Genomic DNA, 143,780 nt, shown 5'->3' with positions numbered 1-143,780 from the left:
TTTGTTTTTCTTTCCACGGTTGCGAACAGTTCTAGAATCACCTCTTTTCTTCCATATCCAGTAGATGAAGCATTGCGAAGTATTACATAGCGTGGATATTCAACAGGAAGCCTGCAGAGAATGAGTTCCCCATCTGTATCTGTTCCCCATGCCCGTAGATACATCCTAGTGTGCACACAAATGTCGCACGAACTCTCCCCACCCCCCGTCATCTATATATTTCCCTTACCCTGTACACTCGTCCCATAAACAAGTCGGATATTTCCATTTTACCTCCGGACGCTCCCTTTCCCTTCACGTATCCTTCCTTCCGGCTTTACATTTCACATCTTCTTATATGATGGCCTATTGACTCCTTTTCACCTCGAGCCTTTGTCACCTGTCAATGTGCAATCAACGCCTAGACACTCATCCCCACCCCCCACTCCACACCCCTTTGTGAGGTTTTAAAAGTTCTTCACGGGCAAACACAGCCCTGTCCAAAATAAAACCACATCTTCGGCCAGTTGTAGAAACTAAAAGAGGCTGAATAACCAGAGGGACATCAGAGCATTCCAGTGGCTCATTGGTCACAGCGTAGTCACTCATATGTCTGCCTGCGTATATCACTTATTCATACATAGAATTATAGAAGCATTGAAACATGAAAATAGGTACAGGAGAAGACAATGTCATAAAAGCCATTTACGGTGATCATGGCTGATCATCCACAATCAATAGCCCGTGGTATCTTCCCCCATATCAATAGATTGTGCTAGGCCCTGGAGCTCTATCTAACTCTCTTTCAAATGCATGTAGTGAATTGCCCTACTGCCTTCTGTGGCAGAGAATTCCACAAATTGACGACTCTCTGGGTGGAAACGTGTTTTTCTTATCTCAGTTTTAAATGACCTCCACTTTATTTTTAGACTGTGGCCCTGGTTCTGGACATGGGGAACATTGGGAACATTTTTGTTTAATTGTGGCATTTCTGACGTTTTAAATACCATTAATGAAGAATACCGATGTCGCTTTCAAAACATGTATACTCGTAAATGTATGAGAGATGTATTTTAACCTATTCAAATATTAAATGATGCCACAAAATTACCTCTCAGTGCCTACGGCCTACACGCCACTGATCCGTTTCCATCCTGTTCCATCTGACTTCAGGAATTAAGGCTGCTGCCCACCAGCCTCCTGACTCGGCAAAGGCAAGCACCATAGTGGATTGGACACAAATCCGGCGCAGGTTTGGACTCACCAGGGTTCAGACAGGGTTGTTTTAAACTGATTAAATTAAGCATTTTTGAAAGTAATTTATATGTGCCTCGTGCAATTAATTTAACGGCGATGTGATCCTATGCCGTGGGCAATTAGGTGTCTATCAATGCAGTACTCGCGGTACTCGCTACCTGGTGGTATTGGCGGCAGCAAATCTGATGGTGGTTTTCGTTATTATTATGTTGGATCGGATTCATAATATCTATATGTTTATTTGCTTCCTGGTCATAACTCGGGTATGTGCGGAAGCACTTGTTGTGAGGGTTGCAATGCTCCATTTGGCTACATCGCCATCTGCTGTCAGAAGCGGCGGGAACAATATTCCGCCGAGAGAACAGTGAATGTAGCTGTATTCCGTTTAACTTCGTGGTGAAACCTTACGAAATAATTGACCGAGTTCCGTCCCGTTACGTCCAAAAATCGGAGCAATATCCTTCGGCCATTTGCAAAGCCCTCATTTTATTTGACATTATCACAACACCGTTATTGCCGATCAGCTTAATCCTGTTCTTAAGCGTTTTAACAGTCAGACATATTACAGCAGGGAATAAAATTCCCCGGTGGCCGAGAAACATCGCCCAGAATCAGAAGGATCCAGAGATGGAGAACCGGAGAAAGTCAATGGTATATTGTTCGCTCTATCGGCCAATTTCATCTTATTGTGGATGCCCTTCGTAATACACCCCATGAACTAGCACGCGGAAAATCACCTCTACACAGACAGGTATATTTGTACCCACAACATATATCGCACAGCAGTGCTGGTTTATGTTATAGATTCTTAGCTCCTTCACCAACACTTGTATTTATGAACTGACACATTGAAAATTCAGAGAGGAAATGAAGAATAGAGTGAAGTACGTGGTAATATTAAATCAGGGATTCCCAAACGATTTCGTCCCATTTACCCACGGCAACTTTAATACCACATAACAATATTATTTCACTAATTGATGAATAACTAAAGATGAAGAGATACCGGTATACCGGTAGATTATCAAAGTCTACAGAGAGATTTACGTCATTTGGAAGAGTGGGCTGAAATATGGCAGATGGAGTTTAATGCTGATAAGTGTGAGGTGCTACATCTTGGTACGAAAAATCTAAATATGACGTACATGGTAAATGTTACCGACTTGAGGAATGCAGTCGCACAGAGGGATCTAGGAATAACTGTGTATAGTTCCCTGAAAGTGGAATCTGATGTAGATAGGGTGTTAAGGAAAGCTTTTGGTATGCTGGCCTTTATAAATCGGACCATTGAGTATAGAAGTTGGGATGTAATGTTAAAATTGTACAAGGCAATTGGTGAGGCCAATTCTTGAGTATGGTGTACAATTTTGGTCGCCAATTTATAGGAATGATGTCAACAAAATAGAGAGATCACAGAGGAGATTTACTAGAATGTTGCCTGGGTTTCAGCAGCTAAGTTACAGAGAAAGGTTCAACAAGATAGGTCTTTATACTTTGGAGCGCAGAAGGTTAAGGGGGGACTTGATAGAGGTATTTAAAATTATGAGAGGGATAGGCAGAGTTGACGTGGATAAGCTTTTTCCATTGAGAGTAGGGACGATTCAAACAAGAGGACATGACTTGGGAATTAAGGGACAGAGGTTTAGGGGTAACATGAGGGGGAACATCTTTACTCGGAGAGTGGTAGCTGTGTGGAATGAGCTTCCAGTGGAAGTGGTGGAGGCAGGTTCGATTTTATCATTTAAAAATAAATTGGATAGTTATATGGACGGGAAAGGAATGGAAGGTTATGGTCTGAGTGCAGGTAGATGGGACTAGGGGAGAATACGTGTTCGGCACGGACTGGAAGGGCCGAGATGGCCTGTTTCCGTGCTGTGATTGTTATATGGTTATATGTTATATATGGTATTGTGGACGGGTGGAGGGAGCGGGTTAACACAGAGGCACCGGCGTTCTTGCATTTTCTCAGCAGTATCTCCTATGGAAATAGGGCCGGCAGCTTTACTCATGGATTGATGATCTCTGTTAGTGAGTAATTGCAACTTATTCACCAACAAATGTAATCAGTTTTAGTGAAGTTTAGTATAGTTTATTGCCAAGTGCACCGAGGTACAGTGGAACGATTTTTGATGTATTCACCAGTCGGTGGAAAGACGATACATGATTATAATCGAGACATCCACAGCGTACAGTTAAAAGGAATAACATACAGTGCAAGATAACGTCCAGTAAAGTTTGATTAAAAATAGCCCGAGCGTCTCAAATGATGTAGATGTCAGCACAGTGTCGCTCTCTAATTGGTGATATGTTGGTTCAGTTGCCTGATGAAAGCTGGGAAGAATCACCACTTGAAACTAGAGGTATGTGGTTTCACACTTCTGCACCTCAATTGCAATGTATCCCGATAAACTGCATCCTGCGGCGCATTTGTAGAAGTCGGTGAGCCCTGTTTAGGCCATGCAGAACCTCCTAGGACTTCTGACGAAGTAGAGGAGTTGCTCTGCGTTCTTGGCCATTGCTTCGGTATGGCTACTCGCGGACAAGTTGCTGGCGACATTTACACCAAAGAACCTGAGGTTTTCAGCCATCTCTACCACGGTGTCTCAATGTATACCGAGGTATCTGTATCGCCTCGCTCCTTGAAGTCGGTCACTATATCCTTTGCCTTGTCGACAATGAGAGAAAGGTTGTTGTTTTGGTTATTTTCTCCCCAATGTGCAGTGAATCCAGCGAACCCTCCCATCTGCCACTGCAGTTTCCCTGCTTTAAGATGGCGGCGCTGGCTTAACAGCTGCGGCCCACCTGCAGTCCGTCTGTTTTTTTTTTCTTTCGTTTTGTTTTTTTGCCATGTTTTAGTTAATTTTGTTTTATTAAGTTGTGTATGTATGGGGGTGGGGTGGGAGAAACATGCTGTGGCCTCTTCCTTCGGGGGATGCGACTTTTTCTTCGGTCGTATCCCCCGTCTCCGTCTGCGCCGAGGCCTAATGGCGGAGCTGGCGGCAACGGAGCTGCAGCGGCGGCAGCGGCGGCGGAGACCTGACTCGGCCCTGGAGCTGTAGCGGCGGCAGCGGCAGCGGAGACCGGACTCGGCACCGAAGCTGTAGCGGCGGCAGCGGCAGCGGAGACCTGACTCGGCCCTGGAGCTGTAGCGGCGGCAGCGGCAGCGGAGACCGGTCTCGGCACCGAAGCTGTGGCGGCGGCGGCGGCAGCGGAGACCTGACCCGGCACCGAGGCTGTGACGGAGGCCGCGGCGGCGGAGACCTGACTCGGCACCGAGGCTGTGGCGGCAGCGGCGGCGGCAGCGGCGGCAGCAGCGGAGACCTGACTCGGCCCCGAGGCTGTGACGGAGGCCGCGGCGGCGGAGACCTGACTCGGCCTCTGAGCTGTGGCGAGGCAGCGACCACCCGCGGAGTTTGAACCGTCGCCTCGGCGCAGAGGGAGAACAAAGAGGGAAGAGCCAGAGACTTTAAGATTTTGCCTTCCACCACAGTGAGGAGGTGTTTGGTGAACTCACTGTGGTGGTTGTTAAATTTGTGTTGACTATGTGTTTTGTCATTTTTTTGTAAATTATATGTATGACTGCAGGGAAACAGAATTTCGTTCAGACCGAAAGGTCTGAATGACAATAAACGAATCTAATCTAAATCTAATCCAGACGTTTCACCGGTGCCTGATCTGGTGAGTGTTTCTCTCTCTTTCTATATAACACGCGTAATACAGCGTGGAAACAGCCTCCCTCTGGGTACTGAGTCCATTCCAACCCTCGTAAATTGTTACACTAGATCTATTTAATCCCATTTTAACACAATTTCCCACACACGGGGCAATTTACAGAAGATAGATAACGGATAAATCTGCGCGTGTTTGGAATGTGGGAGGAAACGTGAGATCAGTACAGACAGTACCCGTAGTCAAGCTCGAACTCAGGTGTCTGATGCTGTGAAGTACAACCTACCGCTGCGCCACTGTGCCGCCCTAGAAAGCCCTTATGATTGATGGAAATATTGGCTTCATGTTTTGGCTTCATATGTCAGCGAAGAAAGCGAATGGCATGTTAGCATTCATAGCAAAAGGATTTGAGTATAGGAGCAGGGAGGTTCTACTGCAGTTGTACAGGGTCTTGGTGAGACCACACCTGGAGTATTGCGTACAGGTTTGATCTCCTAATCTGAGGAAATACATTCTTGCCATAGAGGGAATACAGAGAAGGTTCACCAGACTGATTCCTGGGATGTCAGGACTTTCATATGAAGAAAGACTAGATAGACTCGGCTTGTACTCGCTAGAATTTAGAAGATTGAGGGGGGGTCTTATAGAAACTTACAAAATTCTTAACGGGTTGGACAGGCTAGATGCAGGAAGATTGTTCCCGATGTGGGGGAAGTCCAGAACAAGGGCGTCAGAGTTTAAGGATAAGGGGGAAGTATTTTAGGACCGAGATGAGAAACGCATTTTTTACACAGAGAGTGGTGAATCTCTGGAATTCTCTGCCACAGAAGGTAGTTGAGGCCAGTTCATTGGCTGCATTTAAGAGGGAATTAGATGTGGCCCTTGTGGCTAAAGGGATCAGGGGTTATGGAGAGAAGATAGGTACAGGATACTGAGTTGCATGATGAGCCATGATCATATTGAATGGCGGTGCAGGCGCGAAGGGCCGAATGGCCTACTATTGCACCTATTTTCTATGTTTCTATGTGTCTATGCTCCGCTGCCCCAAATCTTAAAATACAACTAGTAATCTTAAATCTAAGTCACAGACCCGGTGTTTAACTTGCCTTTGAATCACTTCCTCTGGAAGGCGACTCCGGGCTGTCAAATATGCCACAGCCAGACATAAACACAGTTTTGTCCACGAGTAGTAGCTCTACTCAACAGCCAAAAATCTGTAGCCTCCCTTTGATCTGGTATTTTGTTGGTTCGCATGCTTGATCAATGGTGTTTTGTCATTAATTTTTTATTACGTTTAATAACGTAACTTCACTGTATGTCATTTTCTGAGTCATTCGTGTGAAACTGTCACTGTATGTCATGTTGTACTTACTTACTTTACTTACTTACTTAGCTTACCTTAAGGCTTACTTAAATTCCTTGTATACTTACTTATACTTACTTACCTTAATACTTAACGGACTAGCTGGTTACTTACTTACTTACTGTATAAAGACGTAGTGCGTGGTTGCGACATTTTGCTCTTTTTGGGGAGGATGGTTTCACGGCTCACTTCTAGCTGGTGTTGCACATCAAATGCTGTATCCCCACAAAACCTATCACGGAATCGGGAGAAAGCGCACAGGGAAGTACATCTAAGATGATCAGCCATGTTGCTACTGAATAGTGGTCCAAGCTGGAAGGACCTAAGCCTGTTTTTTTTAATATGTTTCAATGTCTGTGTCCAGTGGGAGAAGTGCAGGAGGGAATTTACTTCTAAAACAGCTCAGTTGCGTCGTACCTGCAGTTCAGTGGGAGAGCGAATGCTTTGCATTTGAAGTCCTGGGTCCAATCGCCGGCATCTCCACACTGGTGACCGCGCATTTTGTTCAGCGAGGGGAAAATCCTGAAGAGGTCCGACCAAAGGGCGCAGCGGTAAAGTCGCTGCCTTACAGCGTTTACAGCGCCGGAGACCCGGGTTCGATCCTGGCAACATGTGCTGTCTGTACGGGGTTTGTACGTTTCCCCGTGATCTGCATGGGTTTTCTCCGAGACCTTCAATTTCCTCGCACACTCCAAATACGTACAGATTTGTAGGTTAATTCCCTTGGTATAGGTGTAAAATTGTGTAGGATAGTGTTAATGTGCGGGAATCGCTGGTCGGCCGGCACGGACTCGGTGGGCCGAATGGCCTGTTTACGCGCTGTTTCTCTAAACTAAATTAAACTAATCTCAGTTGCGTTACCTCATAAAACTGACATTGCCGTCCGAGAGTTGAGAAAGTTAAATCTGACAGCTAAATTGTGTCATCTGACCTGCAATACTGCGCGCAGACGTAATGCTGCAGTTCCCTATCGCCTCCATACACTGCGATGTGTAAGTTTTACCGATGATGCTCCCTTAGCCATGGAAAGGCTACGTTTCAAAAAACGACAAAAGATTGTTTCGGGTACGTTCAGGGCAAATTAATGTGATTCTAACAGCATCTGCCGTTTGTCAGTTCCACGCGGTAATGAACTGGGCTGGGTCCGGAACATTCCAGGGCCTCTTAAGTCCATCTGTGTTCGAACTATCGCAGTATGTCGTGATGAAACAATTCACGATCATTTCGACATTACATGTGTAGACGTTCGTTTGTTGGAGTATCTGTTTCCATCTTATACATTTAAAGCAGCGGGATAATGAAGGGAACGGAAGGCATGTTAGAGATGAAAAGGTCATGGAGTTCGAGGCGGCAGTTGCAATTCTCAATGTGTTTTTGTGCGTCTTAATTAAAGCGGGGGGGGGGGTGTACATTTTTAGGGGGACGTGCGAAAGATTGCCTCGGATTAACCCAGACATTTCTGAGGGTTGATATTGTTTGTACCCAATGGTCATAATACCTGTTAAAACGAATTCCGGGTGGTTAAAATAAGCAAGAGAATAATTTATAGGCTCTCGACCGGTTCTCATATTTTTTCAAATGTTATTAACATAATTTTTTATATGGCCAGTATCCATTTATGCAATAAGCCGAGATGTTTAGAATGATTTGTGAACGGAAGATCCTCGCCTATCAGTGGGGAAAAACAAAGAGCTGTAGTCACTCAGCCAATCAGGAGTATTTGCAGAGGGAAATGGACAGACGAGACAGTCATTCAGACTGATCATTTCCATCCGCACGTGGTGTCTGACACGCTGAGTCCGCCAATAGCTTGCCTTTTGTTTTTGGCTGAAGATTCCAGCGTCTGCATTCTCTGGGCCTCTTCGTTTATTAAACGCCTTGAGGTGAAAATATAAGTCTGCGGCTGATGGGATCCACCAGGATTTTAGACTGTGAGCGTCTACACGGAATTCATTGATTTTGGACGTTCCCACAAGAACAAACCATTCAGTCCACTTAATTGTGTCCAGGTCTGCTGCTTCAATTCTCAAATGTCAAAACTCCAATTGATCAAGCCTAGCTTGCCCAACCTTTGCAAACAGTTTACCATATGTTCATTCACAATAGGTGATGTGCAGTCGACTGAAGGTGGTTGCATGAATGGTGATGGGAAGTTTGTTTTCACGGGATGTAAAAATCTTCTATAGTTGAGTTGGGCACAAATGCACCTCCTATCGCAAATTTGACGAACATCCTTGACCTGAAAGCTTTATTTCCTTTCCCACTGATAGCGGGATAAGAGAGACGCCAACGGCAGACTTGTACTCATATACAGATCTGTTTTCAGTACCATGGTCCCATCCAAGCTTCTCCAAAGTCGTGGAACTTTAAGTCAACGGTCTCCTCTATCCCTTCCCACCCAAACTACTCCTTCCCCATTTCCCTGCAACCGCAGGAGATGCAACACCTGTCCCTTTACCCACCCCCCTCGATTCCACCCAAGGACCCCGACAATCTTTTCAGGTGAGGCAGACGTTTACTTGCACCTCCTCCAACCTCATCTATTGTATCCGCTGTTCCACGTGTCAGCTTCTGTACATCGGCGAGACCAGGCTCAGGCTCGACGATCGTTTATCTGATCACCTCCGTTCAGACCGCGTTAACCTACCCGATCTCCCGAGTGCTCAGCACTTTAACTTCCCTTCTCATTCCCAAACTGACCTTTCAGTCCTGGACTTCCTCCATTGTCAGAGTGAGGCCCAGCACAAATTGGAGGAACAGCACCTCATATTTCGCTTGGGCAGCTTACACCCCAGCGGTATGAACATTGACTTCTCTAACTTCAATTAGCCCTTGCTTTCTCTTTCTCTCGACCCCCCCCCCCCCCCCCTTTCCCAGTTCTCCCACCAGTCTTACTGTATCATACTACATTCTATCTTTGTCCCACCCATTCCCCTGACATCAGTCTGAAGAAGGGTCTCGACCCGAAACGTCACCCATGCCTTCTCTCCAGAGATTCTGCCTGCCCCGCTGAGTTACTCCAGAATTTTGTGTCTAACTTCGATTTAAACCAGCATCTGCAGTTCTTTCCGACACACCCTCTCCTCTGACTGGATCCACGCTTTCCTGACCAACAGACCACAACCAGTAAGTGTAGGTGATGAATCAGCCTCTACGGTAATCTTCCACACTTGTGCTCTGTAAAGATGTGTTCACAGCCCTTGTCCACACTGCTTATACTTCCACAACTGTGCAATCATGCACACATCCCAGACAATTTACAAATTCGCATCGTAATGGGCCGGATATCAAATAATGAGGAGACTGAGCACAGGAAGAGGATTCAATACTAAACTAGACATATGGAGTTATATAACATTGAACAACCCCCCTTGGCTCATTTCTAAGATCAAAATGCCCCAGGAAAGCCGATTGCACATGCTTGACCACTAGTCCTCTAAACATTTCCCATTCAATCTTGTTATTGTTTTTATTTCTGCGGGTTTCCCCATAATTTATGAAAATACGTCAATCGCCAATCTGGCAATTTAAGAATTTTCCAGTCGGAAAATCAAAGAGAACGCTTCTATCAGAGACAGGACACAAAACAAATGCTGACAATCTGAAACAGGATTCATTTTAATAACGCAAGAATGCTAGAAATACTAAAACGTGATGGAGCACTAGTGGAGACAAATTGGATCAACATTTCAGGTCGAACACTATTTGGCAGATCAAAGACATTAGCTTGTCCTAAATTCCCTTATTTATCTTAATTACTTTTGCTGTCTAAGTTTTAAATACAATAAAGCGGTATTATTCTGAGGGTTATGTGACCTGTACTCAAATCAACAACCAGCAACATTCAAATTATGTATTCGTCATTAGGGGGGATCGAAATGTTCATAATCCAATAAGCGAAAGCTTTGATGAATGAGGGAAGTGTCGTATGAAGATTGGCGGCGCCTTTTCATCATCAGTTAGGCCCGGATACATCCCTGCGAACGAGACCATCCCGAGAAGAACGCAGACCGTTTAAATCATTGTGCCCCTCAAAACGTTCGTCAGTTATGCCGTTTTACATGCGCGAGCATTTTTTTGTTTACATGCCACAGGCGCACCTCTGACATCAGACCCCTCTCATGGCATGTCAGCGATTAGCCCCCTCGCATTACATATGTACAGGAAATGCTCCATAACGCAAACATCCCTGTGTGAGACAGGGTTTTCATTTTGTAGCTCTCAGTTGCGTAAAGAGGTTCATTGTCCGCGCCGAATAAGCAATGGTTAACCGTGTTTGCACTATTTGCATGAAAAACCGACAGATTTAGTGTCATTTAATTTAACGCCTGATATTCACTTGTAAGTAATATTTCTCCAGTTACCAAAGAATAATATGCACTGATGTCGCAGGAATCGATAACCCAGTGTTTTGGAATAAAATGGTGTAAATGTAACCATCATGGCAGCACCATTTATTTCGTTGGCACAGTTTCCCGAGGTAACAATGCTGCCTACCTTAAGGGCCTGTCACACCAGCATGCGACTGCATGCGGCGAGCGCGACCAAACCGGAAGCGGGGCCCGCGCGGAGGTCGAGTGATCCCGTACGTGAAGTTCGAGCGAAGTCCGCGAGAAGGTCGCGCTAGGCTGCGTACGGCGTCGAGACGGTACATATGGCGTCGAGACGGTGCTTACGGCCTCAATGCGGCTGCGGGACGACAGGCCGTTGCCGCGCGGAATCTTTGGACAGAGTCAGTTTTTTCGGAGCCCCGCGCGATGTCGGGACCTGCTCCGCCATACGGCTCCGGCGACCGAAGTGGGACCGGCCTCGTGAGGCCGTACGGCTCAAGCGGCCACGTTAGGTCGCGCTTGTCGCATGCAATCGCATGCTGGTGGGGCTGGTGTCCAACAGTGAGGCAAGTGCTTACACAAAGCAACGGCATACTTGACAACCCTACGAATCATTTATAATATTTATTTCAAAACTCACTCAAGTTCCCATTTTACTATGAGATTACTTACACAGTTTCCCAATTAATGTAAACAAATATTTCATTCCATGCTTCAGTTGTTCCCTGAATTTCCTTTGGGTTAGTGTATAAATGCACGTGTTGGTGCACATACTGAGCATTTGCAAAACGTATCCTAACTGTTGTAAAATATATGTTGGGGTGTTAAAATATCTGTCCATGTAAAAATAATTTTGCGTTTGCCAGTTCACAGATGATACTACATAGGGCATCCAAAATAATATGAAATTGGCTGATATAGCGAATAACAAAATCATTGACTTTCTCCGGTTCTCCACTTCTGCATCCTTCTGATTCTCGCTGCTGTTCCGAAGTCCTTTCCGGACCCTATTTGCAGCTATAATATGTCTGATTGTTAACCCATTGAACAACAGAATTAAACAAATCGGTAACAGCGGTGTTAAGATACTGTCAAGTAACTCGTAGGCTTTCCAGCCGGCTGAAGTAAAGTATTCTGCCTTTAGGGAGCCTCGCCAAGGAACATTGTCAATTATGACATAAGGCTCCACCGCAAAGTAAAAAGGAGCACTCCTCGCACAGCTAATTGCGACCACTGTCGCTATAACCACCGTGGCTGTTTTTTCGCTGCAGTACCGTTCACGAAACGTATGACAACATATTGCGATAAAGCGATCGAACGTGAACCCCACCGTCAACCAGACAGAACAGTCCATAGTTACAACCCTCAGTACAAGTGTCAGGGCGCAGAGCGGAGTGATGAGTAAGAAATTGGCATAAATATAGATATAATTGATCTGCTCCACTACACCAACAACGAGAACCACCATTAGATCTGCTGTTGCCATTCCCACCAGGTAACGGGTGATGCATTTGGAGAGGCCGCACTTTCCACGTGAGAGGATCACAATTGCCGTTAAATTAACTGCAAAGATGAAAAAAACAATAACAAGTTAGCTCCAGGATCACCAAACCTCGTCCGTTTTATTTTATGTAAATGTTGACAATGCCGTATGGCGGTTTGAATGGTTTCCTTCTTCTAACTCGGTGTCGGATCAGGCTGGACTGGAATGGTCCAAAAAGGGGGCCATTACAGAACACCAGCTGGTGGAATGAAGGGATACGGGGAGAAGGCAGGCACGGGTTATTGATTTGGGGACGATCAGCCTTGATCACAATGTATGGCGGTGCTGGCTCGAAGGGCCACATGGCCTCCTCCTGCACCTATTGTCTATGTTTCTATGTGTCTATGTTTCTATGGTAGAGTGAGAATCCTGTTGGTCCGCACTCCGCCGCTGCTCTCCGCCTGGACCACTATTACGGCGGTCCGCAGTGGCCGTTTCGCGGCATTTTCTCTGCAGTTTAGAGCAGGGTTTCTGATGTCCACGGCGTACTTACCGGTGAGTATATGAGCAGAGGTGATCTACTGCAGTTGTACAGGGTCTTGTTGAGACCACGCCTGGAGTAGTGTGTACAGTTTTGGTCTCCTAATCTGAGGAAGCAGGAATTTTGTTCCCGATGGCGGTGCTGGCTCGAAGGGGCGAATGGCCTACTCTTGCACCTGTTTTCTATGTTTCTATGTAAGCAAATGACCGCCTGAGTCACCGAGACCTGGCCTGACGTCGGTGCTGAAAATGCTGAAGTGAGCATTGATGGTAGCGATAACGTGATCAGAGATAATCTGCGTCTTCTGGCATAACACATTCCGACAGAAGAACCAAAGGTAAAAAAATAAAACAGTCAAAGGGGAAAACCGAGAGACCTTTCCTGATACAGATGAAATTGAAAACATTTAGGCAAATGGGATTTCTCATGTCCAGCGTATCGGATATAAAAAGGAGAATTCATCGCCGGGAACCTCTTCGTTGACTATTTTGTTTCATGCTTCTCTTCCGTGATACCCATGCCTACAAGAAAATGCGCCAAGAATTCAAAGGAAAGTTACGAAGAGAGAATGCTGGCAAATTGACAATATTAGCACCGATTTGATTGATGCAATTAACAGAATAACCGATCGTCAAAAGAAGCAATGTACATATTAAAATAAAAATTCTGAAGTCTGAAAACTCTGAAGACCCAGAGACTCTAAATGCGTCATTGAAACGGGACGTGCGAACGCGACTTCTGTTCTCTACATGTGGTACAGCAAGAAGAACAAAACTAACGCATTGTAATCAACTCCGCCATCTTACCCGGGGTACCAACCGCTGCAAGCACAGGATAGAAAATCCTCACAATGTGGTAAATTGCTGGATATCCCATTCTCCGTGCGAGACACCGATCAGTTGTACTCAACGACTCTACTAACTGTGTTTATGGGCATTGGTTTAAAAAACTCTTATACAAGAAAGGGAATTTCACTGAGGCAATTAGTATGGCCAACACATCAGGCACACCCTACTGAACAAACACTTACCATAAACTATTTTTACTCACTGCAATGAATTTCACTCGTTGCTCCTTGTGGGATATTGCACATGCGATTGATTGTAATGTTTTTTCTCATCCTGTTAAAGAATTATTATTGTCGCGAATTCTTTTGGTTGGAACCAAAAACGATTTGAACTACGTAAATGGAACGATTTTGTGGATCAATATTTTATATAACAGGAAGAATCAACTACAAATAAGCAGAATTTATAACATTACGCGTAGCACGTGTTTTTCGTCAAATTCTGTAAGGCAATTTAAGTTAGCAAGGGAAGTACTGTCTGTCTTCATGGAAAGGGGAGAGTTTACGCCACTCTTTTCCCGTTGGAACCAAGTATCACAGGGCACTGTACATCTCAAAATCAATGCTCACTGTTCCATCCACCTCCGATGATAGCAGCGCACCCAAACCAGCATTAGAGTGTTTGTACTCAGTTAGTAGGAAGCTGAGTTCCAGTACTCAGCTGTAGGAGGAATACCATGTACCTGAACAGCGTTCAGAAACGACTCACTCGGGTGATACCTGGACTGGTTGACTGCAGTTACGCGGAGGGATTAGAATGCGACGGCTTTTGTTTTTAGGGCCTGACATGAGTTAATAAAACTATGAGCGGCGAATACTAACTGAGCGGTCGCAGTCATTTTGACGCGGATAGTCGTGTTAAAAACCAGGGGGCATCGATCTAAGTTGAGAGTGGAAAAAACTAACGAAGATCTGATGCACAACTTTGTCACAGGCTATATCGGAAACAAAATGGTAGTGGCGGTGTTAGAGGCGAGCATAACTACGAAGTTTAAAATACATGAAAACCGGTACATGGACATGGATGACTGAGAGGGATATGGGCCAAATGCGGGTAAATGGTAGTTGCTCGGGGAGGCAACTTTTTCTGGAGAACAGTCCCGACCCGAAACGGCACATGTCCGTCTTCTCCACGGATGCTGCCGGGCCCGCAGAATTACGCCAACATTTTGTATCCGACGTTATCAGCATGGATAATTTGGTGCGAGAGCCTACTTCCATGCTGTACGATTCGTGATTCTAGATTCACGTGTGAAAAACACAGGGGGTCATGTTCACGAAACCAGTTGGAGTATTAGTCCAACTGAAGATCAACTCTTCTAGCTCCGTTCGCCCAGAAACAACCGGACTTCTCCCACTGGAAATCCTGACCACCCCGTCGGCCGTTTGGCGGTGGGCCTTGTGTTTTATCTTCCATGTTCTCCGGAGATGTTGTCTGACCTGCTGAATGATTGCAGCACTTTGTGCCCTTGTGTTTCTACGTACATTAATCTCCTTGTAGACTTTATCGAATGTTATCTTAAACTATTTGTTGTACCCTTTCTCCTTTAGCTGTACATTGTTAGCAGCTTAGTTGTACCCATGTATAGTCTTTATTTTACTGGATAGCACGCAACTAAAAAGTTAAAGCTGCACCATGGTACACGTGACAATGATAATCTAAACTAAACTAAACCTTTACTTCTGCAATGTTTCTTAGGCTAATCCCCCATTTTTGCCAGATCACTTTCAATGTTGATTCAGATTCAGATTCAATCTTTATTGTCATTGTGCAGTGTACAGTACAGAGACAACGAAATGCAGTTAGCATCTCACCCAGATGAGCGAACATAGAATAATGAGCAGTAAAATATATATATATATGTATATACATTAGCAATAGTGCAATTTGTCTGGGGGAAGGAGTGTCCGGGGGGAGGGGGGGGTGACTGGCATTCACCAAGGTGCAGAGTTAAGTTGTGCAATAGCCGCAGGGAAGAAGCTGTTCCTGAACCTGCTGGTCCGGCAACGGAGGGACGTGCACCGCCTCCCGGATGGGAAGAGGGTAAACAGTCTATGGCTGGGGTGAGAGCAGTCCTTGACGATGCTGCGCGCCCTTCGCAGACATCGCTTGCTGTGGACAGACTCAATGGGAGGGAGTGAGGAACCGGTGATGCGTTGGGCAGTTTTCACCGCCCTCTGCAGTGCTTTCCGGTCGGAGACAGCTGTAGCCATACCATACTGTGACACAGTTAGTAAGGATGCTCTCGGTGGTGCAGCGGTAGAAGTTCGCCAGAATCTGAGAAGACAGATGGACCTTCTTTAGAAGATGCCAATGTCTTGCTAAGCATTACATTCAAATCTTTATTTTGTGTTATTCTTCGCCATGAAACACTGGCAACATTTTTCATTATTTACTTTAAGATCGAGTCCCGGAGTCATAGAGTGATGCAGCGTGGAACCAGCCACAGCTTGCCCACACCGGCCAACATGTCCCAGCTACACAATTCCCACCTGCCCGCGTTTGGTCCATATCTCTCCAAACCTGTCCTATCTATGTACCTATCTTACTGCTTTTAAATAGTGTGATACTCCTTTCCTCAACTACCTCCTGTGGCAGGATGTTGCATGCTCCCATCACCCTTTATGTGGAAAAGCTACCCCTCAGATTCCTATGAAATCCTTACCCCTTCACATTAAACCAATGGTCATCGATTCACCTACTCCGGGCAAGAGACTGTACATCTACCCGACCTATTCATCTTATGACTTTATACACCTCTATAAGATTACCCCTCATCGTCCACCGCTCCAATGAATAGAGGCTCAGCCTACTCAACCTCTCCCTCAGACTTCAGACCCTCTGATCCTGGCAGCACCCTCGTAAATCTTCTATGTACCCTTTCCATCTTTCCTATAAGATAATGCCCAGAACTGAACACAATACTCTAAATACGGCCTCATCAACATCTTATACCACTGCAACATGACCTCGCAACGTCTATAGTCAGTTGTATTACTAACTAAGTTGCCTTTACTTTAACTAGCCTCCTAACTTTTAATTTAAGCGTAGTGACATCCAGCGGCATAAGACCTCGTAAAATGATAACCTGAATTGTTTCCGTATAGTTCTTGTTTTGAGCAACATCCTATACCATGACTCAATGAAACACAGTTGAAATAATCCATTTGTTCACCAGGTGATAATGCCAAGTGTCGCCGAACAATGTTTGGTCAATAGCCAGAAGTGTGAAGCGTTTTGCTCCCTTTCTTCCACACAACGTTCTCTACTTGTCCAGTTCATCTCGCACCTCAGACCATTCCCTCCCTATAGGCTGTGGGCCGAGGAGCTTTATTCTGCAGTTTCGTGACCCAAGTCACCAAACTACATGAAATTTTCACGTATTGTGTAAAAAAAATCATATAAATCACCCGTGAAACTCGTCATGAACAAGACATGCACATTTTTATTAAATTAGAGAAAAAACGGAAAAATTTCGGGTAATTTTTAGTCCAATCAAAGCACTTTAACATTGAGTTGTCTGCCAGTTGGCCAATCACGCGCTATGCTTCAGGCTAGCACACAAAATGGCTGAGGGGGCTTTACTGATGCCTGTTTTACTGGAGATTCGGATTTGTTGTTCTGTGGAATAAATGTCGTGGAAAGTTGCAGCAGGTTAATTGAATTTAGTGGGAAAAGTATTAAAAAGGCTGAAGAAAATGCTGCTAAGTGGATGGAAGTGCAAGAAAGCCTTGAAAGCAAACTCGCTGCTGAGGTGCTGGAACACAAAGATTAAGACAGCCAGGAATCAACTCTAACTGAAAGGTAAGATCTAAAGTCTGAATTTATGAAAATCTATCTGCATGGACTCATTCTCATTCAATCACTTACTCCATTCAATCATTCATTCACTCATACATTTATGCCTTATTCATTCACTCATTCATTCATGAAGTTGAGGGCCTAAACTATGTTTCCAAAACACAGTCAATTAAACATTGTCACTAATGCCAGTCTGTTGTAGAGTCTTTAACAGCTAATCACGGAGCTGCCTACGATAACTCACCGGGAAAAAGTGCTCCGATCGCGGGGCCTAGGTACCCGCGGTATAGTGAAGCTGCGGTCTCAATTAATAAGCGGCCGATTCGCGAACGCGGGCCGCGGACCATCTCCGGGGGGGGGGGGGGGGGGGGGGGGGGGGGGCGGGGGGGGGGGGGGGGGGGGGGGGGGGGGGGGGGAATAGGCTGTACATAGTGCCATCTGTAGCGGCCGTTTTCAGGCACCGACAACGGGAGAAAAACGGAGGGATATCGATCGCATTTTATAGGTTTCCATTGCCGTGCGAAATGGTCAGAAATGGTTAATGTTTCTGTAGAAATGAATTGGTGATATGTGAACTTGAACTAGTTTTTCTATGGTAGTAACCTATTGTTATTCTCATTAACATTCTTCTTGGTTTCTTGGTCCTCCAAAATATTCCAAATGGAATTTAAACTGGAGGTGGAATTTTATTAAGATTAATTAACATTATGTATTAACAATTGTTAATTAATTTATTAATTATTATTAATTAACAACATTTATTAACATTAAGAAGAGGTTGACATTTTATGAATTGACGTCCATGCAGACTTAATGACTATGAGATTTTTTTCTGTAGCCTCTTGAAATAACTTATCAATTGTAGCAAATTACCGTGTAAGTCTCATTGACACTTTATGAATTGAAGTCCATGCAGACCTAGGTACTATGAGATGGTTCTTTCTCTAGCTATTCTGCACCATCTGCTTTTGCACTTGAACTTGAAGTCTTATCTATGGCAGTAAATTACAGTGTCAGTCTCATTGACATTAAGAAGAGATTGACATTTTATGAATTGAAGTCGATGCTGACCTAAGTAATATGAGATTTTTTTTCCTGCAGCTTTGGCCCCTCCACTCTTCAGAGCCTAGCCACACAAAATATGATTACATTCATATTTACAGGTTATATATATGTATATATATATACTGGTATAATGATATATAGTTTAAATGGACTGCAACACGGAAATAGGCTGCCCATGATGTAATACGGGCATTGGCCAGTAGATGGCGCTTATTTTCCCGATCTCTATTTCTAATCAGTTTAATTAATGTGCAACGTTTGGCAATGACGAGTTATGACATCCTTCTCAATTATATTTCTTCTAAATCTGTGGAAAATGTCATGTAGTTTGGTGAGTTGGGTCACGAAAACTGATTTCTAGACACATTTTTGATGCTCGGCCCACAGCCTACTAGCTTTGAAAGTTATTCCACATTCGTTTCGGCGGCATTAGGTGACATTTTCTTAGTGCTACATCAACGTAAAGGACAAAGGAAAAAGGACATTTATTGTCACATACACCAATTGGTGCGGTGAAATTTGAGTTGCCATTGCAGCACATCAATAAATTGAACGTAACATTCTAGAATTTAACATTAAACATAAAAAACATCCCCCCACAGCGGGATCAACGTTTCCCACTGTGAGGGAAGGCAGCAAAGTTCAGTCCATTTCCTCCATGTTCACCCGTGGTCGGGGCCTATTTGAGGCCTCCGCAGTCGCCGCTACGGCAGCCCGCTGTTTCAGGCCCTCTCGCCGTAATAATGGCACTCCGGCGTCGGAAGACACTCTCTCAGCGGCTTGGAGTTTCGAAACGGCCGCTTGCCTCCGGAGACCGCGGCTCCCGAGATCTACAGGAGCTCCAACACTGACGATCTCGGCGAACGATCTCAAGCTCTTTGAAACATAGAAACATAGAAATTAGGTGCAGGAGTAGGCCATTCGGCCCTTCGAGCCTGCACCGCCATTCAATATGATCATGGCTGATCATCCAACTCAGTATCCCGTAGCTGCATTCTATCCATACCCTCTGATCCCCTTGGCCACAAGGGCCACATCTAACTCCCTCTTAAATATAGCCAATGAACTGGCCTCAACTACCCTCTGTGGCAGAGAGTTCCAGAACGTGTGTTTAAAGTCAGCGCCGCCGCGGCTGGACGCTCCGCAGACCACAGCTACACGATGTTAAAGACGGCAGTCCCAACACTCGGGAGCTCCAACATGGCGACCCGTCTGCACCCCAGAGTACTCAGGGAGGTGGCCCTAGAAACAGTGGACACATTGGTGATCATTTTCCAATGTTCAATAGATTCAGGATCAATTCCTGTGGATTGGAGGATAGCTAATGTTATCCCACCTTTCAAGAATGGAGCGAGAGAGAAAACGAGGAATTACAGACCAGTTAGCCTGAATTCGGTGGTGGGAAAGATGCTGGAGTCAAATATTAAAGAGGTATAATGGAACATTTGGATAGCAGTAAAAGGATTAGTCCAAGTCAGCATGGATTTATGAAAGGGAAATCATGCTTGACTAATCTTCTGGAATTTTTTGAGGATATGACAAGGAAAATGGATGAAGGGGTGCCAGGGGATGAAATGTATCTAGACTTTCAGAAAGCCTTTGATAAGGTCCCGCACGGAACACTGGTGACTAAAAGTAGAGTACATGGTATTGGGGGTAGGGTGTTGACATGGATAGAAAATTGGTTGGAAAACCGGAAGCAAAGAGTAGGAGTGAACTGGTCCTTTTCAGAATGGCAGGCAGTGGCGAGTGGAGTGCCGCGAGGTTCGGTGTTGGGGCCGCAACTGTTTACCTGTTTAACTGTTATATTAATGATTTGGAAGAGGGAATTAGGAGCAACACTAGTAAGTGTGAACTGTGAAGAGGATGTTATGAGGTTGCAAGGTGACCTGGCCAGGTTGAGTGAGTGGGCAGATGCGTGGCAGATGCAGTATAATATAGAAAAATGTGAGGTTATCCACTTTGGCGGCAAAACAAGGGGGCAGCTTATTATCCCAATGGGGTTAGGTTAGGTAAGGGGGAGGTGCAGCGAGACCTGGGCGTCATGGTACACCGGTCACTGAAATTTGGCTTACAGGTACAGCAGGCAGTGAAGAAAGCTAATGGAATGTTGGCCCTAACAAGAAGATTTCAGTATAGGAGTAAAGAGGTTCTTCTGCAGTTTTATAGGGCTCTGGACAGCATCTGAAGTAATGTGCACAATTTTGGTCTCCCAATTTGAGGAAGGACATCCTTGTGATTGAGGCAGTGCAGCGTAGGTTCACACGATTGATCCGTGGGATGGCGGAACTGTCATATGAGGAAAGATTGAAAAGACTAGGCGTGTATTCACTGGAGTTTAGAAGGATGAGGGGGTATCTTATAAAAACATATAAAATTATAAAAGGACTGGACAAGCTAGATGTAGGAATTGTTGTCCCTAATGTTGGCCGAGTCCAGAACCAGGGGCCACAGTCTAAGAATAAAGAGAAGGCACCCGGGGAAAACACGGGGAGATTGTAGAAACAACGTTCAGACAGCATTTATACTCAGTATCGAACACCTTCACTCCCCCTCCCATTCCCATACAGACCTTTCCGTCCTGGGCCTCTTTTACTGTCAGGATGAGGCCCAACGCAAATTGGAGGTACAGCACCTCATATTTCGCTTGGCCGGCTTTCAAACTAGCGGAATGAATATTGACGTATCTAACTTCAAGTAACCCTTGCTTTCCCTCTCCGTCCTAGTTATCCGTCTAGATTGACAGTGTTCCTGATTAAATTGGACGTTGTTATGCCTCGTTGTCACCTTCCCCTAGCTAACTATGATCTATTCTACTTGTTCCTTGATTAATGGTCCCGTTTGATCTCTCTCACCTTACCCTTCCATATCTTGATGTCTCCCTCTCTCTTGACTGTCAGTCTGGAAAAGGGTCTCAGCCCGAAACGTCACCCATTCCTTCTATCCAGAGATGTTGCCTTGATGTCCCGCTGAGTAACCACAGCATGTTTTGTCTATTTTCCGCCGATCACTTTGCAGCCTCCACCTCTTTTCCAGCTTTCTCTTTGTCCACCAATTAGTCTGAAAAAGGGACGAGACCTGAAACGTCTGCTATCGATGGATTCCGGAAATTCTGTCTGACACCGGAATTACACCAGCACTTTGTGTTTTACTCAAGACTCAAGCAGTTCGTTGTATCCACATTGTTCATCTTTTTCTAAAGTTTGGTATAACTTGAGCAGTTGTACCTCCTCGCAGAGCACCGCCCACTGAAAAAAATAGACAAAACACGCTTGATATTTCCTCTGGATTGGGGAGCCAGAGAAGTGAGCATCTCTGGATAGATGGAATGGGTGACATTGTAAAATAAGTTACAAAAGGAAACGCGGCGGGCTGATGAAATTGTCCCAAAACGAATCTATTCATTTACTAAATAGTTGTTTCACGCTCGGTTGCACAACTTCATCCGTCCACTTGATGTCCCCATCCTACAACAGATCGAACTTGCACAGTGTCCGGTAATTCTTCAGCGGGGATCGAGCGGATGTCAACATTGTTCCGTGTGCTAAAATTAAACATTCCAAACCCTCGCAGCAACCCACACAACAAAACAAGCCTTTGTTTTTCGTTCAAACAAAATGCTCTTGGGTTCCGAAAGGATATCCAATACTGGCTAATCCTGGAAACACAATAAAAAAGCCGACTCCATACACAGAACATGAAATACTCCAGTCGTACAATGGGCGCGCTATTTGTAGACGCATTGAATCGTACAGCACAAAAACATGCCCTTCGGATTCAGCTCCTCCATGCCAAGAAATATGTCTAACTAAACTCGCTCCATATGCCTGCGTTTGGCCCACCCCCCTTTAAATACTTTCTCCCCATGTACCTGTCTAGAGGTGTTTTAAACATTATATTGGACCGGCTACGACAGCTTTCACTAACAGCTCGTTCCATATATGGGTCAATTTTATCAAGGCCCTCGCGTAGGTTCACGAGATTGATCCCTGGGATGGCGGGACTGTCATATGAGGAAAGATTGAAAAGACTAGGCTTGTATTCACTGGAGTTTAGAAGGATCAGGGGATATCTTATAGAAACATATAAAATTATAAAAGGACTGGACAAGCTAGATGCAAGAAAAATGTTCCCAATGTTGGGCGAGTCCAGAACCAGGGGCCACAGTCTTAGAATAAAGGGGAGGTCATTTTAAGACTGAGGTGAGAAAAAACGTTGTCACCCAGAGAGTTGTGAATTTATGGAATTCCCTGCCACAGAGGGCAGTGGGGGCCAAGTCACTGGATGGATTTAAGAGAGAGTTAGATAGAACTCTAGGGGCTAGTGGAGTCAAGGGATATGGGGAGAAGGCAGGCATGGGTTATTGATTGGGGAGGATCAGCCATGATCACAATGAATGGCGGTGCTGGCTCGAAGGGCCGAATTGCCTCCTCCTGCACCTATTTTCTATGTTTCTATGTTTTTCTTGTAACCGAAGTATCAGATCGTCACTTCTCTGGTTCCCGAATCTAGAAGAAACATCATGCGTTTTTTTTTAGATCTCATTTTCCACTGGGCAATGCTCAGTGGCTAAGCACACGTGCTCATGTTATACCAAACTTAAAAATAAAGATAACAAAAATAAAGATAAAGATGAATAAAAATGAAGATGAAAATCAGTTCCTCGTTAGTATAGTGGTGAGTATCTCCACCTGTCACGCGGGAGACCGGGGTTCAATTCCCCGACGGGGAGTTTACTTTTGGACGGCACGGTGGCGCGGAGACGTAACTACGGGTGCTGTCTGCCCGGCGTTTGTACGTTCTCCCCGTTTCCTACGTGGGTTTTCTCCGAGATCTTCTGTTTCCTCCCGCACTCCAACGACGTACAATTAGTAAATTGGCTTGGTAAATGGTAAATGTGAACATAGTCCCTCCAGAAGCCAGGGCCACAGTTTAAGGATAAGGAGTAAGCGCTTTAGAACGGACACGAGGAAACACTTTTTCTCACAGAGAGTGGCGAGTCTGTGGAATTCTCTGGCTCAGAGGGCGGTGGAGGCAGGTTGTCTTGATGCTTTCAAGAGAGAGCTAGATAGGGCTCTTAAAGATAACGGAGTCAGGGGATATGGGGAGAAGGCAGAAACGGGGTACTGATTCGGGATGATCAGCCATGATCACATTGATTGGCGGTGCTGGCTCCAAGGGCCGAATGGCCTACTCCTGCACCTATTGTCTATTGTCTATAGTGCGTAGGATAGTTGTTACGCTGGTCGGCACGGAATCACTAAACTAAACTTCCGCGATGTATCTCTAAACTAAACTAGATGATACATACAGTGCATTCAGAAAGTATTCAGACCCCTTCACGTTTTTCACATTTTGTTACGTTACAGCCTTATTCTAAAATTGATTACATTCATTTTTTGAATCATCAATCTACACACAATACCCCATAATAAAAAAGCTAAAACAGGAGTATAGAAATTTTTACAAAGTAATTAAAAATAAATAACTTCAATATCACATTTACAGAAGTATTGAGACCCTTTACTCCGTACATTGTTGAGGCACCTTTGGCAGCGATTACAGCCTCACGTCTTCTTGGGTATGACTCTACAAGCTTGGCACTCCTGTACTTGGGGAATTTCTCCCATTCTTCTCTGCAGATCCTCTCAAGCTGTGTCAGGTTGGATGGGGAGCGTCGATGCACAGCTATTTTCAGGCCCCTCCAGAGATATACGATCGGGTTCAAGTCCAGGCTCTGTCTGGGCCACTCAAGGACATTCACAGACTTGTCACGATGTCACTGCTGCATTGTCTTGGCTGCGTGCTTAGGGTCGTTGTCCTGTTGGAAGGTGAATCTCTGCCTCAGTCTAAGGTCCTGAACGGTCATCTTTCCCTCGATCCTGACTAGTCTTCCAGTTCCTGCCGCTGAAAAACATCCCCACAGCATGATGCTGCCACCACCATGCTTCACCGCAGGTATGATATTGGCCAGGTGATGAGCGGTGCCTGGTTTCCTACAGACGTGACACTTGGCATTCAGGCCAAATAGTTCAATCTTGGTTTCATCAGACCAGAGACTCTTGTTTAGGTGCCTTTTGGCAAAGGCCAAGCGGGCTGTCATGTGCCTTTTACTGAGGAGTGGCTTCCATCGGGCCACTCTACCTTAAAGGCTAGATTGGTGGGGGCTGCAGACATAGTTGTCCTTCTGGAAGTTTCTCCCATCTCCATAGAGGAACTCTGGAGCTCTGTCAGAGTGACCATCGGGTTTTTGCTCACCTCCCTGACCAAGGCCCTTCTCCCCCGATTGCTCAGTTCGGTCGGGTGGCCAGCTCTATGAAGAGCCCTGGTGGTCTCAAAGTTCTTGCATTTAAGAATGCTCTTCGGGACATGCAATGCACAGAAATTATTTTATACCCTTCCCCAGATCTGTGTCTCGCAACTATCCTGTCTCGGAGGTATACTGATAATCCCTTTGTCTTCGTGGCTTTGTTTTTGCTCTGACACGCACTGTCATAGAAACATAGAAAATAGGTGCAGGAATAGGCCATTCGGCCCTTCGAGCCTGCACCACCATTCAATATGATCATGGCTGATCATTCAACTCAGTGTCCTGTACCCGCCTTCTCTCCATACCCCCTGATCCCTTTAGCCACAAGGGCCACATCTAACTCCCTCTTAAATATAGCCAATGAGCTGGCCTCAACTACCTTCTGTTGCAGAGAACTCCAGAGATTCACCACTCTCTGTGTGAAAAAAGTTTTTTTCATCTCGGTCCTAAAAGATTTCCCCCTTATCCTTAAACTGTGATCCCTTGTTCTGGACTTCTCCAACATCGGGATCAATCTTCCTGCATCTAGCCTGTCCAACCCCTTAAGAATTTTGTAAGTTTCTATAAGATCCCCCCTCAATCTTCTAAATTCTAGTGGGTACAAACCGAGTCTAGTCAGTCTTTCTTCATATGAAAGTCCTGACATCCCAGGAATCAGTCTGGTGAACCTTCTCTGTACTCCCTCTATGGCAAGAATGTATTTCCTCAGATTTGGAGACCAAAACTGTACGCAATACTCCAGGTGTGGTCTCACCAAGACCCTGTACAACTGCAGTAGAACCTCCCTGCTCCTATACTCAAATCCTTTTGATATGAATGCTAACATACCATTCGCTTTCTTCACTGCCTGCTGCACCTGCATGCCTACTTTCAATGACGGGTGTACCATGACTCCCAGGTCTCGTTGCATCTCCCCTTTTCTTAATCGGCCACCATGTCGACTGCGGAACTTTATATAGACAGGCGTGTGCCTTTCCAAATCATGTACATTCAATTTAATTTATCACTGGTGGACTCCAATCAAGTTGTAGAAACATCTCACGGATAATCAATGAAAACAGGATGCACCGAAGCTCAATTTTGAGTGTCATCGCAAAGGGTTTGATGTAAATCTGATATTTCAGTTAATTATTTTAAATTATTTTGAAAAAATGTCTAAACACCTGTTTTACTTTTGAGGTATTGTGTGTAGATTGATGAGAAAAACTTAATTTCATCAATTTTAGAATAAGGCTGTAACGTAACAAAATGTGAAGGGAGTCTGAATACCTTCTGAATGCACTGTATGCCGACTGCCATCTGCATCAAAAGTTGTCCCTTGGCTTATCTTAAATCGCTCTGCGCTCACCTTAAATCTGCGTCCTCCAGTTTTATACAGCCCAGCCCTGGGAAAAGGCAGCGAGCGACCATCTTTCCCATACCTTTCATGATTTAATATACCTCAAAATGCTACATGTGCCTCACGGCAGAGTTGCTGGCCTCTATTTATAACTCGCATCCCTCTGACAACCTGGTGCATCTTCTCTGCAACTTTTCCACCTTGGCGACAGCCGTCCAATAGATTTCAGGTCAGAATTGCACACAATATTCCGTGTGGTTCACAAACGATTTGTGTGGTTGATCAGACCACGCGCAATATTTGTTCATAATGTGCCGTCCCTTCAACTAACCAAGGGAATTCATTTCCACTGTTCTGTCTGTGGACTATATATCATTGCGAGCCACCGCAGTGGGGGAATTATTCTGAGGTGTCTACTTCATTGAAGCAGAAAACTCCTTTACCCTGCTCATCATCGCTGGTGACTTCAACCAATCCAACTTCAAGAATTTACTTCCCATCTAAGATTAGGGGAATGTTAATGCTCCCCCCTCCATCTCAAAGATTACAGATGCACCTCTTCATCTTAAAATGTCACTGAACGCCTCTACAATAGCTCGTCCGTTCTGTGATTTCACTGAGAATACCTCTGGCATGTGGATGCGTCGATTCTGCGCCTACAGCCAAACTCCCTCCCTCCAATTGAGGAGATTCAGAGCGTATCCGAGGATCCTCCAGTGCTTCTACTCAGTGGCTGTGGAAAGCATCTTGTCTGGAAATATCACAATCTGGTTTGGGAATTGCTCTGCCCAGGACAAAAAGGCTCTGCAGAGAGTAGTACATTGGCCGAACGCACTATGGGAACTTCACACGCCCCCCTGCAGGAACTATACATCAGGAGGTGCAGCTCCACAGCCAATAAGATCATGGGAGACCCCTTCCACCCCTGCAACAGACTGTTCCAGCTGCTAAGGTCAGGCAACCGCCTCCGTTGCCATGCTGTGAGAACGGAGAGGTTGAGAAGTTTCTTCCCAGAGGCCATTAGGACTGTAAACCCCTATCTCACCAGGGACTAACTTTACTTAGAAAATAGGTGCAGGAGTAGGCCATTCAGCCCTTCGAGCCTACACCGCCATTCAGTATGATCATGGCTGATCATCCAATTCAGTATCCTGTACCTGCCTTCTCTCCATGCCGCCCGATCCCTTTAGCCACATCTAACTCCCTTAAATATACCCAATGAACTGGCCTCAACTACCTTCTGGCAGAGAATTCCAGATTCACCACTCTCTGTGTGAAAAATGTTTTTCTCATCTCGGTCCTAAAAGACCCTTTATCCTTAAACTGTGACCCCTTGTTCTGGACTTCCCCAACATTGGGAATACACTTCCTGCATCTAGCCTGTCCAACCCCTTAAGAATTTTCTACGTTTCTATAAGATCCCCCCATTTTGTACCATTCTACTGTTTTTTTAAGTATTGCTGGGTTTCCCCCCTTTTTCCTTCCGCCCACAATACTTAATATGTAAAATAATATTTGATTCTGTTCCATTCTGTAGTTTGTTTTTTTGCACAAAGTCCGCGAGCATTGCCACTTTTCATTTCACTGCACATCTCGTATATGTATGTGACGAATAAACTTGACTTGACTCCTGTGGATATTGAATCGGAAGTCCCTGCATTATGTCAAATTCAGGAACGATGGGCCAAATGACATGTTTTGTTTCGCTGGCGGAGGGTTGCGGTGCGTTTAAAACAAGAGCCGTTCCCTCGGAGATCAATTTGAGACAAACTTCTTTATTATAATTATTGCTTTAATCATCGAAACGCCGGGGGGGGGGGGGGGGGGGGGGGCCGTGAGCCGTTCCTCTCCGACTCCGAGAAGGCAGACAGGCGCCCCTCCCACTCTCCCGCCCCTCCACCGCAACCCTCCGGGGAAGGGGTGAGAGAGGGGGGAGCGAGGCAAAATGTGCCCTCGCTCGATTCCAAAAACTTCCAGTTCCTTCCCTCCGGAAGAGGATGCTAACGGGACAGGGAGATGGCGGCAACTCTCCGCAGTGCCTCCCCACCCTCGCCCGCGGATCAGAAAGCGCGCCGCTAATCATATCAAATCAAATAATCCCCAGCGTAAAAGACTCCTAATATCGTACTTTGCTCGCATTGTTAAGCACCAAAATGATTTCAGTTAATAAATTACACATAACACAAAGACAAAGGTTGGGAGGCGCGGGCGATTTCAGACCCGAGGTCCCGTCTGCGGAGACGGGTAAATGGGAGGGACCTCGAGCGAGAAACTGAGGTTTAGTGCTAGTGCACCCCAACCCGAATATTCGTGGTTCGGGGGTTAGTGGTGTGCAGGGGACAGGGGCGGCTGGGGGAGGGCGGGATCTGCTCCAAAACCAAGCCGGGGGCGCTGTGCAAACTGCGCACTGACGTACCATAGGATTTTCCCTCTCCCCAGGGAATGTCCGTGTGTTTCCCGCTTTGTGGGCAGGAGAGATGAGAGATGAGAAGAAATAGAGGGGTGAGCACGGAATAGGGAGAGCGGGTGAAGAAGGATCTGAATGGGGGAGGGATGGGGAGATAATGAGCCGGGGGAAGGGTCGGGATGTCGGTAGGTGCCAGGGAAGAGCAGGAGAGGTGGGGAGGTTATAGAGGGTTGCCAGGGCGGCTCTCAGGGTCCGCTGGCAGGGGGCGAGGGGGGGAAGCCGGTGACGAGCCGGGCCAGGCCGGGGTGGATCTGCCCCTGCACGGTCCCGTACTCCACCCTCTCCCCGTCCACGGTGACGATGCCCGGCCGGCCGCCCAGGGGCTCGATTCGGAAGGCGGTGGCGGGGACGTAGGTCAAGTGCGGGCAGCGCAGGTCGAAGTGCGCCCCCTTCTCCATGGCCAGGAAGAGGCGGAGCAGGGAGGCGCGGGAGATGCCCGCCATCACGTAGCAGAGGTGGATGACGCCCTGGGCAAACTGTGCAGACGGGACGGTCATCAGTTCGGCCCCCAGGTGGCTCTGGTAGATAGCCAGCACCAGCACAAAGTCGCCCTCCACCGTCACCCAGTCCTGGGGCAGCGGCGCGCCCGGCGGGGGCAGGAGATCATCCCGGGGCAGCGGGAGGGCAAAGGGGGGTCGCTGGATGCGAACGCCGCCTCCTGGTCCCTGGGGTCCGGAAATGTCCCCGTCACTCAGCCGGCCAACACTCCCAGAAGCTGGGATACCCATTTCAGAGGTGACTAGACCAGGGTCCTGACTGACACGACTGTTCCCTTCAGGGCTGTGTGAACCAGGTGCCTTACGGGCCAGGTTATTAGTGCTCACTTGAACGTGACCCTCCCTCGCTGAGTCTCGTTCGACCATTAGACCAGGCTGCTCTTGAGCAGGGAATTCTTCAGAGTTTACAGGACCAGGGTCATTTTGCGCACAGATATTAGCGTTCCCTAGATCGTGACTCACGGAGGGCCCTCCACAACCCAGGCGAGGGTCTTTAGAGGCAGAGATGTTGGAGTTTTCTGAACTGAGACCCTCGGGTGTTGAGCCCCCGTTAGAGCTCACCACAGCAGGGTCCTTGCTCGTATGGTTCTCCCGGTCAGAGTTAAGCAGCACGGCTCTTGCCTCCCCTCCCTCCGCACCCACCTCATCATCCTCCTCCTCCTCTGCGAAGGAAGCCCCCTCGAATGAGAAGCCCTCGTAAGCCGAGAAGGGGGGCGGGGAGTGGTCGTGGCCCCTGCCCCAGGGCCCCGAGTCGGAGAGGGTCCGTCCAAGCGGCGGACGGGAGGGTGGGGGTCCGGGGGAGAGGGTGCCGCTGCGGCGGAGGCGTGGGACGGCCGGGAGGTAGGAGAGGCGTCCGGGGTAGCGGCGAAGTGTGGCCAGGCGACCGAGGGTCCCCAGGGTGAAGCGGGCGGGCCCAGCCCGGCGAAGACGCTCGCTCTCCACGTCCACGTCCGCCACAAAGCCCCAGGCCACGGACAGGAAGGAGAAGAGGCGGCGGCCCGTCGCCGTGGTGACCGACACCAGGTCGAGCGGCGTGGCCAGACCCCGGCCCGACCCTCGGCACAGCAGGAGCACGCAGTTCACCAGGAGCTCCACCCCAGTGGACATCCGGAACCTGGCAGAGTTGGGGAAGGAGGTGGACAATGAGTTAGTGCTGAGATCCTTCCCTCACCCACCCCCGACTCCAATCACTCACTGCCTCTACTCCCTCTCCACTGCCCCCTCCCCGACCCTTCGTCTCAGCCCCCCCCCAGGCCCCACACTCTCCCCCTCTGGCAGACGTCTCACTCTCACCTCAATTCACCAGAGGCTTCACTCCCTCGTGCAACACAGGATCCTCACCCCTCCTTCACTAATGAAGACATAAATAATCTGCCGGAAATAGCAGGGGACCAGGGGTCAAATGAGATGGAGGAACTGAGTGAAATCCAGGTTAGCCGGGAAGTGGTGTTAGGTAAATTGAATGGATTAAAGGCCGATAAATCCCCAGGCCCAGATAGGCTGCATCCCAGAGTATTTAAGGAAGTAGCCCCAGAAATAGTGGATGCATTAGTGATAATTTTTCAAAACTCTTTAGATTCTGGAGTAGTTCCTGAGGATTGGAGGGTAGCTAATGTAACACCACTTTTTAAAAAGGGAGGGAGAGAGAAAACAGGGAATTACAGACCAGTTAGTCTAGCGTCGGTAGTGGGGAAACTGCTAGAATCAGTTATTTAAGATGGGATAGCAGCACATTTGGAAAATGGTGAAATCATTGGACAAAGTCAGCATGGATTTATGAAGGGTAAATCATGTCTGACGAATCTTGTAGAATTTTTCGAGGATGTAACTAGTAGAGTGCATAAAGGAGAACCAGTGGATGTGTTATATCTGGACTTTCAGAAGGCTTTCGACAAGGTCCCACATAAGAGATTAGTATACAAACTTAAAGCACACGGTATTGGGGGTTCAGTATTGATGTGGATAGAGAACTGGCTGGCAGACAGGAAGCAAAGAGTAGGAGTAAACGGGTCCTTTTCACAATGGCAGGCAGTGACTAGTGGAGTACCGCAAGGCTCAGTGCTGGGACCCCAGTTATTTACGATATATATTAATGATTTGGACGAGGGAATTGAATGCAACATCTCCAAGTTTGCGGATGACACGAAGCTGGGGGGCAGTGTTAGCTGTGAGGAGGGTGCTAGGAGGCTGCAAGATGACTTGGATAGGCTGGGTGAGTGGGCAAATGCATGGCAGATGCAGTATAATGTGGATAAATGTGAGGTTATCCACTTTGGTGACAAAAACAGGAAAGTAGATTATTATCTGAATGGTTGCCGATTAGGAAAGGGGGAGATGCAACGAGACCTGGGTGTCATGGTACACCAGCCATTAAAAGTAGGCATGCAGGTCCAGCAGGCAGTGAAGAAGGCAAATGGTATGTTAGCATTCATAACAAAAGGATTTGAGTATAGGAGCAGGGATGTTCTACTGCAGTTGTACAGGGTCTTGGTGAGACCACACTTGAAGTATTGTGTACAGTTTTGGTCTCCTAATCTGAGGAAAGACATTCTTGCCATAGAGGGAGTACAGAGAAGGTTCACCAGACTGATTCCTGGGATGTCAGGACTTTCATATGAAGAAAGACTGGATAGACTCGGTTTGTACTCGCTAGAATTTAGAAGATTGGGGGAGGATCTTATAGAAACTTACAAAATTCTTAATTGGACAGGCTAGATGCAGGAAGATTGTTCCCGATGTTGGGGAAGTCCAGAACAAGGGGGCACAGTTTAAGGATGAGGGGGAAATCTTTTAGGACCGAGATGAGGAAAACATTTTTCACACAGAGAGTGGTGAATCTCTCTCCCGCAGAAGGTAGTTGAGGCCAGTTCATTGACTATATTTAAGAGGGAGTTAGATGTGGCCCTTGTGGCTAAAGGGATCAGGGGGTATGGAGAGAAGGCAGGTACAGGATACTGAGTTGGATGATCAGCCATGATCATATTGAATGGCGGTGCAGACTCGAAGGGCCGAATGGCCTACTTCTGCACCTATTTTCTATGTTTCTCCCTTCCTCCACCAGAGGCCACTCACTCCTCTCCACCATCCACATCACTGCCCCCCCCCCCCCCCCCACTCAAAGATATATTTCTCCTTCCCCTCCCTGACGACCATTGACTCCTGCCCTCCCCTGGCTCCCTCACTGATCCAGAATTTGCCAACACTCACCCTGCATTGTGATTAACAGCAGCAGCCAGGGCGTTCCCTGATCCAGCCGGGATGATTCCCAGCGGCATCTTCATCGCTGCTTTCCAGTCCGCTCGGGACATCAACCCATTGATCACCTGCCAAAACGCAAGGAGACAGCGTGACGGGAGCGTGGAGAGAGAGCTTCACTCAATGACCCGTCTGAGGAGTGTGTGATGGGACGGTGCTGAAGGGGCTTGACATTATTTCTGGCCCGAGGATGTGTGAAGGAACAATGCAGTGAGATTTTCGCTCGATGTTTGACCTCTGGAGCGCTTGATGGAATGCTACAGAGGGCGCTTCACCCTATTTCTGGCCTAGGGAGTATGGCAGGACAGTGCAGACGGCTTTTCGTTCCTTGTCTGACCCAGGCCGTGTGATGGGACGGAGCATTGTTTCTGACCCTGGGAATATGTGGAGGAACAGTGCGGAGAGAGCTCTGCTCCATGTTTGACCCCAGAGCGTGTGAAGGGACGGGGACATGTGAGCCTTACCTCATGTAGCAGTCCGTCACCAGATACAACCACAATGCCATCCCACTCAGACAGTTTGATCTCTTGAACCAGTTGCCAGGCGTGATTCTGATGATCTGTTGAGAGAGTGTGAGAGTGGTTAGTCCATCTGGCTCCATGCCCACTCTCCAAGACTCACGACTGACTGCCTCGTCACTTTGATGCCTCTCTACAGACTTTGCCTTTACAGCGAACACCCCACAACACTCCAGCGACTTCAAATACATTATCACACCCGCTTCCTCTTTCTAGGGCAGGGAATTCCCAAGCTCCCACACCCCCTGTCACAACTCGTGTCTCTTTCCTTCCCCCTCCCCACTTCCCTTCTCCTACTTTCAGAACCTCACAAATTTAAATGATCTTGTGTCTGAGGTGACAAAAGGAAGATGGATGAGAGGAGAGTCAATATCACCCACAATTTGTTCTGCACCAACCTATGGCTAAGAAAGCACACCAATGTTTCTACGTCATCAGATGACCAAGGATGTTCAGCGTATCTCCAACAATCGCCAACATATCTCTGCGTACAGTTTTGGTCTCCTAATCTGTGGAAAGACATTCTTGCCATAGAAGGAGTACAGAGAAGGTTCATCAGACGGATTCCTGGGATGTCAGGACTTTCATATGAAGAAAGACTGGATAGACTCAGCTTGTACTCGCTAGAATTTAGAAGATTGAGGGGGGATCTTATAGAAACTTACAAAATTCTTAAGGGGTTGGACAGGCTAGATGTAAGAAGATTGTTCCCGATGTTGGGGGAAGTCCAGAACAAGGGGTCACAGTTTAAGGATAAAGGGGAAATCTTTTAGGACTGAGATGAGAAAAACATTTTTTACACAGAGAGTGGTGAATCTCTGGAATTCTCTGCCACAGAATGTAGTTGAGGCCAGTTCAATGGCTATATTTAAGAGGGAGTTAGATGTGGCCCTTGTGGCTAAAGGGATCAGGTGGTATGGAGAGAAGGCAGGTACAGGATAGTGAGTTGGATGATCAGCCATGATCATATTGAATGGCGGTGCAGGCTCGAAGGGCCGAATGGCCTACTCCTGCACCTATTTTCTATGTTTCTATGTTTCTAAATCTTCCCAATTACTGCAGATGTACCGCAGAAAGCATCTGATCAGGATGCATCATAGCTTGGTTTGGCAACTGCTCTGCCTAAAAGCACAAGAAATCGCAAAGAGTTGCGGACGCAGCCCAGTACATCACACATCTGCACTTCTCGCTGCCTTATAAAGCTGACAACATACTCAAGGGCCACTTGCACACCCTTTTCATCATGAAAATGATACAAAGGCTTAAAGCACACATCACCAGATCCATGATACACACAAAAAGCTGGAGTAACTCAGCAGGTCAGGCAGCATCTCTGGAGAGAAGGAATGGGTGATGTTTCGTGTCCAGACCCTTCTCCACACTGAAAGTCATAGGACATGACAACGAGAGATATAGACGATGATGTGGAAAGATAAAGAACAATGAATGAAACATATGCAAAAAAAGTAACGATGATAAAGGTAACAGGCCTTTGTAGGCTGTTTGTTACTTCCTAAGATCACTCAGGAAAGTCTAGTTGTCACAACAGCTGCTAGTGTCATGCTACCGTTGCTCCATAGAGAGTGTCCTGACACATGGAATCCTGGTGTGGTACGGCAACAGTTCTATGGCTGACAGGAAGACTCTGCAGAGAGTCATCAATACAGTCCAGAAGATCACCAACACAAACCTGCCTGTCCTGGAAGAGATCTACTGCTCTCGTTGCCTGCGGAAGGCATCACGCAGACTAAAGGGCTCATCTTATCCCGCACATCATTTGTTTGCCCTTTTGCCCTCAGGAAAGCGTTACAGGTCCATCAAATCACACACCACAAGATAACAAAGTTTCAACGCCAAGGCCATCACCACTATGATCTCTGCACCAAAGATTATAGAGGAGCTCCTCTATTATCTTTGCTCTGCACTGAGCACACAGCCCCCATAGTTAATATTTTGTACTGACACAACACTATAATGTGAAATATTGCACATTCTGACTTGACTTCCCGTTTTTGTTGTTTCCATTGTCGTTATTATTTATCTGTTACGTTGGAGCTCCACTCGGGCAGTGCGCCTGGAATTTTGTTATATGTATTTACAATGACAATAAAGTATATTATTATTATCATGAGAGAGAGGGGGGGGGAGGGGAAAAGAGGGAGAGGGAGAAAGAGGGAGAGAGGGAGAGAGGGAGAGAGGGGAGAGAGAGGGAGAGGGAGAGAGGGAGAGAGGGAGAGAGGGAGAGAGAGAGGGAGAGAGGGGAGAGAGGGGGAGAGAGGGAGAGAGGGGGAGAGGGGGAGAGAGGAGGAGAGCGAGAGAAATGGGAAGGGAGAGAGGGAGAGAGGGGAGGGGAGGGGGGGAGAGGAGAGGGAGGGGAGAGGGAGGGGGAGGAGGAGGGAGTGTCAGGAGAGGGGGGGGGGGGGGAGGGAGAGTGTCAGATGCCCAAGCGACATATCAGATGCTATTCCTCCAACTTCGTCCCCACTATTATCACACTGCCGAACGGTCTTCCCAAGTTATAGGAGTAGAATTAGGCCATTCAGCCCATCGAGTCTACTCCGCCATTCAATCATGGCTGATCTCTGCTTCCTAATCCCATTTTCCTGCCTTCTCCCCATAACACGACACCCATTCTAATCAAGAATTTGTCTGTCACTGCCTTAAAAAATATCTACTGACGTGGCCTCCACAGCCCTCCACAGATTAACTACCCTCTCACTAAAGAAGTTCCTCCTCACCTCCTTTCTAAAAGAGCGCCCTTTAATATGAGAACCTTTAATAAGATAGGGTATAGTCCTGATATTACATTCTACCTCACTGTGAAACTTGTGCTTTTTAATAGTCTGCACTGTTTAAATGCAATGCTGTAATGCTAGAAGACAATTTTCTGCAACTCTATTGTTCTCATAAACAGCGCAATCTGACTGGATAGTAAGCAAGTAAAGCTTTTCATTGTATCTCAAAATATTTGAGACTAATAAACAAATACCAATACTCCATCCTTGGCCCTGGCCCGGCAAACCTGCCCCACAACATCGTAATATGAGAATATCCTGCCATTCATTTTTGCAAACACCAAGATTGATGGAGTAAAGTTGGCTTAAGTATACAGCAGGATATAAATCAGCTACAGAAGTGGGTGGAGAAATGGCAGATGGAGTTTAATCTGAGCAAGTGGGAGGTGTTGCACTTTGCGAGGTTGTATACAAGGAGAAAGTACAGTGCATTCATAAAGTATTCAGACTCCTTCACTTTTACCACATTTTGTTACATTACAGCCTTATTCTAAAATGGATTTTATTTCGAAGTCTCGTGACGAGACTACTGAAGAACCCGCCAGCCCGCATGCGCATCTCTAAGTCGTCGCCTGGCGCGAGATACAGATGCATTCGGAAATGCTTGGTCTGAGCTTTAACAGTGAAGGTAAGGATTTTTTTTTGCAGGAACAGTGCTTCTTGTTTCAACAATGAGTTCCAAAAATGGACAAACCAAGAAACAAGAAAAGATGTGGGGTGGGAAATTGCAACCTTCACGTGGTCCGCCCTGTTTCGACAAATGCAATCCTGGCGTGCACAATCAAGTAAGATCAAATAGAACAAGTTGTCCTCCAACTTTAGGCTTTGCACGCCATACGCAAGAAGAAGAAGAAGAAAAGATGTCCTGTTGAAAATTCAGAGGGGAATGATGGCAACAAGCCGTTGCTATCAAGCTCAGAGACGCTAACAGCAGGCTCGGAGATGCTGACAGGCGCAGCCGGCACACCAACCACCGCTAAAGCTTTGAAAAGCAGCAGCTTGTCGACCCCAGGCTCGGGGAAGACCAAGTCGGAACTGGCCGTCCAAAAGGACAATACTGGCCTGGTAGGCACTTCCTCAACATCTAAGGTTGATGTTATCAGACAACTCACAAGAGTGTGGATAACTGAGTGAGAGGCTGGTGATGGGGAGTTGCACTGCACTGATACAGACAGTTCAATTCAGATATCTGAGGATATCTCCCGCTTGGGGGCTGGGAGTATGAGGATTCCCTCAACAAATGGATAATTCCTTTCAGTTCACGACTATAAAAGAGTTGCCGGCACTCAGGATCAACATTTGCCATTCCTTTGGGGATAGGTGAACCAGTAGAGGCAGAACTGGCAAGTAGCATTATACTTGACTTCACGCCAGCTGAATGAGGACATGCAGGACAATGATGAAAAGTATGTCAATCCTGATAACTGCCAGACTCATGATGTACCGAAGGTTAACATCACCATCTGGGACATTCTGATTGGCTAAACGATGTCTAAAGATCTAAAACTCCAGCGAGTTCAGAGAGCTCTCACAAGAGGGATTTCGGTGTTTGCGAGGTCAGTGGATGGAACACAATGTTCTGAAGTGCAGCAAGAAGCCTTAGGACTGCCGTGTAAGGATATCATCCCAGCCAAGTTAGTGGCTGAAACCTTTATACTGAGGCTATTTGGAGCACCAGGCCTACACTGGGGTTTAGAAGGATGAGGGGATATCTTATAGAAACATATAAAATTCTAAAAGAACTGGACAAGCTAAATACAGGAAAAATGTTCCCAATGTTGGGCGAGTCCAGAACCAGGGGCCACAGTCTTAGAATAAAGGGGAGGTCATTTAAGACTGAGGCGAGAAAAACTTTTTACCCAGAGAGTTGAGAATTTATGAAATTCCCTGCCACCAAGGGCAGTAAAGGCCAAGTCACGGGATGGATTTAAGAGATAGTTAGATAGAGCTCATGGGGCTAGTGGAGTCATGGGATATGAGGAGAATGGAGGCATGGGTTATTGATAGGGGACGATCAGCCATGATCACAATGAATGGCGGTGCTGGCTCAAAGGACAAAATGGCCTCCTCCTGCACCTATTTTCTATTTTTCTATGTTCTATGTTACACAACTAAGATAGAGCCAGAGGCCTCTTTTTAGGCTCAGGTTCACAGCGCTCACCATGGAGACGGCGCGTGCCACACACTCAGTCTCAACCCCAGCAGGTCAATATGTCAGAGCCAGAGGGAAGGGACAGAACAAAAATTAGTGTCAGCTGATGCTGTTAATCCCATTGAGGTAGGTGTGTATTATTCCTACAGCTGCATGAAATGTACAGAAGATATTCAAGTTGGAGGTATATTGAGGCTGTTCTAAAGTAAGTGGGGAAAGATAACCACTGGCCCTTTTTCTGCATCCAATCCAGGTTAAAGACATCTTGTCGCATAGCTAGTGACCAGAACTGCACACAGAACTCTGTGCGCAGTCTCACCAACATCATGAATGACTGCTCATGATGTCCTAACTCCTATACTTCAATGCCTGACCAATGAGTGCAAACATGCTAAACGTCTTCTTCATCATGTTTAAGAAGGAACTGCAGATGCTGGAGAATCGAAGGTTACACAAAAAAGCTGGAGAAACTCAGCGGGTGCAGCAGCATCTATGGAGCGAAGGAAATAGGCAACGTTTCGGACCGAAACCCCACGTCTGAAGAAGGGTTTCGGCCCGAAACGTTGCCTATTTCCTTCGCTCCATAGATGCTGCTGCACCCGCTGAGTTTCTCCAGCTTTTTTGTGTAACCGTCTTCTTCATCATGCTCTCTACTAGTCTCGCTGCCATATCTTTGTATCTCCTGGTCTTTTCTATTCACCAAAATTCCCCAAGCTGCTGCCCTTTAGTCTGCAAGGCCTGCCCTGGTTCATCTTCCCAAATGCAATACCTTACACTTGTCCAACTTAAATTCAAAGTGTCACTCTGTCCACTTCCCCAGTTGATCTAGATCCTGTTGCAACCTCAGACAACCTTCCTCATTATCCACCACATTCAAAAGACATGAGGGTTTGTAGAGTCATAGAGCGATACAGTGTGGAAGCAGGCCCTTCAGCCCAACTTGCCCACACCGGCCAACATGTCCCAGTTAGGCTAGTCCCACCTGCTTGTATTTTGGTCCATATCCCTCCAAACCTGTCGTAACCATGTACCTGTCTAACGGCTTCTTAAACGTTGGGATAGTCCCAGCCTCAACTACTTCCTCTGGCTGCTTGCTCCATACACCCACCACTCTTTGTGTGAAAAAGTCATCTCACAGATTTCTATTAATTTTTTTCCCCTTCACCTTAAACCTTTGGTCCTCAATTCACCTTCTCTGGGCATGAGACTATTTGCATCTATCCAATCTATTCCTCCCATGATTTAATACCCCTATAAGATCACCCCTCATCCTCCTGTACTCCAGGGAATAAGAGTTCCAGCCTACTCAAACTCTCCTATAGCTCTAGACCCGGCAACATCCTTGTAAATCTTCTCTGTACCCTTTCCAGTTTCACAACATCTTTCCTATAACATGGTGCCAAGAACTGAACACAATTCTCTAAATGCAGTCTCACCAGTATCTTTACATGACATCCCAACTTCTATACTCAATGTTCTGACTGATCAAGTCAAAGTATCCTTTATTGTCATTCAGACTTTTCGGTCTGAATGAAATTTCGTGCCTTGCAGTCATCACATAGAATAAAATAACAAAACACACAATGAACACAGATTTAATATCCACCACAATAAGTCTACCAGGCACCTCCTCACTGTGATGGAAGGGAAAAGTCTTAAACGTCTTGATGAAGGCCAATATACCAAAAGTATTTTTGACCACTTTATCTACCTGTGACTCGACTTGAGGAACCATGCTGCTCCACTCCTATATCCGTCAGCTCTACAACATTCCCCAAGAGGCCTACCATTTACTGTGTCCATGCGCCCATGTTAGACTCCCCAAAATGCAACACCTCATATTTCTCTGTATTAAATTCCATGAACCATTCCTCAGCCCACCTGGCCTATCAATCAAGATGCTGCTGCAATTTTTCACAACCATCTTCACTATCTGCAAAACCACCCACTTTTGTATCATCAGCAAACTTGCTAATCTTGCCATGTATGTTCTCATCCAAATCATTGATGTGGAAGACAAACAGTAGGTTAATTGGTTTTGTAAAATTCACACTAGTGTGCAGAAAGCACAAACTAATGTATAGATGATCATTGATCAGCATGGACAATGGGTCGAAGGGTCTATTTCCGCAGTATATCTCTGAAACTAAAACCACGCAGCAAATTTTGGTGTCATCAGCAAATGTACTGACCACACCATCTGCATTCTTATCCAAATGAATAAATGATATATGGGAGACTCTCAACAGGGGCAACTTTTCACAGAGGGTGGTGGGTACATGGAACTCGCTTCCAAAGGAAGTATTTGAGGTGAGTGAAATAACATTTAAAAGACATAGGGACAGGTACATGGATAGGAAATGTTTAGAGCAGTGTTTCTCAATTGGGATTCCCCAGAACGCTAGGGTCCCGCGAGAGGTCGCTAGGCGTTCTGAGAGAAATAGTGATAAATATGCTAATCAGAGTCTTTGACAGTGCAGGTAGACAAAAATGCTGGAGAAACTCAGCGGGTGCAGCAGCATCTATGGAGCGAAGGAAATAGGCAACATTTCGGACTGAAACCCTTCTTCAGACAGTGCACACTGTTAAGGTCTTCAATAAAACAACTTTAATAAACCGCGACGGCAGACGACTTCCAGGAGGCCGCAAAGAAACCGGGCGGCAGTAGCGGAAACCGTGGCCGATGTCTGCGTCGACGGAACACGCAGCCGGAGCCTGAATCAACAGAGCGGAGGCATCCGTAATGCATGTGGTGGCGGTCGTCAAGGAGGTCGGAGGTTATCGACGAGAAGGTCGGTGCGGCAGAAGTCAGGGTCGGCAGTCATTAAGGGCTCCAGCGGTCGAGCACGGGCTTCCTGGCGTCCCTCATTCACCCACGTTAGTCATTTTTACCCATCATTTAGGGATGTTATATGAATTTTAATAATGTGTGTATATTTTTGTTAGTTTAGTAAAGGTTGAGGTCTCTTGAACAGTTTGATTTCATCGGTTTTTTTGCACTGTCAATAAACTTGCTTAAACCAGTTATCAGAAAAATATATTATGTTTGCCTTATGAACTTTAAGTTTAGGAAAGAAAAAGATTAATAAAGATATATAATAATATTTTTGTAGGGGTTCCCCGAGACATGAAAATTATTTCAAGGGTTCCGCAAGGGTAAAAAGGTTGAGAAACGCTGGTTTAGAGGGAAACAGTCAAAACGCAGGCAAATGGAACAGGCTTAGAGAGGGAAGTGATGAGTTGGGTTGCGGGGTCTGCTTCCTGGATGTACGACTCTGATTCTCCGGGATGCTGCCATTCACTGTGCTGGTTCTGGCCTCAAAACTTCACAAAATTTGTTTTGGTCACACGACATATAACCATATAACAATTACAGCACGGAAACAGGCCATCTCGACCCTTCCGTGCCGAACACGTATTCTCCCCTAGTCCCATATAACTGTGCTCACATCATAAACCTCCATTCCTTTCCTGTCCATATAACTATCCAATTTATTTTTAAATGATAAAAACAAACCTGCCTCCACCACCTTCACTGGAAGCTCATTCCACACAGCCACCACTCCCTGAGTAAAGAACTTCCCCTTCATGTTACCCCTAAACTTCTGTCCCTTAATTCTCAAGTCATGTCCCCTTGTTTGAATCTTCCCACTCAGTGGGAAAAGCTTATCCACGTCAACTCTGTCTATCCCTCTCATCATTTTAAATACCTCTATCAAGTCCCCCCTTAACCTTCTGCGCTCCAAAGAATAAAGACCTAACTTGTTCAACCTTTCCCTGTAACTTAGTTGCTGAAACCCAGGCAATATTCTAGTAAATCTCCTCTGTACTCTCTCTATATTGTTGACATCCTTCCTATAATTAGGCGACCAAAATTGTACACCATACTACAGAATTGGCCTCACCAATGCCTTGTACAATTTTAACATTACATCCCAACTTCTATACTCAAAGCTCTGATTTATAAAGGCCAGCATACCAAAAGCTTTCTTTACCACCCTATCTATATGAGATTCCACTTTCAGGGAACTGTGCACAGTTCCATGAAGTGGCGGCGCTGGTGAACGGCTGCGTTGAGGCCTAATGGCGGAGCTGGCGACCTTGAGGCTCCGGAGGCAGCCTGTCAGGACTCGCCCTGGGCTCGCTCCCGTGAGGGCGGCCCAGTTCGGGGCTGTGACGCTCCCGTGAGGGTGGCCTGGCGAGGGGCTGAGACGCTCCCGTGTGCGCAGCCCAGCCCGAGGGGAACGGCGCTCCTGTCGGGGCGGCCCAGCCCGAGGGAAACGGCGCTCCCGTTGGGCGGCCTGGCGTGGGGCTGAGACGCTCACGTGAGGGCGACCCGGCTCGGGGCTGGAACAATGCTCCTGTGGCTGAGACGGCGTTCTGGCGGCGGCAGCCTGAGTCTGGGGTTCGGCCGCTGGCCAGTGGACTTCCGTCAACAGCTGTGTCCGCGTGACTTGAGGGCGGCAGCTTCGACCACCCCGTGTTTGAACCGGCCCGTTCGCGGAGCACGGTGAGCCGCCGGACTGATTTACCATCGCCCGGTGGGGTATCGCCTCAGCGCAGAGGGAGAAGAGGAGGGAAGAGACTGCAGCCCTAAGATTTTTGCCTCCATCACAGTGAGGAGGTGCTTGGTGGACTCACTGTGGTGCATGTTAATTTGTGTTTACTGTCTGTTCCGTTGTCTATTATTGTATTATTGTATGTATGACTGCAGGCACGAAATTTCGTACAGACTGAAAGGTCTGAATGACAATAAAGGAAATTCAATTCAATTCAATTATTCTCAGATCCCTCTGTTCACCTGCATTCTTCAATTCCCTACCATTTACCATGTACGTCCCATTTTGATTTGTCCTGCCAAGATGTAGCACCTCACACTTATCAGCATTAAACTCCATCTGCCATCTTTCAGCCCACTCTTCCAACTGGCATAAATCTCTCTGTAGACTTTGAAAATCTACTTCATTATCCACAACCCCACCTATCTTAGTATCATCTGCATACTTACTAATCCAATTTACCACACCATCATCCAGATCATTAATGTACATGACAAACAACAGTGGCCCCAACACAGATCCCTGAGACACCCCACTAGTCACTGGCCTCCAACCTGACAAACAACCATTCACCATTACTCTCTGGCATCTTCCATTCAGCCACTGTTGAATCCATCTTGCTACTCCACCATTAATACCCAACAATTAAACCTTCGTAACCAACCTTCCATGAGGAACCTTGTCAAAGGCCTTACTGAAGTCCATATATACAACATCCACTGCTTTACCCTCATCAATTTCCCGAGTAACCTCTTCAAAAAATTCAAGAGGATTAGTCAAACATGACCTTCCAGGCACAAATCCATGTTGACTGTTCCTAATCAGACCCTGTTTATCCAGATGCTTATATATATTATCTCTAAGTATCCTTTCCATTAATTTGCCCACCACTGACGTCAAACTAACAGGTCTATAATTGCTAGGTTTACTCTTAGACCCCTTTATAAACAATGGAACAACATGCGCAGTATGCCAATCCTCTGGCACAATTCCCGTTTTTAATGACATTTGAAATATTTCTGTCATAGCCCCTGCTATTTCTACACTAACTTCCCTCAATGTCCTAGGGAATATCCTGTCCAGACCTGGAGACTTATCCACTTTTATATTTCTCAAAAGTGTCAGTACATCCTCTTCTTTGAATTTCATAGTTTCCATAGCCACTCTACTTGTTTCCCTTACCTCACATAATTCAATATCCTTCTCCTTGGTGAATACCGAAGAAAATAAATTGTTCAATATCTCCCCATCTCTTTTGGCTCTGCAGATAGCTGTCCACTCTGACTCTCTAATGGACCAATTTTATCCCTCGTTATCCTTTTGCTATTAATATATCTGTAGAAACCCTTTGGATTTACTTTCACCTTATTTGCCAAAGCAACCTCACATCTTCTTTTAGCTTTTCTAACTTCTTTCTTAAGATTCTTTTTACATTCTTTATACTCCTCAAGCACCTCATTTACTCCATGTTGCCTATAATTATTGTAGATCTCTCTCTTTTTCCGAACCAAGTGTCCAAGTGTTCTCCAACCTCTGCCACCTGACCCGTCTCATTTCCGAACAGGAGGTCCAGCACCGCCCCTTCTCTAGTAGGTACTTCTATGTATTGCTGCAAAAAACTATCCTGCACACATTCTACAAACTCCAACCCATCCAGCCCATTTACAGAATGTGTTTCCCAGTCTATACTGTCCAGTGGGAGGTCGATGCTCTAGATATAGATAGATATGTATGAATTTGTACCACGAGGGAGTGTATTGTTCTCCCAATTCTATACCAACACCGATCTTACTGTAAACCCAACCTTCTTAAGTTGAAAGATATTTGGAATGTCACCAAATATTCCAACGGATTCATGGTATAAAGCATCCAAATTGGTTGCATCATGGCCTGCTACAGCAATTCCAACATACAGGAACTGCAGAGAATGGTAGACTGGTAAAGGCCCTGCCCATCACAGCTCCAGCCCTCCCCACAATCAAATGGACCTACGAAGCGCTGCCTCAAGAAAGCATAATTTACCAACATGCCCTCTTCTCATTGCCACAGTTGGGTAGGAGGTACAGAAGCCTGAAGTCCCAACTTTCCTACAACCATTAGGTTCTTGAACTGACCTACACAACCCAAAGTTCATGTCAAAGGAGCAGAATTCAGCCATGCAGCCCATTGCGCCTATCCCACCATTCAATCATGGCTGATCTAACTTTCCCTCTCAAACTCATTCCCTTGCCTTCCTCCTGTAATCTTTGACATCATAACTAGGAACCTGTCAATCTCGGCTATTAAAATACCCAATGATTTGGCCTCCACTGCCATCTGTGGATGAATTCCACAGGTTCACCACCTTTTGGCTAAATTAATTCCTCATCATCTTTCTAGACTTACATCCTTTTAAAGTGAGGCTATGCCCTCTGGTCGTACACTCTCCCACGTGAAAACTTTCTCCACATATTCACTCTACCCAGTACTTTCACTATTCGATAGGTTTCACTGGGATTCCCCACCCCTTATCCATCTAAACTCCAGGAAATACAGGCCCAGAGCCCTCAAACGCTCATCATACGCTAACCCAATGATCGCAGGGATCATTCTCGTAAACCTCTGTACTTCCACCAATGCCAGTACATCCTTTGCAGATACGGGGCCCAAAACTGCTCACAATACTCCAAATGCAGTCCGATCCATGCCTGATTAGCATTACATCACTGCTTCTATATTCTAGCCCTCTCAAAATGAATGCTGACATTGCATTTGCCTTCCTTACTACCGATTAAACCTGCAAATTAACCTTTTGGGAATCCTGCACGCCCAAGTCCCTTTTCACCTCTGATTTCCAAATTCTCTCCCCATTTAGAAAATAGTCTATTCCTTTAGTCCAACAACCAAATTGCAAGACTGCACGCATTGCTACCAGCTCCCGCACGTTTGGAGCTCTGAGGTCGATCCCTGGCAAAGGGATCGCAAGCTCCACGATGTTGAGTTTGCAAGTTGGAGCTTTCACAGTACCAGCAAGAGGCCGCCAGCTCCACAATGTTAGACCACAGTGCAGGTGGAGATATGACACGGAAAAGTTGCATATCCAGCAGGGAAAGAGATTTAAAAAAGTTACTCCCACCACCCTACCGCCAGGGCTACGATGGCTGCCTCGCCAACGGTCTCTTGTCTTTTTCCTTATTTGTGTTTTTAGTTTGTTGTAAAATGTATGTTTTAGTTTAACTTTAGTTTTGTGTTATGTGAGGGAAACTTTTTTAAATCTCTTTCCTCGACGGAGATGCAACTTTTCCGTGTCGTATCTCCAACTGCACTGCCCGAACATCGTGGAGCTGGCAGCATCTTGCTGGGACCTTGGGAGCTCCAATTGAGGGAGCCTGCAGACTTTAACAACGTGGAGCTCGCGGCCCCTAGTTGGCGACCGACTTTAGGAGCTCCACGCGGCAGGAGCTTCAACCGATCCGATCGCAGGAGCTTCAATTGTCCCGACGCAGGAAGTACGATCGTCCCGACTGTAGATGGTTCGACACCCTCGACCACGGGAGAAAAGGAGGAAAGAAGATAAGACTTTATTGCCTTCCATCATAGTGGGGAATGGGGAGGAGCCACTGTGGTGGATGTTTATGTCAAGTTTTAATGTAGTAGTGTCTCTTGTTACTTTTTTGGTATGACTGTATAGCAAACCAAATTCCTTGTATGTTGCAAAACATACTTGGCTAATGAATTACGATTATGATTATTATGATTCCATCTGCCAATTCATCGCCCATTCTCCCAAACTGAGTAAGTCCTTCTGCAGACTCATTGCTTCACCGACATTACCTGCATCTTCACCTATCTTCGTATCATCCGCAAACCTTGCTACAAAGCCATAATTTCCATCCTAATGCCACCCCGGCAAAAGAACACAGCCTACCACCAAATGCACTATCGTGACTATGCATTTTTTTTTTGCTGCATTGTAGAATTAGTGTAATTTATATTTGATTTATGTTTTGGTGTTTTGTCTGAGTCTATGTGCTTGTGGTTAGGAGTTAGATGTGGACCTTGTGGCTAGAAGGCAGGTACAGGATACTGAGTTGGATGATCAGCCACGATCATATTGAATGGCGGGGAAGGCTCGAAGGGCCGAATGGCCTACTCCTGTGCACCTATTGTCTATGTTTCTATGTGATGCTCCTGCAAGCAAGATTTTCATTCTACCTGTATCTCACCTTATCTGCGCATATAAACATGAATATACTTCCTCCGTAGCCTTCTCTCCCTAAATAAAGATAGTTATGTGGAACACGTTGGGAGTGGCCATTTGGAGGATTAGTACACGTGCACAGCAAGTGCAAGGCTTGGGTTGAAGTGGCTTCAGCATAAAGGATAACAGTGAGGTTAGACTGTCTTTTATTTCTACCCTAAACTTTCCGTTGTTTGGTGCAGTAGTTAGGGCTGTTGTTTGCTCCTCCTGCAAGATGTAGGAAGACAAGGAGACTTCCCGTGTCCCCGAGGACACCACCTGTGGGATATGCGTGCAGCTACAGCTCATTAGAGACTGCGTCATGGAACTGCAGCAGCAACTGGGTGAACCATTGACCTCGGGATCATCCGGGAGACTGAGGTCACAGACAGGAGTTACAGTGAGGTGGTCAAGTGGATGGGTGACCATCAGGAAATGGAGTCAGCACAGAGTACTGGACACCCATGTGGCTTTTCCTCTCGACAACAGGCATGCCCGTTTTGGATACTGTTGGGGGAGGGAGAGGGGTGGGGAGGAGAAGCACTGCAGAGGAAGGCAACAGCTGTCAGGTTGGTGGCATCAATCCTGGCTTTGAGGCGCAACGGGGATTGGTGTAGTTTAGTTTAGAGATACAGCGCGGAAACAGGCCGTTCAATCCACCAGTTCCTGCACATTAACACTCTTATACGCAGTAGGGACAATTTTTACATTTACCAAGCCAATTAACCTACATACTTGTACGTCTTTGGAGTGTGGGAGGAAACCGAAGATCTCGGAGAAACCCCACACAGGTCACGGGGAGAACATACAAACTCCGTACAAACAACATCCGCAGTCAGGACTGAACCCGGGTCTCTGGCGCTGCATTTGCGGTAAGGCAGCAACTCTACCTCTGCACCACCATGCCAAGTCTGACAGAACAATACTGATAGGAGATTCGTTAGTTAGGGACACAGAGGAGATTCTGTGGCAGCAAACTAGACTCCAGGATGATGCAAAATGATCGCCGAGTCCAGACTAAACATAGACTGGGCGATCATTTCGATGAACACCTTTGGTCAGTCCACCTGGACCTACACGATCTCCCGGTTGCCAAACACTTTAGTTCCCCACCCCATTCCCACACCGACCTTTCTGTCCTGGGCCTCCTCCAGTGAGGCAAAATGCAAAATGGAGGAACAGCATCTCATATCACGCATAGGCAGCATACAACCCAGTGCCATGAAAATTGATTTCTCTAATTTCAAGTAAACCCTTCATTCCCTCTCTTTCCATCACTCCTGCCCCCAAGCCACACTAGCTTTCCGTTCTCACCTCGCTACAGCTAACAATGACCTGTTTCCTTCATCATTGCCACTTTTTTGCATCTTTCATTCGTTCTTGTATACCTCTCTCCATCATCTTCTATATCTCGCATTGTCCTTTCCCATGACTTTCAGTCTGAAGAAAGGGTCTCGACCCGAAACGTCACCCATTTCTCCTCTCCAGAGATGCTGCCTGTCCCGCTGAGTTACCCCAGCATTTTGTGTCTACCTTCAGTTCAATCCAGCATCTGCAGTTCCTTCTTACACATACCAGTACAAGAGGAATGGGTGACACCTGAACTGGAGGGGAAGTAATATCCTGGCAGACTGACGAGCTACTATTACTTGGGTGAGTTTAAACTAGTCTAGGTACAAACTTGGGATTCAATGCAGGACTGAGGCAGGTGCGAGGTTCGCAGTTGTTATGGGATGTGATGAAAGAAAGTTCAGCATACAGGATAGACAGGGGCAAAGCAAGGATTAATGGATTGAAATGCATTTACTTTAATGTGAGAGGCCAGACAGGTAAGGCAGATGAACTCAGGGCATGGATAGGTATGTGCAACATGTATGTTGCAGCCTGCAGCCATTATGAAAGATAGGCACAAATTGCTGGACTCAGCAAACCTGCAACTGGAAAGAAAGGATAGGTGACATTTCAGGTCGGGACCCTTCTTCCCTTCTTCAGACTGGGGGGGGGGGGGGGGGGGGGGGGGGGGGGAGAATTGGAGGCTAGGAAAGAGCAGGACAAATCAGGGCCAGCAACAGAAGACCTCAGGCAGGGTGGTTCCCTGGTATGTTAATTGTTGGCCAGGGACAGGGTGATCTCAGAAGGGATACATTATTGCAAACTGTGCAACTGCTTACACAACTAGGTTGGAGGGAGGGGGTCGAGAGGGAGCCGAGATGGACGGAGGTGAGGGGGGAGGGGAGTGTTAGAAGCTACTTAAAATTGGAGAATTCGAAGTTCATACCACATGGGTGAGGTGCTGTTCAATCAACTTGCGTGTGCCCTCACTCTGGTCATGCAGTAGGCACAGAACAGAAAGGGCAGTATTGGAATGGGAGGGGAGTTAAAATGGTTTGCAACCGAGAGATCCCATAAGCCTCAGCGGTCCGAGCGTACGTGTTCAGGAAAGCGGTTGCAGATCCTACACTTGGTCCCACCGATGTACAGGAACCCATGTCGGGCAGTAGATGAGGTTAGAGAAGTTGCGTGCGAACCTCAGTCTCACCTGAAAGGGCTTGGGTCGGGGTCGCTGGATAAAGTTGAGGGAGCAGGTATAATGCAGGTGTTCCATCTCCTGCGTTGGCTGGGGAAATTACCTGGGGTGGGGGTGGATTGGGTGGGAAGGAATGAGTGAACCAAGGAGTTTCGGAGGGAGTGGTCTCTGCAGAAGGCGGATAGGGGTGGAGATGCGAATATGTGATTAGTGATGGGATCACGTTGAAGGTGACGGAAATGTCGGAGATGCTGTGTTGGGTGGGGAGGCTGGTCGGGTGAAAGGCGAGGACCAGAGGAACTCTGTCCTTGTTGCAACTGAGGAGAGGGGGAACAAGAGCAGAATTACAGGACATTCACATGGGAACTTCATCAATTACAGAATTATGGTAGTAGCCTAAGATAACATAACTGATGGTTCATCCAATGAAGTTATATGAGTAGAGCTGAGAAATAAAAATGGGATGATCACCTTGCAGGGAGTGCACTATAGACCCTCAAATAGTCAAGAAGAATTAGAACACAAACTGCAGGAGGTTGCATGCAGTTGCAACACAAATGGGGTTATCATAGTATGAGATTTTAACTTTCCCCAATATGGATCAAGACTGTAATAGTGCCAGGGTCCTGGGTGGGGTGGAATTTGTCAAAAGTGTTCAGGAAAGTTTCCTCAGGCAATATGAGGAGGGCCCTACAAGGGAGAGGGGAAAGCTTGATCTACTCTTAGAAATATAGGAAGGGCAAGAGACTCAAGTGTCCGCATGTGATCTTTTTTGAACCAGCGACCACTGATCTATTAGCTTTAAAATAGTTATGCGTAACTAAACGGCGGACCCACAAGTGTAATTCTGAATTGTAGAAGGCGAACTTTGATGGCGTGAGGCAGGAACTTGCTAAAGTTGATTGGAGTAGGGTGTTTGTGGGCAAATAAATGTCCCTAATGTGGGATGTTTTCAAAAGCATGATGACAAGAGTTCATGGCAATGTATGTTCCAGCAAGGCACGCAGGACAAGAAGCTTGGATGATGACAGAAAATGAGGCGCTGATCAGGAAATAGGAGGAATTGGACGGGTATAGGAATAGATCAAGTGTATCCTTTGAGGGGTGTCAGGAACTTGCTTGAGGAAATAAGGAGGGCAGAACATACTTAAGGAGGAAAGGATGTCATTAAGCTAGAAAGAGTGCAGAGAAGATTTATGCAGATGTTGCTAGAACTCAAGAGCCTGAACTAAAGGAAGAGGTTTGGCAAGCTGGGACTTTATTCCTTGGAGCATAGGAAGCTGAGAAGTGAGCTTATAGAAGTGTATAGGATCATGAAGCAAAAGTACCAAGAGTTTTACCCACAGTAAGACAATCAAGAACCATAGGACATAGGTTTAAGGTGAGAGGGGAATGACTTAATAGGGACCCGAGGGGCAATTTCTTCACACAGAGGCGAGTGGGAATATGGAACGAGCATCCAGAGGAGGTAGCTGAGGCAGATACTACATCAACATTTAAAAGACATTTGGACAGGTACATGGATCGGAAAGGTTTAGAGGCAGACAATGGGACCAGCGCAGATGGGACATCTTGGTCAAAAGCTGGGCTGAAAAGCCCGATTTCGTGCTACAAGACTCTACGAATCTAAAGGTGAATCGTTGGGATTCATTCCCACACAAGGCTGTGAAATATTTTAAGGCAAGATTAGTTCTTGAGAAGTGAGGATGAAAGGCATGATGGTAAAGAAGGCATACGGGAATGTCTCCTTTGTCAGTTGTGGCATTGAGTTTAAGGGTCAGGTAGTCATGTTGCAGCTTTACAAAACTTTGGTCAGGCTGAACTTGGAGTTTTGTGTGTTGTTCTGGTCGCCAATTGACTGGAAGGACGTGGAAACTTTAAAGGGTGCAGAATACGTCTACTGCAATAGACGGTATTAGCTGTAAATGAGAGATTGGACAAACTTGACTTGTTTTCTCCGGAGCATCTGAGGTGGAAGGGAGACTTGAAAGAAGTATATGAAATTACAGGTGGTGCAGACAGAATGGACTTAACATTTTCTGCAGGGTGGAAATATCAACAACGAGTGGGCAAAGGGCAAGAGTGTTCAATCATCGTATGCACCGGAACAAAGACATTCTTACTTGCACTAGCTGTACAGGCATATTTACAGCAACAACAGAATCAGTTATTCTAGGTAAACCAGACAGTAATATTACAAGCCAAAGTACATCGTGCAACCATAGTAGTGAAAAGTGGAGATAGGATTGTGGTTAAAGTTGTGCGGCATGGCTCAAGACTATAATGGTTTCCGATAAGAAACTGTTGCTGTACCTGGAGGTCAGGGTCCTGTACCTTCTTCCTGATGGTAGCAGCAAAATGAGAGTGTGGACTTTGATGATATTTGCTGTCTTTTAAGAGAGTATAAAGGAGGTGGGAGAAAGATGGATTGTTTTCTCCAGAGCATCAGAGGTTGAGGGGAGACCTGAAAGAAGTTTGTAAAATTAGGAGTGGCATAAATGGGGGAGACAGTCAGAAACATTGTCCATTGTGTGGAAATGTCAAAGATTGAGGGGAAGGGAGTGAGGGTGTCAGAGCTTCAAGGCAAGAGAGGAGAAAGTTGAAAGGTGATGTTCAGGGCAAGTTTTTTCACACTCAGAGAGTGGTGCCTGGTCTGTGCTGCCGGGGTGGTGGTGAATGCAGATACAATAGCCGCATTTTAAAGGATTTTCAGATAGGCACATGGACATGCAGGGAATGGATGGTTATGGATCACATGCAGACATTCCTGTGGTCCATGCTCTACTGGTCTAACCACCGCGGTCCAGACTGACGGCTCTCCTACCTGTGCAGATGAGGTTATAGCTGATGTTAGCCTCGGCGATCATGGGAAGGACATGTTCCTGACAGTAATTCATAGCCAGTGAACGTCCACTGAAAGGGTTGACCAACAGGAGGAGGCGCCTGGATCTCGGGAGAAGTTCAAGGCTGATTTCTGCAAACAATGCACAGGTTGTCAGGAACAGGGGCTGCAGACGAGGCCAACAATCCACACTTTCACATCACCCAGACCTTTGCCGATTTCCCACCTCCATCATCCACTGGCCTCTCCCTTCATCCACTCTGCAGCAGAGCCTTCACAGCCTCTGGGGAAGTAAATTCTAGAAATTCACCCTTGATCCAGCTCCACTTTACTGGATTTACTGTTCCCCTTCTTCATCCCAAAGAGCCGAATCCATTCTACGACAGATCCCCTGATCCAAGTGCTAATGGCCCACCACCAGGGAAGATAGAACAGCACTGCACATGAACAGGCCCATTCACCCCCAGATAGCTCCTCCCCACACCAGATTGTCACAAACATCTCTGCATCCATCTATCTATCTCACCTGGAATACCAACTCTGTCCCAAACCCAAAAACAAATATGTTCCCCATGCCCGACCCCCTCCCGATCCTCGAAATCCTTCCCCTCCCCGAATCTTCTTCTCCATCTCAGACCACCCACCCAATCCTTTATTACTTTTCCATCCACAATCCCCTCCCCTTCCAAGTACCTGAACCCAATCCCCCCATGACTCACTTCCACCTCCCCCAACATCATCAACCTCTTCCCATCCTTAACCACCTCCCTACCCCTAGCTCTTTCATTCTCCATCCCCCCCTCCCCCAAACCACAACCACAACCCCCTTCTTCATGCCCACAGGCCCATCCCTTACCCCTTTTTTCCCTTCCTCTATATCCAGCACTCCTTTTCCATCACATCTCTTTCTCCATACTTGTCCCCTCCCATCACCTTCCCGGACCCCAGCAGCCGTTTTCCCACCTCTGCACCTCTCTCCATCCCAGACCACAACCCCTCTCCCTATCCCCATCCCTGACCTCAACCTCTCTCCCCTTCCCAGACCACAACCCCTCTCCCCATCCCAGACCACAACCCCTCTCCCCATCCAGACACAACCCCCTCTCCCCATCCCAGACCACAACCCCTCTCCCCATCCCAGACCACAACCCCCTCTCCCCATCCCAGACCACAACCCCTCTCCCCATCCCAGACCACAACCCCTCTCCCCATCGCAGACCACAACCCCTCTCCCCATCCCAGACCACAACCCCTCTCCCCATCCCTGACCTCAACCCTTTTCCCCCATCGCTGCCCCCCTTCACCAATCCCCATCACCCACCCTTTCTTCCTCCACCTCCCAGCCTCACCTGCCTCGCCCGGCACCTCCACCCCCAGCAGCCGGCAGCGGACGGCGGTCACCCACCGCTGGGCCCGGCTCCTCGCCCCCTCCCCGTCCGCACGGAAGCTCTTGACCAAGCGCTGGCGTCCCTTGGTGCCGCCCACCAGCCCCTTCTTGGGGAGGTAGCAGTAAAGCGCGAAGTGGGCCTCGCCGTTCTCTCCATCTCCATCCACTTCCCCTTCCTCCGTCCCCACCGGCTCCCTCCGCCGGCGCCCGGCGACCCCCGGCCGCACCAGCCGGCAGCCGGTGACATGAGAGAGAGGCAGGACCAGGCGCTTCTCCTGCTCGGGGCGGGGGGAGAGCCTCTGGACGTGGAGCTCCTTGCAGGTGAGTGTCAGGGCGTAGCGGGCAGCCCCCGCCCCAAACTCCCCGTGGAGCAGCGCCTGCGAGCTGCCCGACATTGGCCAAGCGGACCTGACCTGACCTGACCCTGGTTAGAGTGATGGAGGGGCTCCTTCCCCCAAATCAATGCGGCATCCTGAGGCCAACCGGCAGTTTCAAGGCTCCCCCCGCTAGTCACGCCACCGCCATCGCCACTGGACCTTGCTCCCAAAGGCGGAAGTCCGTCAATGATTGACGGCAGCCGCTGCCCAATCAGCACCGCGAGAAGGCGGATGCGACCTCGCGCTTGGTTTCTCACACCTTTAATTCCCAACCTGGCGTCCTATCCTGCTCTAACTGTCCACTGATCAGCTGCAAATATCGCCCTATTTAAATTTCAACGCGTCTCTGGGCTCATTTCCCCCCACTTTTCATCGCGGCCTCTTGACCCCGTTTCCATAGAAGCAGCCGGCGACCATCTTGGCGGAAACGAATGGTAGGCGGGGCTATGACGCCGTGCCGCCGCCATGTTTGTGAGGGTGGAGGAGGAGTGCGGAGTCGCCGCCATCTTTGATAATGGCAGCGGCAGGCGCGTCTTGAGAACCACAAGTGATGGGAAATATATTAGACTTTGACACCTATATACCATATTTACTGAGGAATAGATCATAGAAGCTTCGAGGCTGCAGAGTTATTTTTCCAAGGTTGCTAAAAGTGATGGGCGAAATGGATGTGCCATTTTATTACCATGTTAGCAAACAAGCACCTACATTCAACTCGGTGACTCAATTCATCTACAAGCAATGCTTCCTCTGCAGAACCTCTCCTTAGTTCATTATCTCAAGTTAGCCAGTCTGTGAAACAGAGACAACTGGCTTTTCTTTGGACTTGGATCCAGCAGTTGTTTGACTAATGTACACTTCAAAATTTGCACTGTGCGTTCTGCTGCTCCATTTGAAGCGGAATGGTATGGAGCGACTCTAGTGTGTTTTACACCATTTCCTTTCATGAATTGTGCAAACTCTTGTGAACAGAACTGAGGTCCGTTATCAGACACAATTTCCTCTGGAAATCCATCGGACGCAAACAGTCCTCGCTAAATGTCTATTGTTTTGCTGGATGTCGTTTTGTTCATTGGAAACATCTCAACCCACTTGGAGTGACTATCAATCACAATGAACAATTGTTGTCCATCTAACTCTGCACCAGGCCACCATAGATAGCTTCTAGCTAGACACTTTGATAGACACATTCCCAAATGATGATCAGGAGGATCTCCTAGCAATTTCACTCCGTATCTTTCAGGGATTACAACTCTCGCTTCCCACATGACACACCCTTTGTCTACTGAGAGTTCATTCCTACGCACAAAAAAATGGTTTCAGTTCTGCCTCTGAATCCGGCAATTTGTTTGGCCATCCATTTGTAACATACTCCTGCATTCTTGAGAAAAGTCTGTCAGTGCGAGTAGCCTTCCCAATGTCCCCTGAAGTGATAGGTAACTCATTTACATGAGAGAAATAAAACACGTTCTCCCTGTTTGGGGTAACCTCCAATTCCAAAGGTAATCTAGATATGGCGTCAGCATTGCTGATACTGGTATGCAGTCAATATCAATGCCCCGTCTTTGCATTCTGGCTGCTGCCAGAGTTGGTATGTGTGCTTTTGGATTTAGGATCACTGTCAACGGCTGGTGATCTGTCTCGATTACAAACATTCTACCATACAAGTATTTGTGAAACCTTCCTAACGCCAAAATTTAATGCAAGATCCTCTTGCTCTATTTGTAACTGAGTGTACTAGACGCAAATGCTATAGGCATCTCCTCTCCATTTACTAGCACATGAGAGACAGCACATGAGAGACAGCACCAACACCGTATGGTGAAGCATCACATGCTAGTTTCATTGGATTAATGACATTGTAATGAACAAGTATTGGACTCTCTACCAACTGAGCTTTACATGACTTGTAAGCTCGGTCACATTCACGTGTCCGCTTCCATGGTACATCTTTTCTGAAGAGTTCGTTCAAGGGATGTAAACAGGTGGACAGGCATGACACGAACTTCCCACAATAATGCACTTATCCTAAAAAGGATCGTATCTCAGATATGTTTCTGGGAGTGCGCGTGTTCCTGATCGCATCAACTTTACCCTTGGTGGGGTGTAGACTATCCTTGTCTATAATATGACCCAAGTACTCTACCTAGTTCTGAAAGAACTCATACTTTTGTGCCTTCACTCTTACACTGTGTGTCTCAAAGCATTTGAGTACCACTTCCAACCTTTCATCATGTGTCTGCCTGCCAGGGGCTGAGATGAGGATGTCATCCAAGTAACACACCACACCTTCAATTATGTCTAGAATTTGTGTCATAAACCCTTGAAAAATCCCAGGGGCTGATGATATGCCAAATGGGAGTGTATCGAACTGAAACAATCCCAAATGCGTGTTGATAGTCAGCTTGGATTTAGATTCTCCCTAAACTAAACTAATCTAAAACAAACCAAATGAAAGCCGTTCAGCCATTTGCAACAGAATGTCCTCCTTTAAACCAGACGGATTCTCCTTCGTCAAGGAGTTGAATAATTTGTGGCTCTACGACAACACCCTACGAAAATTGACTGCCGTGTTTGCTACCATCATCGACACTTCAAACGTTGTTTGCTGGCCAAAGCATCAAGGGATAATCCCATTTGATCATATGGCACAATAGAAATGCAACTGATATCCCAGTCCAAGTAGAACCAAACCTTAGCTCAGCCAATTCCCTCTTGCAGGAGGACAGATCTTGCTCTGTGCGCTCCTGCTGTGTTGCTTGCTGAAAGTGTCGGGTTATGCTTGTAATAAGGCTTGTACGACGACGTAAACGGAGTATCTCTTTATTTAACAACTCTGTACAACAGCAGCAACAGCAACAGCCTCGTGTGCCAGCCCAGGCAACTCCCTAACTGCCCACACACCAGGGTTCCAGTCCCATCCGGTTACTGGAGCCTGGCTTCTGTCACACAGGATCCTAGTGCCCGTCTGCCCAGCCTTACACAATTATTGCATAATGCCACATCTCCCTTTCTTTGAGAACAAAGGGTGGACTACCTTTGTCTCTGCAGGTCTTAAGGGGTTTATTCTGCCCTTTTGCTGGAAGACCTGTCCCTGATCTAAGCATGCAAAATAGAAATAAAATAACTTACACGTTACCATACTGTGAACTATTCTTTAGCAGGCTGTGTTCTTCAAAACTTAAACTCTCAGGTTTCAGGTAAATGTAACAGGTTTACAGAACAATTTCACATCACATTTCACTCTCTCTCTTTTTCTTTATTGTAGAAAACAGATCAATAAATCACAAATCAAGTCTCTTCGGCTTTCTAACCTCTCTCCCACACCTGGTCCGCACAGCCTCTGTGGTGGGGCCCTCTCCGCTGGGTGATGTTGTCACTGGTGGAGCTGGCTCTGGTGGAGCTGAATCTTCTCCCACCGGTGGCTCATCAGCGTCGACTACCCCACTGTTGGTCTGCAGCGGCACCAAGTGCTGCCGGTTCCTCCTCAGTGTGCCCTGAGGCACCTGGACGATATAAGAGCGAGGGGTATTGTGTGTAGATAGCACTTTGCCCTGGACTCGTGCATCGGTGATCCACACATCCTCCCCAGGTACTAGTGGCTCCAGATTTCTCGCTCCGTGCCTCTTGTCAAAGGATCTTGCGTCGTTCCACCTCTTCTCCCTTTCTTTGGCCCCCAGCGCGTTGTAGTCAAGCAAAACTGGATTCAGCAGGGTTGGAAGGGCAGGAACTGTAGTGCGGAGGCGGCGCCCCATCAACAGCTCGGCCGGGCTATAGCCGTTCAGTAGAGGGGTTGCTCTGTAGGCCAGCAATGCAAATATGGGTCTGACGCCTTTGTTAGCAGGTTTTTCATGGTTTGTACAGCGCGCTCCGCCATCCCATTGCTCTGAGGAAACCTGGGGCTGCTCGTGATGTGCACAAAGCCATACTCTGCTGCAAAGGCTTTAAAGTGGCTACCTGAGAACTGGGGCCCATTGTCACTTTTAAGAAATTCACAAATTCCATGACGAGCAAATATGGATTTCAGGTGCACCACCACATCTGTGGACCTTGTGGGTGATAGCAGCGCAACTTCCACATATCTTGAGAAATAATCTACTACTAGTAGATAAGTCTTGTCTTTCAGCGTGAATAGGTCAGCTCCCAAGGTTTGCCAAGGCCTGTCTGGCATCTCCGTTGGCATCAGCGGCTCTTTGACGTTCCTTCTCTCTTGGATGCAGGTTCTACATTTCAGCACCATGTCATTCAGCTGGCTGCTGAGTCCAGGCCACCACACCATCTGTTTGTCCCGGCCCCTGCACTTTGTCACCGCCAGGTGTCCCTCGTGTAGTCTCTGCAGCACATCACCTTGTAAGGCTGATGGGATGACGAGCCTCGTGCCCCGCAGCAGCAGCCCATCGTGCACAGTCAGCACTGCTCTATCAGCCCAGTAATGTCTCAGCACTCCCTGCAGTTGGCTTTTGTCGGGCCAGCCATCTGTGCAGTACTCCATCAGTGCAGAGCATGTGCTGTCTGCCTGCAGGTGCTCACGTAGGCTGCTCAGATAATCTCCACTGACAGGAATGTTGCTGATGACAGAGTCTACATATATGTTGGTGTCCTCTAATAGGCTTGTGTCTGTGTGTGTTCTTGCGGCTCTCAGAGGAGCACGAGATAAGGTGTCGGCTGTCCACAGGCTTTTGCCAGGGACATGATCGACTGTATAGCTGTACCTCATGAGTCTCATCCTAAATCTTTGGATTCTTGGTGGGAGGTCATCCAAAGCTTTCCCTCCCAGCAGACTCACCAACGGCTTATTGTTAGTTTCCAGCTCGAATGGTCTTCCCAGGATGAAACAGCTGAACCTTTCACATGCCCATGTCGCAGCCAATGCCTCCTTTTCTACTTGAGCATAGCGCTGCTCTGTTGGTGTCATTGACCTGGACGCATATGCCACAGGTGACCACATGGCATCGTTCTTCTGCAGCAGGACTGCCCCCAGGCCAAAGGAAGAGGCATCAGCAGAGATCTTTAGAGCACTGTTTGGGCTATATAATGTGAGCACTGGTGTGGATGACAGCTCTGTTTTTAACTGATCAAAGGCGGCCTGCTGCTCTGTCCCCCAGTACCAGTGGTTCTTCTTGGACAGTAGGTCTCGTAGTACTTTGTCTTTTTCAGCCAGGTTAGACAAGAAGCGGCCCAGCTGATTGACCATGCCCAGAAAACTCATGAGTTCGCTGACATTTTTGGGTGCATCCATCTCTTGTACTGCTCTCGTCTTCTCTGGATCTGGCTTCACTCCATCTGCTGAAATCACATAACCCAGGAATCTGACTGTGTGGCGTGTGAGCTCACATTTGTCCATGTTGAGCGTAATGCCGGCCTTTTGTGCCTTCTCTAGCACCGCATGTAGCCGCACATCATGCTCCTCCTGCGTCTGTCCCCAGACCAGGATGTCATCCATATGACACCATTTGTAAGGAGATAGCAGAGATTAGTAGTAAGCACAAGGTAGTGATTGTGGGAAATTTCAACTTTCCACACATAGACTGGGAAACACATTCTGTAAATGGGCTGGATGGGTTGGAGTTTGTAAAATGTGTGCAGGATAGTTTTTTGCAGCAATACATAGAGGTACCTACCAGAGGAGGGGCAGTGCTGGACCTCCTGTTAGGAAATGAGACTGGACAGGTGGCGGAGGTATGCGTTGGGGAGCACTTCGGGTCCAGTGATCACAATACCATTAGTTTCAATATAATTATGGAGAGGGTCAGAACTGGACCTAGGGTTGAGATTTTTGATTGGAGAAAGGCTAACTTTGATGCGATGCGAGATGATTTAAAAGGAGTGAACTGGGACATTTTGTTTTATGGGAAAGATGTAGAAGAGAAATGGAGGACATTTAAAGGGGACATTTTAAGAGTACAGAATCTTTATGTTCCTGTTCGGTTGAAAGGAAACAGTAAAAATTGGAAAGAGCCCTGGTTTTCAAGGGAAATTGGACATCTTGTTCGGAAAAAGAGGGAGATCTAAAATAATTATAGGCAGCATGAAGTAAATGAGGTGCTTGAGGAGTATAAGGAATGTAAAAAGAATCTTAAGAAAGAAATTAGAAAAGCTAAAAGAAGATATGAGGTTGCTTTGGCAAGTAAGGTGAAAGTCAATCCAAAGGGTTTCTACAGCTATATTAATAGCAAAAGGATAAGGAGGGATAAAATTGGTCCATTGGAGAGACAGAGTGGACAGCTATCTGCAGAGCCAAAAGAGATGGGGGAGATATTGAACAATTGTTTTTCTTCGGTATTCACCAAGGAGAAGGATATTGAATTATGTGAGGTAAGGGAAACTAGTAGAGTAGCTATGGATACTATGAGGTTCAAAGTAAAAGAAGTACTGACACTTTTGAAAAATATAAAAGTGGATAAGTCTCCAGGTCCTGACAGGATATTCCCTAGGACATTGCGGGAAGTTAGTGTAGAAATAGCCGGTGCTATGACAGAAATATTTCAAATGTCATTAGAAACGGGAATAGTCCCCGAGGATTGGCGTACTGCGCATGTTGTTCCATTGTTTAAAAAGGGTTCTAAGAGTAAACCTAGCAATTATAGACCTGTTAGTTTGACTTCAGTGGTGGGCAAATTAATAGAAAAGATACTTAGAGATAATATATATAAGCATCTAGATAAACAGGGTCTGATTAGGAACAGTCAACATGGATTTGTGCCTGGAAGGTCATGTTTGACTAATCTTCTTGAATTTTTTGAAGAGGTTACTAGGGAAATTGATGAGGGTAAAGCAGTGGATGTTGTCTATATGGACTTTAGTAAGGCCTTTGACAAGGTTCCTCATGGAAGGTTGGTTAAGAAGGTTCAACTGTTGGGTATAAATGCAGGAATAGCAAGATGGATTCAACAGTGGCTGAATGGGAGAAGCCAGAGGGTAATGGTGGATGGCTGTTTATCGGGTTGGAGGCAGGTGACTAGTGGGGTGCCTCAGGGATCTGTGTTGGGTCCTTTGTTGTTTGTCATGCACATCAATGATCTGGATGAAGGTGTGGTAAATTGGATTAGTAAGTATGCAGTTGATACCAAGATAGGGGGTGTTGTGGATAATGAAGAGGATTTCCAAAGTCTACAGAGTGATTTAGGCCATTTGGAAAAATGGGCTGAAAGATGGCAGATGGAGTTTAATGCTGATAAATGTGAGGTGCTACACCTTGGCAGGACAAATCAAAATAGGACGTACATGGTAAATGGTAGGGAATTGAAGAATACAGTTGAACAGAGGGATCTGGGTATAACCGTGCATAGTTCCTTGAAGGTGGGATGTCATGTAGAAAATTGTAAACAAGGCTTTTGGTGCTAGACCAAATCTGGATTGAGTATGGTGTACAATGTTTGGTTTGTACAAGGCATTATGAGACCAAATCTGGAGATGGTGTCAACAAAATAATAGAGAGTACAGAGGAGATTTACTAGAATGTTGCCTGGGTTTCAACAACTAAGTTACAGAGATAGGTTGAATAAGTTAGGTCTTTATTCTCTGGAGCGCAGAAGGTTAAGGGGGGACCTGATAGAGGTCTTTAAAATGATGAGAGGGATAGACAGAGTTGATGTGGACAAGCTTTTCCCTTTGAGAATAGGGAAGATTCAAACAAGAGAACATGACTTCAGAATTAAGGGACAGAAGTTTAGGGGTAATATGAGGGGGAACTTCTTTACGCAGAGAGTGGTGGCGGTGTGGAATGAGCTCCCAGTGGAAGTGGTGGAGGCAGGTTCATTGGTATCATTTAAAAATAAATTGGATAGGCATATGGATGAGAAGGGAATGGAGGGTTATGGTATGAGTGCAGGCAGGTGTGACTAAGGGGAAAAAAAAAAATTTGTTCGGCATGGACTTGTAGGGCCGAGATGGCCTGTTTCCGTGCTGTAATTGTTATATGGTTATATGGTTATATGGACACAGTACCCCCTCCAGGCCACCGGTCACTTCTGTCATCATCATCCTTTGAAAGTGCTCGGGGGCTGATGCTATGCCAAAGGGTAGACGGTTAAAATAGTAGCGCCCAAAAGGCGTGATGAAGGTGGTGTATTTGGCAGACTCTTTTGTCAATGGTACTTGCCAAAAGCCCATGTTGGCATCTAATTTGCTGAATACTGTTGCGCCAGCTAGCATGCCCAGAGTGTGCTCGACAGAAAGCAGGATAAACTTTTCTCTGCATACTGATCCATTCATCATTGTGAAGTCCACACAAATGCGAACATCACCTGTTTTCTTCGGCAATACCACCATCCCGGCACACCAATCAGTCGGCTCCTCAATCTTGGTGATTACGCCCATCTTCTCCATACGGTCTATCTCCTTCTTCACTTTTCCCATAAGCGGCAGAGGGACTCTGCGTGGCGTGTGGAGAGAGAAGGGCACAGCCTCTGGCTTCAATTTAATTGAGTATGGTCTCCGAACAAGACCCAAGCCGCTACACAGCTTCGGATATTGTTGTTTCACTGATTCCAAGGTGATGCCGTCAACCCTGCACACAAGCTGAAGCCGTTCTATGGCAGGTCTTCCCAACAGTGCAGTGTGCAGGTCTTTGACTACATAAATGTTCTCTATGGCTGTCTTTTTGCCTCTGCACAGTGTTTCTCTGGCTACACCCAGGACAGAGAGTGCATTGCCCCCTGGCCCAAACAATGGGCGTGTCGACACTGCCAGGCGCTTCACATCATGCCCCCCTGTAATGTCATGGTACACCTCGACTGGCATGGCGGTGACATCCGCACCATGTCTATTTTAAAGCACACTTTTTTTTGGCTCACTTGTAGCTGCACCATCCACGGGTCTTTTCCAGCATACACGGTTCCCAGGAAAAAGCTCTCTTCTTCCTCTGTAGTGACAGCATTGAGAGATTTTGCACTGTTTCTGCACACTTTGCCATAATGTCCCTTTTTGCCACAGTTGTGACACACAGCATCTTTAGCAGGGCATTCCATTTTTCCATGCGAGGGCATTTTTCCACATCTATAGCAGGCCTTTGAACCTGGCTGTGGCTGTGTATTAAGTTTATTTTTGCCTGGTGTTTGTGCTTGTGGCTGAGGCTTTGAGGGAAATTTGGGTTTTCTGTAGCTTTTAGCATGCACAGCATCAACATTTGAGCACTTGCTAGCACCGCTATTTTCTCCTCTTAAGTCAGACCGCTGTCGTCTAACTTCTTCAGACTGCCTTGTCTTTGTTATAGCAGTTTCAAGGGTTAGGTCTCTGTCTAGCTGTAGCTTTTCTGACAATGAGACGTTTCTCAGCCCGACCACTAACCTGTCGCGGATCAGCTCGTTCTGTAACTGTCCATAGTTGCAGTGTTCAGCTAATCCGTATAGAGCAGTGTTGAAGGAATCCATCGTTTCTCCTGGCAGTTGCACACGCTGATTGAACTTGGCTCTTTCGTAGATTACATTCTTTTTAGGTACAAAAAATGCATCAAAGCCTGCCTTGACATCCGTGTACACCCTCCTCTCATCTGCAGTTAGCGTTAGCCCCTTTAGCACATCTTCTGCTTCATCGCCCATGCAATACACTAACGTGTTCACCTGGTTTTCTGCCGACGTCGCGTTTAAATTGCTTGCAAGCCGAAAGCGGTCGAATCTCCTGATCCAACGCTCCCATTCTTGAGGCTTGGTAAAATCGAATGGCTCTGGAGGTTGTATTGTGAACGTAGCAGTTGGTGTAGGTTGCGCCATATAGAAACATAGAAATTAGGTGCAGGAGTAGGCCATTCGGCCCTTCGAGCCTGCACCGCCATTCAATATGATCATGGCTGATCATCCAACTCAGTATCCTGTACCTACCTTCTCTCCATACCCCCTGATCCTCTTAGCCACAAGGGCCACATCTAACTCCCTCTTAAATATAGCCAATGAACTGGCCTCAACTACCCTCTGTGGCAGAGAGTTCCAGAGATTCACCACTCTCTGTGTGAAAAAAGTTCTTCTCATCTCGGTTTTAAAGGATTTCCCCCTTATCCTTAAGCTGTGACCCCTTGTTCTGGACTTCCCTAACATCGGGAACAATCTTCCTGCATCTAGCCTGTCCAACCCGTTAAGAATTTTGTAAGTTTCTATAAGATCCCCTCTCAATCTCGTAAATTCTAGAGAGTATAAACCAAGACTATCCAGTCTTTCTTCATGAGACAGTCCTGACATCCCAGGAATCAGTCTGGTGAACCGTCTCTGAACTCCCTCTATGGCAATAATGTCCTTCCTCAGATTTGGAGACCAAAACTGTACGCAATACTCCAGGTGTGGTCTCACCAAGACCCTGTACAACTGCAGTAGAACCTCCCTGCTCCTATACTCAAATCCTTTTGCAATGAAAGCTAACATACCATTCGCTTTCTTTACTGCCTGCTGCACCTGCATGCCCACGTTCAATGACTGGTGTACCATGACACCCAGGTCTCGCTGCATCTCCCCCTATCTGCCAGCTCGTCTCCCATTTCCCGCCAAAACGATACACCTTCCTCTTCTTCTTTATTTATTTTTTTTGCTTACAAGTCTCCCAGTTCTGACACCGTGTCGGGTTATGCTTATAATAAGGCTCGTTCGACGACGTAAACGGAGTATCTCTTTATTTACCAACTCTGTACAACAGCAGCAACAGCAACAGCCTCGTGTGCCAGCCCAGGCAACTCCCTAACTGCCCACACCCCAGGGTTCCAGTCCCATCCGGTTACTGGAGCCTGGCTTCTGTCACACAGGGTCCTAGTGCCCGTCTGCCCAGCCTTACACTATTATTGCATAATACCACAGAATGGTTTCCAGTTCTTCATTTTCCTGCAAAATGAAAATAGTGCTCAATGTTTATACACACATGAATGCAAAACAAGATTACAACATATCTTTGCTGTGTCCATCTTGGAATCTTTTAAATTAAAAAGTAAATAAATACACAAATATTTAGTCATCATATGCATCCTGAGGAACAAGTCCTACCAATGAGCAATGTCATGACTTCATCTTTAGTACCTTGAGATTTAGTATCCTGCTCAATTTATTCATTGATGCAAGGGCTTGTTTCCGTGCATGTCATTAGTAAATGACAGTGCTCTTTTAAAAAGTCCCTTCTAAGATTTGTGCTTAAAAAACATTGATTTCCACCTTGAGATCATGTTTGCCTTACATGAAGTTTCCCAATATCCTCCAGACATCTGTCTCTGTCCGTCTGTACTGCCAGCAACTTTTTCTCAAAAGATTCTGCCCGAGAAGCAAGTTCCTTGTTCTCGTTAATAACATCCAAAAGTCTTTGCTTCATCACTGACAATCCCACCAACTATTCTTCAGGTTTCTCCTGCCCTATTCCATCAGCACTTTCAGACATTTTCACTCCCGCCTTTACTTGAGCCAGATTTTCAAATTCAGTTTCTTCAAGGGCTTTCGGCCTTCATTACTTTGTTTTAAATTAGTTTGGTTAAGGGATCTTTAAGGGACTTTGTTAGGCGGTCCTTGTACAACTATCCATTGCTCTTTGAAGATGGATTTCTCGTTCTCAAGATGCTTAATTTGCTGTTGTTGCTTTTGCAATAACTCCTTCAACTGATTATCCTACAAAGACAGGATCTGGTTTAGCACCTCCCTGTACTGAACCAACTGTGCGTTTAGCAGCGCGTTGTCAGAATTAAGGTCATCCATCTGAAGCTGTTGGGAGATATGCTGCCAATGTGATCATCAGTGCACTGGCGGCAGGTCAACCATCAACAGAGTAGTTGTTGACATCGGAAGCATTGGAGAAGTCAAACAGCTCAACTATTGCTCAGTTTACATCTTCACTTGCTGTACTTTGGCCAGAAGGTATAAAACACGAGAATGTTCTTCTGTTTGTGACTTAAAGTTTTATTCCCTCATAAATAATAGTATCCTAAATATTAATAGAAACGTTTACTTCCTTGCACATGAATTCACAATACATTTGTACCACGGAACAACAAAGTTGCTGTATTAACAACCCTTTAAATTTCCCAAATGTAGTTACTTGGTATCACGCTGAAATGAATTCACGAACACTCTACCAATTTGCTTTGATGTATTTTAAATACTTCCCTTGAAAAATACAGATCCGTAAATGATCGGTAGTAACAGAGACGGAGATACTGTGCACACTGGATGGAACCCAATGACTATTAACACCAAACATAAAAATTGGGAGTTAAAATTAATCAGGTTGTCACAACGCCAGAAGCCGTCCTTTTGCCCATTATGTCTAAAACTGATCTTTATGGTGAACTATTCAAATGTTAATATATATAAAGGGGTAAATTCGGTAAAATTACAAATATTGGTGTACTTTCCAGATTTGTCAGTGATTTCCAAAATCTGTCTCTATTGTCATTTTACTTTTAATATTAGAAATTGAACATGTGCTTGATATAATGCTTTCTTCATTGTATGAGGCCAGCCATCTCAGTCTAACTCATAATGGCGCTGAAAATTGAGTTGAAGGCTTTTTCAGTTTAGCAAATCTCAGTATATATTTACCTTCTCAAAACTAATGAAGGCTTTACACTTTCGAGATGCAGCAGGGAAACAGGCCCTTCGGCCCAATGAGTCCAGGCCGACCAGCGATCACCCCCGGACACTCTCCTGCACACTAGGGACAATTTACAATTTTTACCAAAGACAATTAACCTGCAAACCTGTACGCCTTTGGAGTGTTGGAGGAATCAGTAGCAACTGGAGAAAACCCACATGGTCACGGGGCGAACGTACAAACTCGGTACAGACAGCACCCGTGGCCAGGAACGAATCCGGGTGTCTGGTGCTATAAGGCAGCAACTCTACCACTGTGCCACTGTGCTCCCCCCCTCCCCAAACAGAAAAATATTTTATTCAACCTTGGCAAAGCTTAAAATTAATAACAGTGTAAAATATCGAGTGAACCCAAGCATTAAATTTCCACAGATATATAAAATCAAAGTTTAAACTGAAAGTGTCAGACTGAGCACATACCATAAGGTTTTGGCCAGCTGTGGTCTGCTTTGTCCATCCTTGAACCTGTCCTGGTCTCAAGATCCCCCACTTCCTCCTCCAGCTCCGGCAGTTCTGAGATCAAATCTGGATCAGAGCAGTCAAGAAAGAACCAGTCATCCTCAATCAGTTTTGTGCCACAGGAAGACACGTCATTCAGAAAGACAGCATGAACACAGACACAATATGGACTGATTGGACCCTGGTGACCATCGCTACCTTGTGGCTTCCCCAAGTTAAGGTGTTAGTTTCTGACTGGGCTAAAACACCTTGCAGCTGGCTGGCTGGCTTTAAATTTTAAAAGCTTGCAGTAACAAAGCTATATTAACATCACTGGTGTCCTAGAGACAACTAATACCAATACTGGTTTACGTATAGATATAATTTCAGTATTTTATCAAGAGAGGCAGATTTGTCATTTAACCTGCAAATCCATTGTGTGTGAAGCCTGTGTCGTGGCCATTTGGACAAAAAGTTAAGTGTTCTACATTTGCAATTACCAATGTAAATATAGAGGAAAAAATAAATCCTTTCGCATTGAAAAGTTATAAGGAAGTTTGGTTCAATTTACTTACATCAGGTAATGGATGGAATAAACTGTGGGTTAAAACAGTGTTCCCTCTCTTTACTAAAAACAGGTGCACAACCTTTTATCCGAAAGCCTTGGGACCAGACACTTGTCGGATTTCGGACATTTTCGGATTTCAGAATGGAAGATTTTTAGCGTAGATTAGGTAGGTAGCGCGGGCGGCTTGAAAAGTCTGGAGCTGCTGCCTCCTCCCGGGTGACCGGGAGAATCATTGCATAAATGTTAGTTAGTTAGTTTGGAGGGATTTTATGTGGTGGTGGTGGTGGAGTCGGGGTGAAGGGGGAAACTTTAATTCTTAGTCCCCTACCTACCTGGTCGGCGACTCCCAACCTCGCGGAGCTGGGGGCTCCGTCCGGCCGCGTGCGGCGCCTGTTGTACTTCCGACCCCGGCAACTCTACCCCTGGCTGCGAGGCGCTCCAAATCCAGCGCGGCCCGCGGCCGGACGTCCCAGCTCTGGGAATGTCGGGAGTCGGCAGCATCGCAGCGCTGGGATACCAGCGGGGAGCGGGCAATGCCTTACCGGGTCGCCGTGCGGCAAGCTCCGGAACGCTGTGGCCGCCGACACACAACATTGCGGAGCGTCGCTGGATTTGGAGCCGCGGAGCTGGGGGCTCCGTCCGGCCGCGGGAAACGCCGGTTGGAGCTCCGACCCCGGCAACTCTACCCCTGGCTGCGCGGCTCCAAATCCAGCGACGCTCCGCGATGTTGTGTGTCGGCGGCCACAGCGCTCCGGAGCTTGCCGCTGTGACGCCGCCGACTCCCGACATTTGCGGAGCTGGGGCATCAGGCCGCGGGCGGCGCTGGATTTGGAGCGCCTCGCAGCCAGGGGTAGAGTTGCCGGGGTCGGAGCTACAACCGGCGCCGCCCACAGCCCCACCGGCCACAGCGCTGCGGAGCTTACTGCACGGCGAACCGGTAAGGCACTGACCGCTCCCCGCCTCTCCGACCAGGTAGGGGACTAAGAATTAAAGTTTACCCCTTCACCCCCCTTCACATAAAAGCCCTCCAAACTAACTGACTAACATTTAAGCAATGATTTACAGATGTTTAAGCGTCTCCCGGTCTCCAGGGAGGAGGCAGCCGCTACAGTAGTACAGACCTGGGTTGACCGTGGGTCGTTTTGGGTCAAGTTTGGCGCCAAACGCGAGCTTTGGTGCGCAGACGACATCTGGAAAAAATGGCCGGTTTTCGGAGCTTTTCGGTTTCTGGAACACCGGATAAAAGGTTGTGCACCTGTAGTCCAAAGAGTTGTACAGCACAGAAACATGCCCTTTTCCATCCAATGTGTCTGTGCCGACTATCATGCCATCTATATTAACCCCACTTGCCTGTGTTAAATAAACCTCCTAGTCTTTCAGTGAAACTTGCGTATTCATCAAAACTCACTCTAAAGTATGTAATTGGAAATTTAGCTGCATGTTTAAGACCCGGAGCGCGGCCTTACATCACCCGGCGCGGCTTTAATGGCCGCGGGACACTTACCATCGCCCGCCGGGGGTTTTGACTGATATCGGGAGGAGAACGAGGAGTGCAGGGGAGAGATAAGACTTTGCCTTCCATCACAGTGAGGAGGAGATTCACTGTGATGGATGTTTGTGTAAAGTGTGTTGTGTCTTGGTTCTTTTTGCTTGTGTGTATGGCTGCAGAAACCAAATTTCGTTTGAACCTCAAGAGGTTCAAATGATAACAATTAAATTGTATTGTATTGTATTGTAAGTTTAATGCAGAGCTAAATGTTATAAAATGATTAGAGTACTGAATTAACTAAAGAATTAAATGAAAGTATATTTTAGTTGGGGTTTATAACAATTTTGGAAAATGAGCAGTAACTTTAACTGGAATGTACTAATCATTTTAGTGCATTACTAGGGCATTCATTTCATCAGGTCCCACATGGTAGGCGAGTGCAGAAGATTTGGGCACATGCAATGCAAGGTGGGCTAGCCAGTTGGATCTAAATAGAAGGCAGTGATGGAAGGATGTTTATCTGATGGGATTATTGTGGTATCACAGGGATCACAGCTGAGATTTCCGTTGTTTGGTGATAACAGCTTGGACCACAATGTAGGATATAAGCTTGCAGATGACATGAAAATGGGTGGTTTATGGAGAGCGAGAAGATTTGTCCAAGGTTACAGTTGTTTCTATTGCCGATTCGCAGTGAACAGTAATTATGCAAATAGTGATGGAATTTGCTTACACTCGTGCGAACCGTCCACAAAGTTAATTTATCAGCGTGGACCCCTCGAGTTCTGCAAGTTGGTGCGTGTGAATTAAAATTGTTCACACTGCGATGGCCGGGAATCGAACCCGGGTCAACTGCTTGGAAGGCAGCTATGCTCACCACTATACCACCATCGCCACATAACATCTGAGGAGTTTAGGTACTGAATAGTCTCCAGTGCTGTACGAGTTGATCAACTTTTGTCACATTGCTTGCTGACGGATCATTTCTCACTCTGCTGCAGTTCCAGTTCCGCCCACTTGATGCCCCCATCCTCCAGCCGACGGAAATAACACAACACCCAGTGAATCTTCACCCGGGATCAGATTCATGTTGAGAGTCGACACCAAAGATTATAAAGGTCGACACCGGCAACCAGTTACGAATTCCCGATGAGTTGCGAATTTTCCCCTGCATCTCACATGAGCAACTGGATATTCATTATTCCTTCTCTTCATAGATGCTGCCTGACCCGTTGAGTTCTTCCAGCTCTTTGTGTTTTGCTCAGGATTGCAGCATCTGCAGTTCCATGTATCTCCATTTTACATCATTCACCTTCCTACTTGCTCCCTGACCCTGAACAACTCACCACATAACTCACTTGAGTCATTGTTACCCAGCAGCAGAATGGGGCAACAGGAGCAGTACTACGGGAAGGGGAAGTACAACGGGATCTGGGGGTCCTTGTTCATCAGTCCAAGAAAGTAAGCATGCAGGTACAGAAGGCAGTGAAGAAAGCGAATGGCATGTTGGCTTTCATAACAAGAGTAGTTGAGTATAGGAGCAAAGAGGTCCTTCTGCAGTTGTACGGGGTCCTAATGAGAACACAACTGGAGTACTGTGTGCAGTTTTGGACCCCTAAATTGAGGAAGGATCATTCTTGCTATTGAGGGAGTGCAGCATAGGTTTACAAGCATAAACCCCGGGATAGCGGGACTGTCATTTGCTGAGAGAATGGAGTGGCTGGGCTTGTATGCTCTGGAATTTAGAAGGATGAGAGGGTATCTTATTGAAACATATAAGATTATTAACGGTTTGCGCACGCTAGAGGCAGGAAACATGTTCCCGATGTTGGGGGAGTCCAGAACCAGGGGCCACAGTTTAAGAATAAGGGGTAAGCCATTTAGAACGAAGATGAGGAAAAACTTTTTTCACACAGAGAGTTGTGAGTCTGTGGAATTTTCTGCCACAGAGGGCGAGGGAGGCCGGTTCTCTGGATACTTTAATGAGAGAGCTAGATAGAACTCTTAAAGATAGCAGTCAGGTGATATAGGGAGGGCAGGAATGGGGTACTGTTTGGGGATGAGCAGCCATGATCACATTGAATGGTGGTGTTGGCTCGTAGGGCCGAATGGCCTACTCCTGCACCAATTGTCTATTATATTGTCTAACATACAAGGAATTTATTTTTGCCATACAGTCATACCAATCAAGAGCAACAGAACACACAAAATTAGAATCAACACAACACAAAATGCATTTTAACATGAACGTCCACCACAGTGACTCCTCCACATTCCTCACTGTGATGGAAGGCGGACAAAAGTTCAATCTCTCCCTTCTTTGTCCTCCAGCGGTCGGGGGTATCTAACATTCCGTTGACTGGACGGTCTTACTCCCGTAGCCGGCGGTAGGCCGTTCTCGTTGGGGCGATCAAGCTCCTGCATCTGGGGTGAATCTCATCTCCCCCGCGCCAGGCGATCTACCCCGGGCCGGGGTTAGTCGAAAGTCATGCGGCTTTTGAAGCTCCCGAAGTCATTCTCAACCCGAGACTGCGAGCTCCTTCATGTTAAAGTCTCCAGGCCATAGTTGGACCATCGATCCCAGGCAAGGTATCTGCTCCGATGGTAATTCCACGTCCCCTCAGTGTGGCTCAAGGTCAGTCACGAGCAAAGCCTCCAGGTCCACGATGTTAGGCCGCAGATCCGGAAAACAAACTCATCTTCTGCAAGGTAAGAGAATGAAAAAACGTTTACCCCGTCCACCCCCCACATAAAACTAACCAGAGAACATTAACACACACTTTTTAAGCACAGCAAAAATAACAAAAAAAACAAACAAAATGTACAGACAGACTGAAGGCGAGGCTGCCATCGAAGCGCCACCCGGTGGAAACATTGGGATGTGTCTCGCTTTGCTCTGGGAATGTGGAATAGAATGCGAGTCGGAAGCAGCACTGATCATTTCATCAATTCACTGGGAAAATGTGAGGACAAAAATTGTATTGCCGAATCGCAGTGAATAATAATTATGTAAATAGCGATGGAATTAGCTTACACTCGTACCGTCCACAAAGTTACATGAGAATTTGTCAACGGGGACCCCTCGAGTTCTGCAAGTTAATCTGGTGCTCGTGACTTAAAATTGTTCAACCTGCGATGGCCGGGAATCAAACCCAGGTCAACTGCTTGGAAGGCAGCTATGCTCACCTCTATACCACCATCGCTACATAACAGTGAAGGAGTTCAGATACTGAATACTCTCCAATGCTGTACGGTTTGATCAACTTTTGTCGCATTGTTTGCTGACGGATCATTTCTCACTCTGCTGCAGTTCCAGTTCCGCCCACTTGGTGCCCCCATCCTCCAGCCGACGGAAATAACACAACACGCGGTGAATCTTCACCCGGGATCAGATTCATGTTGAGAGTCGACACCAGCAAACACTTACGAATTCCCGATGTTGCAAATTTTTCCCTGCACCTCACATGAGCAACTGGATATTCATTATTCCTTCTCTTCATAGATGCTGCCTGACCCGTTGAGTTCTTCCAGCTTTTTGTGTTTTGCTCAAGTTTGCAGCATCTCCAGTTCCATGTGTCTCCATTTTAGATCATTCACTTTCCTACTTGCTCACTGACCCTGAACAACACACCACGTAACCCACTTGAATCTTTGTTACCCAGCAGCAAAATGGGGCAACAGGAGCATGCTGGGCCCATTACAGAGAGGCCTGACTGTCATAGCATAAAAGCAGGTCCTTTGGCCCAACTCATCCCTGCTGACCAATGCCCCATGTCAGGGTGATTTCACTAAAGGTCACTGGAGCGTGGATCCGCACCCACGTGACCAAAATTCGCCGGTGGAGGACACATACGGGTCCCTGTACATGTTAGTGGATGGGAAAAGTCGCATTTTCCCACCCGTTAAAAACATAGAAAACGGCGAGGTTGAGAGCTGCAATCGGGGTGACTGTGAGGCACAGCTACCTAGATTTACAGGGAAAACAAAATATTGCAAGTGAGGTAAATTCAAGAGGAAACTGAAGGTGCCTATCCACCGGAAGTCAGGAGCCGACAATTGCCGAAGATATTTAAAGGTCCAAAATAGCGGGAAATATCGCGTTTTCCCGCTGAATTTCATCAAAGGTAAGGCATTATATACTTTTTTATCTTTATTCATTTGTTAGATGAGATTTTTTAAAAGTGAAAAATCACTCATTAAAAGTTCAAAATCGGCCATGGTTCTCAGGTGGGTTTTAACATGCAAAATCAAAACGCCTCTGAAGCTGCATTTACCATTTAAATAATGATAAACTATCAATGCATTTTTAAATAAATTTCACTCAGATGCAAGCTAAGGAATGTGATAATTATCAGCTGTCAGTTGGACAAAATTAGGACATTTTATTATTTGCCAAAATATATTTCTCAATGTTTCTTGTTTAAAGCCTGCACATTCACCCAAACAACTTATGTATTACTTTCTTTATCATCTAATAACAGACAAGCCTGCAGCATGGAATGATGTCTACAATCCTGGTTGGGCACCCACTGTGAGCAGGATAGACATTGCGCACTTTTGCACCCGTTTAAAACAGCTAAAATGGTCCTTTTTTGCGCTGTAAATAACTGTGGCAGTCGCGGTAACCGTGAGACACAGTTATCTTACTTTAGAGTTCCAAAGGTAAGGAAAGAAGAAGGTAAACACAAGAGGGAACTGAAGGGGCAACAGCAGCGGAAGTGGTTAGCAAACATTGGCCGTGGAGATATGAAGATAGAAAAAATTGGGACTTATCGCGTTTGCTCGCTGCATTTCATCAAAAGTAAGTCATTATTGAAGTTTTATCTTTATTCATTTGTTATATAAAAATCACCCAAACAACTTATTTCTTTATCATTTAATAACAGACAAGCCTGCAGCATGGGATGATGTAAACAATCCTGATTGGGCACCCACTGTGAATATGGGACGCGGCGACGACAATGAGCAGGGTATACAACGTGCACAAGAACGCCATGCACGTGCAACAAGAAGAGAGAGTATTAAAGCAGATGTTGTCGCAGCTCAAGCATCTGTAGCTCTGCAAGTTGATGCTGAGCAGGCTGATGATTATGAGAACTTTGAACCGGTGCTGGAAGTAAACCGTCAAATTGACATAGAAACACAAACACCAGTCAAAGAGACAATGGACACATCAACACAAACAGACATGTGTGGAGTAGACATAACAGTACTGGAAGCACAACTATACCAAAAAAATAAAGAGCTCACCAAAGCTAGACAAGAAGCAGCCAAAATTAAGTTAACACAAGAAAGCCTTTCCAAGGATGACAAAAAGGTTAGGTTCTACACAGGTTTACCAACATTTGCAGTTTTGATGCTGGTCTACGATTATGTTAAGGACAAGCTCACCAAAAGACGTTCACTAACACATTTTCAGCAGTTGCTGATCGTCTTGATGAAGCTGCGACTTGCAGTGCCTCATGAGGATCTTGCATATCGATTCCTTGTTAGTAATGCCACAATATCGCGTGTATTCACTAGTGGGATTGATGCCCTTCATGGCTTATCCAAGTTAATCATTTGGCCTGAAAGAGATGTTCTGTGGAAAACCATGCCCATGCAATTTCGGCGGACATTTGGAAAGCGTGTGGCAGTGATCATAGATTGCTTTGAAATATTTTGTGATAGACCTACGAGTTTAGAGGCGCGCGCACAGACTTGGTCTAACTATAAGCACCATAACACCATCAAATTCTTGATAGGTATTACACCATGTGGTGCTATTTCATTTCTATCTGCAGCATGGGGGGGCAGAGGCACAGATAAAACAATTACACTTTCATCTCAATTTTTTGACAACCTGCTCCCTGGAGATGTCATTTTAGCTGATCGCGGTTTTGACATAAAAGATGCTGCAGGATTTCACGGGTGTCAAGCAGAAATCCCTGCATTTGTAAGAGGGAAAGCACAACTATCTGCGCTGGATGTTGAAAAAACTCGTGAAATAGCTAATTTACGCATTCATGTAGAGCGTGTCATTGGTGGGGTCAGGCAAAAATTCCCATTTCTAAGTCATACTGTGCCATTGGAGTACATGATTACCAACACTGAAAATAAAATACCTAAAATTGATAAAATTGTAAGGGTCTGTTGTGCACTTTTTAACTTAAATGACTCCATAATGTCACAGTAGATGCAGACAATTGTACTTTAGCATGTTGTGCAAATACGAACAATAAAAACTTTCAACAGTTTCTTGGCTCATAAGCATTTATTAAGTATGAAACTGCTAGTATTTGGCGAACCATTAATTAACAAACATTGTGTCAAAAGTGCACTTCACAATCTTTAACATTAGACTTAAATATAACTGTTTCACAAAGTGACTGTTGTGTTTTAAAGTGACAAAAAAAAAGCCCATTATGTGGCTGTAAACAGTGCAAGGTAAACGTGGCATACAAATGAGAGACTTTGTATTTAACATAAACATTTTCAGCAGAAAACTTTAAAAAAAAGAATGTGCAGGCTTTAAACAAGAAACATTGAGAAATATATTTTGGCAAATAATAAAATGTCCAAATTTTGTCCAACTGACAGCTGATAATTATCACATTCCTTAGCTTGCATCTGAGTGAAATTTATTTAAAAATGCATTGATAGTTTATCATTATTTAAATGGTAAATGCAGCTTCAGAGGCGTTTTGATTTTGCATGTTAAAACCAACCTGAGAACCATGGCCGATTTTGAACTTTTAATGAGTGATTTTTCACTTTTAAAAATTCTCATTTAACAAATGAATAAAGATAAAAAAGTATATAATGCCTTACCTTTGATGAAATTCAGCGGGAAAACGCGATATTTCCCGCTATTTTGGACCTTTAAATATCTTCGGCAATTGTCGGCTCCTGACTTCCGGTGGATAGGCACCTTCAGTTCCCTCTTGAATTTACCTCACTTGCAATATTTTGTTTTCCCTGTAAATCTAGGTAGCTGTGCCTCACAGTCACCCCGACTGGCACAGAAAATTGCAGCTCTCAACCTCGCCGTTTTCTATGTTTTTAACGGGTGGGAAAATGCGACTTTTCCCATCCACTAACATGTACAGGGACCCGTATGTGTCCTCCACCGGCGAATTTTGGTCACGTGGGTGCGGATCCACGCTCCAGTGACCTTTAGTGAAATCACCCTGACATGGGGCATTGGTCTATGGCAAGAATGTCTTTCCTCAGATTAGGAGACCAAAACTGTACGCAATACTCCAGGTGTGGTCTCACCAAGACCCTGTGCAGTAGAACCTCCCTGCTCTTGTACTCAAATCCTTTTGCTATGAATGCTAACATACCATTCACTTTTTTCACTGCGTGCTGCACCTGCATGCCTACTTTCAATGACTGGTGTACCATGACACCCAGGTCTCGTTGTATCTCCCCTTTTCCTAATCGGCCACCATTTAGATAATAGTCTACTTTCCTGTTTTTTTCCACCAAAGTGGATAACCTCACATTTATCCACATTATACTGCATCTGCCATACATTTGCCCACTCACCCAGCCTATCCAAGTCACCTTGCAGCCTCCTAGCATCCTCCTCACAGTTAACACTGCCCCCCACTTCGTGTCATCTACAAATTTGGAGATGTTGCATTCAATTCCCTCATCCAGATCATTAATATATATTGTAAATAGCAGGGGTCCCAGCACTGAGCCTTGCGGTACTCCACTAGTCACTGCCTGCCATTCGGAAAAGGCCCCGTTTACTCCTACTCTTTGCTTCCTGTCTGCCAGCCAGTTCTCTATCCACATCAATACTGAACCCCCAATACCGTGTGCTTTAAGTTTGCATACTCATCTCTTATGTGGGACCTTGTCGAAAGCCTTCTGAAAGTCCACAAATAACACGTCCACTGGTTTTCCCTTATCCACTCTACTAGTTACATCCTCGAAATATTCTATAAGATTCGTCAGACATGATTTACCTTTCATAAATCCATGCTGACTTTGTCCAATGAATTCACCACTTTCCAAAGGTGCTGATATCCCATCTTTAATAACTGACTGCAGCATTTTCCACACTACCGATGTGAGACTAACTGGTCTGTAACTATCCACTCATGTGGTCCCCTGGGGTGATCTCCCTTTCCTACTTTGAGGGGTGTCCCCACTGGACTCTGCCCCTAAGTCCTTCAATCGACAAAGCATTAAACAGAATATCTTGCCATACTTTTAAACAGATCAGTAGAGATGGGTAGTTGATGGTCGGTATGGACTTAATGGGTCAACAGAACTGTATCTGTGCTGTATAACTCTACGCCCTCTGGAGTACACTGCTGTAGGAATGGAGGTGTGTGTGTGTGGGGGGGGGGGGGGGGGGGGGGGGGGAATATTCAGGGAGAGTAGAGTGAACAGTTTACATCAGTGAGTGTGAAATCACATCCCCGAAACGTCACCCATTCCTTTTCTCCAGAGATGCTGCCTGACGCGCTGAGATTCTCCAGTCTTTTGTGCAAAAAAGCAAATGCAGTTCCTTCCTGCACATAATAATGATAATAATAATACATTTTATTTGTATAGCGCTTGTAAAGGACTCAAAGTCGCTTTACATGGTGAGTCAAGAACAAAACAAAATAGAGCAGTAAGACAGAGATGCAAAGGGGAGGGGGACATGGGACTAAGGGATGCAGAGGTGAAGAGATGGGTCTTGAGGAGGGACTGGAAGATGGTGAGGGACTCAGAAGTTCAGATCAATTGTGGGAGGGAGTTCCAGAGCCTGGGAGCTGCCCTGGAGAAGGCTCTGTCTCCAAAAGTGCAGAGGTTGGATTTCAGAATAGAGAGGAGACTGACTGAAATGGATCTGAGGGACCGTGAGGGTTGGTAGGGGGAGAGGAGGTCAGTGAGGTAAGGGGGGGCCAAGTGTTTGAGGGTTTTGTAGGTGAGGATCAGGATTTTGTAGATGATCCGGTGGGAAATGGGAAGCCAGTGAAGTCCTTTGAGGACTGGGGTGATGTGGTGCCAGGATTTGGTGTGGGTAATGAGTCGGGCGGCTGCATTCTGGACCAGTTGGAGTCGGTTGATGTTGCTGGAACTAATGCCAAAGAGAAGAGAGTTACAGTAGTCCAGTCGGGAGGAGATGAAGGCATGGATGAGTCTTTCAGCAGTGGGGGTGTGAGAGAGGGTCTGATTTTAGCAATGTTGCAGAGGTGAAAAAATGATGTTTTGACAACATGGCGGATGTGAGGCTCAAGGGAGAGGGTTGAGTCAAAGATCACGCCAAGGTTGCGGGCCTGAGGAGATCGGGAGACAGTGGTGCCATCAATAGTGAGAGTGGGGTTGTTAATTTTGATAAGTGTTGATTTGGAGCCAATGAGGAGACATTCTGTTTTGTTACTGTTTAATTTAAGGAAGTTGAGTTGGGATGTATCTCGCTTTGCTCTGGGAATCTGGAATAGAATGCGAGTAGGAAGCAGCACTGATCATTTCATCAATTCACTGGGGAAATGTGAGGGACAAAAAATCTATTGGCGATTCGCAGTGAATAGTAATTACGCACATAGCGATGTAATTCGCACCGTCCACAAAGTTACATGAGAATTTGTCAACGGGGACTCTCGAGTTTGGAAATTTATCTGGTGCTCATGAATTAAAATTGTTCAACCTGCGATGGCCGGGAATCGAACCCGGGTCAACTGCTTGGAAGGCAGCTATGCTCACCACCATCGCTGCATAGCAATGGAGGACTTCAGGTACTGAATAATCTCGAGTGCTGTACGAGTTGATCAACTTTTGTCATATTGTTTGCTGACGGATCATTTCTCACTCTGCTGCAGTTCCAGTTCCGCCCACTTGATGCCCCCATCCTCCATCCGATGGAAATAACACAACACCCCGTGAATCTTCACCCGGGATCAGATTCATGTTGAGAGTCGACACCAGCAACCACTTAAGGATTCCCAATGAGTTGCAAATTTTTCCCTGCATCTCACATGAGCAACTGGATAATCATTATTCCTTCTCTTCAGAGATGCTGCCCGACCCGTTGAGTTCTTCCAGCTCTTTGTGATTTGCTCAAGTTTGCAGCATCTGCAGTTCCACGTATTTCCCTTTTAGTTCATTCATCTTCCTACTTGCTCACTGACCGTGAACAACACACCACGTAACTCACTGGAGTCTTTGTTACCTAGCAGCAAAATGGGGCAACAGGAGCATGCTGGGCCCATTAGACAGAGGTTTGAGTGTCATAGCATAAAAACAGGCCCTTTGGCCCAACTCATCCATGCTGACCATGCACCCCCCCTGGTGAGCATTGCTATTTGCAATGAACATGACAAGGACCGTTGCATTATTCTTCAGACCCTCTTCACAAATCTATACTCTGCGAAGAGATGGGCAACCATCTCATAGGCACTTTGGTCCACCGAGTCCGCGAGGACCAGCGATCCCTGCAAACCACCACTATCCGACATACACTAGGGACAATTTAAAATATTACCAAATAACTCACTTGAGTCTTTGTTACCTTGCAGCAAAATGGGGCAACAGGAGCATGCTGGGCCCATTAGACAGAGGTTTGAGTGTCATAGCATAAAAACAGGCCCTTTGGCCCAACTGCACATTTTTGGAGTAGGGGAGGAAACCAGAGAATCCGGACAAAACCTATGCAAGCCACGGGGAGAATGTACGTACAGATATCTCCCGTAGTCAGGATCGAACCTACGACTTTGGTGCTGTAAGACAGCAACTCGACAGCTGAGCCACTGCTGAGTCAGACAAACTGACCAGTCTGCTCAAGGAACCAGGCCACGGGATCCATCGAGTTATTGTTGTGCAGTGGCTGCAGGAGGTTCCATGCTGATCACTGCACAATGGACATGGTCAAAGGAGTTGGTCTGGAAAGGACTTATTCACAAAGGACAGGTCGTTCGGTAATATCCAGCTGCCAGGCCCATCCTTCACAAAACTGGGGGCAGGTAGAACCTCAGCAGGTATTGATATTTGATGTCCACAAGCTTCGGCTCTGGGCACAGCTTGATACAAAGTATCTGGATTTTTTCGCCAAAATAATCTTACTTCAGACTAATAAATATATCCAAACCAAGAACAGTGCAAAAACATTATTATACCAGGCATCCTATCCACTCATGTGGTCCCGTGGGGTGATCTCCCTTTCCTAGTTTGAGGGGTGTCCCCCCTGGACTCTGCCCCTAAATGCTTCAATCGTCAAAGCATTAAGCAGGATATTTGGCCGTACTTTTAAAGAGATCGGTAGAGATGGGTAGTTGATGGCGGTATGGACTTGGTGGGTCAACAGAACTGTGTCTGTGCTGTATGACTCTACGCCCTCTGGAGTACACTGCTGTTGGGGGGGGGGAGGGGGGGGGGGGGGGGGGGGGGGGGGGGGGGGGGGGGAGATTCAGGGAGAGTGCAGTGAACTATTTATATCAGTGAGTGTGAAGACATCACATCCACGAAACGTCACACATTCCTTTTCTCCAAAGATGCTGCCTGACGCGCTGAGATACTCCAGTCTTCTGTGCAAAAAAGCAAATGCAGTTCCTTCCTGCACATATTAATAATAATAATACATTTTATTTGTATAGCGCTTTTCAAGGAATCAAAGTCGCTATACATGGTGAGTCAAGAACAAAACGAAATAGAGCAGTAAGACAGAGATGCAAAGGGGAGGGGGACATGGGACTAAGGGTATGCAGAGGTGAAGAGATGGGTCTTGAGGCGGGACTTGTGCAAAAAAAGCAAATGCAATTCCTTCCTGCACGTATTGGGATGTGTCTCGCCTTGCTCTGGGCATCTGGAATAGAATGTGAGTCAGAAGCAGCACTGGTCACTTGGGAATTCGCTGTCATACATTCGAACCGTCCACAAGGTTACATGAGAATTTGTCAGCGTGGGCCCCTCGAGTTCTGCACGTTAATCTGGTGCTCGTGAATTAAAATAGTTCAACCTGCGATGGCCGGGAATCGAACCCGGGTCAACTGCTTGGAAGGCAGCTATGCTCACTACTATACCACCATCGCTACAGAATATTAGAGGAGCTCAGGTACTGAATAGTCTCCAGTGCTGTACGAGTTGCATTACTTGCTGACGGATCATTTCTCACTCTGCTGCAGTTCCAGTTCCGCCCACTTGCTGCCCCCACGGATCATTTCTCACTCTGCTGCAGTTCCAGTTCCGCCCACTTGATGCCCCCATCCTCCAGCCGACGGAAATAACACAACACGCGGTGATCTTCACCTGGGATCAGATTCATGTTGAGAGTCGACACCGGCAACCACTTACGAATTCCCGATGAGTTGCAAATTATTCCCTAAACCTCACATGAGCAACTGGATTTAATTATTTCTTGTCTTCAGATATGCTGCCTGACATCTTGAGTTCTTCCAGCTCTTTGTGTTTTGCTCATGATTGCAGTATCCGCAGTTCCATGTATTTCCATTTTAGATCATTCACCTTCCTACTTGCTCACTGACCCTGAACAACTCATCACGTAACCCACTTGAGTCTTTGTTACCTAGCAGCAAAATGTTCAACATGAGCATGCTGGGCCCATTACACAGTGGCCTAAGTGTCATAGCCTGAAAATAAGCTCTTTGGCCCAACTCATCCTTGCCGACCCCCCCCCCCCCCCCCCCCCCCCCCAACCCCCCCCCCCCCCCCCCCCCCCCCCACCTCCCCATCCCCCATTCCATTCCATCTCTCGGCAGAAAGAGATGTTCACAGCTGGAACGTATCTGAAGAAGAAACGTTATCATGAAATATTGCTAGTATCATGCTCTGTTGTGTTAACATGTCTTTGCACAAAATATCCTTCACACTCATATATATCCTATCTCCGGGGTGATATCCCATCTCTTGCTCAAGGGTTACCTTCACCATATTCGGTCCCTCAATGTCCAGTACTTGATGTCCTTTTCTGAAAGTATGCCTAGCAACAGCACGCATATGAGAAAGTATTTTGTTTCGGAGCTATTTGCAATGAACATGACAAGGACCGTTGCATCATTCTTCAGACCCTCTTCACAAATCCACACTCTACGAAGAGGTGGGCAATCATCTCCTCTCCATAGTTTCCATCCTGAGGGCGACGTGCATTTGTATTAAGATTCCGATGGTACAGGAAGGTATCTGACTGGGATCGCCCCTCTATAGTCATTCCACTGATCGGATCGTACGCAACAAAAAAAGCTTTTCACAGTACCTTGGTACACATGCCAATAATAAAATAAAATAAACTAAAACCACCAGCCAAGTGTGGCCCTGATGCTTGTCAGAGTTTTAGCTTTAGTGATACAGCACGGAAATAGGCGCTCTGGTCCACCTAGTCCGCACCGATCAGCGGTCCCCGCACACTACCACTATCCTGCTACACTAGAGTCAATTTACAATATTACCAAAGCTAGTTAACCTGCACATCTTTGGAGTACGGGGGGATATCAGAGAATCCGGACAAAACCTACACAAGTCACGGGGAGAATGTACGTACAGATAGCTCCCATAGTCAGGATCGAACCTGCGTCTTGGTAAGACAGCACCTCGACAGCTGAGCCACTGCTAATTCAGACAAACTGGCCAGTCTGCTCAAGGAACCAGGCCACATGATCCATCGAGTTATTGTTGTGCAGTGCCTGCAGGATGTTCCATGCTGATCACTGCCCAATGGACATGGTCAAAGGAGTTGGTCTGGATAGAACTTCTCCACAAAGGACAGGTTATTCGGTAATGTCCTGCTGATCGCTGCCAGGCCCATCCTTCACAAAACTGGGGACAGGTAGAACCTCAGCAGGTATTGATATTTGATGTCCACATGCTTTGGCTCTGTGCACAGCTTGATACAAAGTATCTGGATCTTTTTCACCAAAATAAACTATCTTCAGACTAATAAATGCAGATGTGGAAAGGATTGTAAGAACAGCCGAGGCCTGAAGATTCACCAGACCTGGATAAAGTGTTTGGAGGGACAGGAAGTGTCACAACGCACAGGTATTTTACCTGGTGAGACGCAGGAGGAACCAGGCCCGGAATCACCCCATAGAGCCCGAAGCCTCCAAGTGGCCCAACTAGTCCCTCGGAACAGTTCTCCGGAGAAGGTTAGAGTCAAATGGCCTCAGGCCTGCAAGACGGCAGTCTGGCATCAGTTCGACGAGGACATCGACAAGGTGCTAGAAGCAACTGCAAAGGGAGACGTGGACGGAAGGCTGCGGACGATGACGACAATCATCATCAGCCTAGCTGTGGAAAGGTTTGGAGCAGTGGAGAAGAAGCCGGCCAGAACACCTTTCACCATGAACCAACGAGCAACAAAGATCCACAAGATCTGGCAGGAGCTGAAGTCCCTCACGAAGCAATATAAAGAGGCCAGTGAAGAGCAACGTCCCCTCTTGGCTGAGCTGAGAACCATCCTGAGGAAGAAGCTGATGACCCTCCGTAGAACTGAGTGGCACTGAAGACGCCGGAAGGAAAGAGCCAGGAAGCGAGCATCCTTCATAGCCAACCCCTTCGGGTTCACCAAACAACTACTCGGGCAGAAGCGCAGTGGGAGTTTGGCTTGCTCTAAGAAGGAGATTGACCGGCACATCCAGATGACCTACAGTGACCCCGTCAGGCAGCAGGAGCTGGGCCAATGCAACATCCTGATAAAATCACCTCTACCCATCAAGGGGTTTGATAGTAGAGAGCCACTCCTGAAAGAGGTCCAGGACGTTGTGAAGAGAGCAAGAGCTGGCTCAGCCCCTGGCCCGAGTGGAGTCCCGTACAGGCTCTACAAGAACTGCCCCTTGTTACTGAAACGGCTGTGGAAGATCCTGAAAGTCATCTGGAGGAGAGGAAATGTGGCGCAGCAGTGGCGATTCGCAGAAGGAGTCTGGATCCCAAAGGAAGAAGATTCCAAGTACATCGATCAGTTCAGAATCATCTCCTTGCTAATTGTTGAAGGCAAGATTTTATTCAGCATAGTGGCGAGGCGGCTGACCAACTTCCTCTCCAGCAATGGCTACATCGACAGCTTCGTGCAAAAGGGAGGCTTATCTGGAGTGCCGGGGTGTCTAGAGCACACGGGAGTGGTGACCCAGCTCATCAGAGAAGCCAGGGAGAACAAGGGTGACATGGCAGCGCTCTGGCTTGACCTGGCCAATGCCTACAGCTCCATCCCGTACAAGCTGATCCAGGCAGTCATGGCCAAGCATCATGTGCCGGGCCAAGTGGTAGATCTCATCCTGGACTATTACAACCAGTTCAACATGAGAGTCTCATCTGGGTCAGTAACATCAGAGTGGCACAGACTGGAGGTTGGGGTCATCACAGGCTGTACCATCTCTGTGATCCTTTTTGCCTTGGCGATGAACATGATCGTCAGGTCTGCTGAGCCAGAGTGCCGGGGCCCTCGGACCAAGTCAGGAATACTCCAACCACCAATCAGAGCCTTCATGGACGACCTGACTGTCACCACTGAGTCAGTGCCAGGAAGCAGGTGGATCCTGCAGGGGTTGGAGAAACTGATTAGATGGGCAAGGATGAGGTTTAAGCCAGGAAAATCAAGGTCACTGGTGCTGAAGAAGGGGAAAGACATGGACAGGTTCCGCTTCAACATCGAAGGGACACCAATCCCAACAGTCGCCGAAAGGCCAGTGAAGAGTCTTCTCAAGGTGTTTAACAGCAGCCTGAAGGATACAGCATCTGTCCAGGCAACCTGTCAGGAGCTGGAGAGTTGGTTGAGAGCAGTGGCCGGGGCTTCCCGGCAAGTTCAAGGCATGGATTTACCAGCATGGTATCCTACCAAGGATACTCTGGCCACTGCTTGTCTACGAAGTCCCAATATCCATCGTAGAGAGATTGGAGAGGAAAGTCAACAGCTTTCTCAGAAGGTGGCTGGGACTGCCCAGGAGCCTTAGCAGCATCGCCCTTTACGGAAATAACACCAAGCTCCAGCTGCCCCTGAAGTCCCTGGAGGTGGAGTTCAAGGTGACTCCGGCCAGAGAGGTGATGCTGTACAGGGACTCCAGCGACCCCAAGGTGGCTCAAGCAGGGGTGGAGGTGAAAACTGGGAGGAAGTGGAGAGCCGGCGAAGCGGTGCTGCAAGCAGAGTCCCGGATACGCCACAGAGTCCTGGTGGGAGCAGTGACTCGGGGGAAGAGCTGGCCTGGGAATCTTCCCATCCCCCAGTTTGACAAGTCCAAGGGGAAGGAGAGGCGCAGGCTGGTCCAGGAGGAAGTGAGGGCAGTGGTGGAGGAGGAGAGGTGTACCAGAGCAGTGGGATTGAGGCAGCAGGGAGCCTGGACAAGGTGGGAGCAGGCCATGGACCGAAAAGTCACATGGACTGAGCTCTGGCAGGCTGAACCACAGCGCATCAAGTTCCTGGTCCAGGCAGTGTATGATGTCCTGCTCAGCCCATCAAACCTCTTCATCTGGGGCAAAGCGGAATCTCCAGATTGCCCGCAATGCTCAGGCAAGGGGAGCCCATCCTTAGCTGTTGCCCAAAGGCTCTTGGGCAGGGCCGGTACACATGGCATCACGACCAGGTTCTTAAACCCATTGCAGAAGCCATCAGCATGGGAATCAGCAGCTGTAGACGCGAACGCCCCATCACCCAGGTGATCACCTTCGTGAAGGCCGGAGTGCAGCTGCCAAGAACCACAGCAGCCAGGAATCAGTCAGGAATCCTGGCGACTGCGCAGGACTGGCAGCTTTCCGTAGACCTGGTGAAACAGCTGAAGTTCCCACGGCACATTGCCACGACCACCCTGAGGCCAGATATCCTCCTGGTCTCAGAGGCGACCAAAAACATCGTCTTGTTGGAACTGACAGTGCCGTTGGAGGACCGTCTGGAGGAGGCCCACAAGAGGAAGATGGCCAAGTATGAAGAGCTGGTCATAGACTGCCGTAAGCAGGGCTGGAAGGCAAGTGTATGCCCATCGAGGTTGGCTGCAGAGGTTTTGCAGGGCAATCGCTCTACAAAGCCTTGAGTGCACTGGGCATCAACGGAGTGGCGAGGAGAAAGGCCATCAAGAACACCACAGAGGCAGCGGAGAAGGCCTCGAGATGGCTCTGGATCAGGAGAGAAGGTCCATGGGGAGGAGCGAATGCCACCTGAACACAAGTCGTGGTCTGATCAACCACGGCTGGGTCGCCTGGGTGAGGGTGTCTGATGTTGAAAGACCCGAAATGGCCCCAGGTTACCTCACTGATGACGTGTTCAGGAGCATCTATCGATGTATTTGTAGCAAACACAAACCAAGAACAGTGCAGAATACATTATGATACATAGAAACATAGAAAATAGGTGTAGGTGTAGGTGTAGGCCATTCGGCCCTTCGAGCCTGCACCACCATTCAATATGATGATGGCTGATCATCCAAATCAATATCCCATACCTGCCTTCTCTCCATATCCCCTGATCCATTTAGCCACAAGGGCCACACCTAACACCCTCTTAAATCCAGCCAATGAACTGGTCTTAACTACCTTCTGTGGCAGAGAATTCCACAGATTCACCACTCTCTGTGTAAAAAATGATTTTCTCATTGCGGTCCTAAAAAACTTCCCTCTTATCCTTAAACTGTGACCCCTTGTTCTGGACTTCCCCAACATCGGGAATAATTTTCGTGCATCTAGCCTGTCCAACCCCTGAAGAATTATGTAAGTTTCTACAAAGATCCCCGCTCAAACTTCTAACTTCTAGCATGTACAAGCCAAGTCTATCCAGTCTTTCTCCATATGAAAGTCCTGCCTCCCAGGAATCAGTCTGGTGAACCTTCTCTGTACTCCCTCTATGGCAAGAATGTCTTTCCTGAGATTAGGAGACCAAAACTGTATGCAATACTCCAGGTGTGGTCTCACCAAGACCCTGTACAACTGCAGTAGAACCTCCCTGCTCTTATACTCAAATCCATTTGCTCTGAATGTTAACATGCCATTCGCTTTCTTCACTGCCTGCTGCACCTGCATGCCTACTTTCAATGACTGGTGTACCATGACACCCAGGTCTCGTTGCATCTCCCCTTTTCCTAATCGACCACCATTCAGATAAAAGTCTACTTTCCTGTTTTTGCCACCAAAGTGGATAACCTCACATTTATCCACATTATACTGCATCTGCCATACATTTTCCCACTCACCCAAACTACCCAAGTCACCCAAACTATCCAAGTCACCTTGCAGCCTCCTAGCATCCTCCTCACAGCTAACAGTGCCCCCCCAGCTTCGTGTCATCCGCAAACTTGGAGATGTTGCATTCAATTCCCTCATCCAGATCATTAATATATATTGTAAATAGCTGGGGTCCCAGCACTGAGCCTTGCGGTACCCCACTAGTCATTGCCTGCCATTCTGAAAATGACCCATTTACTCCTACACTTTGCTTCCTGTCTGCCAGCCAGTTCTCTATCCACATCAATACTGAACCCCCAATACCGTGTGCTTTAAGTTTGCATACTAATCTCTTATGTGGGACCTTGTCGAACGCCTACTGAAAGTCCACATATAACACGTCCACTGGTTCTCCCTTATCCTCTATACTAGTTACATCCTCGAAAAATTCTATAAGATTCGTCAGACATGATTTACCTTTCATAAATCCATGCTGACTTTGTCCAATGAATTCACCACTTTCCAAAGGTGCTGATATCCCATATTTAATAAGTGACTCCAGCATTTTCCCCACTACCGATGTTAGACTAACTGGTCTGTAACTATCCACTCATTTGGTCCCCTGGGGTGATCTCCCTTTCCTACTTTGAGGGGTGTCCCCACTGGACTCTGCCCCTAAGTCCTTCAATCGACAAAGCATTAAACATAATATCTTGCTGTACTTTTAAAGCGATCAGTAGAGATGGGTAGTTGATGGTCCGGTATGGACTTGGTGGGTCAACAGAACTGTATCTGTGCTGTATGACTCTACGCCCTCTGTAGTACACTGTTGTTGGAATGGAGGTGTGTGTGTGGGGGGGGGGGGGGGGGGGGGGGGGGGGGGGGGGGGGGGGATGCTGGGGGGGGGGAGATATTTAGGGAGAGTGTAGTGAACAGTTTACATCAGTGAGTGTGAATAAATTACATCCCCGAAACGTCACCCATTCCTTTTCTCCAGAGATGCTGCCTGACGCGCTGAGATTCTCCAGTCTTTTGTGCAAAAAAAGCAAATGCAGTTCCTTCCTGCGCATATTGGGATGTGTCTCACTTTGCTCTGGGAATCTGGAATAGAATGCGAGTAGGAAGCAGCAATCTTCCTTTCATCAAATCACTGGGTGAGGTATGTGAGGTACAAAAAATCTATTGGCGATTCGCAGTCAATAGTAATTATGCAAATAACGATGTAATTCGCTTTAATTCATACGAACCGTCCATAAAGTTGCATGAGAATTTGTCAACGTGGACTCTCTGAAGTTTATCTGGTGCACATGAATTAAAATTGCGATGGCCGGGAATCGAACCCGGGTCAACTGCTTGGAAGGCAGCTATGCTCACCACTATACCACCATCGCTACATAGCAACGGACGACTTCAGGTACTGAATAATCTCGAGTGCTGTACGAGTTGATCAACTTTTGGCGTGTTGCTTGCTGACGGATCATTTCTCACTCTGCTGCAGTTCCAGTTCCGCCCACTTGATGCCCCCATCCTCCAGCCGACGGAAATAACACAACACCCTGTGAATCTTCACCCGGGATCAGATTCATGTTGAGAGTCGACACCGGCAACCACTTACGAATTCCCGATGAGTTGCACATTTTTCCCTGCATCTCACATGAGCAACTGGATATTCATTATTCCTTCTCTTCAGAGATAGAGAGATCCCGCATGCACCATGCACCCCCCCCCCCCCCCCCCCCCCCCTCCCCATCCCCCATTCCACCTCTCGGGAGAAAGAGATGTTCAAAGATGGAACGTATCTGAAAAAGAACCTTTATCATTAAATATTGCTAGTATCTGCTCTGTAGTTGTTATCATGTCTTTGCACAAAATATCCTTCACACTCATATATATCCTATCTCCGGGTTACATCTCTTACACCCAACCCTTGCCTAGTGCGGCCCTCACCTATGGTGGTGGAGGGGACCGTTCCGAAGGAATGGAATTCAGATGGGTGTGGGAGGCAGGTGATCCTGGGGTAGATGTCGGCGTAGGGCGGAGGCATTGGGAGGTGCGGGGATGGAGTCCACAGGAAAAGGGTGAGGAGGAGGTGTAGTCCAGATAGCCATGGGAGTCAGTGGTTTACGAGTGGATGGCGGTCAGAGTCTATCACCTGCGATGGGAGATAGTGAGGTCAAGGAATGGTAGGGAAGTGAAGTCGGAAAAGTCAGGTGACAGATTATTTGTAGTGCCGGAGGATGGAGGCGTGGTGGGGTGAAAGTGGATGAAGTCAGTCAGTTTGTGTGTGGGTGTAGGAGGGTGGCCCGAACGCGAAAGCAGTCGTCGACTTGTAACAGAGGTAGAGGATCGGGGATGGGGCCCATGGTAGTATTGAACAAGGATTGTCGACGCACCGACCGAAAAGAGGCATGCGTAGCTGGGGCCCATGCGCGCTGCGGATAGCTACGCCTTGTATTTGGAGGAAAGGGAGGGAGTCAAAGGTGAATATTGAGAGTAAGGAGGTGGAGGAGAGCGTTAGTGGAGTGGGTTATAGGTTGCTCCTCGGTCGAGGAAGAACCGGAGGGCTTTGAGGCCACTTTGGTGGGGGAGTGGAGGTGTAGAGTGAATGGACATCCCATGTGAAGATGAGGGGGGGGGGAGGGCCGAGAGAATGGAATGAAGCAGAGGCGGCGGCGGAGAGTGTCTGATGTGGCTTGAAACATAGGTAGGAAGGACAGTGGACCAAGGGGGATAGGATGGATAGTCAAGGTAATTGTGGAGATGATGTTCGTGGGGCACGAAGAAGAGGCAGAAGGAGACAATGAGTCTACCGTAGTGAACATCTATCACCTGCGATGGAAATAGTGGGAAGTCAAGGGACCTCTTCCGGGGTCCAGTGGAGGAGTCACGTTTCTGAAAGTGTCCCTAGAAGGTTGTCATCATATAGACAGTCTTTTGAATCCGGAGGGTCTTCAAGAACATGATTCAAGGACCAGGTGTTCAGTTATGCCATTCATAGGGACAATCTCACAAATCCACGCTATTAAACATGAAACCGCAGGGTACAACCATAGTCGGATCTTCATATCCCACAACTTTGGGCGTCAAGGTACTGTGGAGTCGCGAGGACCAGCGATCCCTGCAACAACCACCACTATCCGACATTACACTAGGGACAATTTAAAAAATTACCAAAAGCTATTAAACCTACAAAACTGCACATCTTTGGAGTAGGGGAGGAAACCAGAGAATCCGGACAATACCTATGCAAGTCACGGGGAGAATGTACGTACAGATATCTCCCGTACTCAGGATCGAACCTACGACTTTGGTGCTGTAAGACAGCAACTCGACAGCTGAGCCACTGCTGAGTCAGACAAACTGGCCAGTCTGCTCAAGGAACCAGGCCACGGGATCCATCGAGTGATTGTTGTGCAGTGGCTGCAGGATGTTCCATGCTGATCACTGCACAATGGACATGGTCAAAGGTGTTGGTCTGGAAATGACTTATCCACAAAGGACAGGTCATTCAGTAATGTCCAGCTGATCGCTGCCAGGCCCATCCCTCACAAAACTGGGGGCAGGTAGAACCTCAGCAGGTATTGATATTTGATGTCCACAAGCTTCGGCTCTGTGCACAACTTGATACAAAGTATCTGGATTTTTTCACCAAAATAAACTTGCTTCAGAATAATAAATATATACAAACCAAGAACAGTGCAGAATACGTGATTATACCAGGCATCCGATCCACTCATGTGGTCCCATGGGGTGATCTCCCTTTCCTACTTTGAGGGGTGTCCCCACTGGACTCTGCCCCTAAATCCTTCAGTCGTCAAAGCATTAAACAGAATATTTGGCCGTACTTTTAAAGAGATCGGTAGAGATGGGTAGTTGATGGCGGTATGGACTTGGTGGGTCAACAGAACTGTGTCTGTGCTGTATGACTCTACGCCCTCTGGAGTACATGTGTTGGAATGGAGGGGGGGGGGGGGGGGGGATTACTCCACCTTTTTGTGCAAAAGAGCAAATGCAATTCACATCCCCGAAAATTCACACTCCTGCACATATTGGGGGATGAGCGATGGAAGTTGCTTACACTCGTACGAACCGTCCACAAAGTTACATGAGAATTTGTCAACGTGGACCCCTCGAGTTCTGCAAGTTAATCTGGTGCTCGTGAATTAAAATAATTCAAACTGCGATGGCCGGGAATCGAACCCGGGTCAACTGCTTGGAAGGCAGCTATGCTCACCACTATACCACCATCGCTACATAACAGTGAAGGAGTTCAGATAGTCTCCAGTGCTGTATGAGTTGATCAACTTTTGTCGTATTGTTTGCTGACGGATCATTTCTTACTCTGCTGCAGTTCCAGTTCCGCCCACTTGATGCCCCCATCCTCCAGCCGACCGAAGTAACACAACACTCGGTGAATCTTTACCCGCGATAGGATTGATGTTGTTGAGAGTCGACGCCGGCAACGAGTTCTGAATTCCCGATGAGTTGCGAATTTTTCCCTGCATCTCACATGAGCAATATTCATTCTCTTCAACGATGCTGCCTGTTCCGCTGTGTTACTCCAGCTTTTTGTGTCTATATGCATTGTAAATGTCCGTTTAATCAACACTCGTCACATCAAGGCCAGAAACTGCACACGTTTAGCGACGGAATCACAGAATCACTGAAGAACCCCGTGAGTCCCCCGGTCACACAGAGAGAAGTGAATGTTTGGAAGGCAAACAGAGAATAAATCGACATGTGGTGACCCAATGAACCCTTTTGGGCACTGACATCAGAATGGTGCAATTCCATTCACGTCAATTCCTCGTTAGTATAGTGGTGAGTATCCCCGCCTGTCACGCGGGAGACCGGGGTTCAATTCCCCGACGGGGAGATCACTTTTATTCTGTAAAATGTAATTGGACTTTGTTGGAATCGCTCCATCATGAACATATGCTAACATCCGATACAATCGTCCTGCTTTTTTAAAAAAATCACATTTACACTTGGAAATCTAGATATTCTGTACTCTGTACCTTTTCATTCGCTCTTCCTATTGTACTTGACTTTGGCTTGTTTGTATTGATCTATAGTATAATCTGATTTAATTGGATAACATGCAAAGCAAATCTGTTCACTCGATCTCTCCTTTCTAAATGGCCTACCCCTTATTCTTAAACTGTGACCTCTGGTTCTGGGCTCCCCCAACATCGGGAACATGTTTCCTGCCTCTAGCGCGTCCAAACCCTTAATAATCCTATATGTTTCAATAAGAACCCATCTCATCCTAAATTCCAGAGTATACAAGCCCAGCCGTTCCATTCTATCAACATATGAGAGACCCACCATCCCGGGAATTAACCTGGTGAACCTACTGTAGATTAACCATATTAGCCTGCCTTTGCTATATCTATCACCACACGTATTATGCATGCTGCACATTCCATTAAAGTCCAGTCCGGATCTTCATCTCTACCCCAGACTATTGATAACAATACTTCACCATCTCATGGTCAGACTTGATGCTGACCTGCAGGCTATATCCGCTTGTGTTACAATAGAGACTACGAGTTGTTACTCCTGTGTATGGGTCTCATTACACAACACCTACGCTGCACTCCCTCAACAGCAAGAATGTCCTTCCTCAAATTGGGAGACCAAAACTGCACACAACACTCCAGGTGTGGACTCACTAGGGCCCTGTACAACTGCAGGATGACCTTTTTTGCTCCTATATCAACTCCTATTGTATAGTTGTTACCGCAATAAATTTAATCATTTCCGGTATTGATTAACCTCTGCCTTTCGAACTTCAGATTTACTATCTTCACACAACTGAAGTTACACCAACAGATGATCTTACTCACTTGGGAAAATGTGATGCATCACCAATGCAAATGTGAAAAAATTCTAATGCCGATTCGCAGTGAATAGTAATAATGCAAATAGTGATGGAATTTGCTTACGAACCGTCCACAAAGTTACATTAGAATTTGTCAACGTGGACCCCTTGAGTTCTGCAAGTTAATCTGGTGCTCGTGAATTAAAATAGTTCGAACTGCGATGGCCGGGAATCGAACCCGGGTCAACTGCTTGGAAGGCAGCTATGCTCACCACTATACCACCATCGCTACATGACATCTAAGTAGTCCAGTTACTGAATAGTCTTCAATGTTGTACGAGTTGATCAACTTTGGTCGCGTTGTTTGCTAACGGATCATTTCTCACTCTGCTGCAGTACCAGTTCCGCCCACTTGATGCCCCCATCCTCCAGCCGACGGAAATAACACAACCCCCGGAGAATCTTCACCCGGGATCAGATTCATGTTGTTGAGAGTCGACATCGGCAACCAGTTCTGAATTCCCGATGAGGTGCGAATTTTTCATGAATTTTTCATCTCACATGAGCAACTGGATATTCATTCTCTTCAACGATGCTGCCTGTCCCGCTGTGTTACTCCAGCTTTTTGTGTCTATATGCATTTTAAATGTCCGTTTAAACAACATTCGTCACATCAAGGCCAGAAACTGCACACATTTAGCGACGGAATCACAGAATCACTGAAGAACCCCGTGAGTCCTCCGGTCACACAGAGAGAAGTGGAAGGCAAACTCACAATAAATTGACATCGGGGTGACCCAATTAACTTTTTTGGGCACTGACATCAGAATGGTGCAATTCCATTCACGTCAATTCCTCGTTAGTATAGTGGTGAGTATCCCCGCCTGTCACGCGGGAGACCGGGGTTCAATTCCCCGACGGGGAGATCACTTTTATTCTGTAAAAAGGACTTTGTTGAAGTCGCTTCATCCTGAACATATGCTAACATCCGATACAATCGTCCTGCCTTTTTTTAAAATCACATTTACACTTGGAAATCTAGATATTCTGTACTCAGTATCTTTTCATTCGCTCTTCCTATTGTACTTGACTTCCGGCTTGAATGTATTGATCTGTAGTATAATCTGATTTGATTGGATAACATGCAAAGCAAATCTGTTCACTCGACCTCATAAAAGTAATACACATAAAATGTATTGAACATTCGTACAGTGAAACAACCCGGTCAGCGGCGAATCCGGAACGGGATAGTCTCCCGAGAAGTCGGGTCTTTGTAGATAGGCACAAAATCGTGGAGTAACAAGGCGGTCGGGCACTATCTCTGGAGAGATGAGAGATGTGAAGTTTCAGGTCGAGACCCTTCTTCACATGCGTATTGTTGTTTGTTTGTTTTTTCGTGTATACATAATCTGTATCTAGGTGTATCTGCGAGTATATATAGAAAATAACTGCAGATGCTGGTTTAAATCGAAGAGGGACTCAAAAATGCAAGAGTCAGCATATCCCTACTGACCTTCTGGAAGATCGCAGAGCAGCAGCAGCCAGACCAGCGTGTGAGTGGATAGACTGAAGGAAGATTTTCTCCGAAGAATGTTATTGCGGTACATTTGTTGCAGGATGTGGGAAGTCTGGGGCACTGGTGGTGTCACTGACCACTACACCTGTGGAAACTGTGTCCAGATGCAGCTCCTCAGGGACCAAGTTAAGGAACTGGAGCAGCAGCTGGGTGACCTGCGGTCCATCCCGGACGACAAAAGCTTCCTGGACAGGAACTAAAAGTCAGTTCGTCACTCCAAGAGTGCAGGAGGGGGTGCGGCGGGTAGAGACGGAAAGAAAGGGGGTGAAGCGAGTGTAGGTGACCACGGTGGAAGTACCCTGGCGCGACTCAACGACTCACCTCCAACAGCAGCAGAAGCAGGCAAACGATCGCTGAACTCGGCCTGGGACTCACGGCCGTTGCGGTCCGGATCCGCCCCCACCTCTACTCCCAGAGCGGGGCCAAGAAAATTGAAGATAGACACAAAATGCTGGAGTAACTCAGCGGGACCGGTTGCATCTCTGAAGAGAAGCAATGGGTGACGTTTCGGGTCAAGACCCTTCTATCAGTGTGAAGAAGAGTCTCGACCCGAAACATCACCCATTCCTTCTCTCCAGAGATGCTGCCGGTCCCGCTGAGTTACTCCAAGTTTGTGTCCATCTTAGAAACATAGACATAGAAACATAGAAATTAGGTGCAGGAGTAGGCCATTCGGCCCTTCGAGCCTGCACCGCCATTCAATGTGATCATGGCTGATCATCCAACTCAGTATCCCGTACCTGCCTTCTCTCCATACCCTCTGATCCCCTTAGCCACAAGGGCCACATCTAACTCCCTCTTAAATATAGCTTTCTTCAAATGACGTCACGCGCTCCAGACGGCTGTGCGGACGCTTGAAGTCGCGCGCGACCTTCGCGGGACCGTCGCGCCTCAACCATGTGTTTGTGTAATTAGCGTGCCAAGGACACGTAAGTGGGACAGGGGCTTTACTCTTGAAAGCAGGTACGCCTTCGTGGGAGCTGGCGGGGCAGACGACTATTCCAGTCCGAGCAGCGGACTAGTCTGTGACTCGAAGCATGGCGCTAAGACCCGACCGGCGAGACCAAAGATCCTATATCTTCTGCTATAAGATCTTTGGGCGAGACCGACGTCAGGCAGAAGTTTACAGGAGATGTTCAAGGCAATTTTTTTAATTCAGAGGGTGGTGAGTGCCTGGAAGGGATGGTGGTTGAGCAGGCATGATGATGGCATTTAAGTGACTTCACGATAGGCATATGAAAAAGCAAGGAATGGAGGATACGGATTATGCAGGCAGATTAGAGTTGGCTTTGGCATCATGTCCTGCACAGCGGGCCTGTTCTAGTGGGCCAAAGTGTCTGTTTTTGTGCCCTATTGTTTTTGTTCAGTAGGTTTTGTGCCGCATGAGCAGGCAGAAATAATGGGTCTACCAGAGCGATTCTGCTTGTGGGTGTAGGGAAAGATATAGAAACAGACAGTATGGGCTGAGGAACTTTAGAGGTACTGCATGGAAACAGGCCCTTCAGCCACTCTCCAACCAGCAATCGCCCCATATATTAGCACTATACACAGGGGACAATTTACAATTTCAAGTAGCCAAGTAACCTACAAACATGCATGTCTTTGAAGTGTGGAAGGAAATTGGAGTACCCAGAGAAAACCCAAGCAGTCACAGGGAAAAGATACAAACTCTGTAATGAAGTAGATTTCCAAAGTCCACAGAGACATTTAGGCCATTTAGAAGAATGGGCTGTAAGATGGCAGATGGAGTTTAATGCTGATAAGTGTGAGGTGCCACATCTTGGCAGGACAAATCAAAATAGGACGTACGTGGTAAATGGTAGCGAATTGAGGAATGCAGTTAAACAGAGGGATCTAGGAATAACTGTGCATAGTTCCCTGAAGGTGGAATTTCATGTAGATAGGGTGGTAAAGAAAGCTTTTGGTATGCTAGCCTTTATAAATCAGAGAATTGAGTATAGAAGTTGGGATGTGATGTTAAAATTGTACAAGGCATTGGTGAGACCAATTCTGGAGTATGGTGTACAATTTTGGTCGCCCAATTATAGGAAGGATGTCAACAAAATAGAGAGAGTACAGAGGAGATTTACTAGAATGTTGCCTGGGTTTCAGCAATTGAGTTACAGAGAAAGGTTGAATAAGTTAGGCCTTTATTCTTTGGAGTGGAGAAGGTTAAGGAGGGACTTGATAGAGGTCTTTAAAATGATGAGAGGGATAGACAGAGTTGGCATGGATAAGCTTTTCCCATTGAGAGTAGGGACGATTCAAACAAGAGGACACGACTTGAGAATTAAGGGACAGACGTTTAGGGGTAACATGACGGGGAACGTCTTTACTCAGAGAGTGGTAGCTGTGAGGAATGAGCTTCCAGTGGAAGTGGTGGAGGCAGGTTCGATTTTATAATTTAAAAATAAATTGGATAGGTATATGGATGGGAAAGGAATGGAGGATTATGGTCTGAGTGCAGGTAGATGGGACTAGGGGAAAATAAGTGTTCGGCATGGACTTGTAGGGCCGAGATGGCCTGTTTCCAAGCTGTAATTGTTATATGTTATATGGTTATAGTACCCATAGTCAGGATAGAACCTGGGATGCCAGCAGGAGGAATGCACGAGGTGGATGAGGGTAGGAGATAGGAGGTGGGGTCATCATTGGGAGGTGAAGGTTCCTGGCCAGAGAAAAAGTTAGATCCACAATTTTACCTCGCTCGCCCACAGACGCACACATTTGAGAATAACTTATTTCTGGATTCCCACAAAATGCCAGAAGTGAAGTGAATCCCACACTCTCACACATGCATGGAAAACGTCAGATGGAGAGTGAATCCACACTCCCACATGGCTCCTCAGATGGCCAAATGCAGGGTGATTCGACCCGTATCTCCAGCGACTGACGGGTTCATGGTGGATCCCATCCCTTATATTGTACCAGAGAGCCACACAGATTACCCTGACCCCACTCCCACACACAGCACCTGAGGGTGATGTGTACAGAACCAGAGTTTCCCCAGAGTGTCAAGGTGATTAGAGGGTGGGGAATGAGACCCATGCCCACCCATCTTCCCAGAGAGCGGCCCACTCTGTGAATCCTACTCACATCTTGTCAGGCACTGAGGGGTTTAGGACCAGACTGGCCCACAGTCCCAGAGACTGAGGAACAGAATGACCCCTTCCTCAACACAAAGGCAGTCCTAGACCAGGGAGTCTCTCCCTCACTCCTCGTGTAATCCAACGCCAACAATCCTTATCCCCTCACCTTCCCCCATCTTCGCACGGCACTGGGCCCGGGGCAGCGACTCCGAACAGTAGAACCATGATGGATTGGTGATGCATGAGACCAATCGGCCCATCATGTATGCAATAGATAGCGATTGATCCAATCCCTCCTCTGTATGCCAAAGCTCTTCAGTGCATATCTGCGAACTGCTTCATTTGCCTGGTACACCACCCTGGCCCATCCATTCAGACAGTGTCTTCCAGACCCCACCGTCCTATGCCACCTTGTTATAGACAATAGACAATGGACAATAGAAAATGGGTGCAGGAGTAGGCCATTCGGCCCCTGGAGCCAGCACCGCCATTCAATGTGATCATGGCTCATCATCCACAATCAGTACCCCGTTCCTGCCTTCTCCTCATATCCCTGGACTCCACTATCTTTAAGAGCTCTGTCTAGCTCTCCCTTGAAAGCATCCAGAGAACCAGCCTCCACCGCCCTCTGAGGCAGAGAATTCCACAGACTCACAACTGTGTGAAAAGGTTTTTCCTCATCTCCTTTCTAAATGGCCTACCCCTTATTCTTAAACTGTGGCCTCTGGTTCTGGACTCCCCCAACATCGGGAACATGTTTCCTGCCTCTAGCGTGTCCAAACCCTTAATAATCCTATATGTTTCAATAAGATCCCCTCTCATCCTAAATTCCAGAGTATACAAGCCCAGCGGCTCGATTCTATCAACATATGATAGACGCACCATCCCGGGAATTAACCTGGTGAACCTACTGTAGATTACCCATATTGGCCTGCCTTTACTTTATCTATCACCACACGTATTTTACATGCTGCACTTTCCATTTGTAGTCCATTCCGAATCTTCATCCCTACCCCGGACTATTGGTAACAGTACTTCACCATCTCATGGTCAGACTTGATGCTGACCAGCAGGCGATGGCATGTAATGTTTCTTCCGCTTGTGTTACAATAAAGACTTTGAGTTGTTACTCCTGTGTATGGGTCTCATTACACAACACCTCCCTCAATAGCAAGAATGTCCTTCCTCAAATTGGAGACCAAAACTGCACACAACACTCCAGGTGTGGTCTCACTAGGGCCCTGTACAACTGCAGGAGGACATTTTTTGCTCCTATACTCAACTCCTATTGTATTATTGTTACCACAATAAATTTAATCATTTTGATTAACCTCTATCTTCACACAACTGAAGTTACACCAATAGATGTTCTTACTCAATGTTTTCTCACAAAGATATACACAAAATGCCGGAGTAACTCAGCGGGACAGGCAGCATCTCTGTGGAGAAGGAATTGGTAACGTTTCGTGTTGAGACCCTTGTTCAGATTAGAATCAGGGCAAAAGGAAACAAGAGATAATGACAGATGTAGAGAGATATAGAACAAATGAATGCAATATATGCAAACAAAGTAACGATGGTAAAGGAAACAGGCCGTTGTTAGCAGTTTGCTAGGTGAGAATGAGAAGCTGGTGTGACTTGGGTGGGGAAGGGATGGAGAGAGACGGAATGCAGCGATTACTTGAAGTTAGATAAATCGATACTCATACCACGGGGTTGCAAGCAGCCCAGGTGAAATATGAGATGCTGTTCCTCCAACTTTGAGTTTAGCCTCTCTCTGACAATGGAAGAGGCCTAAGGCCAGAAAGGTCAGTGTGGGAATGGGAAGGGGAATTAAAGTGTTTGGCAACCGGGAGATTGGGTAGGACTGGCGGACTGAGCGAAATCGCCCAGTCTACATTTGGTCTCGCCAAACAACGGATACACATTTTGAACAACGGATACATTAGATGAGGTTGGAGGAGGTGCAAGTGAACCTCTGCCTAATCAGAAAGGAATGTTGGTGTCCCTTGACAAAGTCAAGGGAGGAGGTATAGCGAGAAGTGTTGCATCTCCTGTGGTTGCAGGAGAAGGTACCTGAGGATGGGGTGGTTTGGGTGGGAAGAGATGAGTTAACGGAGTTGCAGAGGGAATGGTCTGTACAGAAGGCGGAAAGGGGTGAAGATGGGAAGATGTGACGTGCGGTGCTGATAAGGCTGAATTAAGTTAAAAATTAAGAAGATATCAGATTGGTTCCTGGGCTAGCTTACTATATTTAGTCTCAAATTCGGCTTTTCTCCAGTAGAGAAAATACAGAAAGGCAAGTTTAGGCTTGCCTCAGGTTGCTGTGAATTGAGATAATGAATAACTATAACATTTGTCTACCATTTGATGAGAGAGGAAGCAAAGAGGATGCTAGATTGACTCACTAAGAGGTATTGACAAATGGCTGATGTCTTTAATATATAAAATACCTTGCACCAAATGTCCGATGTCTGTGAGGGGGGAAGTGACGTGAGAGGAAGCTAGATTGATCTAAGGGGTATTGACAAATGGCCGATGTCTTTAATATGTAAGATATCTTGTACCATATGACAAGATGCCTTTGATGTGACGCATTCTGTAGAAACCTTTATTTCCTGTACCTCTGACCATGACTAATAACCATATAACAATTACAGCACGAAAACAGGCCATCTCGGCCCTACAAGTCCGTGCCGAACAACTTTTTTCCCTTAGTCCCACCTGCCTGCACTCATACCATAACCCTCCATTCTCTTCTCATCCATATGCCTATCCAATTTATTTTTAAATGATACCAATGAACCTGCCACCACCACTTCCACTGGAAGCTCATTCCACACCGCTACCACTCTCTGAGTAAAGAAGTTCCCCCTCATGTTACCCCTAAACTTCTGTCCCTTAATTCTGAAGTCATGCCCACTTGTTTGAATCTTCCTTATTCTCAATGGGAAAAGCTTGTCCACATCAACTCTGTCTATCCCTCTCATCATTTTAAAGACCTCTATCAAGTTCCCCCTTAACCTTCTGCGCTCCAGAGAATAAAGACCTAACATTCAACCTTTCTCTGTAACTTAGTTGTTGAAACCCAGGCAACATTCTAGTAAATCTCCTCTGTACTCTCTCTATTTTGTTGACATCCTTCCTATAATTGGGCGGCCAAAATTGTACACCATACTCCATATTTGGTCTCACCAATGCCTTGTACAATTTTAACATTACATCCCAGCTTCTATACTCATCAATGTTTGTGGGATGTGCTAAGATGACAAAAAAAACCTATATAATACGATGTAATTCTGTTGTTCGGGGAGGTGGAATGAGGACAGTGAAGTGTCTGTATTGCTCACTTGACTGGAGTTCCTTACCACGTCTATCGGCCGATAATAAGTAAAGTTTTGAACTGGTCTACCAAATAGTTTGTGAGTTGTCTGTTTATTAAGAAGCGAACCTGTTTGATTGTTATAAAAGTTACTTTTTCAGTGCGATCCCGTTGAAGGTGACGAAAATGTCAGAGGGTTAAATGTTGAGTGCGATTGCTGATGGGGTAAAAGGTAAGGACTAGGGGTACTCTGTCCCTTTTGCGACTGTGGGGAGGGGGAGCAAGTGTGGAGATGCGGGTACTGAGGAGACACATGTGAGGGCCTCCTCTAATATGGAAAGGGGAAACCTCGTTCCCTAAAGAATGAGGACATCCCGATGTCCTGGTATGGAACACCTCATCTTGGGCACAGATAGACAGGAGAATTGGGAGTAGGGGATGCAGTCTTTGCTGGTTGGAGGGTGGGAAGAATGTGCAGTTGAGATAGTTGTGGGAGTCAGTAGGTTTGTAATAGACGTCAGTCGATAGTCTATCTCCAGTGATGGAGATGGTGAGATCAAGAATGGGGAGGGAGGTGTCAGAGATATTCAAGTGAAGTTGAGTGCAGGATGGTAATTGGTAGTGAAGTTAAAGGTCACATAAGTTCTGCATGGGTTCAGGGCGTAGTGTCGATGCAGTCATCAACGCAACGGAGATACTGCAGATTTCTGGGATATGGCCAGTGTACGTCTGGGACAGGGATTGTTCAACGTACCCGACAAAGAGGAAAGCATCACCGGGGGCACATGCAAGTGCCACTAGGTTTTCCTACCTCAAGTTTAAATGGACAACTTCACACAGAAATGGGCCTCAACAGCCAACTCTGTCATGCAATCTCCCGCTGACCTTATTAGAAACATAGAAAACATAGAAATTAGGTGCAGGAGTAGGCCACTCGGCCCTTCGAGCCTGCACCGCCATTCAATATGATCATGGCTGATCTTCCAACTCAGTATCCTGTACCTGCCTTCTCTCCATACCCCCCGATCCCTTTAGCCACAAGGGCCACATCTAACCCTCTGAAATATAGCATTTGTTTACGGAATATTTTGATCACGGCGTCGCTCTACATTCCTGCCCGCTAGTGACATACATGTCACCCTGCCCCCTTATTTGGCCTCTGCTTTCGTACACTTCCCTCAATAACCTTTCCCTTTATAGTATTACCGTGTACAAAGTATTTGTAATTTCCTGCTGCCGTCGTTGTAATTGTGGGGTTTATTGTTTTAACTAGTTTATAGTTTTGTAAGTCCTTGATCCTATTTCCTATTCCAGACTGCACCCGATCACACCCTGGTTCAATATAATTGATATATCAGTTGCAGATATATCGAGTCCGACTGTTTCCGTAAAAGGGACATTGGGCTCGGACAAAACAGGCGTACACCACAAAGCGACTCTGTGTACACGGTCCGCGCAATCCGTCTGCTGTTCGCTCTTCTCTACAAGTTTCACTTTCACCCAGAACAAACACTTTTATTCAATTTTCCCCGCCCTTGCCCCAATCGCTGGTCAGCCCTTACACAGACAACGTGAGTGGCTCTGAAAAGAGCCTTTTGGTCAATACGTTTAGTTTGTCTCGTTTATTTGTTGGTTCCACCTGTTTTCTTGGGCAACAGCACGGCCTGGATATTGGGCAACACCCCGCCCTGGGCGATGGTCACCCCTCCCAACAGCTTGTTGAGTTCCTCGTCGTTACGGACGGCCAACTGCAGATGTCTGGGGATGATGCGGGACTTCTTGTTGTCCCGGGCCGCGTTGCCGGCCAACTCCAGGATTTCAGCCGTCAGATACTCGAGCACAGCAGCCAGATAGACCGGGGCTCCAGCACCCACCCGCTCACCATAGTTGCCCTTTCTCAGGAGCCTGTGGACACGGCCCACCGGGAACTGCAGCCCGGCCCGGGATGAGCGAGACTTGGCCTTGGCCCGAGCTTTGCCGCCGGTTTTTCCTCGTCCAGTCATTTCCAAATAGCGATGCAAACAGAATGAGCTTATCCTACCGCACTCGCCCTTCTTATACCTTCTGGAGGAATGCGGAGGGACGTTAATGATTGGTGGAACAGCGCCTAATGTCATTGGTGAGGAGCATAACCCAATCAGAGAGCTGCCTTGTGCACCAATCACAGACCGCAACAGAAGAGGCGCGGAAAATAACTGCCAATTCCCGGAAATTAGCAGAAATTTGAAAACCCCGCTAAAATATCACTTGTTCAAAGATAATGAGAGCCGGGTATAAGGATATTTCTGCGAACACTACCGAATTAATGTTTGCATAGCCTCTGAAAAGGTCGGAAGAATTTTTGCCCAGTATTTGTGTTGTATCTATTTTTTATTCTGTATAAAGTTTATTTCGATAACATAAACAAATCAATCAATCAATAACCAGATCAATATATTTCTGTATGTCGTCGCATTTCCCTATTTAATCCGCACTGAATCCCGACGTCGTAAACATGAATAATATTCTGCATATTTCTGGGAATCTAATTCTCCTTTTTCCACTAGTAACTGAACGGAACCAAAAAATGCGATTCACTGCCTGTATTATGTACCAGTTACTGTGCAAGTTGCTCTGCAGAAAAAAAAATCGCGAACCTATTGCGGAATAGAAAGGCGATTCATAGCATTCCCCTCATAAATTAAAACACCAACAGCAGCAATAATTACCATGTTCACAATGTATGGTGACCGGGACAAACTGAGGTGAAGAGGATTAAGTTTTCATGTCAGTTTGGTGATCGGGACACCAGGACACCGAACAATGGAACCACAGAATGTGAGCAGCGCAAATATAACGTTTACAAATCCCACGAAGAAAATCTATCCAGAAATAATTCTGCTGCAATTCGATGTAGAAATCTGTATTACAACGTTTTCAATGAGAATGTGGGAATCCCACCCTCCCTCCCCACCGTGTTCTGTCCCTGTTGGGGATCACTGGATCAGCTCATAACCTGACTATGAATTCTCCATCTCACACCAACGCTCACACCCTTATCACATCCCTCCCTGTGCCTCAATCGGATGCCCATCCATGTCCCCCCTCCTCTCCACCACGGTCCCCTTCCACCCCTATACATTTCTCTGGTTTAGATTTCAATCCTGTTCATATCCTCCAGGGATGCTGCCAGACTGTTGACATTGCAGCGCTTTATATTTTCTGTGTTTTAAATACTATGTTAGAAAATGTCCGAATAACTTTATTTCATGAATGTGAACGATCGCCCGATACGGATAGTTATACGGGTTCGAAATACGAGTACAACTCTTTCAGTGAGATTGTGGGTGGCTCTTAAAAGAGCCTTTAGTTTTCGGTTAGTCTTCTTTACAGGTCGTCGGTCTTTACTTGGAGCTGGTGTACTTGGTCACCGCCTTTGTCCCTTCCGACACGGCGTGCTTGGCCAGCTCCCCGGGCAGCAGCAGGCGCACGGCGGTCTGGATCTCCCGGGAGCTGATGGTCGAGCGCTTGTTGTAATGAGCCAGGCGGGAAGCTTCACCAGCAATGCGCTCGAAAATATCGTTGACGAACGAGTTCATGATGCTCATGGCCTTGGACGAGATGCCGGTGTCAGGGTGAACCTGCTTCATCACCTTGTAGATGTAGATGGAATAACTCTCCTTCCTCGACTTCCTACGCTTCTTGCCGCCCTTGGAGGCTACTTTGGACACGGCTTTCTTGGAGCCCTTCTTGGCTGCTGGCTTCACTAGATCAGGCATTTTGACAATCGACTTCAATCATGCAAACATGCGAAAGCGCGCTCGGAGAGCGGCTTAAATAGGCTGCACCACCGCTCGATGCTAATGAGGGATGGGACACAGACACGCCTGTTATTGGTCAGTTGCGACATGAATATGGAGCAAACTTCACTAACGTTTCCATTGGGTAATAGAAAGAGCCAATCGCAGACATCTACTACCGCCAATCAGAGAGCGCCAGTGTCCGGTAACACTGACTGGGGAGGAGGCGGGTGGGAAGCAGCTGCCGGTGACAATCATTGCCAAAGATCATAGTGCGGAGCCTTCTATGATCTTTGGTGCTGAGGATAATGCCATTGACCCACACACTGGAGGAGAGGCCGATGGCGACTGAAACCCCCCACACACACACACCACTGTCACGAGTGCAGTGCCGGTGCCTAAACTTCTTATAGTTAATGTTATCGACTTCCCTGAAGACTCCGAGCGTTTGATTCCTGAACCTGCTGATGATGCAAAGATATGCAGGAAAGTAAGTTGTGAGTAGGAGCTAAGGAGGCTACACATGAACTGTGGAATTATCTGCCACAGAAGGTAGTTGAGGCCAGTTCATTGGCTATATTTAAGAGGGAGTTAGATGTGGCCCTTGTGGCTAAAGGGATCAGGGGGTGTGGAGAGAAGGCAGGTATGGGATACTGAGTTGGATGACCAGCCATGATCGTATTGAATGACGGTGCAGGCTCAAAGGGTCGAATGGCCTACTCCTGCACCACCTATTTTCTATGTTTCTGTGAACACTTACAGTTTAAGTAAGTGTACAAAGGACTAGAAAATTAAGATATTATGTGGATAACTTGTTTCCTCATTGGATCTAAAATTTGCTTGCTGATAGAAGTCGTATAGTATAGTATAGTATATCTTTATTGTCATTTTCCTCACATACCCAGAGGAAACAAAAAAACGTTCTCAACCAGTGTCCATTCAGTGTGTAGTAAAAAATAAATAGAAATAAAAATACATATATCATGAACAAATTAAACAGTCTACTCTACTAAACATCAACAGGCGTTCCGATCGGCAGCGTCACGACAGTGGCTCTGCTGCAGTGTGTCCAGGTTGGTGGTCGGTGCGCAATACTTTGGCAGGAGGCAAAGTCCGTTTGTCAGTCTTATAGCCTGCGGGAAGAAACTGAGGAGCATCCTGCTGGTTTTGCAGCTAATGCTCCTGTACCTCTTCCCAGATGGCAGGATGGATAATATGTGATGTGATGGGTGGTAGGGGTCTTTAATGATGGAGATGGCTCTGCTGATACATCTCTTCCGGTATATGTCCAGCAGGAAAGGGAGTGGAGCATCACTATTCCTGCTGGCGGTCTTCACAATCCTGTCTAGTTGATGCCGTTCGTACGCCTTGCAGCTCCCGAACCAGGAAGTGATGCCGTAGGTTAATGTGCTCTCGATTGTCCCCCTATAAAAAGTTTGTAGGTGTGTAATGGGGAGACCTGCTTTCCGTAGTCTTCGGAGAGGTGGAAGGACTGGGACTGTTCTGTGGGGAGGGATTGTACAGGCTTGTTTTCCTGGGAAGGTTGAGTAATGATCTGGTGGAAGTAAACGAGGTCATGACTCACGAAGACAGAGCAAGTAGTCAAAGAAACCCTCCACGCTAAGTATGTTTAAAACAACAGGGCTGTGGTTTTAGGTGAGTCGAATGAGGTTTAAAGGGTATCTGAGGGATAGAAAGCAGACTAAACTGAGGGTTGGTGAAGTTCTGACGTTCAGAGGCATCTTGGTGGCTGATTATCAATGTCCCTGACGCAGATCAGAAGTAATTAGGAAAGACCACAGAATTTTATCTGATGAAGAGCCTTCAACCTGAACCATTCATTCTGTTTCTGTCTCCAAAGATGCCGGCCTAGCCTGTTGAGTGGTACCGCCATTTTTTCTTTTCATTTACGGTTTGTGGACTGCGTTTTTAATTTAATTTTCAGAATGCTATGCTTTCCCCAGGATCTTTTATTTGGAATGCCATCCTTTATCCTTCTTATAGAAATATACAAAATTCTTAAGGGATTGGGCAGCCTTGATGCAGGGGAAATGTTCCCGATGTTGGGGGAGCCCAGTACCAGTGGTCACAGAAGAATAAGGGGTAGGCCATTTAGGACTGAGATGAATAGAAACTTTTTCACCCAGAGAGTTGTGAATCTGTGGAATTCTCCGCCACAGAAGGAGTTCAATTTACTGGATCTTAGCCCTAAGGGAATCAAGGGATATGGTGAAAAAACCGGAATGTGGTACTGATTTTGGATGATCAGCCATGATCATATTGGGCTAAATGGCCTACTCCTGCACCTATTATCTATGTTTCTATGTAAGGGGACAACACAACTATTGTCTCATCTTCTGGAAACATCACCCATTCCTTCCCTCCAGAGATGCTGCCTGCCTCGCTGAGTTACTCCAGTATTTTGTGTCTATGAATTGTCAGCCCCAGAGGGAAAGTAAGTTGTGAGGATGACCTAAGGAGACTACACATGAATTGCATACAGTTTAAGTAAGTGAACAAAGGATGAGAAAATGTGGATATTTTGTGGGGAACTTGTTTCCTCATTGGATCTAAAATTTGCTTACTGATAGAAGTCGTGGTGGAAGGACTGGAACTGACCTGTGGGGAGGGATTGTACAGGCTTGTTTACAGAGGGTAGTGGAGGCAGTGGGTGTTTTCAAGAGAGAGTTAGATATAGCTCTTAGGGCTTACGGTATTGAGGGCTCGAGGGCAAAAGAAGGAACGGGTATTGATTTATGGTGATCATATTGAATGGCGGTGCTGGCTTGAAGGGCCGAATGGCTTACTGCTGCGCCTATTTTATATGTTTATTACTCAGGAAATTGAAAGACAAATAAAAATGGTTATGCTTCAGTTATATGTGTGGGAAGAAACTGCAGATGCTTGTTGAAACCGAAGATAGACACAAAATGCTGGAGTAACTCAGCAGGACGAGAAGGACTGAAGAAGATTGTTTGGGATTGCGGAGGGTTTGGAGTGGTGGTGTAAAGGAATGCTGCCGGGATTAGCAGGTATAGAGTTTAATCATTGGATTAGAATAATTGGATTAATTAGGGTTCATATGCAAGCAGAGGTTAGGTTAATTTGGCATAATGTTTGGTACGGACATTGTGTGGAACAAAGGGCCTGCTCCAATGCTGCATTACTTTCTGACTCCCACATCGAGAAGTTTGCTGTTACCTGAGTATTTGCTCTGTTTCAGAATGAGGGCCATTCAAAGATGTTGTGTACAGGTTCCCCCTGTGGAATGACTACATGTTTGTCCTTAGAAATGGTTTCTGGTGTATGTGTTTAATTTTGGAGAGTGTATTAATTGTGTCCTCCAAGAGTGCAAATATCATAGAGGGAAACAAACAGACATGTTTTCCTGTAGAGGGAAGCTTCTATTATAAATTCAAGGCATTCACTTGAAAATTCTCTTGGATGCATTTGATGCAATTAAAATTATTGAAACTGCAATGGCCAGGAATCGAACCCGGGTCAACTGCTTGGAAGGCAGCTATGCTCACCACTATACCACCATCGCCACATATGAGAAAAGGCAATTAACGTACTCAGTGGTCTCCAGAGCTGTGACTTGATCAATAGAACCGACATTGTTTCTGACGGATCATTCTCACTTTGCTGCAGTTTTAATTTCATTCACAACGTACTCATCGTCCAGCTGATGGAGACGCACAAAAAAGTTACACAACACCCTGTGAATCTTCACCCAGGATCAGATTAGACTTCTGCAGTAGTAATAGTTGATGAGCTGCAAATCTTTCCTGCATCTCACATCATCCTCTGGATATTGATTATAAATGTCCTTTAAAAAGAACACGCAGTTGAGGCAAAATGAGATCGGTCAATGAGAAGAGCGTTTTGAAAACCTGACAAACCGACAGGGCCGGCCTTAAGCCAATTGGACCAATTGCTCCCAATTGGGCCCCGCGCCTCAGGGGGCCCCGCGCTAGAGTAATCTACTCTCGGCTCGGGTAGATCAACCCCGGGAGGAGGGGTGGACAGAGAGTAGAGGGGTGGAGGGGGAAGAAAGGGGTAGACGGGGAGGGGGGAATGGAGAAGGGGAGAAAGCATCATTCCCTCACGTTTCCCGGGGCAGCGCTCCCGCCCCTCCAGTCGCCGTGCTTCACGCACACAGCCCCGGCTCCACCCCTCTCTGTCCCCGGGGAGATGCGGTGAACAATACAGGGAGGGCCGTGCCGGGGGTTGGAGCAACTTTTACAAACCTCGACCTCAGCTCACACCCATCCGACTGGACCCCGGCATCCGCACCCTCCCTTCTCTCCTTCCCTTCCCTCCCTCCCTTCCCTTCGTCCCTCCCTTCTCTCCTTCCCTCCCTCCTTCCTCTCTCTCCTTTCCTTTCTCTCCTTCCCTCCCTCCCTCCCTTCTCTCCATCCCTCCCACACATACACACGTAATGCACAGACAACTAACACACACACATCACGCACAGCCAACTTACACACGCACACAATTAAGTTAGGATGGGGTAGAAGCCCAAAGGGTAGGATGGGGCTGAAGACATAAATTTAATGCCTGGACTGGTTTTTCGCCAATAGTTATTGGTTTTCCAGGATCTAGTTAATTAAATCACTTTTTTTTTCATTTCACAGTCACTAAAACAAGTGGTATTGTAACTATGTACTTTTCAGAGGTGATCTACACATTTTGTTTGTTACTTGTAGGCTTACATGTATGCAATTTTATATTAAGATGTAGCTTAGATCTGTTTGGTCTATTAACTCGCAGGCTTTAATATACTTTATTTATAACTTTTATTATATTTCTATGATACTACTCACCTTGGCTGGGACCTGGGGCTCACCAAAATTGTTCCCATGTGGGCCCCGGACCTCCTAAGGCCGGCCCTGATCAACGAACACACATCCAGGTGGCCTTGCAAACACGCTGACCAGTGAATGGTAGATTCCCTGTACATCAGTTCTTCGTTAGTATAGTGGTTAGTATCACCAGTCACACGGGAGACCGAGATTCAATTCCCCAACGTGGAGATGACTTTTACGCTTTCAAATTTAACTGGACTTTGATAAAGCATCAATGTCCAACCCGCTGAGTTACTGCAGCACTTTGTGTTTGCTATCAACCAGCATCAGCCGTTGTTTGTCTCTACATAGTAGCCAGATCATGGCGACTCTACAACCTGGAGATCTGCTTCATCCAATTTAATCGCTCTGCTCTTTTAAATCTTTACATCTTTCATGCTACAGTGCTGCATTATTCTTTATACTCTCTATACTCTATGTATTGACTCCCATATTGAGAAGTTTCCTGTTACCTGAGTATTTGCTCTGTTTCATAATGAGGACCATTCAAAGATGTTGTGTACAGGTTCCCCCTGTGGGATGACTACATGACTTGTCCACCTGTTGTATGTGTTTAATTTTGGAGAGTTTATTAATTGTGTTCCTCCAAGAGTGCAAATATCACAGATGGCAACAAACAGACATGTTTTCCTGTAGAGGGAAGCTTCTGTTATAAATTCAAGGCATTCACTTGAAAATTCTATGTTTTCTATGTGTCGGAAGCAGCTGCAGATGCTGGAGGGAACTGAAGATAGACACAAAATGCTGTTGTAACTCAGCGGGACAGACAGCATCTCTGGAGGGAAAGAATGAGTGACATTTCAGGTTGAGACCCTTCTTCAGACTAGTGAGGGGAAAGGGAAACTACAGATATGGACAGAGAGCTAGAGAGACATAGAACAAATGATTGAAAGATATGCAAAAAAGTAGTAAGTCTTTAGAACTTGAAAGATTTGTTTGGAGGTGACAAAAGTTATTGATGAAGGTAGGGCAGTGGATGTTGTTGACAAGGATTTTCATGAAGTAACTCATGTTAGGTCATAGCCATGAAATCACACCACATGACCCTAATCTTCAGTGCTGATATAGATAACACGTCTAAGCCAGTGTCATAAGATCCAGAAGGTCATAATGCATGGAATCCACAGTAGCATGGATTGTCGACAGGACCAGATGGTCTGAGCTATAGGCAGAAGTTGAGTAGGCTGGGACTCTATTCCTTGGAGCTCAGGAGGTTGAAGGGGTGATCTTATAGAAGTGTATAAGATCATGAGAGGAATAGATCGGGTAGATGCACCGAGTGTTTGCCCAGAATATATCAATTGAGGACCAGAGGAAGTAGGTTTAAGTTGAAGGGGAAACTGAGGGGTATCTTTTTCCCACACAGGGTGGTGGATGTATGGAATGAGATGTCAGAAGAGGTAGTTGAGGCAAGGACTATCCCAACATTTAAGAAGCAGTTAGAGAGGTACATGGATAGGATAGTTTTAGGATATCGACTAAATGCTGGCTGGTGGTGAAGAAGATGAAGAAGATTGTTTGGTATTGCGGAGGTTTTGGAGTGGTGGTGTGATGGAATGCTGCCGGGATTAGAGGGTATAGAGTCTAACCATTGGATTCATTAGGGTTTATATGCGATCAGAGGTTAGGTTAATTTGACATCATGTTTGGTACGGACATTGTGTGGACAAAAGGGCTTGCTCCAGTGCTGCATTCTTTTCTATACTCTATGTATTGACTCCCACATCGAGAAGTTTCCTGTTACCTGAGTATTTGCTCTGTTTCAGAATGAGGACCATTCAAAGATGTTGTGTACAGGTTCCCCCTGTGGGATGACTACATGACTTGTCCTTAAAAATGGTTTCTGGTATTTGTGTTTAATTTTGGAGAGTGTATTGATTGTGTCCTCCAAGTGTGCATAGAGGGCAACAAACAGACGTGTTTTCCTGTAGAGGGAAGCTTCTGTTATAAATTCAAGGCATTCACTTGAAAATTTTCTTGGATGCATTTGATGCAATTAAAATTATTAGAATTGCGATGGCCAGGAATCGAACCCGGGTCAACTGCTTGGAAGGCAGCTATGCTCACCACTATACTACCATCGCCACATATGAGAAAAGGCAATTGACGTACTCAGTGGTCTCCAGAGCTGTGACTTGATCAATGGAACCTACATTGCTTCTGACAGATCATTCTCACTTTGCTGCAGTTTTAATTTCATTCACAATGTTCTCATCGTCCAGCCGATGGAGGTGCACAAAAAATAGTTACACAGCACACTGTGAATCTTCACCCAGGGTCAGATTAGACTTCTGTTGATGTGCTACACATCTTTCCTGCATCTCACATCATCCTCTGGATAAATGTCCCTTGAAAAAACACGCAGTTGAGGCAAAATGAGATTGCTCAATTAGATGGGCGTTTCTGACAAACCACAATCAATAAACACACATGCAGAAAGCATTGCGAACACTCCTGTATGCTGACATGTGAATGGTAGATTCCCTGTACATCAGTTCTTTGTTAGTATAGTTAGCCAATTCCAGCCACTACCCCTCTGGTTCCCCTCGCTGGCTCCTTCCCCTCCCCCTTGATGCCCCCTCCCCCATGGCTCTTCCCCATCTTTTCTCCGAGCTCACTGCCCCGTGCCCAGACACAATCCCCCCACACAACCACCCCCGCCCCCACAACCAATCCTCACAACCGGAGATGAGGGGAAATGAGCCACGCTTACACAGTTAGGGGCTATAGGTGGTTGGTGGAATATTGCGTTGGGGAACGGATGAGTGGTGCAATATTGCGTTAGGGAATGGGTTGCATTAGGGGACCAACGGGTCCCACTTAGTCTAGTATACTATTAAAAGTATTGTCTTGTTTCTATATCCGTGGGTGTATGTGTGTGGACGATTGAGATTGCATCTACACCAAAACGGTACACGGTAGCACTAAAACTTTTGCAGAACCTTACTCAGCTTTTTCTAAACAACTTTCCTTCAAATTTGCTGTTCTATTTCACAACCTATTAATATTTAAAGGTTTAAAAAAGCCAAGATTTTTACTGTTAAAATCCTTCCTGCCAGCTTCCAACAAACATCGAGACAAAGTTGCATTACAGGAACACTGTGCTTCCACCAACTTTCACCTGGATGGGATATCACAGTTCTCCACCTGACATTTGCATCAATGTTGCAATCATAAAACACGTACTCCAGCTCCTGGCAGGCCAGGAAGGGGATGGTGAATTGGTATTGCAATTGGGGAAGTGCAATTGCAATTATTTTTAAAGTCCAGTGCTGAGGGAAGCAGGGGACTGCTGGAATCTTATATTCAGCAATGTTGGGGACCACACCTCCAATGGGATTGTGGTATAAAATTGTGTTGGGGAACCAGTTGCATTGTGGGACTAGGCCTCCCATTTGACAGGGACCCAATGGGTCCAAGTTGGTTTAGTATATACTAATAAAATTATTGTTTTGTTTCTATGTATGTGTCTGTGTGATGGTATTTTCGCCAAAACACTACACGGTGGCGCTAATAATGTTGCAGAACCCTACTCAGCTTCTTCTTGTCATCGATCTAATCAAGTTTCCATCAGATTTTATGTTATATTTCACAGGTTATTGATATTAAAAGTATTTTTAAAAAGCCAACTTTGAGAATAATAACTAACAAGACGTCTCTGGCAGCTTCCAGTGTTGATGTCAAAATGGCATCTCGCAGTGCTCCAATCACAATGGGATCTCATTTACACCAGCTGTCGTGAACATTCCGACAACCGAAAATGACATCACAATGTGATCTCTGCTGCCAATGCACAAGCTATGAGAATTAACTAAGTGGGGGCTGGGAGGAGAAGAAATGTTATTTAAACATTGGCTTTAGTGGGGGAGTAGGAAAGGGGCGTCTGAGGGAGGGAATGACTGAGGGTAGGGTAAAGGAGAAGGAGGGAGAGGTGACAGAAAGACAATGGGATCAGCAGCTTCATGGGGAATAAGGAGAGAATGAGATTTGTGCCCCCCCCCCCCCCCCCCCATGTGGGAAGGATTAATTGGCTCAAGGGTTGCATTGGGGGAATGGGTGAGTGGTGGAAACGGGTTACGTTGGGGAAACGGGTGAGTGGTGGAATATTGCATTGGGAAAACGGCACAATGGGTCAGAGGTGTAGGGAGGGGAGAGGGGTTATGGAGGGTGGGAGGGAGTGACTGAGGGTAGGGGAAGGAGAGGGGAGAGAGGTGTGGGAGGCAGGGGAAGAGATGAGGGGAGAGAATGGAGGGTGAAGAGGAGGGGCAGGGAGTGTTAAGGGTTGGGGCGAAATGAACCACACCTGCGCAGTCAGAGGCTATTGGTGAGTGGTGGAATATTACATTGGGCGAACGGGTTACCTTGGGGGAATGGGTGAGTGGTGGAAATGGGCAGCGTCCGGGGAACGGGTGAGTGGTGGAATATAACAGGGCCCAACGGGTCCCACTTGGTCTAGTTGATTATAAGTGTCTCTTTAAACAACACGCAGTTGAAAATGGAATGGGCCAAAGAGAAGTGGGTTTCTCAAAAGCCAACAAACACTGAACACGTATCTAGGCGGCCTTACGAACACTGACATGTGAATTGCACATTACATCTTCATGAGTTCCTCGTTAGTATAGTGGTGAGTATCCCCGCCTGTCACGCGGGAGACCGGGGTTCAATTCCCCGACGGGGAGATGACTTTTACGATTTAAAATGTATTGCACTTCGTTGAAGCATCAACGCCCGACCCGCTGAGTTATTGCAGCAACTGCAGTTCTTTGTCTCTATCTACAATAGTAGCCGGTGTGTGGCGACTCCAAAACCTGGAGATCTGAAACATCCCCTATAATCGCTCTGCTATATTTTAAATCTTTACATTTTTAAATCTAGATATTTTGCACTCTGTATATTTCCCTTCGCTATACCTGTTGTGCTTGAAGTTGTAGGTATCGTATTATCCGATTCCATTTGATAACATGCAAAACAAATATTTTCACTTGACCTCGGTACACATCACAATACTAAAACTAAGTCTAACGTTTATTGAACATTCGTACTGTGAAACAACCGGCTGACAGATGTCAACACGCCGACTCCCGCAATGTGGCTGCGGGTACAGGCTTTGGAAAAGGTGAAACACTGCACACAAATATCTCAGGCTGAGCTTCTCAAAGCCCCGGGGTTACGGCCGTTTGGACTCTGGGGAAGTTCCTCCGTTCTGTGACCCCCGTCCCCGGCCCCCGGTGGACAGCGGAACGCGCGCTCTGCTGCCTCCTGTGGGCACGAAGGGAGAGTTCCCCAGCCCGCGGACAGGGCGCTGACAGCTGCCTCCTTCCAGTGCGCAGCGGCCCGGCACATGGGCTCACAGATCCGCATTAAGTCCGGACCCGAGGCTGCGGCGGCTGGGAGGAAGAGGCGGAGTGGAGCGTCGACTCGGCTCGGAACATGGAGTGGGTGCGGACGAAGAGGCCGTTCCCGGGCTGGGTGTGGGCAGGTGGATCGCCAGACTGGGGGAGAAAGCCAGTCTATCACGTCGGGCCTTGACAAAAGCCTCAGTAAAGTCCACATCACATTCTTAATTGTCTCCTCAAAAATCGCAATAAGATTTGAAGAACATGATTTCCCTCTGCAGATGTTAACGGGTATTGTTATCGCATAACTGGGGCGTAGACATGGCTTTAAACTAAATGGTACGGTGGTTTCAACTGATTGCAAAAGTAATGGGTAAAGTGAACGGGAAAGAGGGCACAGCAGAGGTTACCAAAGATTCCAGAATAAGAAATATGACATGAAGTTTAAAACGAGATAAAAGTCGAATGTTAGGCAACAAATTGGAATTGAATTGAATAAATTTTATTAGCCAAGTATGAATACATACAATAAATTTGCCTTGGTGCTTTACTCACAAGGATAACAACGCGATACACAGTAGACAATTAAAAGTAAAACATTATAATTTAAATATGTGAAAGGTCGGGGGGGGGGGCGGGGGGGTATCTATCGGCTTCCCATCAGTCAGCATGTAGGGCACAAATTACATCTAGAACTAGCAAAGACATGTAAGAAAGGCAATATGTGGTCATGGGGAATTTCGATATGTGAGTAGACTGGGAAAAACAAATAGGAGTTAATTCCCAACAGAAGGGATTTGTAGAATGGCTATGAGAGCATCTTGCAGTGGAGCCCACTAGGGAAATGACAATGCTGTATTTAGCAGTCTGAAGAATGGTCTTGACCCAAATGGTCACCAATTCCTTTGCTCCAGAGATGCTGCCTGTCCCTCTGAGTTACTCCAGATTTTTGTGTCTATCTTCGGTTTAAACCAGCATCTGCAGTTCCTTCCTACACATTCTGGTATTTGGTGTTGTGCAGTGAATGAGAACTTAATTAGGGAGCTTAAGTTCATGTGATTGGAGCAAAACTAGATCATTTGGTTTATCAGGTCCACTCAGCCATTCAATCATGGCTGAACTATCTACCTTTCAACCTCATTCGCCTGCATTCTCCCCACAACACCCGCACCAACAGGCCCATACGAAGCTTTTCAGAAATGGGGGGGTGGCATGACAGGCTTACAAAAAATGTATCTGAATAATGTGTGCACAGCGCACATAACGAGCGTGAAGTCTCTCGTGGCCGGGGTCCAAGGCCCGCTTATGGACCCTGAAAGCTCTGGGGTTTTAGATGCTCTCTGGTGCATTCTGCGCCTTATTTTAGAGCATTTTTGCACCAAATTTATGACCAATATTTCAGAAATAATTTTGGTTGAGTCAAGTGTAATGAGTGGGTGGAATGGTATGATTGGGGTCATGGTTGTATACATTTTTTTTAATCAAGAATTGAAGTTGTCCTTTTTTTAATAATCAAGTTGTACTGTTGTAAAATGTTATAAAGGAGCATGCAAAACTGCAAATAAAATACTGCAAGTTTTTGCAATAAAGAAACCTTTTTTTTAGAAAATGTTTTATGTGTTGATTTGATTGCTTGTTACTGTTAGACTGTGTTAGTGTGTGCAGTGCACCTTTAACGGTCCTCCTGACCTCACAACTTCACATCACAAAAATTTCAACATGGAATAGTGATGTGAACACAACATTTAGTTGTATTTAATTTCCATCATGAAAATTGAAGTCAAACTAAATGGTGCATTTACATTATCGCATTACTATAATCGCTTTCAAACTAACCTATTTTACTGTCATGCTATTATAACAAATTCTAGTTCCATGTTGACTCATAAAAAAGATCACAAATCACATTTTGAATTCTCAAACATAATGTGATTGCGAATAATTGCAGAGCTGCTAAGTTTCACCGATCATTTCCGTGTTTTGATGGTTGAAAATCATATTTTGTTGGGGCCAGGGTCACGGCAGCTATATACAGAGTGCAAAATATCTAGATTTAAAAATGTAAAGATTTAAAATATAGCAGAGCGATTATAGGGGATGTTATCAGGTCTCCAGGTTTAGGAGTCGTCACACACCGGCTACTATTGTAGATAGAGACAAAGAACTGCAGATGCTGCAATAACTCAGCGGGTCGGACGTTGATGCTTCAACGAAGTGCAATACATTTTAAATCGTAAAAATCATCTCCCCGTCGGGGAATTGAACCCCGGTCTCCCGCGTGACAGGCGGGGATACTCACCACTATACTAACGAGGAACTCATGAAGATGTAATGTGCAATTCACATGTCAGTGTTCGTAAGGCCGCCTAGATACGTGTTCAGTGTTTGTTGGCTTTTGAGAAACCCACTTCTCTTTGGCCCATTCCATTTTCAACTGAGTGTTGTTTAAAGAGACACTTATAATCAACTAGACCAAGTGGGACCCGTTGGGCCCTGTTATATTCCACCACTCACCCGTTCCCCCTTGGTGCTTTACTCACAAGGATAACAACGCGATACACAGTAGACAATTAAAAGTAAAACATTATAATTTAAATATGTGAAAGGTCGGGGGGCGGGGGGGTATCTATCGGCTTCCCATCAGTCAGCATGTAGGGCACAAATTACATCTAGAACTAGCAAAGACATGTAAGAAAGGCAATATGTGGTCATGGGGAATTTCGATATGTGAGTAGACTGGGAAAAACAAATAGGAGTTAATTCCCAACAGAAGGGATTTGTAGAATGGCTATGAGAGCATCTTGCAGTGGAGCCCACTAGGGAAATGCCAATGCTGTATTTAGCAGTCTGAAGAATGGTCTTGACCCAAATGGTCACCAATTCCTTTGCTCCAGAGATGCTGCCTGTCCCTCTGAGTTACTCCAGATTTTTGTGTCTATCTTCAGGTTAAAACCAGCATCTGCAGTTCCTTCCTACACATTCTGGTATTTGGTGTTGTGCAGTGAATGAGAACTTAATTAGGGAGCTTAAGTTCATGTGATTGGAGCAAAACTAGATCATTTGGTTTATCAGGTCCACTCAGCCATTCAATCATGGCTGAACTATCTACCTTTCAACCTCACTCGCCTGCATTCTCCCCACAACACCCGCACCAACAGGCCCATACGAAGCTTTTCAGAAATGGGGGGGTGGCATGGCAGGCTTACAAAAAATCTATCTGAATAATGTGTGCACAGCGCACATAACGAGCGTGAAGTCTCTCGTGGCCGGGGTCCAAGGCCCGTTTATGGACCCTGAAAGCTCTGGGGTTTTAGATGCTCTCTGGTGCATTCTGCGCCTTATTTTAGAGCATTTTTGCACCAAATTTATGACCAATATTTCAGAAATAATTTTGGTTGAGTCAAGTGTAATGAGTGGGTGGAATGGTATGATTGGGGTCATGGTTGTATACATTTTTTAAAATCAAGAATTGAAGTTGTCCTTTTTTTAATAATCAAGTTGTACTGTTGTAAAATGTTATAAAGGAGCATGCAAAACTGCAAATAAAGTACTGCATGTTTTTGCAATAAAGAAACCTTTTTTTTAGAAAATGTTTTATGTGTTGATTTGATTGCTTGTTACTGTTAGACTGTGTTAGTGTGTGCAGTGCACCTTTAACGGTCCTCCTGACCTCACAACTTCACATCACAAAAATTTCAACATGGAATAGTGATGTGAATACAACATTTAGTTGTATTTAATTTCCATCATGAAAATTGAAGTCAAACTAAATGGTGCATTTACATTATCGCTTTACTATAATCGCTTTCAAACTAACCTATTTTACTGTCATGCTATTATAACAAATTCTAGTTCCATGTTGACTCATAAAAAAGATCACAAATCACATTTTGAATTCTCAAACATAATGTGATTGCGAATAATTGCAGAGCTGCTACGTTTCACCGATCATTTCCGTGTTTTGATGGTTGAAAATCATATTTTGTTGGGGCCAGGGTCACGGCAGCTGCCAGGACTGGGTTCAGATTCAGCCATTCCCGCTCCCGCCCGGCAACGGGAGAACGGTCTCCCCGGACTCCCGGCAGTGGACCTGCTCACTGGACACCAGGCTGACCAGCAACGAGGCTCCCGACACCACGGATGAAGGCGATGAATTGGGCGAGCAGACACGGCAGCCCCCCGGACCGGAGAAATGGGCACTCCTTTTCTTCCCAAATCATCCCGCGGGCCGGATTGGACCTCTCGCGGGTAGTTTGCCACCCAGGATAAAAAACAGTCTCCCCCTCCCGCAACGCAATATTCTACTACTTACCCAGAGTAGACACGAGGCGTCGAGGCGATCTTTGATTGTGTGTAGTGAAAATAGTGATCTGATCCCACCCGGGCCCACTCCGCACGCTCGGAGAGACAGCGTCATTTTGCGTCGCTACTGCGTCATTGGCTTCCTCAAACTGCGCGGGCGTGGATGGTCGCAATTTGTTATCCCCCAAATCATTCAGCGGGCCGGATCCAGAATTTCGGGTCATTTCCGTCAAAGTGGAAACGCAGATTGCGCTCCAAATATTTTTTTCTGAGGATTTTTTCTCTGGGAAAAAATAGGGGGTGTGACAACCCCCAACGCACCCTCCCTTCGGACGGGCATGACCAATCAAGAATCTATCTAGCTCTGCCTTAAAAATATCCATTGACTTGACCTCTACAGATTTCTTAGGCAATGAATTCCACCGATTCACTACTCTCTGACTGAAGAAATTCCAATTAATCTCCTTCTTAAAGGAACATCCAGTAGTTCTGAGGCTGTGACCTCTGGTCCTAGACTTTCCATTAGTGGAAACATCCTCTTCACATACACCCTATCCAGGCCTTTTACCATTTCGGTATGTTTCAGTGAGGTGAAGTGATCGTCAGGAGGCAGTGATCTTAATCAACTTTCAATTTGAGAAGGAGAAGTTGAATCAGATGTATCAAAATGTTGAGTGTTGAGTAAAGGCTACTACAGAGGAACAAGGGGGAGCTGGCTAATGTTGATTGGAAGTGGACCTGAGCAGCAATGATGGTGGAGTTTTGGATGGATACTTTCACTGTGACTTGTCACTTGTGACAATAAGTTATTCATGCCAGGCACGAATATCACTATCAAAACTTTCGGGGGTCTGGGGGGGGGGGACACAATTTCTTGGCAGCTGCGCACGTATGTGCAAACTCACACAACACACGTTTCGGAGCCTTCAGCTGTGTGCCCTGTGGACGGTAATTTCAGCTCAATCCAGCGCTAAATTCAGCTCAACTCCGCTGGGTTAACCTACAGCCTTGCCTGTCTCGCCGGGCCATCTGGAGCCATGGAGCTAGCGCTGCTTTTCCGCGCTGGCCGTAAGCCTGGGCCGTCGTTCCAGTAAGTCCAGGCAGGGCTGTAGGTTAACCTGGCGGGACAGGCAGAGTTGAGCTAGATCTAGCGCTGTTTCTCTGCACTGGCTGTGGGCCTTTGGGCACCGCTCCTGTCTGACTCCCGACGTCGCTGGCACACTCCCGGGCATGTGGGGGGGGGGGGGGGGGGGGCACGCGGGTGGGGACGGGGATGGTCCAGTGGCAGTTTGGCAGCGTTTGCAGCGCCGGAGACTGGGGATCAATCCTGGCTGCAGATGAGGCGCAGGTCTGTGTCCAGGGCTGCCGAGACTGTTTTTCGCTTGTGACCCTATGACCTGGACATGCAATTCAAGCTCCGTTCTATGATCTTTGCTCCACAGACGTCACCCCCCTGCAATCACCGCACTCTATCCTCAGTCCCACCCCCCTACTTCCGCCTCTGGCCGACACCTACCTCCTCCAATCATCGTGCTGAATCATCATGTCCTGCCCCCATTGCCTGCTGACCGACATCTCTCTCGTCCAATCAGCGTCTTCCCTCGATCAGCAGTCCCACCCCCACTGTCTCGCGGAAAGTGGAGATTTCACATGCATTAATTCATTCCTTCATTCATACATTCTGGGAGTAATTCGGAAGTAACTTCATCGGGTGGCGCCACGAGTTGGCAGCCTCGCCACCAATGTGCTCATCCTTTCGACATTTTTTGTTTTTTAGTATGTCTAAATGTATGTTTTAGTGTGGGGGGTGGGATGGGGGGGAATAGGGGAAAAACGTTTTTCAGTCACTTACCTCGACGGAGATGCAACTTTGTCGCATCTTCGTCCCCCTAGCGGCCTAACAACTGGTTTGGTTCGGCCTTTCTTGGAGACTGCCCCAGAGCTTCAGTAGCAGGCACGGCAGACTTACCATAGTGAAACGGGGCGATCCCTTACTGGGGATCGCCAAAAGAAGTGCTCCGACCGGCGGCCTGCCGACTATAACATTGTGAAGCTGCGGTCTGCGGAGATTCTAGCCGCGGGTGCAGCGTGGACTTTCCATCATGGAGCGGGGCGATCGCTTGCCAGGGATTGCCAGAAGAAGTGCTCTGACCACCGGCCTGCAGTCTATAACATCGTGAAGCCGCGGTCTCCGGTAAAAAAGTGGCTGATTCGGGAACTCCAAGCCGTGGAGTGTGTGTTCCGATCCGTCCCGACGTCGGTGTTTCGATCATCCCGGCGAGAGGGCTTGTACATCGGGCCTTCCGTAGCAGCGACTACAGAGGGTTCATGACACCGACCATGGGTGAGCAAAGGAGAAAGATTGACTGAACGTTATTCCCTTCCATCACAGTGAAGAATGTTGATTCCACTGTGTCAGGGCTCTAAATTAGCAGTTGCCCGGGTGCCAATGGCAATCTACAGTCCTGCCGGGCAACCTAAATGCCATGCCATTTTGCCCAGCTTGGCAAGCACCCGGGACACCTATCATTTAATTCTGAGCGGGCCCCCTCTCTATCTCTGTCATTCTCCGTTTGTGCCTGCCATCCATGGTCTCTGCTCTCGGGAATCCGTTCGGCAAGGCAGGCCGCCTTACACATGCGCACTGCCAGGGCCTGCATAACCTACCCCTGCACATGTCCACAACGCGGCAAGCACATCATCGGTCGTGGTTGTGCGCATGTGCTGCCCTGCATTGTGGGAGATCTAACTGCACTTGCTGTCCAGTTGCCGCCTCACCGCGACCACGACCGCTGAAAACCAATGCTGAATCACTGCCTGGAGCTGGAGTAACTCCTGGATTAACTCTTGATTCTTAGTTTCCTGGCCCTCCAAAAATATTCCAAATGGAATTTAAACTGGTGGAGCTTCACTGTTTGTTTTATTGAGAAGAGATATCATCTTAGGTATTGATCTCAGGTCACTCTACCCACTCCTCCCGTACAATCAACCGCTGTCTCCAAGGGCATTGTGTCAAATCACATAATGCAGTTTAAGGGTAAAAAGCTGTTACAGTAAAGGTTGGAAGCCAGTGGAGCTACTGACAGTCAAACGGGAGCAGGAGAGATTCACACAGTGTACAATCCATAACACCTCAGTGCACAATTTCATAATCTACGAGTGCGGAGGATTTTTCCCATTGATGACAAATCAGAGAGATATTAATGTTTTTAAAAACGTCACCATTTGCATGAAATGGTATGAAACTGCACTTGAATTTGGCGGCATTGCATCCTGCTTGAAGTGGTATGAAACTGCACTGAATTTGGTGGCCTTGCACCCTGCTGAACGTGGTATGAAACTGCACTTGAATTTGATGGCCTTGCACCCTGCTTGAAGTGGTTGGAAACTGCATTTGAATTCAGTAGCCTTGCACCCTGCTCATAATGGTAAGAAACTGCACTTAAATTTGGTGGCCTTGCACCCTGCTTGAAATGGTAGGAACATGGATTTGAATTTGGTGGCCTTGCACCCTGCTTAAAATGGAATTTCAAGGAATAGTCATGAGTCAACTGCCAGCCCACCAGCCGTGAGTGAGCTGCCAGCAGATCAGGCTTGAAGGACTGAGCTGCCACCCTAAGAACCCATACCAGCACACCAAAAAGCCCCCCCACTAGCCGGCAATATTGCAATTGGTGGAGAGATGGAATATTGCGTCGGGGGACCAGCCCTCCCGTGTGAACATGGGACCCAACGGGTCCCACTTAGTCTAGTATATACTAAATAACTGGGCTGACAGACCTTGGCTGGGAACCTGGAGCTCATCAAAAGTGTTCCCAATTGGGTCCCACACCTGCGAAGGCCGGCCCTGATAACAGAATTTCTCACCATAGAGCGTGAGAAATTTCTGATCAGCGTGAGAGTTTGCTTGAGAGCGTGATTCTCGCGCTCAAAGTGTGACAGTTGGCAGCCCTGCACAGTGGCGTAGCGTGGGGGGGGGGGCAGTGGGGCTGTTGCCCCGGTCGCTAAATTTTTAGGGGCGCAAAAAAATTGTTGCTCCGAGGCCAGGCCGCTGTCCCCGCTCCAAAGCCAGGCCGCCGCTGTCGCTGCCGCCGCCACCCCCCCGCCCTGCCCCCCCCCCCCACCCACCCCCCCCTAATGAGGAGGCGCAAAACTTTAAACTGCCCCCGGGCGCTCAAAGCCCACCCTACGCCACTGGCCCTGTATGTCACTTTAAACAACACGCATTTGAAAATGGAATGGGTCAATGAGAAGTGGGTTTCTGAAACGCCAATAAACACGCTTCTAGGCGACCTTACGAACACTGACATGTGAATTGTACTTTACATCATCATCAATTCCTCGTTAGTATAGTGGTGAGTATCCCCGCCTGTCACGCGGGAGACCGGGGTTCAATTCCCCGACGGGGAGATGACTTTTATGACTTAAAAACGTACTGGACTTCGTTCAACCATCCATGTCCGACCTCTGAGTTATTGCAGCATTTGCTATCAACCAGCATCTGCAGTTCTCTGTCTCTATCTACAATAGCAGCCGGTGTGTGGCGCTCCTAAACCCGGTGATCTGATTATATCCGATATAATCGCTCTGCAATATTTTAAATCTTTTACATTTTGCACTTTACATTTTTAAATCATGATGTTTTGCACTCTGTATATTTTCCTTCGCTGTACCTGTTGTGCTAGAAGTTCGTGATTGCAGGCATCGTATAATCCGATTCCATTTGATAACATGCAAAACAAATATTTCCACTTGACCTCGGTACACATACAATAATAAAACTAAATCTAACGTGTATTGAACATTCGTACTGTGAAACAACCCGTTACTCAGAGCGCATTAAACCTGGCCTATTACTGACAGATGTCAACACGCCGATTCCCGCAATGTGTCTGCGGGTACAGGCTTAGGAAAAGCTAAAACACTGCACACAGAGATCCCAGGCTAAGCTTCTCAAAGCCCCGCGGTTACGGCCGTTTGGACTCTGGGGAAAGTTCCTCCGTTACGTGACCCCGTCCCCGGCCTCTGGTGGACGCGTGCTCAGCTGCCTCCTTTGGGCACGTAGGGAGAGTTCCCCAGCCCGCGGACAGCAGCCTCCTTCCAGCAGCGCATCGGTCCGGGAGCGGCCCCGCACATGGGCTCAGAGATCGGCATTAAGTCCGGACCCGAGGATGCGGCGGCTGGGAGGAAGAGGCGGAGTGGAGCGTCGACAGGGCTCGGAACATGGAGTGGGTGCGGACGAAGAGGCCGGTCCCGGGCTGGGTGTGGGCAGGTGGATCGCCAGACTGGGGGAGAAAGCCAGTCTATCACGTCGGGCCTTGACAAAAGCCTCAGTAAAGTCCACATCACCTTTTCTTAATTGTCTCCTCAAAAATCGCAATAAGATTTGAAGAACATGATTTCCCTCTGCAGATGTTAACGGGTATTGTTATCGCATAACTGGGGCGTAGACATGGCTTTAAACTAAATGGTGCTGTGGGTTCAACTGATTGCAAAAGTAATGGGTAAAGTGAACGGAAAAGAGTGCACAGCAGAGGTTACCAAAGATTCCAGAATATGAAATATGACATGAAGTTTAAAACGAGATAAAAGTCGAATGTCAGGCAACAAATTTGAATTGAATTGAATTGAATTTCCTTTATTGTCATTCAGACATTTCAGTCTGAACGAAATTTCGTGCCTGCAGTCATACATACAATAATAGACAACAGAACAGACAGTAAACACAAATTAACATCCACCAGTGAGTCCACCAAGCACCTCCTCACTGTGATGGAGGCAAAAATCTTAGGGCTGCAATCTCTTCCCTCCTCTTCTCCCTCTGCGCTGAGGCGATACCCCACCGGGCGATGGTAAATCAGTCCCGCTGCTCACCGAGCTCCGTGAACGGGCCAGTTCAGACACCGCGGCCCAGGTTGGTCGAAGCTGCCGCCCTCCAGTCCAGCGGATGCAACTGTTGACGACGTCGTCCACTGGCCCACGGCCGAACCCTGGACTCAGGTCGCCGCCGCCAGAACGCCGTCTCAGCCACCAGAGCATCGTTCCAGCCCCAAGCCGGGTCGTCCTCACGGAAGCGTCTCAGCCCCACGCCAGGCCGCCGTCACAGGAGCGCCGTTACCCTCAAGGTGGGCCACCCTAACGGGAGCGCCATTACCCTCGAGCTGGGCCGCTTCACGGGAGCGCCATTTCCCTCAGGCTGGGCCACCCCGACGGGAGCGCCGTTACCCTCGAGCTGGGCCGCCCTCACGGAAGCGCCGTTTCCCTCGGGCTGGGCCTCACCCACGGGAGCGCCGTTTCCCTCGGGCTGGGCCGCCCACACGGGAGCGTCTCAGCCCCTTGCCAGGCCACCCTCACGGGAGCGTCTCAGCCCCTCGCCAGGCCACCCTCACGGGAGCGCCACAGCCCCTCACGGGAGCACCGTTCCAGCCCCGAGCTGGGCCGCCCTCACGGGAGCGATCCCAGGGCGAGTCCTGACAGGCTGCCACCGGAGCCTCGAGGTCGCCAGCTCCGCCATTAGGCCTCAGCGCAGACGGAGGCAGAGAAGGGGGATACGACAAAAAAGTCGCATTGACAGCAAGCCCTGTTTCAACTCCCTCCCCCCCCCCCACCACATAAACACAACCTAAAAAACCAAAAACGTAGCTAAACAAAACGAAAAAAAAAACAACACAAAAAAGTAAAAACAAACGGACCAAGTATGAATACATACAAGAAATTTGCCTTGGTGTTTTGCTCACAAGGATAACAATGCGATACACAGTATCAGTATCAGTATATCTTTATTGTTATTTCCTGAGTACTCACATACCCAGAGGAAACAAAAAAACGTTGCTCAACCATTGTCCATTCAGTGTGCAGTGCAAATAACAACAAGTAAATAGAAATAAAAATACATATATCATGAACAAATTAAATTAAACACTCTACTCTCTACTAAACATCAACAGGCGTTCCGATCGACAGTTGCTGCAGTGTGTCCAGGTTGGTGGTTGGTGCGCGATACTTTGGCAGGGGGCTAAGTCCGTTTATCAGTCTTATAGCCTGCGGGAAGAAGCTGAGGAGCATCCTGCTGGTTTTGCAGCTAATGCTCCTGTACCTATTCCCAGATGGCGGGATGGAGAATATGTGATGCGATGGGTGTTAGGGGTCTTTGATGATGGAGATGGCTCTGTTGATACATCTCTTCCTGTATATGTCCAGCAAGAAAGGGAGTGGAGCACCAATAATCCTGCTGGCGGTCTTCACAATCCTGTCAAGTTGGTGCCGTTCGTACGCCTTGCAGCTCCCGAACCAGGAAGTGATGCCGTTGGTTAATGTGCTCTCGACTGTCCCCCTATAAAAAGTTCGTAGATGTGTAGTGGGGAGACCTGCTTTACGTAGTCTTCGGAGAGGGTGTAGTCGCTGCTGGGCTCTCTTGACCAGTGATGTGGTGTTGGTGTGTGGACAGGTCATCTGACAGGTGGAGTCCTAGGAACTTCACGCTGCTGACCCTTTCCACATCAGCTCCATCGATGTGCAGAGGTGTATGGTGTTGTTTTCCCGCCCTCCTGAAGTCAACCACCATCTCCTTAGTTTTTCCCACGTTGAGAATGAAGTTGTGGGATTTGCACCATCAGTCAAATAACAGTATGGAATACTGAAAATCAGTACTACTGAATTGTGAAACCATTTTTGAAATGTGAATTTATAATTCTTGATTTTAATTCAATAACACATAAAAATATATAATAACATTTCTATACCTAAAACTCTGATCTTGGATGTGTGTGTGTGTGTGTGTGTATAATCACATCTTCTCGAAAACACGATGTAACGGTAAAATTCAAATATATTCCAGTAGAGATTTTTTCCGTGGAGTCCGAAATCGCCTTATCTGAAAATTTCATGCTTTATTTCTCGTTATTAATGAAAATGTTCAAGATTCTGAAAAAATTAAAAATAAATAGGACTCTTTCGCTGATGACGTCAAAATGGGTCTGTGTTGTTTTGCTCGCGCTGCGAGTGTCGCTGCTCCCCACTGCTCCCCCTAATGCTCGCTCCACGCCGCTCCTCCTCTCCCCCCTCCTCCATACCCCACTCCTCCTCTAATCCCCTCCTCCTCTCCACCTCCCTCCTCGCCCCCCACCATCTGTTCTTCCCCCCCCTCTCCTCCTCCCCTCTCTCCCCCCCCTCCTCTCTCTCCCCCACCTCCCTCCCCCCCATCCTCTCTCCCCTGAGCTTCTCTTCCCCCCCGGCCCTCTCTCCCCCCACCCCTGCCTCTCTCTCCCCTCTCCCCCCAGTTTCCTCCCAAACTCCAAAGACGTAGGTTAATTGGCTTTGTATAATTGTAAATTGTCCCTAGTGGGTGTGGGATAGTGGTAGTGTGCAGGGGGTGTGGAGCATAGGGGGGGAGAGGCGAGGGCCCATGGTGGGGGGGGGAGAAGAAAGGTGCGGGCCCGGCAGGGGCGGCGTGGGCCCTGTGGGGGGGGGGGGGGGGGTTGCATGGGGTTGGCGGGGGTGGAAGGAGTCATGGGCCCAACTCCCCCCAAATCATCCAGCGGGTCGGAACCAGAATTTCGGTTCAGAGTGGAAACGCTGATGGCGCTCCAAATATTTTTTTCTCTGGATTTTTTCTCTGGGAGAAAATGGGGGGTGCGACTGCACCCAAAGCACCCACCCTTCGGACGGGCATGATCAATCAAGAATCCATCTAGCTCTGCCTTAAAAATATCCATTGTCTTGACCTCCACAGACTTCTTTGGCAATGAATTCCACCGATTCACTACCTGACTAAAGAAATTCCACCTAATCTCCTTACAGAAACAAAGAAAATAGGTGCAGGAGGCGGCCATTCGAGCCAGCACCGCCATTCATTGCGATCATTGCTGATTGTCCACATCAATAAACCCTGCCTGCCTTCTCCCCATATCCCTTGATTCCACTAGCCCCTAGACTTCTATCTAACTCTCTCTTAAATCCTCTAACTCTCCCTTAAATCCTTCTTAAAGGAACGTCCAGTAGTTCTGAGCCTCTGACCTCTGGTCCTAGACTTTCCATTAGTGGAAACATCCTCATCACAAACACTCTATCCAGGCCTTTTACTATTCGGTATGTTTCAGTGAGGTGAAGTGATCCTCAGGAGGCAGTGATCATAATATGAAATAATTCACCAGTCAAATACTTCATGGGCATGGGTCTCATTCCCCACCCTCCAATCACTGGGACACTCTGGCTGGTTCAACAGACACAGCATAGAAGCAAAAAGCTAAGGCAGGTAATATGGCTAAGATTAGTGTGAAACTGGAGCATTGGGAAACCTTTAAAAATCAATAGAGAGTGACAAAAAAAACAATAAGGAGAGAAAAGATGAAATGTGACGATAAGTGACAGTGCCGTTTCCAGGGGACAGAGCGGGCCAACGATTGAGTTGCTGCCTAACAGCATCAGAGATGCGAGTTCAATCCTAACAATTAGTTAGTGCTATCTGTACGGAGTTTGTACGTCTATTGTATGACTGTGTGGGTTTTCTCTGGATGCTCCCACATTTCTCACATAGAGTGGTGAGTCTGTGGAATTCTCTGCCTCAGAGGGCGATGGAAGCAGGTTCTCTGGATGCTTTCAAGAGAGAGCTAGATAGGGCTCTTAAAATTAGCGGAGTCAGGGGATATGGGGAGAAGGCAGGAACGGGGTACTGATTGGGGATGATCAGCCATGAATACATTGAATGGCAGTGCTGGCTCGAAGAGCCGAATGGCCTACTCCTGCACCTATTGTCTATTGTTTATTCCAAAGGTTTGCAGGTTTGTAGGTTAATTGGCTTTGTAAACTGTCTCTAGGGTGTAGGCTGGAATTACTATATGGTTGATCATTGGTTAGCATGCACTCAGTGGGCTGAAAGCGTCTTTTTTCACTCTGTATCTCAAAATTAAACTAAAATTAAATAAAAAGCTTCCCAATAAAATAAGAGGATACCAAAGGTTTTTACAGATATATAATTAAACAGAAGCTTGAGTAGATAGACAAAATATGCTGGAGAAACTCAGCAGGTGAGGCAGCATCAATGGAGCAAAGGAAATAGGCAATGTTTCGGGTCGAGACCGTTCTTCAGACTGATGTGGGGGGGGGGGGGGGGGGGGGGGGGGGGGGGGGGGGGGGGGGGGGGGGGGGGGGGCAGACTGCTGGGAAATGAAACTAGATAGGTAGTAATGGGAAACAAACACATGGAAGATGAACTGAACTATTTTTTTGTGTCAGTCTTCACAGTGGTAGACACCAGCAATGAGCCAGAGATTCAAGAGGGTCAGGGGGCAGAATTGAGTGTTGTCACAGTTACAATTCTGAGGACAAGCTGAAAGGGTCTGAGGTGAATAAGTCACCTAGACCAGGTGGACTCCCCCCCCCACCCCCCCCCACCCCCCCCCCCCCCCCCCCCCCCCCCCCCCCCCCCCCCCCCCCCCCCCCCCCCCCCCCCCCCCCCCGGTCCTGAAACAGATAGCTTTGGACATTGTAAGTAAGTGATAGGTAAAGTGATAGGAGCAGAATTAGGCCATTTGGCCCATCAAGTCTGCCCCGCCATTAAATCATGGCAGATCTATCTCTCTCCCCTAACCCCATTCTCCTGCCTTCTCCCCATAACCCCTGACACCCGTACTAATCAAGAATGTATCTATTTCTGCTTTTAAAATATCCACTGACTTGGCATGAACAGCCTTCTGTGGCAAATAAATCCACAGATTCACCACCCTCTGAATAAAGAAATTCTTCCTCATCTTCTTGCAAAAGGGACGTGCTTTAATTCTGTGGTGATTTCCTCTAGTCCTGGATTCTCCCACTAGTGCAAAAATGTGAACATCTTCTTCACACACCCGCTCTATCCAAGCCTTTCATTATTCTCTCTCTCTCTCTCCCCCCCCCCCCCCCCCCCACACACACCACACCTTCTAAACTCCAGCGACTAGTGCCCAGTGACTAGTGCCCAGTGCCGCAAACGCTCATCATATGGTAACCTGCTCTTTCCTGTGATCATTCTTGTAAACCTCCTGTGGACCGTATCCAGGGCAAGCACAACCTTCCTCAGATATACGGAGGCTAAAATTGCTCACAATACACCAAATGTGGCCTAAATAGCACCTTGTAGAGCCTCAGCATGACATCCTTGTTTTTGTATTCCAGCCTTCTTTAAATAAATGCTGGCGACATCGAGTCATAGAGTGTGGAAACAGGCCATTCGGCCCAACTTGCCCACACAGTCAACAATGTTCCAGCTACACTAGTCCCGCTTGCCTGCGCTTAATCCATATCCCTCCAAACCTGTCCTATCCATGTACCTGACAAACTGTTTCTTAAGCGATGGGATTGTCCCAACCTCAACCATCTCCTCTGTCAGCTTGTACCAAACAACCACCACTGTTTGTATGAAAAAGTTACCCCTCGGATTCCTATTAAATCATTTCCCTTTCACTTTGAACCTATGTCCTCTGGTCCTTGATTCTTCTACTCTGGGCAAGAGTCCCTGCTTTCTCTACACTACCTGCCCCTCCACCTATTTTTGTATCATCCGCAAATATGGCCACAAAGTCTTCAATCCCCACGTCAAAAGCATTGATGTACAACGTGAAGAGCAGCAGCCCCACCACCAACCCTGCGGAACTCCGCTAGTCACTGGCAGCCAACCAGAAAAAGCCTCTTTTTCAGCCACTCATTGCCTTCTGCCATCCAGCCAACATGTTATTCATGCGCGTATCTGCCCTTTCATACCGTGGGCTCTCATCTTCCTCAGCAGCCTCACGTGGAGTTGGCGAAATAATAAACTGAATTTGTTGAATTTTCATGTGGGATCTTTTTGAGTTCAAATGTTGAGTTATCAACTTTGTCATCCACACAATGGGAGCAACTTACAGAAGTAATAAACCCACAAACCCGCACATTGTGGCATGTGGCAGCAAACTAGAACACCCGGAGAAAACACACGGGATCACAGGGAGAACGTACTGGGTTAGAATCGAACCTGGGTACACTATCTATCTATATACAGTATTAAACCTCTGTGTGTGTGTGTGTGTGTGTGTGTGTGTTTGTGGGTGCCAGATTCGGCCTTTGATTCCTTGCTCCGTCAGCACCACACACTGAATCTCCGTCATTTTTTCCATTTCGCTAGCGATTTCACTTTTACATTCAATCATCCAATCCTCAAAACATTTGGACATTTTTATGTACACGTTTTTTTTTTTATCCTCACACTCACTCATTTTAAAATCTCAAACGAGCTGCTGACGTCACAATCCCACATGTCGACCAATCCAGGCACACCTCCCTCCAAGTACGTGCCATGGCTCACGCTGCTGGACTACAGCCCAACTTCACCTCTCTCCCCCCATCGTATCCTTCCTCTCCCCCTCCTCTCCCCACTTCACCCTCACTCCGCCCTCTCCCCTTACTCAGGGTCTGAAGCGCCGAGTATGCACGCCCATGGTAGGTTTGTTACAAAACCTACCTGAATCGTGTCTGAGAATCTGTCCCAGCCCCGTGTGTGTGATTTTGGCGCTGTTTAGAGGGGGCGGGTTTAAAACACGATTTTTACTAGGCTGTTGCAATCGAAAATGTTCAGCCTAGTAAATCATTAACGGAAAATCGCTGAAAGACCCCGTCGTAAAAGGTATTATTAGTTTTTATGGCCTTGTATAATAGTTATAGTAGTTTAAAAATCACTCTCTCAACCCGCAACCTCTCGCAGCCCCAGGGTTTTATAAAGCAAACAATTAAAGGTATGTACCTTATTTTTACTTATTTTTAAAGGGGCTTCTTAAGAACCCTGTATATAAAGTTTTCTATAGCGAATAGTTCATTTTGGGCTCTTTATATCCCGCAGTATTTTTCTGGGCATTTGAGGGCACAAATCCACTGCAATGTGAACGTTCTAAACCAGCGCGTTCCACAGGAACCCACTGCGGCAAGCCTCAACGACTTCCGCCCAGTTGCACTTACCCCCATCATCACCAAGTGCTTCGAGAGGCTGGTCCAGGCACACCTCAAAAGCTGCCTACCCCCCACACTGGATCCCTATCAGTTTGCCTACCGCAAGAACAGGAGTACGGAGGATGCCATCTCAACGGCACTTCACTCCAGCCCTCTCCCACCTCGACAACAGAGACACTTACGTAAGAATGCTGTTCATCGATTACAGCTCAGCATTCAACACCATTATTCCATCAAAACTGATCACCAAACTCGGTAACCTGGGCATCGACCCCTCCCTCTGCAACTGGATACTGGACTTTCTAACCAACAGACCCCAGTCTGTGAGGTTAGACAAGCACACCTCTTCAACCCTCACCCTGAACACCGGCGTTCCTCAGGGCTGTGTGCTGAGCCCCCTCCTCTACTCCCTCTTCACCTATGACTGCACACCTGTACATGGTACTAACACCATCATCAAGTATGCAGATGATACAACGGTGATTGGCCTCATCAGCAACAACGATGAGCTGGCCTACAGGGAGGAGGTCCAGCACTTAGCAGCATGGTGCGCTGACAACAACCTGGCCCTTAACTCCAAGAAGACCAAGGAGCTCATTGTAGACTTCAGGAAGTCCAGAGGCGGCACGCACACCCCCATCCACATTAACGGGACGGAGGTGGAACGTGTTTCTAGCTTCAGGTTCCTGGGAGTCAACATCTCCGATGACCTCTCTTGGACCCACAATACCTCTACTCTGATCAAGAAGGCTCATCAGCGTCTCTTCTTCCTGAGGAGACTGAAGAAGGTCCATCTGTCTCCTCAGATCCTGGTGAACTTCTACCGCTGCACCATCGAGAGCATCCTTACCAACTGCATCACAGTATGGTATGGCAACTGCTCTGTCTTCAACCGGAAGGCATTGCAGAGGGTGGTGAAAATTGCCCAACGCATCACCGGTTCCACGCTCCCCTCCATTGAGTCTGTCCAAAGCAAGCGCTGTCTGCGGAGGGCGCTCAGCATCGCCAAGGACTGCTCTCACCCCAACCATGGACTGTTTACCCTCCTACCATCCGGGAGGCGCTACAGGTCTCTCCGTTGCTGAACCAGCAGGTCGAGGAACAGCTTCTTTCCGGCGGCTGTCACTCTACTCAACAACGTACCTCGGTGACTGCCAATCACCACCCCCCCCCCCGGACACTTATTATTTTTTTATTCAAATCGTTTGCTATGTCGCTCTTCAAGGGAGATGCTAAATGCATTTCGTTCAATTAAAATTGAATCTGAATCTGAAAGCCGATTTTAATTGACTAATCTACAGCAATTGACCACTAAATTCCTTTAATTTGGCCTATAAATTGATGTAAATGAGATTTGAAAATCATGTTTTATTGTGAATTATTTGTGAATATTATTTGGACACTTAGGCTATTTAAAAATGTTAATCATTTATTAAGAAATGGATAGATGTTTAGATCTAGTAATTGAAGTTTGAAATTAGCTACAATTGGGTAACTAACTAATTATATGCTTAATTTCAGGTCCTCCAAGTAAGATTATTTTATATTTGTTTCAGAATGGTTCAATCTATGATAACTGAAAATTTCATCCAGTTCTCTTAATTTTTAAGAAGGTTATGGGCTTTTGACTGTCCTCGATCACAGCTTTTTTGTTATGTCCATAGAAAATCAATAGGGAACAAGATGCTAATTTCCGAGTATGAAAATGGCCATAACCTTTTTATTACTTGAGATATGAAAGTGAATTAGGTGTCAAATTAAACTTATTGTTATGCTTTATCTGATGGGATAAATTGCAGGCTTGATTTTTTAAATCTCAAAATTTCGAACATTGCTACCCATGGAGCTCAGAAATATCCTGAAGAGTTCTGCAGAAGCCCGCCGGCCGCGGCCTTGCTCGGGGTCCACATCCTCGCTTGGGTCCGGCGCCTGGTGGGGAGGCTGCTGCCGCCGCCCAAGCACGGTTCGACGTCAGCTGCCTCCTCAGGTCGATCTCCTCCTGTGGCCTCCCTCGATTCCATGTCTGCCGCCCAACGCTTGGTGGAGAGGCTGCTGCCTGGGCTGGAGCAGAGCCTGGAGCTGGAGTGAGGGCCATACCTCTCCTCTCTCATCCCCCCCCCCCCCCCCCCCCCCCCCCCTCTCCTCCCCCTTCTCTCCTCCTCCCACCCCATCCCTCTCTCCCCCCCCCCCCTTCCCTGTCCCCACACCCTTCCCCCTGTCCCCCCACCCTCCTCCCCTCCCCCCTCGCTCCCTCCCCCCTCCCATCTCCCTCACCCCCTCCCCCTAACATCGCTCTCCTACCCCCCTCTCTCCACCTCTAACATCCCTTCCCCCTACCCCTCTCTCTCCCGTTTCCCCTCTCTCCACCTCTAACATCCCCTCTCCCCCCTCCCTTCCTGCCCTCCCCCGCACTCCCCCCCCCCCCCTCACTCACCCACCCGCTCTCCTCTCCCTCCCCAATCTCTCCCCTTTCCTCCTCCCCCCTCTCCCCTCCCTCCCCTCTTCTCTCTCCACCCCGTCTCCCCCCCCCCCCCCCCCCGCCTGTGTGTTTGGGGGTGGATAGTGTGAGTGTGATGCCGCAGCCCCCCCCCCCGCAAATGCGCGTTGGGGAAACAGACCCAATGGGTCTGCACTTGGTCTAGTATATTTATAAAACTCTCATCTTGACCACTTCCTGTCTGCGTTGTAATTAAAAAGGCGCAAAAACGATCCCCCATTGAGCTAAGATTTTCACTACCTTACTCGCCATTCTCCTCTGCTGCGTCAAATACGTTTTGTTCCGATCGGTGAAATAGTACAAAAGTTATGAAGGTTTTCAAGCCCCCCCCCCCCCCCCCCCCCCCCCCCCCCCAGACCCGCTTTCGGGGGACGGATCGCGTTGGGGGAACAGGCGAGTGGTGGAATATTGCGTTGGGGAATAGGTTGTTTTGGGACCAGGCCTCCCGTGTGACTGGGACCCAACGGGTGCCACTTAGTCTAGTTACGAATTACAATTTAAACTGCCCTTCAACTTTTAGTAATGATATCCAAATTAACTCTTCCAACCTTTCCCTCGGTTTCCGGTTGCTCTGAAATTGGTGGGCAATTTGAAATTGAAGCCGTAATTAATCACATTTATTTAGTCAGTGCTCTCTCTGTCTGAAATTCGACTATCACAAATCCCCGTACTGTATTTGGTCACAGATAATACCCCCCTCCCCCCGTGCCTTAGATATTCTGAATGTTTCGGCTTGTTGCCGACATATTTGCAACAGATCATATCAAAGATCTTATAGCAGAGCGCTCCGCTATAGGATCTTCGGATCACATCACTGGGAGATGTCTGAAGAAGGGTTTCGCCCCGAAACGTTGCCCATTTCCTTCGCTTCATCGATGCTGCCTCACCTGCTGATTATCTCCAGCATTTTTGTCGACCTTCACTGGGATATTGATCGTTATCACTGTCGATGAGTCGATTCTGCCCCCTCTGAATCTAATGTCTCGGGATATAACCGGTTGAGATATAAATCCCAAAACAGCCCATGACCTTGTATACAAGACCCGCGCAAACCCTGCATGTGTCGATCTATTCCCCCTTTATGACCAACTCCCATCCACCAACGCCTTCATTACACGAAGGTACACAAAAATGCTGGAGAAACTCAGCGGGTGCAGCAGCATCTATGGAGCGAAGGAAATAGGTGACGTTTCGGGCCGAAACCCTTCTTCAGATCATTACACGATCCCGCTTTCACCCCTGTCGCTGGTCAGCCCTTCCAGACAATGTGAGTGGCTCTGAAAAGAGCCTTTTGGTCATTATGTTTAGTTCGTCTCGTTTTTTTGGTCATTGGGTTCAGATTTTCTCGTTTACTTGTTGGTTCCACCTGTTTTCTTGGGCAACAGCACGGCCTGGATATTGGGCAACACCCCGCCCTGGGCGATGGTCACCCCTCCCAACAGTTTGTTGAGTTCCTCGTCGTTACGGACGGCCAACTGCAGATGTCTGGGGATGATGCGGGACTTCTTGTTGTCCCGGGCCGCGTTGCCGGCCAACTCCAGGATTTCAGCCGTCAGATACTCGAGCACAGCAGCCAGATAGACCGGGGCTCCAGCACCCACCCGCTCACCATAGTTGCCCTTTCTCAGGAGCCTGTGGACACGGCCCACCGGGAACTGCAGCCCGGCCCGGGATGAGCGAGACTTGGCCTTGGCCCGAGCTTTGCCGCCGGTTTTTCCTCGTCCAGTCATTTCCAAATAGCGACGCAGACAGAATGAGGTCATCCTGCCGCACTCGCCCTTCTTATACCTTCTGGAGGAATGCGGAGGGACGCTAATGATTGGTGGAGCAGTGCCTAATGTCATTGGTGAAGAGCATAACCCAATCAGAGAGCTGCCTTGTGCACCAATCACAGACCGCAACAGAAGAAGCGCGGAAAATAACTGCCGGACCCCGCAAATATGCAGAAATTTGAAAAACCCGCCAAAATATCACTTGTTCAAAGATAGGCGCTAATGAAATCAACATATATCGCCAGTTTCCACATTTACCCAGGCAATGAATCTCAGATCGTTTATATTAAACAGGAAATCTGTGATTCTGGGAATTTAGCAATGAGGGCTGATTCCATGGCTAAGAAGCTGCTAAGTGACAATGCTACAGATTTTTGGAAGGAAGTGAGAGCTCTTAACAGTTGCAAAACATCTCTACCATGCACTGTAGATGGAATCTCCGGAACAGCTAATATCACGGAGTTATGGTGACAACAGGGATGCCAACTCTCACGCTTTGAGCGTGAGACTCACGCCCTCAAGCAAACTCTCACGCCCTCACGCTCATCAGAAATTTCTCACGTTCTGTGGTGAGAAATGTTGTGATCAACGAAAATTAAAAAACTCGGATAAACTGCATGGTCCGCGGGTGTTGGAGAGCCGGAGCTGCGGGAGGGATGGGAGCAGAACCAGCGGCGGGAACAGATGCGGGGAGCCGGGACTTTGCGACGCTGTCAAGTGTTTGCGGCGCTGCGAGTCGCTCGCTGCAGCTCTGGCCATGGAGCACTCCGGACAGTGCGAGTGTCCCGGGCCGCGGAGGAGTCGGAAGCTGCCGCTGCCGCTGCCGCGAGGGTCTCTGTGCCGAAGGGACAGACTCTCAAAGGGAGGTGGAGAGAGAGAGGGGAAGGAGACAGACAGGGGGGAGGGAGAGAGGGAGTGAGAGGGAAGAGAGGGGAGACAGGGCCGGGGGGAGGGGCGTGAATGGAGAGAAAGAAGAGGGAGAGGGGGGAGAGAGAGAGGTGGGAGAGAGAGAGAGGAGGGGGAGAGAGGGGGGGGAAGAGAGAGAGGAGGGCTGAGAGGGAAGAGAGAGGGGGAAGAGAGAGGAGTGGTAAAAAGAGAGAGAGAGAGGGGAAAAGAGAGAGTAATGTTTTATACTTTGGCAATATAAAGATGTTTTTTATCATGCCAAAGAAGTATTTTAAATTGAAAAATAGAAAATTAAAATGAAAGGAAAGAGAGAGAGAATGAGGGGGAGAATGAGAGGGAGAAAGAGAGAGAGAGGGGGGGGAGAGAGAGAGAGAGAGAGAGAGAGAGAGAGAGGGGGGGAGGGAGAGAGAGAGAGGGAGAGAGAGAGGGGGAGAGAGAGAGGGAGAGAGAGAGGGAGAGAGAGAGGTGGAGAGGGAGGGAGGAGAAGAGAGAGAGGGAGAGAGAGAGAGGGGGGAGGGGGAAGAGGGGGGTAGAGGAGAGAGAGAGAGTAGGGGAAAGAGAGGGGGTGAGTTAGGGGAAAGAGAGGGGGTGAGTTAGAGGAAAGAGAGTGGAGAGGGGGGGAGAGAGAGGGGAAGAGAGGAGCTCCTTTTTCAAATTCAAAGGTTTTTATTAGTCACATTTACATACACCGAGGTGTAATGAAGTGAAATGCTTTTAGCCATTTTGCAGTACACAAAATAATAGACATAACACCAATGAGAGTCTTAAACACAAAGTCCATCCCCCCACAATGGCTCCCACCATGAGGGAAGGCACAAAGTCCCGTCCCCAACCCCAGTTCACCCATAGTCGGGCCTATTGAGGCCTCCACAGTTGCCTCTACGGAGGCCCGATGTTCCTGGCCGTTCTCGCCGAGTGGTGGTGCTCCGGCGTCGGGAGAATCCTCACAGCGGCTTGGGAACCCTGGAACGGCCGCTTCCGTACTGGAGGCCGCGGCTTCCGAAGCCGACAAGGCCACGCCGGATGGAGCTCCATAACTGGCGATCTCATCGCGAGATCCCAGGCTCCTGGTGTAAAGTTCGGCGGCGCCGCCCGCAGCTGGTCGCTCCACAGTCCCGCAGCTCCGCGATGTTGTTCCCGGCGGTCTCAACTCACCGGAGCTCCAGCGCGGCGACCCAGGCAAGGCATCGTCCGCTGTACGATAGTGCTCCAGCGCTGTGCCGCCGCCGAAGCCGAGGTTCTGGCGGTCCGAGACAGGAAACGCCGCTCCAGGCCCGCTGGTAGGCTGCGAGGACGGGTCGAAGCTGCAGCCCGGAGAAAAGCTGCCTCTCTGACCAGGTAGGGACCCTGAAAGGCAGTTTCCCCCTTCCCTTCCCCCCCCCCCCCACACACAAAAAAGTCTAGACCTCCAAACAAAACACTTTAACTAACTAAAAATAAAAATAAAACGGTGAAAAGACAGACAACTGCTGGCAGGGCAGCTGCGCACAGGACAGCGCCCCCTCCTTACTATATGTTCTGTGTATGGTGTGGAACATGACATTAAATATAATGCTAGTAAGAGTGCTGTTATGATCTGTAGAATCAAAGAGGTTAAATGTCTAAAATATCCTGATTTTAAATTGTCTGACAATAATCTTAGTGTCTGTAATAAGATAAAATATCTAGGGCATATTATTACAGAACAAATGACAGATGATGAGGATATTTATAGGCAACGACGCATGCTGTATGTACAGGCGAATATTATCTTGCGTAAATTTGGTGCGTGTGCAGATGTGGTGAAGATGTCGCTATTTAGAGCATACTGCACACCACTCTACACTGCGGACCTGTGGTCGAACTATGGAAAGACAAGTACGCAGAGACTAAAGGTGGCATATAACGATGCCATGAGAACACTGCTAAGGCAACCTAGATGGTGTAGTACCAGTAATATGTTTGTGGCTGCAGGAGTCAGTACTTTAGAAGCTATCCTAAGACATCACATGTATAAATTCATTTGCAGGATAAATGACTAAAAATGTGCTTATTGTGGCCTTGTCAAACATAAGGGTTAGCACTACACACTACGAATCCCAGCTGTAGAGACACTGGTATCGTTGTCTCGTTGTAGGACATTGATCATCTTTTAATCTGGATTTTTAACTTATGTATTGTGGGTTTTTTTTTAATATAAATTATGATGTTTTTATAAGTGATACCAAGATTTTATATGTATTTTATGATATTTGATATGCAATGCATTTTTAATGCTCCTTGTCTGGACCTTGAGTCCGTAACAAAGTTTATTTATTTATTTATTTGTTTTTTAATTCACTCTTTTCTTTCCACCGGTCAGTGATCGGAACAAAAGATATAATACTCGGCACCAAAGATCTTAAGATCTTTGCTTGGCATGCGTGAAAAGTTGCTCAGTAGAAAAAAAAACTGAACCTATTCCCCAATAGAAATGCGATTCAGAGCAGTCCCAGAGAAGGGGACAAAAAGTTAATAAACACATTCCCCGCAGCAATTAAATCACCAATGATTTTGACCACAAACTAGGTGAGGTAAAGGGGATTAAGTTTTCATGTCAGTTTGGTGATCAGGTATGCAGCAGGGATACCAGAATGTGAGCAGCGTAATCAGAATGTGAATAATCCCCGGAAGGAAAGAGACAATTCTGCTGCAATTCGATGTCCAAATATGAGTACAACTTTTTCAATTAAACTGTGGGTGGCTCTTAAAAGCAAAGATCCTATCTTTGATTAAAAGACCCGTTGGGTTTTCGGTTAGTCTTGTCTACAGTTCATCGGTCTTTACTTGCTCATGGCCTTGGTCGAGATGCCGGTGTTGGGTAGCTCATCACCCCTTTTCTCCCCTCACTCCCGGTGCATTACTCGAACGCGCATCCAATCTCTCTCTATCCCACCCGCTCCCCCCGCCACCTTCCACTGATATTCATTATTCTTGCTTACATTTCAATCCTGTTCATGTCCTCCGGAGCTATATTCTGACCGCGAAGTTACTCCAGCACTATATTAGAATTTAAATAAAGTCCGGAAACTTCATTTCATTAAATCCACTCCGAGGGAAATAGGAAATAGTAAATCTGCATTTAGAAGTGATACGATTAATCGATGTTCGGATTGAATAATGAGGTTTTAATAAGGAGGGTAGGTGAGGATTTTGTTTGGAGACATGTTTTCCAAAATGAAAACCCACGCGCATGTGTGAACTTTAAAGTCGTCAATCTCTCGTGGTCCACATTACATGCATATGATTTATCATAACATGCCACTTTTTCCAAAAGACAAAAGCGTACAGATGTACAATGAATGCTCGCATATCTGACCAGTGAGAAAAAGAACAATTTCTAACAGTTTGAAAAGCTGCTTCTTAACTGTGCAATGTGAATAATCGAGTTTGGCATTCCGGAAAACGCAAGGAATCATGGGATTTGTCAAAAGTCATCCAGGAATAAAAAAAGCGAACGGGTTGCCTGGAAGTGGGGGTGAGCGGGATGTAACCTCTGCCTCACCTGCTGGGGTCCTTGGATGGAGTCAAGGGGGGAGGTAAAGCAACAAGTGTAGCTTTTCCTGCAGCCGCAGAACCAACCAATCCCCGACTCACAGGGCCAAATGGCCTAATTCTACTATATCTTGTGAACGTGAAAAATTACAAGGGTGATCTTATTGAGGTGTATAAAATCATGAATTGGGTAGATGCACAGTCTCTTGCGTGGAGTACGTGTATCGAGGGCCAAAGGACATAGGTTTAATGTTGACGGGATAAGATTGAATTGGAATCCGAGGGGTAACATTTTCACACTGAGGACGGTGGGTGTATGAAACAAGCTGCCTGGGAGGTAGTTGAGGCTGGGACTATCCCATCATTTAAGAAAAAGTTAGACAGCTATATGGATAGGACAGGCTTGGAGGGAAATGGACCGAACACCGTTGGAGTAGTGTAGCTGGGACATCTTTGGTCAGTGTGGTCAAGTTGGGCCGAAAGGCTCGGTTTCACACTGCATCTCTATGTTTCTGATTTTGAGTTAGTCGCTTATCCCAGCAAAGTAGAATTCTCTGGGCTCTGGAGGTGGTCAATAAATCTGCACTGCATATTTGGACTCAGTGATTTGGTGAAATGATAAAATGAATTTGTTTAATTTTTGTTTGGGATCTTTTTGAGTTGATTGATAAATCACTGATACAGGCTCTTTGACCCTTCGAGTCCATGTTGAACATTGATCACACGTTCACAGTATTTTGTCACAGATAATATCCCCCCACAGAAGGCTTAAATTAAATTGTGGGGGGCAGTGATTGACAAATTTGGAGTCTAAAGATGGAGTTAAAGGGAAAGTGAGTGCAAGAAAAGTTACAAAAGACTCCTGAATTAATGGGAAGGAAAGTTCAAGAAGGGATAAGAGAGTAGTGTCAGGGCCAATTGTGACCGGTGTGAGAGGGGAGGTGAATACCAAAGTCAAAGTGCTGTATATGAATGCGTGAAGTATAAGAAATAAAGTGGACGAGCTTGAGGCTCAGTTAGAAATTGGCAAGTATGATGTTGTGGAAATTACAGAGACATGGCTGCAAGAGGCCCAGGGCTGGGAACTGAATATTCAAGGGTATACGTCCTATCAAAAAGACAGACAGGTGGGCAGAGGGGGTGGGGTAGCTCTGTTGGGGAGGAATGAAATTCAGTCCCTTGCAAGGGGTGACATTGAAACAGGAGATGTGGAGTCAGTATGGATAGAACTAAGGAATTGTAAGAATAAAATGACCCAAATGGGACATCTACAGGCCCACAAACAGTAGCCTGGATATAGGGTGCAAGTTGAATCAAGAGTGGATGTTGGAAAATAATGCTCTGGTTGTTATGGTAGATTTCTACATGCAGGTAGACTGGAAAAATCAGGATGGTACTGGACCCCAAGAAAGGGAGTTTGTGGATTTAGTGTTATGTAAGAACTGGATTTGATAAGTGAACTTAAGGTTAGGAGCCATTAGGAGATAGTGATGATAATATGATAAGTTTTGGGGGGGGGGGGGGGGGGGGGGGGGATCTTATAGAAACTTACAGAATTCTTAAGGGGTTGGACAGGCTAGATGCAGGAAGATTATTCCCGATGTTGGGGGAAGACCAGAACAAGGGGTCACAGTTTAAGAATAAGGGGGAAGTCTTTTAGGACCGAGATGAGAAAATCATGTTTACACAGAGAGTGGTGAATCTGTGGAATTCTCTGCCACAGAAGGTAGTTGACGCCAGTTCATTGGCTATATTTAAGAGGGAGTTAGATGTGGCCCTTGTGGCTAAAGGGATCGGGGGGTATGGAGCGAAGGTACAGGATACTGAGTTGGATGATCAACCATGATCATATTGAATGGCGGTACAGGCTCGAAGGGCCGAATGGCCTACTCCTGCACCTATTGTCTATGTTTCTATGTTTTAACCTACAATTTGAGAGGGAGAAGGGTAAATCAGAGGTGTCAGTATTACAGTTGAATAAAGTGGACTGTGGAGCCATGAGGGAGGAGCTGGCCAAAGTTGACTGGAAAGATACCCTAGCAGCGATGACAGTGGAACAACAATGGCAGGTATTTCTGGAAACAATACTGAAGGTGCAAGATCAGTTTATTCCAAGGAGGAAGAAAGATTCCAAGGGGAGTAAGGGGTGACCGTGGTTGACAAGGGAAGTCAGGGACAGTATAAAAATAAAGGAAAAGTATAACAAAGCAAAGATGAGATGGAAGACAGAGGACCTGGCAACTTTTAAAGAACAACAGAAGATAACTAAAAAGGCAGTACAGGGAGAAAAGATGAGGTCCAAAGGTAAGCTAGCCAAGAATATAATGGAGGATAGTAAAAGCTTCTTTAGGTATGTGAAGAGGAAAAAATGAGTTAAGACCAAAGTTGGACCCTTGAAGACTGAAAAAGGTGAATTTATTATGGGGAACAAGGAAATGGTAGATGTGTTGAACAGATACTTTGGATCCGTCTTCACTCAGAAGGACAAAAACAATCTCTGGCCACTAGTACAGAGGATCTAGGGTGATGGAGGAACGGAAAGCAATTCACATTAGACAGGAAACGGTGTTAGATAGACTGATGGGATTGAAGAAAGATAAATCCCCAGGGCCTGATGGGGTACTTGAGGAAGCGGCTCTAGAAATTGTAGATGCATTGGTGATCATTTTCCAATATTCTATAGACTCAGGATTAGTTCCTGTGGATTGGAGGGTGGCTAATGTTAACCCACTTTTTAAGAAAGGCAGGAGAGAGAAAACAGGGAATTATAGACCAGTTAGCCTGACATGGGGGGGGGGGGGGGGGGGGGAAGATGCTGGAGTCAATTATAAAAGATGAAATAGCGGCACATTTGAATAACAGTGGCAGGATCAGTCCGAGTCAGCATGGATTTACGAAGGGGAAATCATGCTTGACTAATAGCCTGCAATTTTTTGAGGATGTAACTGGGAAAATGGACAAGGGAGGACCAGTAGATGTAGTGCACCTGGACTTTCAGAAAGTTAACGTCAGCGCCCATAAGCCCCTCCCCTCCCATCGGCTCTCTCAGGCAATGCCCCTGGTTGGAGCCGTTCTTCTCACATGAGGTGCCCCCAACCAAAGATCTTAGAGCGGAGCGGAGCTCTAAGATCTTTGCCCTCAACGGCCGTGGGGGGAGGGGTAGGGGCTATAAATAGTGGGAGCAGGAGAGAGGCTCCGATTATGTGTGAGGTTGAGCTCTGTTGTGAGGTGGGAAGTTTAGTTAAGTTTATTTATTTATTTTATTATTTATTTCGAACAGAAGTTCAGGTGGGGTTAAGATCTGAGGTGAGGTTTATTTGAGGGGCGAGATTTAGTGAGG

The 143,780-nt window shown here is 47.0% G+C and overlaps 4 protein-coding genes and 14 non-coding genes across 18 annotated transcripts in view; 5 read left to right on the top strand and 13 right to left on the bottom strand.

Annotated features, from left to right (window-relative positions):
* Window positions 1–22,997: 22,997 nt before the first annotated feature.
* On the top strand, window positions 22,998–23,069 carry trnad-guc (transfer RNA aspartic acid (anticodon GUC)). Its single transcript has one exon. It is a non-coding gene; the product is annotated as a tRNA-Asp (tRNA).
* A 4,736-nt stretch (window positions 23,070–27,805) lies between these two features.
* LOC129714284 (sphingosine kinase 2-like) lies at window positions 27,806–53,745 on the bottom strand. The gene is made up of 5 exons (XM_055663841.1): window positions 53,167–53,745; window positions 51,800–51,949; window positions 32,670–32,764; window positions 32,158–32,273; window positions 27,806–30,064 (listed from the first exon to the last, which is right to left on the bottom strand). The coding sequence occupies exons 1-5, from the start codon at window positions 53,597–53,599 to the stop codon at window positions 28,639–28,641; spliced, it is 2,220 nt and encodes a 739-aa protein (XP_055519816.1). The 5' UTR covers window positions 53,600–53,745; the 3' UTR covers window positions 27,806–28,638.
* A 15,704-nt stretch (window positions 53,746–69,449) lies between these two features.
* trnag-ucc (transfer RNA glycine (anticodon UCC)) lies at window positions 69,450–69,521 on the bottom strand. The gene has a single exon. It is a non-coding gene; the product is annotated as a tRNA-Gly (tRNA).
* Window positions 69,522–71,758: 2,237 nt separating this feature from the next.
* trnag-ucc (transfer RNA glycine (anticodon UCC)) lies at window positions 71,759–71,830 on the bottom strand. Its single transcript has one exon. It is a non-coding gene; the product is annotated as a tRNA-Gly (tRNA).
* Window positions 71,831–80,566: 8,736 nt separating this feature from the next.
* trnag-ucc (transfer RNA glycine (anticodon UCC)) lies at window positions 80,567–80,638 on the bottom strand. The gene has a single exon. It is a non-coding gene; the product is annotated as a tRNA-Gly (tRNA).
* Window positions 80,639–88,021: 7,383 nt separating this feature from the next.
* Window positions 88,022–88,093, bottom strand: trnag-ucc (transfer RNA glycine (anticodon UCC)). The gene has a single exon. It is a non-coding gene; the product is annotated as a tRNA-Gly (tRNA).
* Window positions 88,094–90,881: 2,788 nt separating this feature from the next.
* On the bottom strand, window positions 90,882–90,953 carry trnag-ucc (transfer RNA glycine (anticodon UCC)). The gene has a single exon. It is a non-coding gene; the product is annotated as a tRNA-Gly (tRNA).
* A 553-nt stretch (window positions 90,954–91,506) lies between these two features.
* Window positions 91,507–91,578, top strand: trnad-guc (transfer RNA aspartic acid (anticodon GUC)). Its single transcript has one exon. It is a non-coding gene; the product is annotated as a tRNA-Asp (tRNA).
* A 1,165-nt stretch (window positions 91,579–92,743) lies between these two features.
* Window positions 92,744–92,815, bottom strand: trnag-ucc (transfer RNA glycine (anticodon UCC)). Its single transcript has one exon. It is a non-coding gene; the product is annotated as a tRNA-Gly (tRNA).
* A 564-nt stretch (window positions 92,816–93,379) lies between these two features.
* Window positions 93,380–93,451, top strand: trnad-guc (transfer RNA aspartic acid (anticodon GUC)). The gene has a single exon. It is a non-coding gene; the product is annotated as a tRNA-Asp (tRNA).
* Window positions 93,452–102,134: 8,683 nt separating this feature from the next.
* LOC129714282 (histone H2AX-like) lies at window positions 102,135–102,560 on the bottom strand. Its single transcript, XM_055663839.1, has one exon. The coding sequence runs from the start codon at window positions 102,514–102,516 to the stop codon at window positions 102,136–102,138; it is 381 nt and encodes a 126-aa protein (XP_055519814.1). The 5' UTR covers window positions 102,517–102,560; the 3' UTR covers window position 102,135.
* Window positions 102,561–103,875: 1,315 nt separating this feature from the next.
* On the bottom strand, window positions 103,876–104,323 carry LOC129714283 (histone H2B-like). The gene has a single exon (XM_055663840.1). The coding sequence runs from the start codon at window positions 104,269–104,271 to the stop codon at window positions 103,897–103,899; it is 375 nt and encodes a 124-aa protein (XP_055519815.1). The 5' UTR covers window positions 104,272–104,323; the 3' UTR covers window positions 103,876–103,896.
* Window positions 104,324–107,767: 3,444 nt separating this feature from the next.
* trnag-ucc (transfer RNA glycine (anticodon UCC)) lies at window positions 107,768–107,839 on the bottom strand. Its single transcript has one exon. It is a non-coding gene; the product is annotated as a tRNA-Gly (tRNA).
* A 3,333-nt stretch (window positions 107,840–111,172) lies between these two features.
* Window positions 111,173–111,244, bottom strand: trnag-ucc (transfer RNA glycine (anticodon UCC)). Its single transcript has one exon. It is a non-coding gene; the product is annotated as a tRNA-Gly (tRNA).
* A 2,523-nt stretch (window positions 111,245–113,767) lies between these two features.
* trnad-guc (transfer RNA aspartic acid (anticodon GUC)) lies at window positions 113,768–113,839 on the top strand. Its single transcript has one exon. It is a non-coding gene; the product is annotated as a tRNA-Asp (tRNA).
* Window positions 113,840–116,740: 2,901 nt separating this feature from the next.
* Window positions 116,741–116,812, bottom strand: trnad-guc (transfer RNA aspartic acid (anticodon GUC)). Its single transcript has one exon. It is a non-coding gene; the product is annotated as a tRNA-Asp (tRNA).
* Window positions 116,813–123,136: 6,324 nt separating this feature from the next.
* On the top strand, window positions 123,137–123,208 carry trnad-guc (transfer RNA aspartic acid (anticodon GUC)). Its single transcript has one exon. It is a non-coding gene; the product is annotated as a tRNA-Asp (tRNA).
* A 12,381-nt stretch (window positions 123,209–135,589) lies between these two features.
* The window catches only part of LOC129714067 (uncharacterized), an 11,277-nt gene continuing 3,086 nt past the window's right edge, over window positions 135,590–143,780 (bottom strand). Inside the window, exon 2 of the mRNA XM_055663525.1 lies at window positions 135,590–136,183. Coding sequence (XP_055519500.1) covers window positions 135,599–136,183 — 585 coding nt within the window. The 3' untranslated portion in view covers window positions 135,590–135,598. The remainder of the gene's footprint in view (window positions 136,184–143,780) is intronic.

This window comes from Leucoraja erinacea, chromosome 38, assembly GCF_028641065.1.
Source record: "Leucoraja erinacea ecotype New England chromosome 38, Leri_hhj_1, whole genome shotgun sequence".
NCBI classification, from domain to species: Eukaryota; Metazoa; Chordata; class Chondrichthyes; order Rajiformes; family Rajidae; genus Leucoraja; species Leucoraja erinaceus.
The sequence above is the reverse complement of the archived record's forward strand: the minus strand, read 5'-3'. Positions and strand labels throughout refer to the sequence as shown.

Excerpts from the sequence above, each read along its gene's own strand:
- LOC129714284 (XM_055663841.1), bottom strand. The coding sequence starts at position 53,599 with ATGTCGGGCAGCTCGCAGGCGCTGCTCCACGGGGAGTTTGGGGCGGGG. Across the intron at positions 32,765-51,799 it reads CTATAACCTCATCTGCACAG|ATCATCAGAATCACGCCTGG; the intron begins GTAGGAGAGCCG and ends CTCTCTCAACAG. Across the intron at positions 30,065-32,157 it reads GCTGTTAATCACAATGCAGG|GTTCCGGATGTCCACTGGGG; the intron begins GTGAGTGTTGGC and ends CAACTCTGCCAG.
- LOC129714283 (XM_055663840.1), bottom strand. The coding sequence starts at position 104,271 with ATGCCTGATCTAGTGAAGCCAGCAGCCAAGAAGGGCTCCAAGAAAGCC.
- LOC129714282 (XM_055663839.1), bottom strand. The coding sequence starts at position 102,516 with ATGACTGGACGAGGAAAAACCGGCGGCAAAGCTCGGGCCAAGGCCAAG.